Below are 131010 nucleotides of genomic sequence, written 5' to 3'. Positions count from 1 at the left end.
GCTGGTTGGGCTGAAAAACGTGACGATCACGGCATGACAAGCTTAGGCTGACGTGGCTGCGGCGGCGATTATAATATGTCCAAGGCGGCGTCAGTATAAATATATGGCAACGAATGCATGACGTATGCATGCCGAGGTTGGCGTAACGACGAGGGCAGGATGAAAGTCGGATAACGAAGCTATATTGACGATAATGGAACGGCAAGGACTGCATCAGGAACACGAGCGCATAGATATATAGTAGTAGAAGGCGTTAGACAAATTGGTGACTGGTTTAGCCTAAAACGCGATATGACGATGACATGATGAGTCGGACGACAAGACTAGAACGCCGACGATGCAACGATCACGATAGCGTATCGACCACAGCCAAGCGCCGTCTTAATCTTTTTGAGCGTGAACGAAGCAGCCCGTGGCATTCTATGCTACCGGCGCCGTCTAATGATCGTGCAAAACGTTTTGCGCATGTTCAGTGAGTGCAGCCAGTGGCGTAGCAACAGGGGGGGCCGGGGGGCCGTGGGCCCCGGGTGCAAGGGGCCAGTGAGGGAGGGGGGGTGTCATATACGTCTGAAGACACCCCTCTTTCCGCCGGCTACACCCAGCGGGGGGGGGGGGGGGGAGGAGGTGACAGAAGACCTAAGGGCCCCGGGTGCCACGTGACCTAGCTACGCCACTGCGTAAAGTAAATAAAACTGTGTGCGCAGAGCACCACTGCATCGCCCTTGCTGTCTGCTAGGCCGAGCATTCATGGCCTAGAAACAAAGTATTAGGCTTTCGAAAGAAAACGTCTATCGTAGCGTCTGAAAGAAGCGGTGGCGATACGCCAATTTGTATTCCCATTGCAGACCACTAAAGAGCACTTGTTTGTAAAGAGTTGACACATCTGAGGGCACCCGTAGCTTCGTACCTGTAGTACAGAAGTAACTCTTATATACAATAATATAATTGGTTACGGCCGACGAATGCTTCACAAGTATCCTGAAGGCTGCAGCTATTAAAGCTGTAATTGGGCCCAAATTATTTAGTCAAAAATGAACGAAATGAAAAAGAAAGGGGGTGTACTGCCTATTTCGTGCGCCCTCTTTCTCTCTCTCTCTCTTTATATTATTGCGGTATGAATAAATTTGAGGGTGGAAATGACAGCGAACTACTCCGTGGTAGTTAGCAATGATCATCTGGTTGACGAGCGAGCTTGGTCCCGCAGCTGCGAAGTGTAGCCTATGGGTTAGCTGCTACTCGCACTGAAGGAAAAAAAACGTATAGCAGATGACATGCGGCCGTTCCGATTACGTAATGTGCACGAAGCGTGCCTACTCTCGTCCCACATGCGCGCAGCAATCACGCAGTGCCACTAGGCTGCGTTTGTAATAATGAAAACCAAGCGCTACGGTGTTCACGCTCTAGAACTTCAAGATAGTACCTACTGGCCCGAGCTAGCGGAAACCATGGACCACTGGGAATGGCTTTGGATGGATCTATGGATGGATGGATGGATGGATGGATGGATGGATGGATGGATGGATTCAAAACCTATGAGTAGGCAAAGCATGCTAATCGCATGATAATCTGCGGCAATGCATCAAGCTTTTCCTTCGCAAGTTAACTCTGCCATTAGCTGACTTCCTTTGGTAATAATATGTCTAACACGATGACTGGCTGACATCTACTCATAAGAATAGATTGATTGTAACAACCTTTTCAAGAATACGGCTCCTGCTACTTACTGTTGGTTAGGTTGAAGCTTTTCTTTTCAAGGCGAACTACAACACAATTATAGACCGTGTAAGAAGCCTAGTTTAGGATAATGTGAACAAAGACGAGGCTCCGTTCGAACTTTTCGAAATATGAGCTACAGCGCCACGACATTCTCACAAAAATAACCGTTTTGACATTGAAACTGACGAAAGTCACACTTTCGCCGCGAAAGGGAAGCATCGATTGCGAAAGAAAATTAGTAAAGAGCCATACGAAGTAACGATAGTTGAGTTATTGGCCGTACAGAAATGTAAACTTTCGCTTAGTAAATAAATTAACAAGGTGTCCCGCACAAACAAGCAAACATGAACACATCTCAATTGATGGTCGCGGAAAGTGGCGGTCAAAACAGTGATGCGAGGAAGGGTGGCCGAGGCAGCGAGCGAATTGACTTTCATACAGCCTGTCGCTTCAACGCTAACTAGGCATTGAAAACGCAGCGCAAACAACGCTATTAGCACACCATGCAATTTGTGCCCATCACAGGTTGCTTTCAAGTTAGGCCCAATCGGCCTCCCAATACGCAGCCGCGGCTGGAGTAGGATGCCCCTCCTGCTCCACTCTCCTTCCCCCGGTGCTTAGCGCGCGGCGGAGGACGGCGCGCTTCCTCCCACCTTTCCTTCCTTGCGCGCGCTAGATTGAACTGCCATCGTCGGTTCACCTTCGCCAGCTTTCCCTTGCACATACAGCACACGGCTTGGCGCGACGATGTTACCGTCCTAGAACTTAATATGGGACATCAGGGCGACGTCAGAAATGCGCATGGAGTGTCCGTATTATTGCAATCGCAATAAAACAAAACGCCGTTACCAATCACGGGATGTAGCGTATGACCTAGGGCACACCTCTTCGGCACGACCTCTGCGATCTAGGAGGCCATGCTGCTGCGCACCGCGGATAACCCGGCCACCACGGGCTGCCACGAGGGGACCTCTCTCCGCCTGAGGCGCTAAGATTACCGCAAGCTGAGCGGTCTCGGCAGTGTTGCTACGCAAGCCAGCTTAAGCACGCGGGGCTCGCGGCTGCCCGCAGCGCTCTGAAAAATCAATCTCGGACGCGGGATGTTCCAACTTAAATCACAGCGACGCCACCCGATGCACTCATTGAGTTTTTTAATTGTGTTTAAAGGTTGTTAAGAAAAAAATTATGTAATTACCACTTCTGCGGCTTTGGAAGGAATGGCTCCGTGGTATATACTTCTCATTTATGCGTAGTTACCACACATGCCCCTTCATGTGGGGGTGGCATCATCGCGAAGACGCAGCCTTCAAATACGTCACTGTTTATTCTACAGATAGGCAACCTGCTGCTCCCCATGGGCCCGACAGCGGCGTCCTACGAGCTACAACCATCGTATCGAGCTACTACTATCACTGACATGAATCTGCTGATACAAGCAGCCTCAGTCAACGAAAGCTACCGGCTCTTCCATAATAGCACTGGTGTTATATCAACACATATGCTGGGACCACCGATGGCGACCGCATGGAGCGACCGTATAAAGCAGAGTGCATACGGCACAGTTGGCACAGCTCAGATTTCCGCGTTATCTAAAACACTGAAAAGCAAGATACGTGTTTCCGAAATGCACTGCTATAGTGCCATGCTAGCAAAGTTACGAAAAATGTCACCAGCAAACTTTTGCCGCTACGTAAGTGGTAAACACAGCTACCAGAAGCATCCGCTTCAATAGAAACAATACATAAGGCGGATCAATTCAATCTCTACTTCGAGTTGATTTTACAATCGATAATGGACGGGTGCAACAGCCTCCGATTAACCCATCTACAAAAATAAATTACCAGAAACTGCACAAATAAATGACAGCGGTAAATTGTGTCTGCTATAAACCTTGATGAAAAAGAAGGAGCTGTGGCCCAAACGAGATACCTAACGCTATTAATATATTAACAAAATCTATCCATGAGTCACAGATTCCTTCCGAATGGAAAGTCGGACAAATAATCCCAGTGCATAAATCCTATGACAAGACAATCCCTTCAAACTGCAGACCCATTTGTTTGATGTCTACCAGCTGTGAAATACTCGCGCATATTGTCTTCGAGTTGGTCGAAGACAATATTCTGCTGCAATCAAACCAGCACGGATTTCGGAGAGGCCCATTGACCTTAAACTACTTCATCGAGATAATAATGCATGATCTAGCCCAAGGTATTAACGCACATTCCCAAATTTACATAACTTTTAAGCATTTCTAAAATGGGTTTGATCTGGTTTTTCATGAAAGGCTAGTTTTCCAGCTGGTCCAGAAACTTGTGGATTGTCACTGACTGGATGGATGTGAAGCTATTTGTCCGGCCGTCAAAAATTTCTGCAACGCTGTGATCACGTTTCTTATACAATAAATGTCACATCCCGTGTGCCCCACGGATCTGTCTTTGCACCCATACTGTTTTTGTTGTTTATAAATAATCAGACAGTCAACATTAGCGCAAGTAATACGCTATTGACAGATGACTGCGTCTTGTATAAACACGCTAAAAGTTACGCTGACCAAATTGAGCTGAACGTTGCCCTGAATGAAACAGTAAGTTGGTGCTCTAACTGGCAAATAGAGATAAATTCAGGCAAAACAGCATGGATAACAAAAAATAAAACAAGCTTTTCATTGCCTTATGGTTTTACTAAAGTCACGCTCCGAAATGCAAGCCGGTCCATACAGAAAATAAAGCCGTGAAATCTGTGAAAAAAAAAATAATGTTCCTTAAGCGGACGCTGCAGCGCGCTGATCGTAACATTACGCTTTTAGCATCAACCATACTTGAGCGACCAATTCTAAAATATGCCAATATGATGGGGTTCCTTTCACAAGTAGCTCTATCGGCATGCTTGAAAATTTTCAGCGCAAAGCGATTAGATTTATTTTTAACCACGAATAACGTCTTGATCCTCCGACAGAATTGCTAGGCCGTGCAGGTTTGCCGTCACTTCAAAGTCGAGCTACAATTCACCGCCTCAAGTTTTTATATATGCTACCGCACACTTATTCGACTACACAAAATACGTTGAATCTAGGAAAACAAGTCACCTACGTCACACACGTGACCTGAGACTCCAATGTGTTCTATTATTCTTTTTTCTCTAGACGCAATCTGGAATGGAATGCTCTTGACAGACTTGTAGCCGAGCAGCGAAGTATTTATTATTTCCTTCAACTGTTGCAAGACTCGTTTACATTGTAGTAATCACCCTGATCCCGTTCGTATTCTCCATATGGTTGTGAAATAACGTGAGCTTGTCAACATTATTATGATATTATCCGCGAGATGCCCAAGAGACGAGCCGCCGCAAGAACGAAAACATTGCAAAGACGTCTACCCACTCCCAGGTATAGACGACGCCCTTGACTACCTGCCCGGTTCCAGCTATTTGTCTTCTATTGATCTTCGTTCTCGGTACTGGCAGATTGCTGTTGACGATATGGACAGAGAATAAACCGCGTTCATCACACCTGAAGGCCTATACCAACTTAAAGTAATGCCGTTTGGATTATGCAACGTCCCTGCCACCTTCGAGCGTATGATGGACTCCTTGCCCCAAGGTTTCAAGTCGTCCACGTGCCTCTGCAACCTCGACGACGTCATCGTCTTCTCGCCAACGTTCGACACTGACCTTGAGCGTCTAACAACTATACTTGATGTATTTTGAAAAGTGAAGCTGCAACTTAACTCGTCCAAATGTCGCTTTGGCCACCGCCAAATTACTCTTCCGGGCCATCTCGTTGGCGCTTCCGGAGTACAGCCTGACCCAAACTAAGTTCGCGCTGTCCGAGACTTTTCGGTTCCGAAGACAACCGCAGACTTTCGAAGTTTTGTGGGGCTATGCTCGTACTTTCGTCCTTTTGTTCGAGATTTTGCAGCAATCGCTACACCCCTTACCAATCTTTTGAAGAAAGGCGTCAAATTATCGTGGAGTACTTCGGAAGCCGCCGCCTTCTCTCGTCTCGAGACTCTTCTAACCTCACCACCCATTCTCACCCATATTGACCCTGATGCCCCTACAGAAATGCCAGCGATCATCGCGTAGGTCCCGTCTTAGCCCAGCGTCAGCGTGGCCAAGACCGCGTTATTGCTTATGCGAGCCGCTTCCTAGCACCTTCGGCGCACAACTAGTCAAGTACGGAACGAGAATGCCTTGATGTTGTATTGGCGGTTGCCACGTTCCATCCTTACCTTTACGGTCGCCGTTTTTCCGTAGTCACTGACCATCATGCTCTCTGCTGGCTCTCATCGCCAAAAGATCCTACAGGCATGGTTGGTTGATGGGCTTTGAGGCTACAAGAATTTTCATATTCCGTGGTGTCCATGTCTGGTCGCCTGCACCAAGACGCTGACAGCTTGTCGGTTACCATATTGACGACTGTTACTTCTCCAATATTACTAGTGCTGCTTGCGCATTCTCTGTATCACATCGGCTTCATTTAGCCGATGAGCAGCGTCGTGAGGCCTACATCAGGGCACTCATCGACCGTTTTGAACACTCTCCTGCCCAAGCACTCTACGCCTCTTCGTCCCCCGCGACGGTACTCTGTACCGTCGTAACCTTCCTCCGGACGGCTCTGAGTTCCTACTTGTAATACCTAAGCACCTCCGCTCCACCATTCTAGAAGAGCTTTACGACGCACCAACGGCACGCCACCTGGGCATATCTCGAACCGACGACCGCTTACGCCGCCGTTTTTTCTGGCCGGGCCTTGCCCGTCCCGTACGACGTTACGTCGCCGCTTGTGAACTTTTCCATCGACGTAACTTTTCCCATAAGGGTCTCAAAACAAACAGAAGCAACGCTACGACCTCCGTCACCGTGATTTCCATTTTGCGTCCGGCACCCTCGTGTTGCTTTGGTCACCAGCGCGTGAAGTTGGCCTTTGTTAAAAACTGCTTTTCCGTTACACAGGCCCGTATCGCGTGCTCCGCCAACTGACCGATGCCACCTATGAAATAGTTATAGCCACGCCCGCTACGTCATCCGCTGTGACAACCAGTGACATTGCCCACGTCGCCCGACTCAAGCCCTACACCTCTCTACGCGCCTTGGATATTGAACAGCACCGTGACAGCGCTTTTGCCGCCGGGGGGGGGGGGGGGGGGGGGGGGGGTTGTGTTACCATATTATCCGCCAGATACCCAAGAAACAAGCCGCCGTGAGAACGACGAAAGGAGTCTGTGCCCTTGGCGCGAGCGAGTGTCGGCCTGGCGCTCCGGTTCCTCTGTAAATAGCCTGTAAATAGCTACTTTCGTCTGTGTCTTTCTACACGTAACCATATTCATACTTACTGTTGTTGTACGTGCATCTCTTTCTTCTTAATGTGTACTTGTTTAGCAAGTTTTCCCGTGACAATTACTATTATTTTAACTGCTTATGTATAATTCTTTTCTTTCTGTTTTAGTACCCCACTCCTGTAATAACCCTGTCAAAGGGTTCGCAGTAAGTTGAATTAAACGAATAAAATAAATTTATAGGCGGCTCCTGTTACTAGGTAGCATCCGATAAAGCAGCAAAGAAAACAGTACGGCATAATCAGTGGGCATCACCCCGTATCGTTTGTTCTGTGCGCAGTGATGCCTGCATGCGCAGTATTTGGCTGTCAAACGATAAGAAATATATTTAAGAGGCCGAGCTGCAAAGAAAAGCTCGTTCCAAAGTTAGCTTAAAGCGATAAACTGAAGGTGCGAGAGAGCGAGCATTTTCTCTTAGAAGCGCCAGAGCATCTGGTTTGCCCGTGAAAATAGGAAAGACTCGAAGAACCTTGATAATATACGTGCATGTGAACATCACTATACCATGACAAGCAAAGAACACCTGGACGCAACATAAGAAAGCTGAAAAACATGACACGTTCTGGCTGTCGCGCAATTTCTAAAACGCTCTTCACCCAGTCATTTGTGAAGCTGTAATGAGCGTCCAATAATTTAAAGGTGTCCCTTTGCTTAATAGTTACGCAACACGTTGACAAAGATATTTGCATTCCCGCGTGTTGTGCGTAGGGCAACTGCGCATGTGCGGTGGAATACGCGCCACCGCGCAATTCGAACTCTGCCTCATAACTTAACCCCGTATTGATCACAAACGCACCGGAATACGAAGCACACAACTCTAAAACAATTGCCTTTTGGCACCACCACGACTACACTGTCGTATACGACAGCCGTGCATGTGTCGCAATCCACAGAGAATTAGCGAGGGATCATGCATGGCACCTTGAAATGACCACCTCTGAGGGAAAGCGATGACACCACGACCAGCTCCGGTGGCCCTGACGTCACGTTCAAAAAGTGTACAACAATTTTCGCCAAAGTGAAATGCCATTGCAGTTGGGTTTTAAATGCAATAACCCTTGTCCAATTTCGTACATTGAATTGCGAGCGAAACGCTTTTTCTATTTAAATGCAGTTGAAATACGAGCTTCTTATAGAGCATCGTAATAACCGACAACACCAGCTAAATCAAGGGGGAAGGCGGGGGACAACAGTGGACGTAGGAAACCCAAGTCTGTAGGCCACATTTCTACATGGTGGCCCCGGCTAGTCAAGTCTCTCAAGAATACAATAGTAACGTTGGCTCGAGATTGACGCATTTCTTTGTGGGCCGCCTATAGGGAAGGGCATTGTACTTTACGTCATTACTTCGCATATTCATTTTCCTGACTGCTCTTTGTGTTGTTTTTCTTTCAGAAAGAGTAGTCAAGTAAAAGAACATGCATCGTGCGTAGCAGCTATGATGATGCTCTAATTACATTAGCGCTATTCTTGTTTCTTTCTTTGGAGATCGAGTGCCCATAAACTGTTTATCATGCTAAGCGAATTACGTTTGTATCGGTATCATGTTTCATTGTGTAATCTTTTTACCCATGCCTGCGCTGTCTCACAAAAATGCAATATATTCAAATAAAGAAGACGGATGCTACCGAAGGAAACACGTATGTCCCGGCATTAGGAGTACCTAGCACTGTGACGCGGCTATGCTATCGCCGTAAGTGGCTAAATCCCAGAACATACGCGTGAGCCTATCTTTCATCTCCTTAGTTTCTTGCTGTCATGTAGGATGTGTAGAAGTCCATCACTATCACAGTTATCGTCATCATAAACTGTACAATCAATCTGAATACCCCTGACTTGCGACAGCTGATGTTAGCGCCGAGCCAGGACGAAGGCCCCTCAATATGTGTTGATCGGCGCCGAGACGTGTGCTTGGCATCTTCTAGACCCCCTGCGGTCTCTAATGCTCGCAGTCCGTATCGTATATAGGGTGCTATCGCTAGCATTGGGGAAGAATGCGTTTTTCTCAATAAACTGGGTTCGTACTAGCGCTCTTCCTGAATTCATTCCTGGCTCAACCGGACACATCTGATGTTGCGGCCCAGAAATTTAAAAAAAATATATTCAGACAAGAAGGTTTCAAAGCACTTTTTTTTTGTGAATGTCTTTTAGACAACCTAAATCGCATGTCATTTCATCGATGTCACATTGCTTTTATTGGTTTCACAAAAACTGCACAGTACCAGTAATTAATCAATACACGTTCCTCAACACAACAATAATGGACAGTATGACTTACGCTTCCCCACCTGAAAAGACCAAAAAAGAAAGTTAATTTCAAGTTCAGGAAAGCTTTTGTGACAAAAGCACATAGGCGAAGTCGGACCATGAACGTTGGCTTTAGGGACCTATTTCTAACAACGTGCAATTGTAGTGCCAACACAACACTCCATACTCCTACAAGTGCACAAGATATATATATACAAATATATATATATATATATATATATATATATATATATATATATATATATATATATATATATGCACTGCGGGGGAGCAGGTGGAACGATTTTCATCATGCAAGCTTGACTAAAATCGCAAATCGCTATATTTTTTGCCTAATAGCACACCTTGGCGTTGGGCAAGGTGTGGGGCTAGGCTTCGGGCTAGGCTGGTTCTTTTATATATGCAAGTCTAGAGACAACACTCCCTACGTCGTAAGCAGCCACCACCGCAGGAGCTTGCGCAACAGCAATCTTTAACAGGAAACGTGTGCGGAGAGCGCTACAGGCTTCGCGTGGTTATCACTCACGCCTTAACATCAATTATGTGATTCCGATGCTAGTTTGGTGCTCGTTCCTTACTGAAACGTATGCTGCTCTGTATGTGGTATGCGTGAATCCATGTAATAGACGTAATATTTGCTTCACTTTCTTAAGTGCTTAGAGCATCTGCCTTTCGGGGGTACGAGCCACTGCTCCTGGTGCTTGACTGCCACCGAGATGGACCCACATGCTTGACAACGGACTCGGACGAAAACAGTCGTACATGCATTTGAAGTGCCTGTAACTATGCCTGCTTTGGTGGATTGTCTGAAATTTTACTGCTACATTTAGGAGCGAAATTTAGCTAGCGGCCCAGATTCGGTATATCTACTCATATACGTGTAAAGCAAGGAAATATTCTCATTAAAATTCGCAGGCGAAAAATCTATAGAATTCGTTGCACTTAGAAAATTGCAGTTTCGCAATAAAGGGTGCGATGGCAAATTAGTAAGTAGCTATACGCAGAAAGGTTGGCGGATTTATGAGCCGTATAATCAGCTGTAAACATTCGTTCGCTAACTAAATTAACAAGCACGGTGCGACGCGCACACAGGCAAACATGGACACACCTCACTCGACGAGTGCGGACACTCGCGGCCCGAACAATCTCGTGAGTGAAAGCAGCAGATGCCGTCAGCGAATTCACTGTCGTGCTTCATCCCGCTTGAACGCGAACCAGATTCGCCAAAACGTCACGTGCAAGAAGCAGTCAGCCAGACTGGGTGAGTGCAGTCTCCGAACCTACCGCACATCATGTCCGCGAGAGGACGCGCGCACCCGTACTTAGCAGTGCAGGCACATACGGACGCACTCGTGGAGTTCAAGCATCGACACGCGCTGCTGTGCCTCCCTCCTAGTGCACGAACAGCTCCTCGTTCCGGCAACTTGCCCCCCCCCACCCCCCTTTCGCGTGCGAAAAGAATGCGCACCCTGCCCACCTGCACATTGTCCACAGTTGAAATTTGCAGCACTTCAATGTTACGAGGCAACTGGACGTATACGATGTTCGCTGTGTGGCTTTTCGCTCACTGGTTATTCATCTCAGCCAGCCACGTTTCTTTGTGCCATCATTGTTCCCTTAAAAGGAAGCTTTAGCTCGGGCCCGACTCCGACGCGGCCTATTCAAATACATGTACAACGCAAAAACGTTTTTTATGAGATACCCCTGGACCGATTTTAATGAAATTTGTTGCATTTGAAAGAGAACGTTAAATTATAGTGACGGTTGGAAGCGGAATTTCGATTTATGGCTTGAATTTTCTTAAAACATCAAGAACTTAAACATCAAGAACTGATATCGCGGTTCTGTAAGCGGCATCCATTAAATCATTCAAAGCGGACCAATTCAATATGTCAGTTTGCATCTTAAGTGAATTTGTTACGTTGGTTACAAGTGTTTTGCAAAAGTTTTATTTCCCTATTATTAAATTTTTTTATATTCATGTGTAACATATCCATTTTGTCCGCTTTAGATGTAATATTAGATGCAATTCACAGAATTGTATTATCATTGTTCGTTGTTGAGTTACAGAGTTGTTAACTTGATAGTTTCGTTTTCCGAAAATTTCCGATTTTGCCAATTTTTAATAAAAAATTGACGGCCTAACTCAAAGATTTGGAACCGACAGTCACTAGATCTTAAGTTTGTCTTTTGAATGCAACAAACCTAGTGAAATTTGATCCTGCGGTTGCGGAGAAAAACGACTTCTCCTTTTACATGTATTTAGATAGGGGCACCTGAGCTAAAGCTTCCTCTTAAGTGAGGCGCGGAAATGACTAAAGCTTGTCAAAGGTGTCTGTGTTTACGCAATTCTTTCGTATATTGTGAAGAAACACCTTGGATAAACTACATGTGTTAAGGAACGGAAAACAAAGTACGGTCGGTACTTACCGCTAGCAGTCGACACCTCTGAAAGAAAAAAAAAAAATACGAACGCCAATTGTGAAGACAGCAGGACGTAACAATCGGTGCCGGATTTTTTCACGTTAGATTAACAGTGGAGACGACTCTGCTGGGCGCGCTACACTGCGATGTATCCTAGCTCTAACACCAGCAGTTTCCAGAGTTTTCTTGAAGTTTACCGTCTAAGACACTCTGGCGACCAAGTTAGGTGTCGTCTATTCGCTGGGAGGGATCACGCAACTAGCGACAGAAAAGGTAAGAATGACAGGTAGGAGTTTAAATAAGAAACAAGAAGGTAGCTATATCGATTACAAAGCAAACACGGGTAGCGGATATTGCAGTCGAGATCACGAGTAGAGAAAAAATCGAGCTGGCCTGGTCATGGAATGCATTCGGTGTATAAGTGGTCTTCTATTAAAGTTACATCATGGGTGCTAAGGGGAAAGGAAGTGCAGCTGAGGACGATAAACACTTAGGCTGCGTGATGAAATGAGCAAATTAGCCCGCGTGGGAGGCTGTCACTTTTTCTACAAGAGTAACTGCATGCATATCGCAGGGAGAGGCATTTGTCCTGTAGTTAGTGCACAATAGGTGGATGAAGATACTGATAGTGATAATGAATTTCCAAGAATATTTCCTTCACAAGAGAGAGTGAAAAATGAGCAGTACAGCTCATCAAATATCCATCAATAAGGGCTATCCCGGATCATCCAGTTCTTGCAAAGGTCCAAAGGTCACGTGCAGGGCCGTTGAGCCAAGAGTTATCACCAATACAACAACAAAAAAAAGCCTGAATGGGCCGAGAGGTAAGCTTATGTTAGGGATGCGACGAAAAATGACCGATGCTATCGCCTCATTTTAGCCACAGTGAAGAGCGACGCATTGTCAAAACTGAGAGACACTTTAGCTCTTTATCGGGTCAAAATTCTGCCAGCACCCCCCCCCCCCCAAAAAAAATATATGAAGTAAACCTCAAGCATAACGATAGCGGCGAGCAAATTCAGTTTTCGTTGAAAATGTAGTCTTCGGGTCAAGCACATTGGCTTTCGTGCGTTACTCATCAAAGGTTCCAGCGTAATTGGCGGTGCCCGCCTGCCTTCCGAAAGCTGCTGCCCTATCACTAGGTTTCAAAACGTTTCCTATAAGAACACTGAAGCTTTTGAATTCAAGGCCGTTATTCTCGGATCATTAGTTTTGAGAATTCTGTTGCCAAATTTTGTAAGACAAGTGCCTGACCTGTCGGCGTGCAACTGTTTCCCGCTTTCTGAATGCAGTGTATATATATATATATATATATTGTGACACGCTGACGAAGAAGATGTCAGCTTGGTCGGAAGCAGACGGCGCTCTGGACTTCGCGCGCTGTCTACGATCTTGAGAGCCCCTACGTATATAGTACATATCCTGTAACTATATGTCTGACTGTTTTTAACCCCGTAACATTTTTTTGGAGGTTGCGGGATCATTATCAAGGCAGATTTAGGCTGCGGGCGCTCCTTGGCTGCATCTACAGTGCCAGCATAAGGCGAGGATGCTTCGGGCCCGTCGGCATCCACGCCCACCATCATTCTAGCACAGCACCGCGACCGAGGAAACTTTTCTGCACCGACGACACTGACGTTGAAGACTGGCTTCAACGATATGAGCGGGTGAGCTCCAGCAACCACTGGGATCAGGCCAGTATGCTCGCTAATTTGATATTTTACCTCGCGGGCGTGCCACGCGTCTGGTTTCAGACCCACGAGGAGGAACTTACCAGATGGGACATTTGTAAACACAAGCTGAAAGATTTGTTTGGCAAGCCTGTTGGACATCAGCGCGCCGCCCAAGAAGACCTCGCTTCGCGTGTCCAAACGTGCACTGAATCCTACCTCACGTACATACAGGACGTGCTCGCTCTGTGCCGCAAAGTGGACACGAAGATGTCCGAACCCTATCAAGTTGCACAAGTCATTAAGCGCATAGCAGATCATGCCTTCCGCCTCGTTGTGTTCAAGAATTATTCCACTGTGCAAGCAATTATTACCGAATGTCGGCGGTTTGAAGAAGTCAAGAGTCGCCGCATTGCCCAGCCATTTCCCCGCCTTCCCAACACGGCTGCTACGTCCACCTGCGAAGACGTCCTCAGTCCGCCCACGCCCGATCGCTCTGATGACGTCCTACATATCATCCGACGTGAAATAGAAGCCGCATCTCCTGTCACAACCCCAACCCAAGGCCCCGACAATTGCCAGCGACCGTCTCACTGATACAGTCCGTTGTGCGCCAGGAATCGGCCAACATTGGCTTGACCAACGTCTGCTCAGTTAGTCTACCTGCCTACATCCGTCCAGCACTGCCATACACACCTGCAGCCTGAATTTCCCAAAGCAGTATCGCAATGCGGCCGAATGACGCCCTCCAGACAAGCCTATATGCTTCAGTTGTGGCCATATCGGCAATATTTCACGCCACTGCGGGTCTTCGTGGATTTCGACCCCCTGGCCCTAGCTCCCATCCCACGGCCCTCATGCTGCTCCTGGGGTCGCCCCGCAAACGCAGCCAGCAAATTCTGGCGACACTTCTCGCGCTACTCGCTCTAGCCGCTCTCCTTCGCCACGTCGCCGCTTCTCCCGATCACACCCATCTCGCCGATCACCGTCCCCTAGCTCCTTCCGGCGCACCCTTCCGGAAAACTAACGGGTGCAGCACCTGGAGGTGGTGCTCCCAAACTGACTCGACGCAAAAATCCTCTTCTGACCTTGCAGACACATCGGAACCTCGTTAAAGTCAAAGTGGATGGGGTACCTGTTACAGTTCTGATTGACACTGGCACGCACATATCTGTCATGAATGCTCAGCTTCGGGATCGTCTCAAGAAAGTCCTCACTCCTGCCCCTTCGCCTGTGGTCCAAGTTGCCGACGGTGGAACACCAGCCGTTATTGGCATGTGTCCAGCTCGCGTGAGTGTCAACGGACATCATACTTCTGTTTTATTTTATGTTCTAGAGCAGTGCCCTCATGACCTCATTCTGGGCCTTGACTTTCTGTCTACACATTCCGCTTTGATAGACTGTTCTGCTGGTGTTGTGCAACTCGCTCTACCTGCTGCTATTGACCGTCCCGATAGTGCTCCGATATGGCTATGTTCCACAGAGCATATTGACCTCCCACACCATGCCGTTACCTACATAGGTGTCTCCCCCGTTCCACCGACACCAGACGTTGACTACATCGTAGCCCCTAATCCAGATGTCCTGCTCTCGCATAACGTCGCTTTTCCTCACACCGTCATTACGATTTCGGACAACGCGTCCTGCCTTCCACTTGTGAACTTTGGACTTTGTACACAAGTACTCCCACGCGGAATATCCCTGGCGCAAATAACGCCGGCCAGAGACTACAACATTTCGGCTTTAACTTACAACAGATCCTCGTGTTCAACTCTTGCTTCGCCCCCTGTCACTTCAGACTTGCATTCCCTAAAAAATGATTGCTCCCAAACTTCCGCTCCAGCATGCTAATGAACTACGTTGCCTCCTTGCCTCATACTGGGACATATTCGACCTTGGAGTGTGCCCTCTAGAACAAACATCTGTCGTAAAACATAGAATAAACACCGGTGATGCGAGCCTGATCCATCGGCGACCCTACCGCGTCTCACCTACTGAGCGACAAATCATCCAACATGAAGTTGACAAGATGCTTTCTCGAGACATCATCGAACCTTCTTGCAGCCTATGGGCATCTCCTGTTGTATTAGTTAAAAAGAAGGACAACAGTTGGCGATGTTGCGTTGATTATCGACAACTCAACAAGGTAACCAAGAGGGACGTCTATCCGCTACCACGCATTGACGATGCCCTGGATTGCCTGCATGGAGCACAATATTTTTCGTCCATCGACCTTCCCTCCGGCTATTGGCAAATTGCCGTCGATGACATAGAGCGCGAGAAGACAGCTTTTATTACTCCCGATGGCCTGTATCAGTTCAAAGTGATGCCTTTCGGTTTATGTAATGCCCCGGCCGCATTCGAACAAATGATGGACGCCATCCTACATGGTTGCAAGTGGTCCATCTGCCTCTGTTACCTGGAAGGTGTGATCGTTTTTTCTCCGAATTTCGCGACACACCTCGAACGCCTATCGATGGTCCTATCTGTTTTCTGTGAGGCGGGGCTACAATTAAATTCGTCCAAGTGCCACTTCAGTCGTCGCGAAATCTCTGCGCTCGGGCATCCCGTCCATTCTTCTGGCGTACGCCCTGATCCCGATAAAATACGGGCAGCGAAAGACTTTCCCGTGCCAACATGTGCCAAAGATGTTCGCAGCTTCTTGAGCCTTTGCTCCTACTTCCGTAGGTTAGTCCGAAATTTAGTGAACGTTGAGCGCCCTCTCACTCGGCTCCTCAACAAAGACGCCGCATTCATCTGGGGCCCTGAGCAAGCTGGTGCTTTCACCGAACTGATTGGGCTGCTTACGTCCTCGCCCATTCTCGCTCACTTTGATGCGCCAGCTCCAACAGAAGTCCGTACCGATGCCAATGGCCCCGGTATTGGCGCTATCTTGGCAGAGAAACGACAAGGGCGAGAACGTGTTATTGCCTATGCCAGCCGCCTTCTTTCCTCTGCTCAGCGCAATTATTCCATCACCGAACGCGAGTGTCTGGCTCTCGTTTGGGCAGTGGGTAAATTCCACCCCTAATTGAACGGCCGCCAATTCACAGTCATCATTGATCACCACGCTCTGTGTTGGCTTTCTTCCCTTAAAGATCTTCAGGGCGCTTTGGCCACTGGGCACAGCGCCTTCAAGAATACAACTATTCAGTTGTATACAAGACCGGGCGGTTACATCAAATTGAGGACTGCTTGTCGCGCCATCTTTCGACCCTCCTGACGTTTCTGCGGCCGGCATACCTGTCACAGATTTCTCTGTGGCTGCTTTTCGCGATATTGGAGCCGAACAACGTCGGGACGCCTCCTTACAAGACTTTATTCAACGGCTCACTTCAACGACGCCCGATCCTTCCATTCGCATATTTGAACTCCAAGATGGTATATTGTACCGCTCTAACATGCGCCCTGACGGCCCTGCCCGACTCTTCGTTGTGCCTGAGCATTTGCGTCAGACTGCTCTCGCTCAGCTTCATCATGTCCCGACTGCCGGTCACCTTGGCGTGTCACGGACCTATGACCGCGTTCGTCGGCGCTTCTATTGGCCTGGTCTATACCGTGACGTCTACCGTTATGTCGCTGCGTGTGACCTTTGTCAACGACGCAAAAAGCCGACCACACTCTCTGCTGGTCGCCTTCACCCACTTCACGTACCATCAGGACCATTCTTCCGTGTAGGTGTTGACCTTGAAGGCCCTTTTCCTACGCCTGTTTCGGGAAACAAGCGGATTGCTGTAGCAACAGACTACGCCATCCGATATGCAATCACACGGGCTCTTCCGAAAAGCTGTGCAACCGATGTCGCCGACTTCCTCCTAGAGAACGTCATCTTTCACCACGGCGCCCCTCGACAGCTCCTCACCGACCGCGGCCGCTGCTTTCTTTCTAAAGTTGTCAACGACATTCTGCACTCGTACGCGACTAAACACAAACTTGCTACTGCTTACCATCCACAAACGAACAGTCTAACCGAGCGCCTTAACCACACCGTTACTGACATGCTGTCCATGTATGTCTCCGCTGACCATCGCGACTGGGACGTTGCGCTGCCGTTCGTTACTTTCGCCTATAATTCGTGTTGCCACGATACCGCCGGCTTCTCTCCATTCTTTCCCTTGTTTGGCCACGACCCTACGCTACCTTTCGACACCTTTCGCCTGAATTCCACGTCCGAGTACGCCCGTGAAGCCATACTCAAAGCTCAACAAGCACGCCACATTGCTTGGCGTCGACTTGTGGAGTCGCAGGGCAATCAGCGGCGCTTATATGACGCCCGCCATCGTGACGTCCATTACACACCAGGCATTCTGGTTCTCCTTTGGTCGCCGTCGCGACGCCTTGGCCTCACGGAGAAGTTACTTTCACGCTACTCTGACCCTTACCGTGTCTTGCGGATAGTAACTGACGTCACGTACGAAATAGCCCCTCTTGAGCCAACCGTGGCTCAGCATCGCTCCGACGTGGTCCATGTCGCGCGTCGCGCGTCCATGTCCATGTCGAGGCGGGCGAGTAGTATCACTCGCCCGCCTCCTAACCAGCACCGAGCCGGTACTTCCGCCGCCGGGGGTCATGTGACACGCTGACGAAGAAGATTTTGTCAGCTTGGTCGGAAGAAGACCACGCTCTGGACTTCACGTGCTGTCTACCATCTTGTCAGCCGGTACGATTATTGCAGATATCCTGTAAATATACGTCTGACTGTTTTCAACCCCGTAACAATATATATATATATATATATATATATATATATATATATTTACTGCGAGTTCCAGCATAAGCGCTGCTGCACATGACTGCTATCTATTCTGATTTCGAGTCAGTGTGACTTGGCCTAATTGCGAATACTGCGTGAATTACATTTATTTATGACCTTTTCATGCGCGCGGCAATGTTTCAGTCCCCAATTTATGTCGCAAATAGTGAGAAGACCATTTTATTTTCTGTAGTCGTTAGCATTGCTACTGGAATAGAAGCAATAATGAGACACATTGAGTTCACTGGCATTTCACACGCCGTTGATTTCACTCACCACGTGCTTGGCATTGTGCGAAGAATGCTTTCGCTCGTAGGCGGCAGGCACACACCGTCGACAGGCAGAAATCGCGAGAAATACCGTGACTGGCGATACCGGAGCCCCTCAGTGTGACCGATATTAAGACCGGCGAGAGCAACATGTCCGTCCGAACACCTTAATGAAAACGCATCCCCCTTGGAACTGCTCACGTACGTCTTTCTGTCCGCACAGGTATTATAACCTAAAATTGCTCTAAACGTATTTCGATGTCAAGGTCCTGCGCCGCAGTTGGTTTAATAGATTTGAGATTCTAATCACTCACAAAAAAATCGGTCAGAGAAACGCGCGCTTTGTCGACGCAGCCGAATATGCGAACGGCCAAACATACGCCGCCGTAGTCATAGACGCAGAGTCAAAAATCAGAACCGCATGCAGTGTATACACCAAACACTCGGAAATAGCGGAGGAAGTAGCGATTGCGCTGGCCCTCACAGAACAGGAATGCGAAGTTGTACTCAGTGACTCGCAAACGGCAATAAGAACCTAAACGAGACGGCGCACCGGACGGCGCGAGACATGACCCGCCGCGCCGAACAGGGCAACGCCTCTCGCACGATAGCGAACGCTTCTCGAGCAGAACGGGACAGGCTCACCAGATACAACGACATCACCAGTGCATATTTGAACGCCAGAAGGATATACCCACCGCCTAGTCCCAAATTGAACAGGAGGCAGGCCGTCGCCTGGCGACAACTACAGACAAACACGTTCCCTAATCTATTCCGTCTCAAACGTATCTTCCCAGATAAGCATCAGGACGACACGTGCAAATTGTGCCAGGGAGGACCAGCAACACTCAAACACATGCTGTGGGGGTGCGATGTAGTTATAGAAGCGATGGCAGTTACTCCGGAGACCCTGTCGTCGAGGTGGGCCGCCGCTCTGCGCAGCTCAGACCTCGGAATTCAGATGTGGGCAGTCCAGCAAGCCCGTGAAGCGGCGTTGAGGCAGGGCCTTGACGTTCCTCCGTGGGAGATCTGAGCGCGGGTCCCGTTAAACCTTGCCGGACATACAAGAAAGTTGTATCCATCCATCCATCCATCCATCCATTGAATGACGTCATGAAATAATTCACTTTTTTTGAAGCGACCATTTAGGACTCTTGCTTTGCTACAAAATTCGTAACGCGGCATTTATGAGTTTGCGGTTGTCACTGAACACGTTGGCGTCCGCCGTTAGTCACGTTAAATCTCGTGGAAGTTAAAGCTTCACAAAAATGGTCGTATGGCAATGAGGCCCTAGGCTACGTGGCCTGTTTCAAGTTTTCCGACCAAATCAACACCAAACCAAACCATTCATCTATAAATCAGGTTTCTGGATGGATAGTTCACGTTACTAGATAGATCGTTACTAGATAGATAGATCACTCACGTTACTATAATTTACAATGTTATTGTTGAAAGCGCAACTTTTGTATTTTGGTGTCGATAAAAGCGCAACTTTCGTATTCTCGTGTCGCACTCAAAAGCGTGCCGGTGCAGGACAATGTTCAATCGAGAGTACAGTGATTCACTGTCGTGTAGAAGTTGCAATTGCTGCATCGGCATGTGTCTTTTACTTACCCGACTGTGACACCTCGGACATCATTGATTCCTCCCCTAGAAAAACAAGAGAACCAAGAAACCGGTCAACGGATATGCGCGGTTTAACAGATTGCAAAGTTCTTTAAAACAGTCAGTGTTTTCAATACTTTGCAAATACTTTGCAAATACTTTGCAATACTTTGCAAAATAGGTATCAAAGACGGGGTTGTCAAATTATTATTATTATTATTATTATTATTATTATTATTATTATTATTATTATTATTATTATTATTATTATTATTATTATATCATATTATTGGAATTTGTACGGACGCCCGTTCCGAATCGTGTGATACCACCACACTCTCTGCTGGCTGGATAATTTCACGTATCTTTCTACCTGTCTCGCAAGATGAGGTCTTCAGTTACAGGAACCTGATACAACAATTGTTCACAAGTCCGGCCAGAAAGACACCAACGCTAGCTGTCTTTCCCGTGCTCCCATCGAAACCACTTCAACAGATACTGAGGAGGAATGGGGCTTCCTTTCTGAGCTTACATCTTGTAACCTTGTCGCACAGCAATCCAACAATCGAGGGCTGAAAACACTGATTGAATATCTCAAATGACTCCACCCGAAACCATTGCACCAGTTCGCGCGTCACTTCTCACCTTTTTTCTTCGTAACGGCGTTCTCTATGCTCAAAACTTCCATCGTACACAGAACGTGTACCTGCTCTTTGTCCCGGGTACACTTCGTGAATACATTTTACGTGCATACCACAACGAACCATCTTTCGGGCACCTTGGTTTCAAGCATACTTTCGCGAGGATCAAGCGGAAGTACTGCTGGTGTAAACTTAAACCGTCAAGCACTGTGTCAGAACTTGCCGCGACTGCAAGCACCACAAGGCTCCACCCATGAAACCAGCTGATGTCCTCCAGCCCGTATGTCCCGCTCATGTACCCTTTGAACAAGTCGCGAGTGATTTACTAGGCCCGTTTCCCAAGTCAACTGTTGATAACCGCTGGATTGTTCTAGCCACCGACTACTTGACACGGCACTGCAAAACCAAAGTCGTTGAGAACGCTGCAACTTCCAAAGTGGCCAACTCCTTCATAAAAACATCGGGCTCCGCCATGGTGCCTCAGCTGTAGTCATCACAGATCGCTGTTCAGCGGTTACAGCATAGCTGCTGCGAGAAATCCTACAGCTCAATGAAACCGCATACCGTACAGCAACTGCGTATCAACCGCAGACCAATGGTTTAACTGAGTGACTCAACAAAATGATTGCAGATTTGATTTCCATGTACGCCGCCACTGCTCACAAAAAGTTGGACAAAGCGTTTCGACGTGTCACATTCGCCTGTAATACTGCGCTCAAGGAAACCACTGGCTTTAACCCTTTTCGTCTGGTTAGCGTCCACGAAGTCACAATGCTGGATGGTATACCTCTTCCCACTGCGTCTAATGCCACCACGCCAAATACAGGCTCCTTTCTTAAGAGTGCTGAAGGAACACGGCCGATTGCGCGGTTCCATATCTTGTTTCAGCAAAGCAATGATGATTCCCTATACTACAGCCGCCACAGAGCCGTAACATAAAATGCAGGTGATCTTGTCTGGGTATGGGCTCCTATTCGTCAAAGAGAACACTCCGAAAAATTATTGCGCCGTTACTTTCGACCTTACAGGTTTCGGCGCCGCCTTAGAATAGTTTGCCACGAAGATCCCTCAGCTTAAACTTGGCATCGTACCCGTAGATTGCTTAACTCTGACGTCGTTCACGTCGTCGCGTTGAAGCCTTGTCGCTCGCGTCTACTGAAGTCTTCAAACAATGTGTTGTTCTGCAAGCAATTAGGATCTTTTTCTTCTTTTTTTGTTTATTTGTTTACTGCTTGTTGCTTTACACACAACTGTACTTTACTGGCTTAGTTCATTCCCATCCTTTTACGCCGGGGCATCGAGGCCATGCCGTTTTTGTCTTGAGGGGATAATATCACGCTCTTTTCTACGACTGTAGGTGACGAGGACGAATAATTAGTGGTTGCTTCTACGGAATAGTAGACAGCCATTCGCTCCGATCTGATTGGTTTGTCGTTCCCTCTCGCGACAGTACAGATTACTACGACGGGTTTGCTCACGGTAGTAAGTGCCTAATCGAAAAGCAGCACATCAGTGGCCTGAAACAGCCTGAGAGTTTATATTCAATTATGGCGTTTGAGGTGCTAAAGCAATATATGATTATGAGGCATGCCGTATTGGAGGACTCCGGAAATTTGTACCACCTGGGCTTCTTTAACGTGCAGCTAAATCTAAGTACACGGGTGTTTTCACATTTCGCCCCCATCGAAATGTGGCCGCTGTCGCCGGGATTCGATACCGCGACCTCGTGTTACCAGCCCAACACCATAGTGACTAAGCAACCAAGGCGGGTAGCCTGAATGTTGGCGTAAAATGGCTTACCTTATGAGCGACAGATACGCAATGTCACATTCCCATCACCCAAGTTGGGCCGACGCTTGCTTTCAAAACCGTTACGCGTATCATAAAGCCGGCCGATCATCTAACCCTTAGACCATGGACCACCCATGACCCAAGTATGAGGGAAAACGCTTAGACACGCACACAGGCAAATATACAGCCCCCGGAAAGTGAATGAAGTACCGTAAGAATGCTAATCGCTTTAAAATGCTGATTGTTCGCCGCCTGGCCAAAACATTCGCAGTAGAATCGACACCCATGGCCGGAAGCCGCGGTGCGTAAGTGCAACCGATAGGCGTTGCTCTTTAATTAGAGCCCATGTATAGAATAGGCGTCGTTCGGCGGCTGTAATGCTTACGCCGGAATAGCGCAAGCGATATAAGAACGGTGAAGTCACGGATTGTAGACCTCACTTACCCATGGTTGCAGCGGGCCGAGATGAACCGTTCGACTGCTTGGCTTTCTTCTTTGTCAAGGCCTCGCACCTGCTGGGACCTAAATGATGATTGCTTGGGGAATGACTCAAACCCACTGCGGGGCATAGGTACAGGATGTGCTTGTAATACGAGAATTAAACAAAAGGCGCAAATGAAACTAGAAAATAAGCCGGGCATAAAGGTAATAAACTTATGCGTAGCACAGTGGTTAACCTTGTAAAAAAAGGAGCAGAAAGAAATTTTAAAAATTCATGCAGAAACTCCTCTGGTAGTTGTGTGAGTATGCATAAGCACTCTGCAACTTGCTCATCTCCATGCAGCCCGTTGTCATTACCAGTGTTACAGAAAGTCATGCGACCAGCATAAATCCTTATCAACACTCATCGGTATTTCGCTCGTCATATTAAATAGCAAACATGATAAGCCAGGTTTATTTAAGATAGAGTTTATTTCGGCACTCAGTCCCGCGACATTTAATCTTAAGGTCAACTTAATTAGCCACATGTGGCTAATTAAGTCCGTTAATAAGGTCTATCTAAACGAACTGCAGTTCGTTTAGATAGACCTTATTAACGGACTCCAAAGCTCAACCTTTAATGGGAGTCGAACCCACGACTATATGTGTTAATTAAGGTAAATTAAGGGTAATTATGCGAAGCTCTTGCAGAAACCTCACTACGTTCGCGGAATGGCGTGTGCAATGCTTTATTCTTGGTTCGGATGTTTTTTTTAGCTACTTCTTTAGGGAAACGTACGTTGCTCTGTGTGTCGTATGGTGATTTGAATGAAGGTATGCACCGTACGCTTCCCTTTGCTGAACGCTTGTAGCCTCAGCCCTACGTGGGTATGATCCATTGAAGCAGCAGAAGCTTGATGTGCGCGAGTTGGTTTTGCATACTTGATAAAAAGAGCGCTACGAAGTCCGCGTCTTCGTAGCGCTCTTTTCATCAAGTATATGATCCATCGGAACTTTTTTTCTTGCTTACGAGGAACGTGAACCAAGAGCACAACAAGGAGCGGAGGTTGGCGAGGGCCAGGGCTCTTGTGGACCTCCACGCCAGAGAAGAAGGCGCCGTCTACGTGGACGCGGCGGAGTATCGAGGGAGCAGCGACGCATACGCGGTGGTGGCTGTCGGGGCATCGACGGGTGCAACGAAGACCGCGGCGAGCGTCCGGACTCGAGAAGCGCACCGGGCGGAGGAGGTGGCCATCGCCTTGGCCGTCTCCGACCCCGGATGCACTACAGTGTTGTGTGACTCTAGAACGGCAGTGAAGAACTACGCCAAGGGTAGGGTATGCAGTGAGGCCGCGCGCATACTGCGCAAGGCCGAAGACATCGGACGCAAAAGCGCTGTGGTGATCAAGTGGTTTCCGGCCCACATGGGCAGTGACGTGTCGGAACGCGGGAACGTGAACCACAACAAGACGGCCAACTCGGCCGCGCGAGGACTAACCAACCGCGCAGCTGCAAGCCCGGCCGACTCGGAGTGTTGGACGCGGTGCAGTGCCAAGGACAAGATGACCACCTTCAACGAAATAGTAATGTGGTACAGTCTTAACAGACAGACTATGCCGTCACCTCACCCGGGGCTTACCCGGAAGGACGCAGTGTTATACAGGCAATTACAGACGGGGTCCGTGCTCACCCCAGTGCTAGCTAAGAACGTGTGTCCGAGCGTGTACGCGAGTGACGTGTATAGACTGTGCGCTAAGGAGAGAGCCACCGCGGCTCACATCCTTTGCGACGGTAGTATAAATCCGCGAGAAGCCAGCGAGAAGACGACGATCCCGCCGCAGCTAGAGCCTGCAACGAGGAGCTATGACCAAAAGACACAACTCAAGGCCGTCCAGCAGGTCTCGGCAGCTCTAGAGAGGCAGCGACCGCGCGAAACCGAGGAAAAGTGGAGCAGCAGTATCCAGTGTCCAGTGCCATGCCGGATTATGGACCCAGTGTCGTGCGGTGGATGCTGGAGCGCTGGACTGGTGGTGGATACCAGAGGGCGCTCGGTATTGATGCGTAAATCAGGTCCAGGGAGAGAAATGCCCTGTGCCTGGCTACCGCAGATATTTCTTGAAATGAGACAACGCAACAGAGATAATTCTGATGCAATAAACAACAGTAGAAAAAAAATTAACAGCAACGCGATTCGATTTCCCGACGTAGAATAATGAGCCGTACACTTTACGACAACGCCACGCCTGAATTCTTTTTCTTTAACACATGGGAGTACAAACTTCAGCGAAACAAGGAAAAAGAAACCCCTACAGAAAGTTAAGGTGGCTCAAAACGCATTAAAATTTAGGGCAAGCACGTGCAAGCGTCCCATAAAGGCAACCAGTGTGGCGCTGTTTCTCGTGCAGCGTACACACTACGAACGCAGGCAGCAAATTCCGGAAAAAACAACCGAGTGCTTCACGGTGGTTCACTGTGCCTGCCACACATTGTACTGCGCCAAAGGCTATGTAGGCAAAGCACCATGGACATCAAGTATGAGGAACCACACGAATCTTTAAAAGGCGGGACACAGATTATTGATGATGTCCTATCTAAATATTATAAAGTGTTTTTGGCGAATATCCCAGGCAAACACGGCTACCTACAATCTACAAAACAGTGATCAATCGTTTCAGCATGTGGCCACAAGCAACAGTTTGTTGACCACAGAACGAAACAGCCCCTCTTTCCTAACCAAGTTTTCACAGGAAGAGTTGCGGAATGTAACTTAAAGAAAAAAAAATGGTTTTGATCCCTGGAGGAATGATCATTCCACGGACACGGTTAAGTACATCTAGGTAATGCGGGGTCTACACATGTGCTCTTCGGACATAAGGAGCGACAGCACAGCAGCGCAAACAGTCAAAGGGGCATTTATTGCACCTTTCATAATACAACGCCTTCTAGCAGAATTGCTATCCACAGAACATGCCGATTGGTGCACGACAAATCTAAGAATTCCGACTCACCGCCACTGAATATCGAGCGAATATGCTTGCCCCATGCTGGACACCAACGCTTAGTCGTTCACGTGTAGGGTCAGGTGACCGACTGACGAAGGAAAACCTCGCCTCAAAAACTGCTCCGCAGGGTTGGAACAAAGTTTTCCGCGGATCTCCTCCAGTAGCGCGTTAGCCGTCGTCTGCTACGGCAGGGCCAGCATAGGCGGCGCCACCGTCGAGACCGCGCTGAGCGCGGGATTGGATCGGAGGAGGAGGGAAGTGGTTAGCGCTTCCTTTGGAGATGAGGGACTGGCAGAGGTAATTGGCGCCATCCATCAGGAGGGCGGGAAAGAAAATCCGGTTCCTTTCCACGGCCTCTTAGATCGGCGCCCGCGAGTACGCGCCGATCCAGGCGGTCGTGCCTGGACGGCACGACCGACTCTCAAGGCTCTTCTACCAAGTCATCTTCCATCGCCCTCCCTCACAACTTCCTCGTAACTCTCTCACCTTCGACTGTCTCCGCGCGCGCCCGCCGCCGTGCCGGTGCCGCCGGCCCAGCCGGTACGGCGCCAGCTTAGTCCGCTGCATGAAGATTCATGTTTCATTATCTGCTGTTATCTGGAAGCGTGCGCCAGCGTGCGTCGACCGGTGTGGGCACCGGGTTCTGGCGGGCATGAGCAACGTTTTCACACGTAGACAGTATTGATAGATTTAACAATGCGTCAGCACATGGAATCCTTTTTTATTTATTAATGACAGTGCAAGTGGGTGGAATTTGATTGCAAGAAATAACTTGATGGGACAACAGAACAAAGGTTCTGAAAGCCGGTGGCAGGTGTGGCGCGCCATTGGCTACGACGATAGTGACTTCGCTTCTCTCTCACAGCTGAGCGCGCGCCCAGCAGTCTTTTCGCAACAGGATGGCCACGCATCGCTTGTTCTCCCGAGGAGCAGCTGGCCTACGAGCAATAGCACCGAGAGCAGGCGCGGGAGAGATCTCGTCGGCGTCGCGCCAACGTCTTGGAAGAAGATTGGCCCGCGCGATGTCGAGCGCAAGCGGCAAATTCAGGCTGATCCGGCTGCTCGTGCGGCCGAGCTAGATTGCGAGGCGCAGCTAAAGCGGCTACGTTACGCCGCCGACGCCGCGTCGACCGAGGGCGCCAGCTGCGACGTCGACGTCAACATAAACACCAGCGCCGCACTTTTCAGCTTCGCTGATTTTCCAGCTGTACGGGGTGCATGGGTGGGGTCTTTTCTTTTGCTTGTTTGCCTGGATGGCCACAGAGCGTCATGTCCTCTTGACTGCTAGGCATCTGCATCAACCCTCTAGAAGCATACGCAACATTATTTAAGTTGCAGCTGACGGATAAAAATGACACGTATCAACTAAGATGATTGGCCAGCCTGTGCTTTGAAAACAACACCGAAAAAATGAACTCCCTAAATGCAGCATCAACAGCGCAGCTGTTCTAAGTCGAGCCTTTGCCGTATGTTGCCCGGTTTCACGCAGTAGGGCAGGTTCCGGAGCTCCTGACCCACTGCTGTATCGCTCTGCTTGCCATTAACTTCCTCTTCTATCACTTTTGGCAATCTTCACAGTGTGAAAATTGATAATAGCGGTTACTTTTTATTTATGATCATTTCTAAACTACAAAATTCAAGTTAAGTATTCTTCCCTTCATACCAATTTACCGACCGATATATATATATATATATATAGGGCTTATTTTACGACCACCAGCTTCGCTGTTCGGACACATTTTACTTCGGGACACTGGCTTACACTAACTTACACTAACACCCCGCTAATGTAAACTACATAATATTCATTGTATTGTTGCCTTTCAAATATGATGTACCCAAAAGCGGGGACTGGCCAACGTCCACAGTGTAAGCAACATTAAACGACCCGTGCCGCTAACTTACTCTCAAGCATTACCAACATTTAAAAAAGTACATAAATAATTCGAAAGAGACAGGGTCCATCATTTCATCATCATCATCAGCTTGTTTTATGTCCACTGCAGGACGAAGGCCTTTTCCTGCGTTCTTCAATTACCATTGTACTGCGCCAACCGATTCCAACTAGCGCCCGCGAATTTCCTAATTTCACCGCTACACCTAGTATTTTGCTTTCCTTGAGTGCGTTTTTCTACTCTTGGTACCCATTCTGTAAGCCTAATGGTCCAACGGTTATCTATCCGGCGCACTACATAACCTGCCCAGCTCCATTTATTCCTTTTGGTGTCAAATAGAATATCGTCTATAGCCGTTTGCTCTCTGATCCAAACCGCTCTCTTTCTGTCTCTTAACGTTATGCCTCCATCGTTCCATCGCTCCTTGCACGGTAGTTGTTGTTGTAGCCTGTGATGCGTGTGGCTCCTACCCACGATGGGGGATTGGCCAAGAAATGAGTGGATTATTGCGCGGTACTTAACTTGTTCTCAAGCTTATTTGTCTTCAAGTCTCTGCCCCATATGTCAGCACTGGTAGAATCCCTGATTTTACACCTTCTTTTTCAGTGATAACGGTAAGCTTCCAGTCAGCAGATGGCAATGTCTGCCGTATGCGATCCAACCCATTTTTATTCTTCGGGGAATTTCCTTCTCATAATCAGGGTTCCCTGTGATTAATTAACCTAGGTAAACGTACTCTTTCACAGACTCTAGAGGCCGACTGGGGTTCCTGAACTCTTTTCCATAATTTTTTCATCATTTATCCATCATTTATCGAACCGTAACAAAGAAGGCCGAAATGTGTTTATAGTGGGGGGAAGACGATTTTTCACAAGTAAGATGAGAGTTCCTTTCGGGCCCGACCTACACTTACTCACACTGCAATTCGTTTAAGTATATACCAGATGCTCTCTCTTCCTTTTTTTTTTTTTTCATCCCTATAAAATTTTTTTTCTTTTTTGGCGCATATGGCAGGTGGCATAATTCTACTGTTTGATACAGATTGTCCGAGGAAGCGTAAGGTTATTACATCAAAAATCATACTAAACCCTACCCTAATTAACAGAGTTTCAATATTTAACTTCAGGTAAATATTTCTGGCACTTGCTGTGACAGATGACATGAGACAGATGAGTTTGTGTTTGAACAAATTTTGAAGCGACACCCGCCACGTTTCAACTGAGAACTTGTGAAATTTGGTTTCCTATGACTTATAGCTACGAGAAACAGGAGTTTGACAATACTTCGGTGATCGCCAGATTCTCGTGCCCGGCTACCACTAAGGAAAGAAGAGGACGTGAGATTGAGCCAGCCTCGCCTGCTCGTGCTCTCCAACGATCACCGAACAGGAGCTTCTAGCAGTGCTCGGCGCTCTCCACAGTTCGCCATGGGTAAGAGTTCACCGTTTTTGCCATCGCACTTCCTTGACCACAATAGCTGCTGATATTGAGCGTACAGTCCACTGGAGGACAACGCCTAGAGATAAACTTCTGTCGAGACAAACCATGAACTAGGGACGTAGTGACTTCTGCCTCGATCCGGCTCTCTCTGAGAGCAAATTAAAGGCACAATGCCAAAAGCTAGTTAAGAGTTCAAGCGAACCGAACTGAGTACATTATTTCTGCAAGCTGAGTGACCCCTCGGAATCAAGTAGCACTACCGAGAAAACGGGTCAGTTCAAACTAGGGATACTAGAGACCAGCGGGCCGGTACCCTTCTTGCCCTGCTCGACTATAGTATAGTATTACGTAGCTGCTGGCTTGGCGTAGCAACCATCTGTCACGATATTTTTTCGCTGAAATGAGTGCCTTCACAGTGGAAAAATAAAAAGGGCGGATGCCGAGCTTATGCGGGCGCCGGTGCTAGACGAAGCTCTCTGTGACGCTTGTGTGGACCTTAGAACAAATGTAATGCAAACGTAAGGCTAAACCTGGAAGTTCGTCAAATAACGCTACTGGAACATAAATCTACGCAAACTGAATGCTATCGGTGCAAAAACAGAGCAGTATTGCTTCAAACGTAACTCCATCTAAAAGATGTAACAGATTGACGAAAATTCCTACCTTTCCCGTACCCGACTTCTTCAATTTTCTGTTGCAGGTCCCTTTATTTCTTCCCTCGTCTGCTTGTATATCCTGGCGCATGTGTAGTGCCGCATACCCATCCTGGGTCACTGACCAATAATGGGCACGCCCCCCATCTAACACATCATGTTCGACGTACTCGGTCGACCAAGATGTCTATTCGGTCACGTACTCAATGTTGCATACCCAGCGGCACAATCAGTTGTCAACTCTGAAAGCCAGAACTCGCAAAGTGCGAGCACGAGGCAAAAAGGGTTCTGCTTTAAATAATGAATATGACAGGATGATTTATTATACACCTTAGGCTAGCTCTAAACTGTAGGCTCAAGGAAAAATGAAAACAGGACAAGTAGTTCTCTCTCACCAAGTGGGCAACAAGAAAGTTGCCAGCGTGCCATTTCTTCCCAAACTATAATAATGCCGTCATTCGTTGTGGCCCACGGTGCATCATGGGTGGCACATTTTATTGGCAGAATCGTATCGCCTGTTTCACCTTTAAATCAGGTTCCTAAATAACAATACTGTCGAGTTACTTATTTTCGCGGATATATAACGCAAGTTGTCTAACCTGTCACCTGTTCTCTGTATGTTCTAGCGGAATCAATGATGTCCGAAGCTCCCCAGTCGGGTAAGTACGAGGCATTATTGCCAACATTGGCATAACCAAATCCTTCCGGATTCAGTTATAGTAGGGTATGGTACGTACGAACTCCTCATTTTTACGTACTATATACCAGTTGCCGGTCCAATTTGTAGAAATAGCGCGGCTGTAGAGCATGGTCGCTGATTTTCCCTACTGACAGGTAAAAACAACAATTCTGGGGATTTACATGCCCGAGCCGCGTTATGGTTATGATGCGCGCCGTAGTGTGCGACCCAAGATCAATTTCGACCACCTGGGCATTGTTAGCATGCCCCCAATACACGGTACACGGAGGTTATGAACACTATACGCCCCCACCGAAAGGAGGCCACCGCGACCGGGATTTGATCCGGCACTCCGTGTTGAGCAGTGCAGCGCCAAGGTCGGTAAGCAACCCCGATGGGTTCCGCACTACCTGTTCAACGGAGAGTGAGCCGGATCGACGGTCCGCCATCAGCATTCCAAATAGAAGCGCCTTTGGGCGACCGCGACTAATCAGAGCAATAGGCAGGACATCAACACTACAAACTTTTTTTTTGTTTTTGCACGCCCGGAGGCTCGCTTAGAGCCTGAATTAAACCAAAGTGCTTGCGTTTCACGTGCGTTAGACCCGATACGCCATTCCAACACTGTCTCCTAAACCCGCCTTGGGGTTCCTTACTGCAGCAAGCCATGGCGCAATCGAGGCATCTGATAGTCGAAGATTTCAGGCTGGAGCTTTAGCAAACGTTGGCATTGGCATAAATACGTTGGTTCGGTTGCGTATAGACGCATGCCTAACTGCTTTGCTGATGCTATACGCATTGAGACCTTTAACAGAGCGCTCCTCATTTGGGCACCCGATCTCCCGCCATGTGTGGGAAGCGAGGAGCCCATCGAAGAACCTTAATCCGCATGGCTAGAAGTGACCAACGACAATTGCTATGGGGCCCAATCTAGTATACAGTGTGTCCCAGCTAACATCGGGCCGAGCTAATTAAAAATAAAATAAAAGTGCAACGAGATACGAAGCTACGCGTAAAGGCTTTGTTTGTGGTATCATCGCGGGTACTAGTAATTTTTCGTTGCCATCGTTTATCAAATGTGTGAAAAGAATTGTTTAAATAACTAATTATTTGCATAATTGCAAGAATTCGGACTTCTAATTCTACATCGCATTCCAAAACATCACGCTTAAAAATTATCAGCCTGCTACATCATTCCTAATTACTTATGCTAATTTACAAATCTGTGATGCAAAAGGCGAAGAAAGACGCAAAGTGAGCACGACACAGCAGGGGGCTCGAAATGGGTTTTAAACAACGAGCACTACTCGTTGACTGCTTTGATCGGCGCGAAAAAGTGAGAAGGCTGTGCTGTCCTTGATGGCCGCTCGAACGAGCAAGCTTCCCTTGGACGGTGCCTCTCACAGTGGTGAGCCACGGTTAAGGCCGCAGTAAACAAGCGGGACCGAAAATAAAGCAGAAAAAACGGGGGGTTCTTTTTATTGATTGCTGCTCTCTTTGCTTAACAAGGAAATAAAGAGGGATGAAAAGAGCTTTCGGGAAAACACTGTTCGAGTGACGTAGCAAGGCGAAATTGCAATTAGAGCATCAGCCCGAATGATTTCCCACGTAAGTTGTCTCGAGAGAAGTACGAAGTGCTTTACGTGCGATTGCAACGCAGTTCAAAGCAACGCGCTACAATTTTGAATGCTTTGGCGTGCTTGTCTTGCGAAAGAGAACATGCCGTACTCTCACAAAGAAAGAGCCAGCCCAGAGAAAGACATCCAACACCAGCGAGCACTCTCATAAAGCCCAGCGGCCAAATTGTCTCTAACGCACAAAGCAGAGGGGAATAACACCTGAACCACACGTCCGATTTCGGTTTTGGGCGCGCGCATTTTGAACGCTAGCTCGCACTCGTTACGCAGGTTGCGCTGATTGGCGCATTTCTTTTATTTATTTTTATTTTTTTGCTTCTACTGCTCAACCTCACGCTCGGTCTTTGTGCGGAATGGTTTCGTTATTGTGTAGAAAGTATTGCGAACTCTTTCACAAGCCTCCATCGAATGTGTGCCACGTCCAATTTTCTAAAGTAGATGCAATACGTCTTGTAAATGAGGAAATGTTTATTTTGCTCTATGTGAATGTTCGTTCCGGGCTTTATGTGCATTCACCCATCACTGTGGCACCCAGTGAGCAGCAGTAGTTTCTTTACGGAGCTCCACAGGATGGCATCAGCTGCATAAAGTATATTGCAGGCATGCGTCATTTTGGTATTAAAACATCATAGGAAAACTGCGTGTAGAGGCGATAGGTGCGAAAGTGTGGAATGGGCGACATCACAAACAAATATAATTCCCCACTCATCCCAAACAATAGCATAATACATTGAAGAAAATGTATGATTTCTAAGCATTCCCCCATTCCTGGGCATTATTTCATCGCCTTAATGAGCACAAACACACGGCTGACTGCGAGTTTCCAAAACCCTTGCCTAGTATAAGGGATCACGCGGCGCGCTCCTCATAGGTTTCGCTTACGGCGCTCAAAAAAAAACACCACGTGGCAGCCCCCCTGGACATTTATGTAGGCTCTCTCAAAACGAGGGAAGTATTTCGCTGTCGATATAATAATCTTGGGCAAACTCACAGCACGCAATCGTTTACAGACGCTATCTCTTTACCGAATTCGTACACGAACGCCACGGCGCGCGGTCGCCGCGATGGAGTCTCCCAAAACCGGCTTCTGGCTTGAAAGGTAGACAAACGCTGAGAGTAGACTATGTGAAATGTGCTCATAAAGTGGGCTGTCTGTGTAACTAAATGGGGCATAACAGTGTAGAGCCTAAATCCAGCGATCGCATGGGTTCGCAGCAACCGACTGCGCGTCTGCGTGCATGTCCGCGCACAATGTTTTGCTTTCGCTGTGAGCGCGTTTTCGCACCATGCCGTGAGCTCTAGGCCGTAGCATATAAGCATTTGACAGTACACCAGCAGCCATTGTTGCGTGGAGGCTATCAGAACTGTTAAAAAATAATTGCGTTATAGAGACTTCGACGCCTAGCTACGGCGACTGTGATGTGCCGTCGCGAGGATACAATATTTTTTTTTTTTGTCTTCTAAATTCTTGGACATTTCAGTATTATTTCTTAAGTTGCGTCGCACTGTGTCTTTATCGGTTTTATCAGCGTGCAATTTCCCTCTGCTTGTTTTTCGTAATCCAGTGCATTAATTCATAACACAAACATGACCACATGCCGTGCCCTTCTTTAATGTGCGTCTTACCGCTCCCTTTCCGTTCCAGTGAACTTGCCAGAGTCTAGCATCAACAAGTTCATAGACCAAACCGTCATGACATTAGCAGGGTAGCCGGCGCGGGCGCGCGTCTCGGTGCGCGTTTTCTGCTACTCGCCGAACATCGCGCAGCCCCGGCGCCGTAGCAGAAATGCTCCTCGCGTCGGTGCTTGCTGCATACCCGAGTTGTAGCCGATGGCTGTCTGCCGGTTCTAAGTTTCGCCAGCCAAGCTTCACGCAGCTCCTTGCCCTGCGGCTACGTGGGAATAAGGCTGACACCAGGCTCCGTTACGTAGGTCCGGCACCGCGGCACCGAGCAATAGCCTAACATGCTGCACGCCTCTAAAGACTGCCACTTCCTATTATAGTACTTTCAAATGTTGTCAAGCAGACACCCAAGGCGGTAAAGTCTCACCACTTAATCAGAACCGCGGCTTTCGTTTTCAGCTCGCTTCGGCGCGTCCGAAGCAGCCGACGCGGCCGCTGTGTCCACGTGATCCCTCATGTAACGTCACGCCGACGGTGGCGCCAGCTTTTCCAGTGGTGGAGCTGGCTCCCAATTTGTACGCTACGTACGCACAAGTGACAACAGTGGTTCTCAGCCAGACCATGCGAGACGCTCGCAGAAGGCCTTCCGCGGGCACTCAAGAAAAATGCGTAGGTGCAAAACATGTTTGCAGTCGATCAGAAGGGAGAGTTTTCAAGCTCCTTGTTTTTGAGCTCCTCGGCGTTATCTTCTGTTCGTTCTCCCGGCGTAAGCAACCAATTCCCGTGTTATCATTCTTGGCAATCGCTAGTCGCGTTTTCGACAAGCGTGAATACCGAAAGATAGTATATGTTGTGGGACCATAGAAAGCGTCACAAACTTGTCCCACTAAGCTTCAATGTCACCACGACCAAGCTGGGTTTTGCTAACTGCGTCACAACCCTGGGGCGCGGCGAAAGTGCCTCAGAAGTAGCCCCCAAAAAATAGAATTAAATTATGGGGTTTTACGTGCCAAAACCACTTTCTGATTATGAGGCACGCCGTAGTGGAGGGCTCCGGGAATTTCGACCACCTGGGGTTCTTTAACGTGCACATAAATCTAAGTACACGGGTGTTTTCGCATTTCGCCCCCATCGAAATGCGGCCGCCGTGGCCGGGATTCGATCTCGCGACCTCGTGCTCAGCAGCCCAACACCATAGCCACTGAGCAACCACGGCGGGTGGGTAGCCCAAAAAGTAACGAAATTTACAATAATGTTGAGGGTCAGAGAGAGCGTCACGAACATGTCCTAGTAAGAGTCACTGCACGCGAAATTAACACCGTCACACGGTCGAGCTGCTTTCCGCTAAGTGCGTGACAAACCCAGGTGCATCGAGTGTGCGCGTGAACTGCCGAAACAAGTTACAATGGGGTTGGGGCCCATAGAAAGCCTCACAAACATCTCCCACTACGAGTGATTAACTGAATTGAACTATGCCAGGACGGCCAAGGTCTTTTTTTGCTAACTCCGTCGCATGTCTTGGTCTCACGCCGTGAAGGCCTAAATTGCGCGAAGTGCGTCGCAGACGGTCGAACAAAATTTCTCAACGTGCCGTAGTCCACTAGTGCAGTGGTGCTGTGTCGAAGTGCAGAAGCAAACGCAAGAATACGCCAAGAGCCCAACAAACAGGTTACAAAAAAAAAAAAATATCAAGAGACGCGGGTAGCCGAACAGGCGAAACTTCACATGCGCAGCCGGCATCGCTCGCTTCGGTGACGTGCCTGGCGCATGACGCATGCATCTGACGCGTCTGGCGTGCCGTCAGCTTGTGGCTAGGTAACGCAAGAAAAATAAGTTGCAGGGTATAAGTATATACACGCAAAACGTTTTAGTTTTACCGGCAAAAAAAATTTTCGAAAAATCCATGAGCCATTCTGTGATTCCACTTCATTCCATGATCGCACCAGCGAAGCTTATCCGATAGGCGTAAAGCTTCGGAAGGCGTGTGGGCACACAAGGGTACACGTAAGCGTTTGTCGCTGAGAAACGTGGAACCGCACTTTTTAGCAGAGTACACGCGTTATAGTCAAATGAGGAACGTTACACTTTACCAGCGCCTCCTTACACCTGGCGCAGACTCGCAAATCCCCAACGTTTGCGCCGGGAAAGCACCACGTCAGCACATCCACCGCCTTCTGCGGTCGCTCTTCCGACCGTATGCCGTTAATTTCCGAAAGGCCGTTATCGAACCATAGACGATCACATACTGGGCAGCTTCATCCCAAGTTACGATCGAGAAAGTCTCTTTGTAACCTTGCGCAGGCACCGTCGATACCCGGCAGCGTGCCCTCGTGGCGTCGACGTCTCTTTGTGGCATGCTCGGCGTCGCGGTATTTGTTCTCGGGTCTCGCTCGTCGCTTACCTACCACATCGCGGGACCACTGTTCCTCTCGGGTCGCCGCGTTTGCACGACGTCGATGGTCGCTCTTCTTGATTACACTGCTCTTCAGGCGTACGGAACACGCCCCTTGTTCGCGTTATCTGGCACACACTACGTCACGCACTACGTCATACATTCACAGAGAGAGAGCTGCGACGGAGCGCCGTTTTAGACATAGGTGGCCGTTAAACCCAACCCCGACGCAAGCGGCGATATGCGTTTGCTTTTGTTGTTGGCTTTTTCACACTCACGTTTTAGGGGAGAGTATTTGCGGAGAGTTATTCTGCGTGGACGCTATAAAATCCCGGGACCCTAGCCATAGACACCCGCGCTGTAAAAATAAACCATTGTCCGTAAGTTCATTTCACATTTTTTTTTTCGATGTTCGCTTCAGCTAACGGATGGGGCGAACATTAGGCGTGACTTGTATTTGGTTTCCAGTTTTCGCCGAGTGTCCTCTCTCGTTGAAATTCTTTCTCAATGGAGCCAGTACGATTCTTGCCTTAGGAGCGGCGGGGATAAAAGGAGCAACTTAGCGGCATTGTTTCGTACATGACATCCTGGAACGCGACTAAGGCCGAGGACACTCGTTCGACGCTACGACACACTACGTCAGCAACGCATCTTTTTCATTCAGTTCTGCAGCCACGGGCAAAGACGTAGGGAGATAATTGTGAGCGCCGATGTTACGGTCTCCAAATCAACAGTATGGAGGATCTTGAGATACAGCAACCATAGGATTGCAAACACGAAGTGTCGCTTGAAGAAAACATGTGAGTGCGTTTCAAATTACTAGCACATCTAAGCATGAAAACTTTGGGTGTAGTGTGAAAGAGCAAAGTGTAGCTTCGAAGCACCGTAGAAATGCCTCCAGCGCTCCCTTTCCATCCAAACATTATGCTGACTTCATTTTATTTGTTTATTCGTTTGTTTCTTTTTTATTTCAGAGATTTCATCCGTGAGTGGTGAGTTATTTTACATAAAACCGTTACATCCTGTCTATGTTTCATTTATTGGCACAATTTTTCGTTCTGTTTTTGCGGGAAGATAACTGGTCGTTGATCGTCCCTGCCCCTCCCTCTCTTCTTTAAAGTTTTGTAAACTTGATTGAATTGCGCAATACACTTTACACACTTTCCCGGAATCAACAAAATTCTCAAAAGCACTCGAACAATTCTAACGGTATGAAACATATATATATATATATATATATATATATATATATATATATATATATATATATATATATAACGGCAACTATGTGAAACAAGGATATTTTTTTTACAATTATTCGTAAAGTCAAAACTATGGACATACAAAACAAGGATGCTGAAGTAATGCGAGCCAAACCACTATCTGATTATGAGGCGCGTTGCAGCGGGAGGCGGCGCATCTATTTTGACCGTGTAGGGGTTTTGACCGTGCACGCACTCAATGCATGGCACACGGCCATTTTTGTGTTTTTTTGTTTTTCTGTCGCAAACATATGCGGTGCCAAGCGAGCTAAAATCATCTTCGCTCTTTTTCAAGGCGCGTCCGAGTAAGTGATACCTTGCTTTTACTTCGTTTACGTTTTCCTGTGGGTACCTTTTCTTTCGTTAATTCCATTGTCGCCCGCACCCAAGCGGTGGCGCAGCATTAAAAAAAAGACAAAAAGTTGCAGTAAGTACTACCGTGCTGCTTCACCACGATGTCACTTTAGCCGAGTTGTGTGTGCATATATCTTACGAACAGCATCTGCTCTTTATATGTGTTTACGTAATTTTACGTAATTTTAGTAATTTTATGCCCCCTGCGCATCGGACACACACACCTAACACAACTTTCTACTGACAAAACAAGACAAACCCTTATTTGAGAAATGTGGAGATGAACTCATTATAAATCACATTTTATTCTCGTGCACACAACTCGAACGGCTAAGGAAAAAATATTTTACTGTATTTTACAATGAGCGCATTCCCTTCCATCCCAGTCTACTTTTAGGAGATAACCCACTTGTAGGAACTTCATCTGTTTTTAGTTTTTTGAAAGACGCAGCGATCCTAAAAGAAATATAATATATCACAGAACTACTAATTCTAAAAATCATTACCCAGTTTTTTCACGCATCTTATGATGCACTTCACCCATTTTCTCAGTCCTGAGAAGAAGGCTGAGGTCTTCATTTGGTTTGTTGGGCTCCTCAGAGTCCTTGTCCGGACAAGGACCTTCGCTGAGGATACCCAATTTTTAAAATAAATTATACCATGTGTTTGGCGCATGATAGCCTTAGTTGCTTATGCGCCATAAAACCCAATACAATACAATACAATACAATACAATACAATACAATACAATACAATACGTGTTTACGTGTTGTTCCCGCGTACTTACCCTTCGTAAAAAAAAAACACAAAAGGACAGCCAGATGCTACTAAGGACAACTAGTAAGCGTAGAGTGAGTACATGTTGCTAATTACATACCTGGAATTAGGCACGAATTCGAAAATCGAATAGGCGCTACTTTATGTTGAATTATCATTATCACAAGTGCAGCGGTGTCTACCTTGTGTTAAAGCGCAGCTGCCAGCTCATCATTAGGTAGGGTCTACACTAAAAGCCTATCCGACTAAAGGAATTCTCAAGGACATATTGCATCAATTTACTTTAGTAGTGATTAGTGGTACATAATGACACACGCAGAACTTTACTCTCCATATGATATATATACGTGTAACGCTGTGAGAGCCAACACACACACACACACACACACACACACACACACACACACACACACACACACACACACACACACACACACACACACACACACACACACACACACACACACACACACACACACACACACACACACACGCGCGCGCACGCACACACGCACACACGCACACACGCACACACACACACACACACACACACATGTATATATATATAGCAGTGGAACGAATCAGTGTAGTTCAAAACATGACCACCATAAGTGTTTCCGGCTCCTGCAAATCGCTTCACTTGATTGCAGGGCACGAAAGAGGCGCCTTAGAGTTTCGAACTTTTCACTTAGAGCCATCGTTGGGGCCGGTACATGGAGACCACCTATCCTGCAGGTTCCTTTCTGAGCGTGCCGTAATGGTAGACGTCATCAACATTACGAATAAGCAATCCGGCACGTGCCATGAAAGAACGGGCCCTAGCAGAAACCAATAGTGCTGTGTCGTTACTGCAACTATTGCATTATAGCTGATAGCTAAAAATTAGTCCTATTTGCACAATTCTAACGCGCACTTTCTTCTAGGTAATATTTACTGCGGCAAACATGAGCATTAGAATCGTGAACGAAGCGAACAATTCAATAGCGACATGTTATTTCGCCATTGGCCTTCAAGATTACTGTAGTCCAAACCAATCCACAGTCGGCGCTATATGGCTTTACATAGATTACGAAAAAGCACCTGATTCAGTACAGATACCAGCAATCATCGAGGTATTGCGTATTGAAGAAGTAGCCAAATCATACGTTAATATCTTATAAATACATGTAAAGGCTTTACAGGTACACTAATTCTCCACAAGCGAGAAATTATTGATGAAGAAAATAGTCAGGCAAGGAGACTCAACCTTTCCAATTCCATTACCTGCGCGCATGGAAGAAGTATTCAAGACGTCAGATTGGGAACGATTAAGAGTGAGAATTAACGGCGAACATCCTGGCAACCTGCGCTTTGCAGATGGTATTCTCTTATTCAGCAATGCTACTGATGACTTGCAACAAATATTTCATAGCTGAGAAAGCCTAAGAGCAGGGTTAAATACTATTATGCAGAAAACAACTGTAGTATTCAATAGCCTTGAAAAAAGAGCATGAATTCGTGATTGGAAGTCAGCCTCCAAAGTCTGTGTAGGAATACGTTTAGAAGTTAATTACTCGCAGCAGATTATGAGAAGGAAGTTCACAGAGGAATCAAATTAGGTCGGACTACATACCGCAGACATACTAAATAATGATTGACCTAATAACGCTATTCTTGCAAGGAGAAAAACACACGCGTTGCATTAAACCAGTGCCAGCATATGGGGCAGAAACTTCGAGGTTAGGGTAGTTTGCGAACAAAAAATAAGCACCGTGCAAACAGCCATGGAGCAAGTGTTAGGCTTATTGTTAAAAAAAAAAGAAAAGACATGAAGAGAGCGATGTGGATCAGAGAGCGAACGGGGTTAGCCGGTGTTCTAGTTGATAGTAAGACCAAGAGAGAAGATATTTTCAAGAGCCGGTTGAGGAAACGCTAAAAATGTACCCGTTTTTATTCGTGCGTCGTTGCCGTAATGGAGATAGGCGTGCGCGCGTGCGCTCTCTCGAACCCGCGCTACGCAATTCAACACTCGTATTTTGGATTGTATTTATTCTTATGTATCTGTAAGTGCACCACCCACTTCTTGGCCCTTCCCGCATTGTCGATACGTGCCCATAGTATGGTAAGTCATCACAATTCAACGTGCGATGATGTCCGAGAGCTAGTTGGCGTTGGCTGCACAGAAGTATCGTGCGACTGTGGGCTAAAAGTTAGGGCATCGGTCTGCTGCACGTGATCTAAGATAAGCCGACCGTTTGTCTTAGCGTTCGGGCACTTGACCCACTGTTTTATTGTTCTGGCGCGAAACCGTCAAATGGCGTATTGATCGAAACCGTCGGCGGCATCTGTAGCAGCGGAGCTACCCATCGGCTCCGACGCCACGTCACGAACGCGCCTCGAGGGAACAGAGCGAGAGAAAGGAAACTGCATGAGGGGAAAGGGCATCGCCACGACGCCACGTCACCCTGGCACTTCGAAGCCAGTGTTGTCCGCACGTTCCTTGTCAAAGCAAGCTTTCGCTTGCGTTAAAATTCGCCTCGATAATCGCTATCCTGAGATGATGTACAAAAAAACTGAATAATTTCGGAAGAATAAACGTTCACAGCAGTGAATTTCGAACCTACATGCTCAGAAGCCGAGTGTTTTACTCACTGGGCTAAACTAACTAACTCTGCTTCATGACATCAAGCTACTTGCACCGAAATTTACATTGCCAAGCCCGGCGTGAGGAAGGCGGTGACGTCAAAATTACCGCGGTTCCCTCGTGAGCGTCATCAATAAATACCATGGGAGTCGGGCAAGGTAGCATGACGTGGCGGATCGAAGTACACCGCCTTTTTTCTATTTAGGAGGCATTGGCCAAGCATCTGAACGCGTTCATTTGCCCGCAAGGAACTAATTACTCGGAGGACCATTCAGTGGGACATTAATGCTTGCGCATTCACAACTCGTAAGAAGTGCTTAGGTGTCATCGTTTTTTTTTTTTTGGGGGGGGGGGGGGGATATGAACTATTCGGAAAAAAAACTCAGCAGCATAACCCAGCCAACCAGCAGCCACGGCCACCAAAATCCGCGAGAGCTCGTAAACGAAGCATCACTTTCAAAATGCGCTTGCGCAGGCGGTGTAATGCATAGAGCAGATAGCCGATGATCTATTAGATTCACACAATGGGTACCGAAGGACAAGAGTTGTAGTCGAGGATGGCAGAGAATCTAGTGGTGCGATAAAACTAAGTAATTTGTAGGCTTAAGGTGGAATCACATTGTGCAAGACAAGTTTAATGGGAGATTGCTCGCAGAGGCCGTCGTCTCCTGCAGTGGACATAAAAATTTGATGACGATGCTCATTAAAGCATAATGTTGTGGTGTGCGACGCTTTCGGATAACTAAAGTAAAAAAAAAATTCTTGAGTCAATCAAACATATAAATTTTTAAAACGAAGACATTATATACCGCATCAGACGCAAATCCGTAGCCGTCTGCGTAATCGAAATATAATACCAAAAATGACCGATGGCGCAACGGTAAAAAATGGCAGCAGATCCCACACCCTTCGGATAACTGGTATTCGACTATGAGATCACCAAGACTCAAGTGGGTTTTAATGGCATACATGGCACGCATGTCGAGATATTTGATGTGATTACCTGTCATTTATGTTGATCGTACACTCTTGCCATACCATGACAATTTTGCTACATACCAAGACGTGGCCGGCTCTTTTATGACCTGCATGACACACATGTCCTCATAATCATGGCAAGGCATAATCATGGCAGCGCAGTCGCTTCCGCGACTGCGCGGCGGCTTCATGGTTCTGGCTGACTGAAGGCGTGGCCCACTGTGTTTTTTGCTTTCGGTACCTATCAAGACGTGCGGCTGTTTCAGGACCTACATGACATGCATGTCATGACCTATCATTTACGTTCATCATACACTCTTGTCATGCTATACCAATTGCGGTGCATACCAAATTAACGAAACGACCATGAGAGCACCAAGTCGTCGGCGGCCCTTTCATGACCCACATTTCATAATCATGTCATGAGCTATGATTTATGTTCGTCATACACTCTTGTCATATTACCCCAGTTTTGGTAAATACCAAGTTTACGAAACGAAAATGAGCGCACCAAGGCGTAGGAGGCTGTTTCGTGACCTACATGACACACGGGTCATGAAATTCATGTGATGACCTATGATTTACGTGCGCCGTACACTGTCGTCATGCTGTACCAGTTTTCGTACCTACTAAGTTAACGAAACGAACATAACAACACTAAGACTAGGCGGCTGTTTCATGCCTTACATGACGCAAATATCATATGTCATGACCGGTTATTCATGTCATGACCGACCAATTATGTTCCTCATACACCCTTGTTATACTATGCCAATTTTGGTACTTACCAAGTTAAATTAACGAGCATGAGAGCATGAAGACGATAGATATGTACTGTCAAAGTGGCAAATGTTCGCCAAGAAACGGTTCGCATTTAAAGCATGTGAAAGAATGCTCGGATGGACGTCATATCTATTAGGAAGGTTGCTTTAAACAAAGTAATTAATTTGAAAATAAAATTTGGTACATTTCGGTCTCGGTGGGAACCGAACGTACCTGGGTCTCTGGGGTGCGACACGAGCTCGCTTCTGCGACTGCGCTGCGGTTCCATGGTTCTGGCTGACTCAAGGTGTGGCCCACTGCTTTCTTCAGTGGGCTCGGGGCGGAGCAGCAATGGGGAAAGAGGTGGCGCCACGTTACGAGCTCATAAATTGAACGCGTTCAGGAATTTCTGACTTTTACAGGTAAGGTGTCGTAAGTGTCTCTGTACATGCTTTTTTAATATAAAAGCTTTTCTTCGGCTGCACTTTAGATTTTACCTAAATGCGCAAGTCTCGAAGGCTCTGGATGGACATTTTTTGCTGTTGCGGAAACCACACAGCGGCTCTCTCTGCATACTATATACCCTGCGAAAGGAGAACACGGACAAGCTTGAAGCCATGACGCAAGAAGTAACGCTATCGTTTTCATTGCCTGGCGACGAACCATTCGATGGGCGCGCAGCAGCCGTACAGCATTCGTCGTCGAGGCCGCCGGCCCCGAGTGACGCCTTCTCGGAGCCCTTCGTCAATCTGCGGTGCCAGCCCCTCTACGCACAACCCAGCATTCCCTAGCGCGCGCGTATGTGGCTGCGTATGGGAAATAGAAAAGGCGTAGTAAGAAATGTCGACGTGAAAGGGAGAGCCGACGTGCATGGTATACTGTATCTAAATGCGCTGAAATTCTGGGACAGAGATTATCCATGGTTGCGCAGCTGTATGATAACTTTTTTTTTCATTATTGGCATTATTTACTTCGTACTTCTACTGTATCTAAATGCGCTGAAATTGTGCATGGTATACTGTATCTAAATCCGCTGAAATTGTGGGACATTGGAGATTATCCAAGGTTGCGCAGCTGCATGATAATTTTTCTTTTATTAACGGCATTGTTTACTTCGTTCCATTATCAGGCGCTAATTCTTTTCCGGACCCGTCGGTTTCCGTTATTCCTGTGTAGTCCTATCATTCCTTTTTCTTTACGCGCTTGTAAGCCAGCGTTGTCTTCTTTAGTATCGACTTTGGTTGACGCGACTTTCTTTCTATGTTCCTGTTTTTGTTTTTCTGGCCAAGAGAGCAGGCGCGCCGATTCCGGTGATCAAGAAGTCTGTGGTGCACAGTAGGTAATTTTCGCCTGCATTGGCGCGTAACGCAAGTACAGGCAATTTTACCCACGGCACGACCGATTCTCGCTCCATGGCTAGCTGAGACCCACATTTTAATAGCTCGACTCTCTGTCGTTCTCTGGAGGAGCGAAGGGACCACTTTTTACGAAGACTTCAGGTATAGGTACCCAAATTTCAGGCAGGATAAACCCGACTGAAGTCGCCTAAGAAGGCCTAGTCTTCAATACACGTCGATGTTTCATAGAAGTATCGATCTTCGCTCTTTTAAACAGTCACTTCGGCAAGCTAAAAGTGGCGAACGCGAAAGCCTGCGCGCTCAAGAGACATTCGTTAAATTGCTTGGCATTTTCATTCGGATGAGTTGTTCCTTATTGTTTTCTCCCACTAAAGGTCGGGGGTTCGATCGCCCGAATAGACGATAATTGAATTACCTGTAGCTCAATTAACGTCACCCTAATAACGTCAAAGTGCATGGGTTCGACTAGCGCCATAGCTAGAGGCTGCAACTCCCAACGAAGGTCGTGGGTTCGAGTGCCTTAAGTAGCTCTGCCTGAATAAATTCGCTTTAACACCAAACGTCATGGCTTCGACTTCCACATAAGCTCGAGGGTTCGACGCCCACGCAAGGTCGTGGGTTCGAGTGCCTGAATGAACTCTGTCATAATTTTGGCTTAGTTTTATATGAACAGCGGCATCGGAGCCATCTGTGGAAGGTAGACGAAGACGCGAGCAGTGGCACGAGCACGTGTCTGCGCGAGATGAGCTCACGCGACTTTCTGCACCGCACGCCGCATTTTCTACCTCGTCGGGGCTATCAGCCACTTAAGGCTTTCGCCTTACTAAGGCATGCGTAGCAGCTCAATGTAGTGCAAGAAAACTTGCATTCTTGTTTCCTTCGTATGTTGCGAAATTCGTTTAGATGTAGCAGGAAGAGGCTGCACCGGCACAATTAAGGATAGAGAAATCGGCCATGTCCTGTCCCTGAGGCCACGTATTTACACATATGAAGCGAAGCTGGTAGTGCTACGTTGATCGAAATTTTCCGCGTCATCGCCATCGTTATCAGAAGAAAAAACCGACCACTGTCACCATCTATATCCGAGTACGTGAAACTGAATGGAGAAAAGATCGAAAAAGTGGAGATGGTCGAAAGGCGAAGAACTAGCAGAGGGTCCACAACCTCATAACGCAAAACCTGTAGCAATGACTCTGTTCTCGACGGAATCGGGCAGTAAAACAATGAACGGTACCTCAGCACAGCCTCCTTTTCCGAGTGTGTGGGTCGATGTGCCTGCTAGTGCTGTCTCTAGCAAGCAGAGTGAACTATCTACAGGATCGGCCCACCCAAGTAGGCACACCAACCCTTCGGATGCAGCAAACTCTTATGGAATCTGGAGTTTCCTGTTACACGAATCGACGGTACAACCGCAGTGAATCGACATGCATTGAGCTAACGTTGTCTAAGAATATCGATAAAATGGTTAAGAATGAACAAGTAAGTGTGTCCTGTAGTTGTCACAAAGCAGAAATTAATGTTCTCGAATAAAAGTATTCTCAACAATTGCAATCCGGAGTGTGCGTGTTTCATTTTGCGATACCCGTTGCCATGGTGCTTAACAACTCGCTCACCAATGACCCTCACATGGATTAGTGTCCGACAATTTCTTTTCTTTTTCCCCGCAGAACTGGTGGCGCTGAGGGAAAGGATGATTCCAAGACGATGTACTATATAATTGGACTTGTGCTCCTGCTGCTTCTGATAGGATTGGTCTATTTTCTTGGATTTTCAGGAAGTTCAGCTGGTGAGTGTAACAGCTTTCTTTCATTTGATCGAAGGGTGGTCGTTAGCCCTTTCAGTTCCAGTTATTACATTCGTGACAGCATGGTTTAGACACCTACAAAAATGCACCAATTGAAATGAAACACAAAAATTATGCAGATCCAGCGCGGACGTTGGAATCTGTGAAGTCAAGCTTTATTGTGGTGAGCCTATTACTCCATGCAAAGATTTATTTCGTCATATTGCAACGTTTCTTCAAGATTACGCAGAATATTATAACCGTGTTAACGCCAGTTAAAACGAAGTTTGAGTGACTTGGTGAACAAGATATGAGTCATGACTAGGGGTGGGCCACCGCATGGGTTGCAATTTCTAACAAAAAAATGCATGCGACAAGCAAATATGAAAACAACACTGCAATGATAGGGAAGATTAGGCTTTTTATTGCGTATGCATATATCTTCTCTTACAAATGATTATGACGTAAAAAGTGCAAATCATGCAATTACTTTCACACACGATTTCGATACTCTCTATTTCGAATTTCGAGCGCTGCCGTTTATATGTATTAAGTTCGCGATGTAATATGGCAAATAATTTTATTCTGAATGCCCGAGAGTGGTCCTTCAGTAGCAGCAGCTGACAAAGCATTGACACCGCTTGCGTCGGCCATTGTTCAGAAAGAAAGGATGAGCACTGGAACGGCTTGCTCGCGTGCAGCGCATTCTCCAGCGGCGTCGGCGCTGCAGGCGAAGTAGCGCATGCGCAGTGTGTCCGAAACTCACGCCAGCGCTTTGTTTCCGTGCCGGCCGCATGCCTAATTCTGGACCGCGCCGGCTCTCCACTTTCCTCCTCACCCTTGACATAGTCTCTTCCGGTTTCCGCCTCATGATTGCGGCGCACCATCCTCTCCTCTTAACTCCTCGCGTTTTTCATCTCCCGCTGCGCTCCGCGTTCGCTTTCATCTTTGGCTGTGCCCGTTCGTGTCGCCGATGAGGCTCACCGCAAAAAGGGCGCTTAAAGTGCAGCCCCGGGTGATTTTTCGAACATGTCAAGGTAATGAAATATTTAGGTTCCCGATATCCCCCCATCACGCGTCTGATAGAATTGTTACGCAAACCGGAAAATAATTTAAATAAGCAAAAAAAAGCGCTATAACGTAACCGAAATCTGACCAAGCACCCCAGCGAATATCTTCGTCTGACATCAGGAGTGTCCCCACGGGGAAAGGTGCTCAAGGCTTGCCGGTCTCGTCCGCTGGCAGCGAAGAGCAGACGCTCGTTGAATCTTGACCGCGCCGGACCTTCGGGTGACAATGTCAGCTACATGAGCTCTTCCGATCTGTCAAATATTGACAGTTATGATTCTGATGAATTTAATAGCCACCAATCGCTGTTCGCATTCGACCCGCCACATCGAGAGTCGGCGCCCATGCGCTACATCTCGTGCTGCAACATGAAGACGAGGGCTAGCCCTAACCACTGATTTTATACGTGCTGCTTGCTATTTTAGGGGCTTTACCCCTTCTCAGGAAGCGCTTCGCATGCTCACTGTAAGATGTGGAGCATGACTCTGCATTTGTATACCGCAAGAACGCCGCTTACAATCCAAAGCACCGAATGGTGCATTTGTTTACATGAGCAGGTACAGCGATCACTCCTCGTTGGGTAGACATAAAAGGCTAGCCGCTCAGCGGTGACATCAATTAATGTCAGAACATATGAAAACAGGCAAATTTTGTGCATGTAAGCACCGTTGCATCACTCTGAATCACACTGATATGAGCGACCACACATCTCCATAAACGGCGAGCGTCAGGCCGTACTACGGGAGCGTTGTTATGCTGCCTACTTATCATTCTTTCTATTCCCTTTATGTACACAAAATGTTCCGTAAAGTGGACATAGATGAGGATTTGAGCGCGTATGATCGTTCATTTAGAGAACGCGTAGTTTTCTCGCCGAGACGCCGATGCCAGTACAGACACCGTTGATAGCTCAATGAGGCGCTTGTTTACGCTGCTGTATCGAGGTGCCCACGCTTGCTGCCCATTTGGCATACGAGAGAAGCAGTGCAACTCAGAAGCTAAATAATGAGTCTGCATGACAATAAGCAAAAATAATCTCACGTTCGTAGTCGCACTTAATTTAGGGATGTGCCCGTGAGGGCGGCGGGCAGCTTTCCGTCGAAAATGGCAACGTACCGCTGTCGATACTGCTCGGTGTCGTCACTTCTCGCTTTCTCTGTGTTCGTTTACGAAACGAGGGATGGTTTAACTTAAATCCGTAGAGTGAAAACTGAACTACAGAAGGAATTTTCTTCATCCTGATGGCTAAATTAGCTTCATGTAAGTCGCTCAGATCCGCCAGCAGTAGACGCATGAACTAAGCGACTGACGTAAAGGCTTAACCTCGGCTGAATGCGATGGGCATCGGCTCAAACTGTGTGCGCTCGGCGAGGGCTGAAGTTCGTGCAGCCTGCGTCTAACGGGAACGCAACTTCTCACGAGAGCAACTTCTCACGCCATGCACCAGGTCACGATCGTCGATTCCTCGACACTCTCCTGACTGTCGTCTGCATAATCCCGGCATGCTCTGCATGGAGCACTCCTGACGTCATACACAACGTGGCTTATAATTAAGGAGAGAGCAGGGTAGGGTGTTCGAGGCAAATATTTAAATTTATTTGTAAAATATCTGTGCAACTCTCAGAACTGCTTTTTTTTGAGGATGTGTCGGAAGAGTTCAGAGGAACGTACCGAGTGAATTTCATCGACACCCGTTAACATCGAAAAATCGCCGGAGTTGCCCTTTATGAACTGCGCTCTAAAGTTCGCCCATACATACAGCAGTGCCGTTTTTAGCAGTTTTCCTGTATCGGACCCAAAACGCCCTAGTATGGAAGGGGTCAACCTTCTTAAAGCTGTGCGCTGAAAATTTGGTACTAAATTTGGTGATTTCGCGTACCATGCCATATAGTTTATGTATTAATTGTGCGCTCCGAGCATAAAGAAGTATTTTAAATTCCAAGGATTTCTTTCCCCAAACCATGATTTGATTAGGCGGCACGCAGTATTGTGGTAATACAGAAAATTTTGTTACCACCCGGGGTTCCTCAAAGTGCACCTAACGACATTTTGACCCCATCGGAAAGCGGCTGCCGCGGCCGCGTTCGAACCCGCGACCTCGAGATCAGCCGCGCAACGCCATTGCCACGGAGCTACTGCAAAGCGTGTCATTACTTTCGCGCTGTTCCTATGAGGAACCAAACAAGTGTTCACACGGCGGTCCTTATGTGCAAAGATTGTGCTTAACCGGGTTCGTGTTAACCGAAGTTCACCGCATAGCCTCAATGGCATTGATTGCACCGGTCAGCAGCTGTACCGTATTGCAGATATTAGAGTGTTTTAGTTTGGCGTTTCTTACGCTCCGCTCAGCAGCTGAGCGGAGCGGAAGCACGAATGCGCATGTGCCCTCCACTTAGCCGCTTCGCTTACAAGCTGACTGAGCGGAGCGGGATGCGCAACGCGTTGGCTAGCGCTGGCGTCGGAAAGGATTGGATTGGATGCAAAAGCAACCTCGCTAGCTATCACATGGCGTTCCCCAAGACGAGGCTTTATTTTCCACTGGATGGAATGGACCAGTGTGATGTGTGGTGCGCGACATAGTGCGGTGATCGCGACGGTCAAGAGCAGACGACACTGAGTGCACGCGCGCCGAGGTGGAAGAAGGAAAACAACGACGACGAAGAGCGTCCGGCACGAGAACGCGCGGCGCAGGAAAGACAACAAAAAGAAAAAAGCAACCAATTAGAAAGTACCACGGGGCGTCGGGCAGCGAATCCGAGAATGCCAAATCGGCCAGACCACAAGAAAAAGCGTGGTGCGCTGGCAGAAGGGGGCGACACGCAAGAGGACACGCAGGGAGACGCCGGGGAGACGCCAGGAGAGTCCCAGGAAACGACGGCAGGAGGAGGTCAACCACCGGAGCGGGCGTTAAAGACGGGCCGTCGGGTTCCGGACCCGAGCCCACCAGGACTTCACCCGCCCGGGGCCTCCTGCCAACCTGTGCCTGTGCGTCGCCCGTCTACCCGAGCGTGCCGTCAGCTCCTCAACGCCGGTGAGCTTCTGCGCCAGTGGGCAGGACGAGAACAGTCGGGCTTCGGGCCCGAGTTCTACGCCAGCTGCCCGGCCAGAACGCCACCCCCGTCTGCCGTGCCGCCTGCTGCCCGAGGCCGGCGTTCGAGCTTCCGCGCCGTGGGCGAGAGGGGAGCAGTCGGGCTACGGGCCCGAGCTGTCTGCCCGGCCAGAACGCCGCCGCCGTCCACTCCTGCCACCCAGCCGCCAGCGTTACCTCGCCTCGCCAGAGCTGGCGCGCTCCCGGCGCCCGGTCGGTCAGCTTACGCCGCGACCTTTGGTGAGACCGGCGCCACTCCTTCTGCCACCTTCTCACCGCGTTGCCGCGTCGAGACTGCGACGCGTCCCCGCGCTCGTGCCCTCGCTAAAGCCCTATGTGTGTTCCTTACCGCAATGTCCGCTTGAGTGTTCATTTTATGCATGCTTTCTGTTTCCTGCTATTTGCTTTTTGCCTCTTTAGTTTGATTAAACGTCTTTGTGTGTGTGCCCAAACCAACGGCTTTGTCCTCAATTGGGTTCTCGGAGGCTCCGCCTAAGGGAACCGTCAAAACATTTGAGTACACGAACCTTTGGCCCCATAAGTGGGTCATCACAACCAGTAACGCATTACAAGCGCAGGTTTAGATAGTTAATGGACAATAAATTATATATACATAAATTTTTCTTTATAAAAGCGATCAATCGATGTTTTTATTTTTTTTTTTTCATTACCCTGAATTTGGCCAGAGGATGCTGCAACCGGGAAAGGTTCGCTGCGCTACGCTGTGGCTTAGCGGGGCAACTCTGAGCGGAGGGCATCGTAAGGAGGCTCAACTAAAACACACTATTAAGACCAATTGGCTCACTCAATTATATCTGTCTGCCTACATTTACGTAAGGGGTGAAGCTGTACATAAATGATAACTGAAGATTGTAGACAAACGAGCACAACTTATTTCAATTACTCTGTTCTCACTACCTGCTTCGTAGAAATTAACCATAGTGTGTCTATTTAACCGGGATGTATTTTGGCATGCTACCGACGTTTTACACTCAATGACAGCTAAAACTTAATAGAGCTTTATTTTTACTTTCATGCGAAACACTAAAAATTTATGATCAACTTAAACTTCTTTTCTGTCAATTCTCACGTCCTGCGGCACGCGCTTCGCTGGCAGCTGATGCACAGATTATGCTTCTGTGCGAGCGCGTGTGTAGTGTTATGTGCGAGCACTATGCAGCGCGTTCGATTCCGGCTGCATATCGACGATGTGATACGTGACAACGGTCATATAATGAATTTCGCACACACGTTATGGAACCCCTGGTGGTTCAAATTACCCGCGGTGGTCCGTGAAACACCGCGCCAATCGATCTACTCTCCTCTTTCGCTTGTTTCAATTTCAGTGGAGCCAACCGGCGGGGAGGCCGAAGGCGGCAGTGCCGGCAACACCGGTGGCAGCGTTGGCGGCGGTTCTGGCCCCCCCTCACGTCCCGCCCCACCTCCGACCACGAAAGCAGCGTCACCAGGTCAGAGCGCACGTTCTAACACTCTCCAACGTTGCAATGTATGGACACTTAATGTGAAAATGAGAGCTTCTATGCGTTAAGGCAATCGTCTGATAAGTCCCTCTTGGCAGATGCGACCCGCAAAGAAGACACGTGCTCAAACCCCGTTTTAGCATGCGACGACGACTAGCGACGAAATAGGCCGTCGGGCGACCGGATCGCTCGTTGCCGTCGCGTGATCGCTCGGTTTCTCGCCCACAAGGTGCTCGAGCGACTAGCCAGTGGGACGCCGGTGGACCTACTGCGGGCTTCCTTCACGTCATCACTCTTCCGTGTATTGGGGTGGAGCATGTATTCTTCTCGTTAGACACAGCTCGGTGTGTTTTGGGTGCCCGTCACTGTAACTACAGACGAAATACGAACACCGTTGCTGCTTTCATGTCTTGCGTGCAGGGTTGAAAATGTACTAGGCTTTTTTCACTGAAAGTGTGATTATAATGTTATTACCTAAACTGACCTACAACAAATTCTTGTGGGGCTCATCCTTTAAGTGCAACGAAAGGCTGGAGATTCTGCCGTGATAACGCGGACAACGTCGGGTGAAGTTCCTTATAAAAAAATTTTCGATGGCTGGTCCAAATCGTTTTTATGCACTCTCATACTGGGGTGCAATAATATATATTGGCAAATTACGCCATGTTGTCGTATTCATCACCTTGTCAGCTCTGGTTGGCCCAGAAGGTTGCTACTCTGCTCTGATTGGCTCGCCTGCCCCATTTATTCCTCCTCTTTACTTGTGACCTCACACACTACCCTTCTATTCTCCGAAGCCATGACGTAACCGACGGACGTCGCCGGGTTTCCTTTCGCATGATCGTTCTAATGCGAACGCAAGAAAATATGAGATTGTACTCAGAACATAGGTGCTCCAACGCAAGCATTTCTTCAGTCGACACCATTGGCTCACAACACTGGACCGTGCTAAGAAATTTTTTATCATAGAGGGTAATCTTCGCACAGCCGGTTCTGGTGCACTTCAGAAGATAGATACATTGGGCTAGATAATAGTTCCCTGTAAAGGAATGACGACGTGAAAGCAGGACGCAGGAAAAGGGAACAGCACCTGTCCTCATCCCTTGTTTCCTTGTCCCATGACGTGCTTTCGTACTGTTACCGTAGTTCGGAAATCAGTTGCTCACGATAGCGAATGGCATACGGAAAAGGTCGTGGCAGCCAGTGCCAATAGCCCATGGCGTTTGAAAAGGAGTTGTTTACTTGCGGGCCCTGTTTCCTTGTCGTGGTTTGCCCTCAAGGCAATCTTTTCTTCTGCTTAGTCTTCGCTTGGCATAATTGGAAAAAGCAACTAGCACAAGGAAATCACGTACACTACAACTGAAATGAGGTATATTCACACTAAACTTTTTTACGCCCTTATACGTGTAGAAAGAGCCCTTCGCTTGTCCCAAGCAATTCGCGGGCACACAAATTGGCAGATGACAGAGGGCAACTTATGCATGGCGCCCTTTGTTGCCTTCTGCGAGGCCCGAAGGTCTTCAGATAACGATCCAATGAAATGCGCATTAAGAAGTAATAATTGTCGAATTAAACGAATCTACAAGTTACGGGTTTGTTGTAAAGGGCCCCTTCTCGTCCTTCGCTTTTCTTCGAAGGCGTCTTGTTTGTCCGTTTCGAATTTATGATTGTTGTAGCGGGTGACAGAGTGACGGAGACGACCGAAGAGCAACGTACCACACTGCTTTATTTCAGGGACAGCAAACTTTAAATATAGGCTGCTTGCCGATGACGTAACATAACAGAACGAATCATGTTTGACACGTGTGGCACAGCACTTCATATCACTTCTCCCTTTCTTTTAAAACTGCAGTCTTCGCACGGGTCTTCGTTGTCGGGTAGACCTCCGTAAGACCGGCGGACTTGGGGGACAGAGAGCCTGTTCGGCTGGGATGGACGTTGGAGGTGTTGTCGAAGTTGCCAGGCTGCACCGGCCTTCTGGCGTTGACGTGGGCCGATTCTTGTTGACCGAGCTGGGTTGAAGTGAGTCAGGAGCCTCCGCTTTTGGGGTCACGGGTGACACAGGCACGCGACGAAAAGTTTGGTCGAAGTGACGCCTGGCTAGGCCATCTGGAGTGTCGACCGTTACCAGTCGTGAACCCCCTGTACTCTTGACGATGCCTGGACGCCAACGCTTCCCTTGGCCAAAGTTGCGCACCCGCACCTGGTCGCCGGACTGGAATCTGGGAGGCTGCGAGTGACTTCGAGGTGGAGAAGGGATGCAAGTATCCAAGCGCGAACGAATTTGGTAGTTCAGCAGCACCTCCGAAGGAGACTTGCCGCATGGTAGTGGGGTACGTCGATAGCCTAGCAGCACTCGCGCTAGTGTTGTTTCGATATCGTTCACCATCGAGTGCTTAAGAAGGCCGTGCTTTATTGTGCGGACCACGCGCTCTGCCAGACCATTAGATTGTGGGTGGTGCGGCGCACTACGTAGATCAGTTGTGTTATTGACAGTCATGAACTGGGAGAACTGCTGACTTGCAAAATGAGGCCCGTTATCTGATACAACTGTTTGCGGCAAGCCAAAACAAGCAAACAATTCTCGAAGCCACGCGATTGGGACTTCTGTGGTCGCCGACCAGACGAGAAGTGCCTCGATCCATTTAGTATGCGAGTCGACGACTATCAACAGCATGCGTCCCTCTATTGGTCCGGCATAATCAATGCGAAGCCTTGACCATTTGGTTCCCGTTCCTGGCCAACAGATAGGAACCTGTCGACGAGGCATTGGCTGAGCTTGTACACATGAGATGCACGAACGTGCAAGGCTTTCAATCTCACCATCCAACCCTAGCCACCAGAACAGCGTCCGAGCCAGTATTTTCATGGCAGATGCACCCTGGGGTGACCGATGTAGCTCAGAGAGCATGGAGACTCGCGCTTTGCGGGGTACGACGATGCGATGACCCCAGTAGAGCAGGCCTTGTACGCTTGACAGCTCCAGTCTTCTGCAAAAATAAGGTTGAAGGTAATTGTGACACGGTGACAAGCGTTTAGGCCATCCATTCAGTACAAAGTGCTGCACAACCCTAAGGTTTTCATCTCCGTTCGTCAGCGGCCGTATGGCATCCGCTAGCACGAACGAGCTATCAAGGGTCTCTGAAGACAGCACGTATTCTGGTAAGGTGCCCGATCGACATGCATCTGTTATCGGCACGGGCAAGCGGCTGAGTGCGTCCGCGTTGGCGTTTTCCTTGCCAGCCTTGTACTCTATGCGGTAGCTATATTGGCTTATAAACAGAGCCCATCGCTGAATACGTGCCGACGCCATTGGTGGAACAGGTCGATCTTCTCGTAGAAGTCCCACCAGTGGTTGGTGGTCCGTGACCAATACAACCTCGCGGCCCAGCAGGTAGTCTCGAAACTTTGTTACTCCGAATACCAGTGCGAGCGCTTCCCTCTCGAGCTGAGAATAATTCTTTTCGGCGTGTGTTAACGTGCGTGAACGGAAGGCAATGGCCTTATCCAATGTCCCAAATCAGTGCGAGATTACGGCACCTAAACCCGAAGGTGGCGCATTGCATTCCAAGCGCACTGGTTGGTTGGGATCAAAATACGTCAGAACAGGCGAACTCAGAAGTGTTTGTTTAGCCTCGAGATATGAATTTTCCTGCGCCGTTCCCCAGTGCCATTTATGCTCTTCTTCAAGCAGAAGATAAAACGGGGCCAGCATCGTTCACATGTGTGGCAAGAACCGGTGATAGTAAGTCAACAGACCCAAAAACTAGCGCAGTTCGCTCACATTCGTAGGCCATGGCGAGTTGCGTATTGCTGCTAGGTTCTTGTCAAGCGGATGCAAACCGTCTTTGTCAATGCTATGGCCCAGGTAGACGATTTAGTCTTTGCGAAAATGGCATTTTTCGGCCTTCAGCTTGATACCATTTTCTTGAAGCCTGCGCAAAACGTCCCGAAGCACTGAGCCATTACCGTCTTGACGTTCCGCTATCAATACATCGTCCAAATACACCTGCACGGCTGGAAGACCGACCAGGACCGTTTCCACGCGCCGCTGAAAAATCGCGGGAGCCGACGCAACTCCAAACGGAAGACGGTTATAGCAGAACAACCCCTTGTCAGTGTTTATCACTGCCAACTTCCACGCCTCCTCATCCAAAGGGAGTTAGTTGGTTATATGCATCCTTAAGGCCTAGTGTTGTGAAAAATGATCCCCCACGTAGTAACGCGAAAATGTCTTCAATGTTTGGTAAAGGGTACTGCTCAATTATGCATGTAGCATTGATTGTGGTTTTGAAATCGCCGCAGATGCGAAAGGATCCGTCTTTCTTCAGTACTGGTACGATTGGCGCCGCCCACTCAGAATGTGCTATGGGCGATAATATGCCTTGCTCTACTAAACGGTCCAGCTCAGTTTCCACATTTTCACGAAGAGCATAAGGGATTGACCGCGCCTTGTGGAACTTTGGTTGGGCGCCTTCTCGAATGTGGAATTTCACAAGCGGCAGCTGAATGTATCCAAGTCCTGGCTCAAAAAGGGCAGAAAACTCGGTCCTGAGGCCGTCGGGATCTGCTGACGTCGACTGAACCAAAGCGAGAAACCCGGACGGCAAAAGCGAGAACGCTTGGATTAAGTCTCTCCCGCAAAGGCTGGGACCCGAACAGCCTATAACTATCAGTGCGGCAGGTACAGTCTTCCCCGCAAAATGGGCTTCAAGGTGCAGTTCACCGACAATGAGTAGCTTGCCGAAGTAACAGCTGAGCGTGTGTTTGCATTTCGATAAGCGTGGTCAACTCAGACGGTGCTCTAGATACACCTCCTGCAGAATGATAGAAAACGGTGATCCCGGGTCAATAATCATGTTCAAGGGCACGCCACCCGAGCGGATAACTCTGCGGAATGCCTGGAGCAAACATTTCTTTTCCTGTGATTCCTGCAATGTGAAGACTGACAAAATATCGCCTTGCTCCGTTTCGGATACAGCGCTCTCATAATGAACTGCGTTATCGACGCCACCGCGCCTACGACCAGCCCGGAGCCCCGATTGGGAGCGGCATTTTCTTGCGAAATGACCAGTCTTCCGACAGTGAAAACACTGCTCCTTCTTGTGCGGACAGTCGCTTGCTTCGTGATCGTAGTTTCCGCAGCGTGCGCACTCAGTATGGCTTTGCTTATCTTTGGTGAAGGTCTGATATCCCATCCTCGTCGCCACTGTTGTAGGGGGCGGCAGAGTGACGGAGACGACCCAAGAGCAACGTACCACCCTGCTTTGTTTCAGTGTCAGCAAACTTTATATACAGGCAGCTTGCCTATGACGTAACATAAGAGAACGAATCATGTTTGACACGTGTGGCACAGCACTTCATATCAACGATAACCTAATTATTGCTGAGTTTCACTACGTTCTCAATCTTCCTACAACCGTGGCTTTCTAAGAAAAATGAAACATAGGAACGTTAGGCTTTAGGCTGGTCGAAAATGCGCACTGAAGTCTGGTTTTCTCCTTTGTTAGTTTTCAGGAATCTCGAACACGGGCTGCAGGTTAGGGTGAACGATGAACTTGGCAGTTCTCGTAGTTAGTTAAGTGCTCTCTGTTAGTTGTGCCTTGGGCTTCGTGTGGTTTATTACCACAAGGTACCACCTGGCAGACCTCGGAACGATCGGCGAAACAAAGCAGAGGCACGGGGTCAACCGGTCTATTCAGGGTTCTTGAATACTGCATCCCTATTGACACCTCCTGTGGCGGCGGATGGGCTGTTATGACCAACCTGTCAAGTGTGAGAGCCATTCGTGCATTCGTTTCCACGACAAGATGACTTGCCTCGTCCTAAAAAAGGCTGCTACGATATGCCTGGACATCGACGTGTCAAGTGCGAGAAGCGGTCAAACGGGCCTCTCCACGTCGACATAGTTGCCCTCTACTCCGAAACAGCGTCACCCCTTTGATTCCCCTAGCTGGCACGTAGAGAAGGACGAAGAAAAGACATACCGAAGGGCAGGAACACGTCGCCGACAGAACCTGATAAAAGCACTAATACTTCCACGAGCTCCCCAAGAAGACAGCGACGACCACTAGACCGCAAAGGATTATTTAAGGCTGTCCTGGCCCCCGCGTTAATCAGAACCGCTCTAGACTCGGATAAGAGTAACAACCATGTACGAATGAAGTGAATACAATTTTTCCACCTTTTTTTTTTCATCATAACGATGCCCGGCTTCGTCATCGTTTCCCGATTCTCGGGGATGAAGACCCACCTGGTATCCGCCGCTAAACAAGACCCTAGTCGACATGCTTGCAACGTACGTCACCGTCGAGTGGAAGACGTGGGATGCCATCCTGCCACCTGTGAACTTCATTTTTACTATGGCGTTGAAAGAAACAAAGCAGATCACTCTGTTCAAGTTGGTTGACGGCATGAACTCGACGGCGGCTGTCGACGCCATTCTGCTACATGTCACCGAGGAAGAGAATCCAGACGTCGTCGCCTATCTCCAGCGCACCGAAGGAGCCCAACCACTCGTCCGAATGTCCATCAAGAACCAGCGGAGGACCGACAGCCGACAATACAATTTTGGACGAGGCGACGGGGAATATACCAGTCCGCCGGCCGTGTTCGGGTTTGGACCCCGATACGCCGACGAGGACATAGCGAGAAACTGTTACGACGCTATTTCAGACCTTTCAATATAATCCTACCTATCGGCGCACTGGACTATGACGTCGTACCCGACGGCACTTCACCATCACAGCGGTGCTGCGCATGACCTGAAGTCGTCCACGTGGTGCGTCTTAACCCTTTCTATGCCCGTTCACGAACTTAAGGTCGTTGTTTCTTTGCTGCAGTTCTTTCTTTAACATACGATGCTTTGTTTTCACTTTCGTGCTTATTGCAGTGTCGGAACGGTGTTTCTTAAGAGGATGGTATTGAAACGTTTGCTTGTTTATCTTTCTCCGATCACTGGTGTTGAACAGCTAACAAATGTTACACGTTATCGCTCAGTGCATGAAGCGCCTGCATGAGTTAGAACTTAGGCGAATACTGTCGTTCGTTCTACATGCTGTGTATGTCTTCGCTGAACTTTGTATTATCAGATTCCATGCGCTACACCAATTGTGTGGTAGTTTCTGGAAACCACACGGGCACCAGCGATTACACTACCACATGCTAGAACCTTCGACGCGCGATGTATGAAAGCCGACGTGCTTGACCTGCTGATCAGATCTAGAGCATCGCCGACTGTGCTCGCCGCTATATCGTTGGGCTTCGAGTGCCACTAGCATTTGTGGACACAAGTTTGCCGAGTAAAAAGTTAGTTTCGTAATTCACAGTTTTGCTACGGTGTTTGTGACGGTCACTGCAACGCGACAATAGACAATTGGGCCTCCGCAGCAGCTCTGTGTGTGCAACAAACTCGCGGAGGTGTTAATGCGCATGTGCAGTACGCAGGAGCACGCACGGTGTGTTACGTGCGCCCGCAGCTTTGCAAAAGCTGCGTAGCGTCCGCTGCGGGCTCAGGGTCCTTTGTGGGACATTCTCGCGTGTCCACGAGAGCACATTTTTTTTATATTGCTCTTGCCGATGATACCACTCCGGCTTGTGGTTTGACTTCGTGGCAGCTGAGAGTGGCTACACAGTTTCAGAAGGGCATATGGCAGCGCTGAGTAGCACACTACTGGTTCTTGCGCGCGCAAATGAGCAATCCCCTTATCACCTTTTGCGTCTGGCCAACTATTGCCGTATCATGGGCTCACGCTTCGCTAAGCGCGCACTACCTCGCGTGCTGCGTACGTGCGCGGTTGCGGACGCCCAAATAAAACTGTCTAATATCTTTTACGCCCGCTGCGGTAGTTTAGTGGCGGTGGCGTTGCGCTGCCGAGCACAAGGTCGGGGGTTCGACCCCGGCCACGGAGGTCGTATTTCAATCGAGGCTCAAAGCAATGACTATCGTGCACTTAAGTTTAGGGTCAACTTACAGAGCCGACACTGGTCAAAATTGATCTGGAGCCCGCCCACTATGGCGTCCCTCATGATGACATTGTCGCTTTGGCACGTAAAACCCCAAAATTCAATATTCGTTAACATATCTTGTGATCTGCAACCACAGAAATTTTCCGTGAGCAGCTTGAATTTTCTAACGCGAACCTGATCTTCGCCAACAATGTAAAGGAGGCTTCACTTAGGGCTAATTGACTTAGCATGGTTCGGGTAAATGCACCCGAAGTTTTTTACGAAAGCCAAGAAATGGAGACAAGGATGGACGTTTCCGCAATTATGTAACAATTTCAAAGCAGTTAACAGAACGAACCCCCAGCACTTCTTGGACCAGGGCTGCTGAGTTTTGCTGTATTGCGGAGTAGCTCGCAAAAAGGAAACTGGAAGATTGCGTATGATGGTGAGAGTGAACCTTTCTCTCCCAGCACAGCAGTGCGATTCTAACCACATGGCCACAACCTCACAAATGTTTCACTTGTGCGAACCTCAACTAGCTATTTGAGATGATCGCCACGTGTTGTCATATTGCTTAGCAGGGGAACGCGAGACCACGTGTGCGCTCCCCTGAGCAGATGACAAGGGGCGTCGTTTGGACAGTTTGGAAAAAACTGCTGGTTCTCCCGTAATCGTGAGTAGATGTAAGCATCTAATGGCTACCGGGAAAGCAGACTGGTCGGAGATGGTACTAACCACAGTCTTAAACTAGCTGCAGTGCATGTTCGCAAAGACACACTCCTCCACACCACACCACACTATACCGCGCACGTGTCCATACGGGCTCTCCCCTGACAGCAGAAGAAGCCCGGCTGAAGGCGGCACGACAGGCAGCAAAAGGCGCCAGGGAGAGCGCACTGCTAAGGTAGAAGAAAATCGCCTGACGGAGGCGCCACGCGGCGTGTCGCCATCACTCGAGGACAGGCAAAACCTGCGCCGCGGTACTCGCAGACCACTGGCGTTCAAAAGAGCGCAGGCAACTCTAGCTCTGTTTTAAAGCGAAGCTTTATTTGCCTCTACCTTCGACTTTCTCCCTGCTGCTGCTGCTACTGTGGCTACTGCTGCCAGACACAACTCGACGGGGGGTGGGGGGTCACACTGTGCGCGTACACGACAGGAGCGAGTCAGAGAGGAAAGGCGACGCTAGAAACTCGTTTTCACCCCACCGCGTCGAATGTGCACAATGCCCTCTGGAGCTCCCTGGCCGTCGCCATATTAGGCTCTAGACAGGTGTAATTATCTGGGACCCTCAGAAGCATTCAAGAAACTACAGCTCTTCCCTTTCTACTAAGTTCGAGTCCAGAGGGGACGTCGATAGTACTGCAGGGCAGTAGAGGCAGATAGAACTTTAAAGGCAGTTCCCGTACAAGGGAGGGGGGTAGGTGACGTGAGAAGGCAAGCAAACCATACTACTGTACGACAGCGGTGGCGGGGAAATTGGATAAGCCTAAGTTCATGTTACGGCACAATCGGTGCCGTATCGGGAACTACGTGCGCAGAGCGTGCGGAAGCAGAGCCGCATTAATTAAAGCGCACCGCAGAGTCTAGGCGACGCCACGTGAGCGATTGACCGTCAAATAAACACTTCTGTTACCGCCGCATTAGCCTTGCGGCTATGGCATTGCTAGAGGCTGTGAATTTGCTCCCAACAATGGCAGCCGCATTTCGACGGCAGCGAAATAGAAAATGCACGTGCACTTAGATTTCGGGACACGTTAAAGAGCATCACGGTGTCAAAATTAATTCGGAGTCTGCCACTACGGCGTACCTCATAATCCGATTGTGGTGTTGCCAAGTACAGCCCAATTATCAAATTCAAGTTTAATACTTCTGCCACAATGCGATGTGCCGTGTGAGGCAATGGCTATGTTCACCCCTCTCAGAGGTTATGAAATATGGTGCCCGATAACGCCTCAAGCAAACACCTCTCGCTGTGTGTTCTGCGTACTACGCAGAAAAACAGCAGCGGTTCCCGCAAGGTAACGTTTAACATCAACTCACCACTCTCATGCCAGACTAAACGTTGAAGAAATTAAGCTTTAGCCGTCAACACCACACTTGTTATCATCAGTCAAAGCATCCAGCATGGAATGCTTCGTTTACACCGATTCTAACAGTGCGTGGAGTCTGCATATTTGTTTTTATTTTTGCTATAGGAAACTGCTGAACAGACTTCCCTGCCACTTTCTTCTTTTGTAGCCACAGTGCTGGTGTGTACGTTCGGCAAGAGAGGCGTGCTGGAAAGGCAGGTGCCGGAGGACGGTTTATGCGACAGCGTGTTTTACATGCACATCTACTACGACAGCCGTCGAGACAAAATAAAGCCTTTGTACGGCTTGACAGCGTATAAAGTTTTAGCCAACGCAGCGAAAGCCTACAACACCACGACGTTCGGGGCCTCCATGTTCACAGAGTAAGTTTCGCCGCCATCGTTTGTAGGGTTTCTTGCAGGGTCTATACCAGTTCTGTTGAGTGACTTGAAGCAAGTTTCAGACGTATAGGTGCACAGTCGTATTCAATATGATATTCAATATTCAATACGACACCGGTGAACCCAGCGGACTGGGCTCTACGACTTCATGGCGATACATACGTACGTGATGTTCTAAAAGACAGTTGTAATCACTGCAGCTTATTAAAGTAACCTTTATAATGTCGGCACTCGCGTGCCATATTGGAGCCCTTTCGACCACAGCAGGACTGGGCAAAGATACTTTAGAATTGTGCCGTGATATGATGCAAGATGCTAGGGCGACATTAATTGGAGAAACAGATATAAGATACTGCCTCAATTATTGTATCTGATACGATACTTTTGTATCTTCACGTGCTTTAGTACATTCGCGAATGTCTTAATATCTTTCTATATAACGTAGCAGCAAACGCGCATGAACAAAAGTATTGCCGGTCTCCTCACCGCCTGCACTTTCCCTCGTCACGCGCCTTGGCAGTTTGTTTTCTCGGCGAGGCGCGCATAGTGCTACTGAATTAGGCGCCTCGGTACCGCTATACCGCCGGTATACCGGTACCACCTCGGCAGGTATACCGCCTCGGTATACCTGCCGCTTGCACTTTTGTCGGGCACTCGGCATTGATGGCGTCTCGTCTATGCCTCTTGGCGCAGTATCCTAGACCTTGTTAGGCGGGTCAGAGGTGAAACTGATTCGTTCTTTTTTTTTCGCCGCGTGTGTTGTAGCGAGCGAATGAAAGGCTTGCAATGGTTTGAAGTGAAGCGAACAATAATTTACGCCACATGGGCGCGACTCTCTCGAAGAGCAACCGCTAGCTCTTCCATTTGTGTCAGTAGGTCCTATGTAAGCAGCGTTAACAGAATCGCTGGTACGCACTCACACCGACCCTACATGTAGCGTGGTCAGCACATAGTTTAGATACGAGTTCACGCTTTTAATAGTTAATTAGACATTGGTTGCCTAATTTTTCCTTCCCCTGTGCCGAGTAGCAGGCTTGAGCACGCTAGCTCAGAATGACCTCTCTGCGTTCTTTGAAATAAATTCGCTTTTTAAGTGTTCTTTTAAGTCTTCTTCTTAAAGCCTTCTTATGTTTGTAGGCCGCGAAGACGAGGCTTTCGTCTCAAAATTATCCACATATTCCCAATAGGGCTCCGCGAATCTGCCACTTTTTTGCGACTCACGCACTGACATATTCTTTCTCTCGCCCGCAAAAGATCCGCGCTAAAGACGTAAAAAAAAAAGCTCCGTAAATTACGCGCTGGAAACTACACGAAGGTTCGAGCTTATTTCTTAATTATTCCACGCATGCTCTAAGCGACACTCAAAGCGGTGTCGTCTTGTGAATTCACGTGTGGGACACTCACTAACGCTTTGCTTTTCTGTGTCCGAGCACGAAACGCCTTAAAGGAGCGGTACAAACATTTTCTAAAATTTTGCGCTTAAACAATGGCTTCGCCAAATAACGCGTCTTAATTTCAAAGAAAAAAATCATGCGACCGCGTCAGAAAAGTTGACTGAGAACTCAAGCGCGCCACTACAGCCTTCCAACCTATAACCTAGGCTTGGCGGCGCAAGCGTATCCCACAAAGGAAAAAGAAAAAAAAAAAAAGCTTATTTGCTCAAAAGGTTGAACGGCGTATCGAGAAAACAAAGTTTCAAGAATCTATGCGCGCGAACCCTTAGAATATTGGCGAGCTTCTAAAGCAAACTATCTAAACAAGGCTAGAAACTTGCTTATCGAAACCATCTCTGGAATCGAAGAGATCTCAAAACCTTAAACCAAACTCCGAAAATAAAGAAACAAACAATCTTATTTCCAGAAAACCTGTATATAGCCGTTATTCATTCCGAAGAGCCGACGGCTGCGTTATCTCTCTAAGCCGTACTCCAGGCCGGGCCTAGTCTGAATGCTCTTGTCAACCTTGATAACCAAGGATTACAAAGGGCGTGCGTACCGTTACCCTTGCTCCAGACCTCCGATTCTTTACGTAGTGGTAACATGCCTGCTAGGCGTTCACTACGAATGTACCGCATACTATGACCACTTCGCGTCGCCTTGTCACCGCGCTCTTCTGGGTCTACGAGTTGCACCTCGAATTTTGGCCCCCTGGCGTTTGTCGTCCTCTGCACTGAAAGACTGTGTCTTTTCTTCGTCGTTTGGCGGCTCGGAAACGCTCTGACTGCAAACAATCCAAACGACAAACGCGCCTTTCTAACTCTTGCATTACTGCTCTTCAGATGTCTTAGTGGCTTTCTCTTTATTCGGCCGCGTTGCTTTTCCCTGCGGCATTCCCGATTCCGCGAGGCGTCTTTCTCTTAGCATGCTTTTGGGTGCTTATCTTGGAGTGCCTCTTTCTTCGTCTTGGCGGCTTCTCAGGCGGGCCCTCTTCCCGAATATCGGTCGGGCAAATCGGAAGTATTTCCTCCTCCGTCTTAAATACGTCTCCGCAGCTATAGCTGTTTAATCCTCTTTTTGTGCCCTTGGCTCTTGGTAGTTACCTGCTTGAGCTAGCTCACATGCTGTGGACCTCGTCAGACCCATGACCTGGGCTTCCGAAAATTTCACACCCACTTTTAATCAACAGCGGCTCTAAGCTGTTCGTGGAAAGGTAAGGGCGGCCTTCCGCTAACCCATTGCAGACTGCTGCTACGGTCTCGATATTTCTGAAAGGTCTCTACGTGGAAAGCTTGTATTTTTCGAGCAAACTCGCCTTCACTGAACCCGACACGCCTGCCTCGGCTACGCTCGGTCGCGATACGACCTGCGAGGCTTCTCCCACCGGCGGCAACACAAGCAACCACTCCGTCCATGTGTCCAGGAGATATTATTGATTCTCTAATATCCGTTCGAAATTGACCATGTAGAGACCGATGTCATCGCCTGTTTTGTGGGGCTGAAGCAAACTCGCCATTTTCACGCTTTCCATTCGTGGCGGCGCCGCCTCCGCACCGCGCGCTAATCTCGCTTCGACTAGTTTTATTTTCGCGAGCTAAGTTTCTGCCCGCATTTGTTCCATCTATGCCTGCCACTACTTGTCTTCTGCTCCCCCTTTTTTCCTCTCGCGCTCCTTTTCTTCCTTCGCGACATTTTTTGCCCCAGGCATTCTTGAGGTCGAACACATTGAAACCCGGTTCGTCAATCGCAGTATGGATTTCCGGCCCCTTCGTCAACTTTTGATAATATTCATGCCTAGCTCTTCTACCAACAGCAGCAGCTTCTCTTCTTTTTACCACTGTAATATCCATGCTTTTCCGAGAGAACACTACAACTTTCCCTGGACTGACCGCCCACCTGGCAGCGATCATTAACAACTAATTTCGGAATAAAGCCATGTCCTTGTCGTCCTGGAAAATGTAGTCGCTCCAGCGTTCTCGCAACCTCGAGCTTGCGAATGTCCTGTCTTCCGTTGCCCCGTTCCCAGGTCCGCCAAATTCCATATCGCGAGGACTACCTTCTGCTGCTCTTCCTTCAAATTTCCTCGAGTGGTTACTATGACGTTTGTGCCTCCCTGAACCACAAAGAGGCTGTATGCTGATCCCGGATCCACACAAGTCGTTCTTTCCTCAGTAGTTTAACTCCAACTTACGTAGGCAGGTAACGTAGGTAAACCCAAATCGTGAGTACTGCCTTCTTTATCTCACCGTTGCCAAGCCGTTGCTGCTACTCGAGGTGACGTCTGGCCAAGAACTCAGCAAGCCCATTGACGAGTGCGTACGTTATGAAAATTGGTTTAATTAACATTAATACTGGCCTAAGGTACGGAAGTCCACTCAATGTACGAGCATAATAAATGCCTGAGTTCACGTCAGGACACGTCAGCGCACTCTCACTACACAAAATTCTCCACTTTTAATGCCGTCCTCTTCCACAGGAGACTAGGCAGGGAATCTGATAAATGTATCTCGGTCAATCACAATCGTTGCATTGGTCTCAATATCCCTCCCATGATATCGCACCGTTCCGCCGAACCATGCCTACTGTGGTGCACATTGCTATACCCCATTGCATGCCTATCATCAATCGAGGCCACGCCTCCTCTATATTATAATGATAGTGCAATCGCTCGCTCCCGAATGGGAGCCGTTGGTGCGCCTTAGTTAAGTGAGTTGCCGCAATGCAATGCTACCCAGATGGTATGACTAATTTAGCTACGCATGCTTGCGTGACGCCGACGTCGATTAGCGCACGCCACTGCTGTTCCCGATGACGAGTGGTAGACGCCACCCTCCCATCATCTGTCAGGCTGTTGCCCGCCTGTCAGTCTTCCTCAGACCCCCGCTGTGAGGCGTCACCCATATGGTACTCTGCCCCACGACCTTAAAGCAGGCGCGAACGCTAGCCGACGGGGGGAGTAGGAAAGGACAACAGGAGAGCGTGGTGAACCGTCAGATCAGCCGCATCTGGCTGGCATTGAAAAAAATAGAGGTGCTGATCGAGGCAACCGGCGCTGCCGCTCTCCCTTCTTTTTTCTGAAGTTGTTGTTCTGGTGCTGAGCTTCAAACCTCCACTGACAAGCTTGACATCGTCATGTCCGGCTTACTCGCCGAACTATGTGTTCCAAACTGTGACCTAACAATCAACTATGTGACCTCCAAAGTTCACCGAAACTGCCGACCCCTTTCCGTTGGTAGAACTCAGACTTCTACCGCAACGAGGTAGAAGTCTGTGCGACGCGGGTGACGTTGGCACCCGTCCCGCCTTGTTCTTGCCGACGATGGGTAGCTAAAGGGATTTCAGGCAGAACCGGCGCATTGTTGAGAAAGGATACACAAGCCGCCTCATAGGTCTGGTGCGCTCCCCCTTACTGCTGCTTCTATTCTATATCTGCACGTATTGTATAACGCTTTTCGTCTCCTCTTAGTCTACCCCATGTCACAACAGCATTCGTCTACGCATATGGCGCAAGCCCGTAGCAGTCTGAAATCTGAGGTCGAAGCAATTCCTACAATAGCATTCGATGATGGCCCTTTTTATCAATTAGTTCAAATTGTCATGTTCAGGTAGCCGGGTCTTTTGTTGACCCGTAAACAGTCGGCGTCCACGCTGCGTCAACTTACGCATAGGCGCTGAGGAATGGCGTTTGTGTGGGTGTGGCAGGGGGGAGGGGTGAGGGTAACCTCTCAGTAAACGCCTACGGAATGCTGAACGCCGTATTGAGAAGTAACAGCGCGTTGGCAATAAAACTCGAGGGCAGCAAACTTTCATAACGTGTAAACAAGCACTAGTCCGTCCGTAACGTGCAGCTGTCGTAGATTATTCATATTTCGCCGAATTCTTGAAATATACCCCAAAGAATTGCTTTGGGTGTTTGCGAGCAACAATCACGCACACTAAATGACCGCCTTACGCACAGGTCTCCTAATAGCAGCGCCAGCCACGCCCTGGTTCACAACATACATCCACGAGATCCATGAAATTGCTAATATGCGAACGCCACTACACACAAGGCAACCCCAATCTCACATTATTCATACTTCGCAACAAAGCATTCACGCAAGAGAAACTTCGATAACGACACTACAGCGCATCAGAATTCCCGCGGAAGACCTGACGCATTGGCATACGCAGCACACTGTGGTGACTACGAGCTGGTGCCATGAAACCGACGCAACTAAAGAAAGTCGCAGCTTCGCCCGAAAGCGAAGCAGCAACCCGCGTTAGCAAGTTAGTCGACAGCTATACGAAGTAAGGATAGTACCTTTATCGGACGTATAAACTCTGAAACATTCGCTTGCTAATTGAATTAATCAGCATGGTGTCAGCCCGCACACGCAAAGATGAACACATCGCACTCGATTAGCGCGGACATTTGCTGGTGCGAGCAAGCGTGGCAAGACCGAGCGAAGTGACCTTTGTCTGTCACGTCAATGCTACAGCTGCGAGAAAACAGCGCGTAGATCCTGTTAAAACATAGGGCGCGCACGACGACGCGTGACCGTTAAATGTTCGCACTTGTTGGCGCAGTCGACGTCAGCGCACCTAGGACGGCCACCTGCAGTACGTTACTTGTGTCGTCGATTCACCTCGAGCCGCCGTGCGCAACAATTCCTGTCGCCGCTGCGCTGTCTTTTCTTCTGGCCAGATAGAGTTTCATAACATTAAAATTGATACCGGGCTGCGTGGAGATAAGCAAGTGGAACAGTGCTAACGCACACTAACGCACACAGAGGAGTTTCTATGTGGTTTTTTATTCCTTATTATCTCATGAGTTACGTTAAAACATGCAAAAATTACGAGCTTTGGGACTTAGCTGTGCTCAAGAAGTTGTAGAACATGCACAGAAATGCGCAATCAAGTTTTTTTCATGATTCTATAACCTCGAATCGATAAGCGCCAGAAATTCATTTCGTGCTTAAGTAGCCCAAGTCCACTGCAGGCGCAACGTCGAATAACAACGGCATAATGTAATGGCTGCTTCAAATGTCGCTTAAGATATTGTGACTAAACGTTGGTTAATGCGGACTTTTTCCCGACTCTGCCTGTATTGGCCGTTTTCCTAGCCTCATCGCCGAGGTTATGATTAACATGGAGCCTAAACTCGAGAAGGCCATGGAGGAACTCTTCAATGAAGGCTTCAAAGACCTTGGCATGCTAGACGTTGACATCGGTACGCGAGGGTATGACGACGTGAAGGCCAACGAACTGCAGTACTTTAAGGTAAGTGATTCGAAGCGGCCATTTTAGACACAGCTGTGGTTGACTATAGTAAAATGACGCTTTGAATCTTTTTTTTTCTTATTTTTTTTAGCAAGATGCACTCACTCCTGACGTTACCAAAGTCCGTTGCAACTGCTCGTGATGTGATACTCTCTACCTGCATTTTAGCGATTAGACAATGGCTGTTTTATGCTTAATAGCAGAGTAGTGATGAAATCGAATACGAATCCAATAGTGCCGGAAGCTAATCGTGTTGAATGCTTAACCTTTTTACAAGTATTATCAAACAGTTGCAACATCCTGGTATTTACAACAGAAGCTTTCAGTCATTATACTGCACAATATAAAACACGCTTTGTAAAAACACAACGCAGCGTTAAGAACAGCTAAGCAGTGTTCGCAAACTCAGCACTCTTAAGAGATAGGGGGTAATGCATAATTATACGGGATAGTTCCACAAGGACGAAGCAATATTTAAAAATTTTGAAATAAAGGGTCGGTTCCTACAGAGACATGCTGTCAGTCGCGGCGACCACAGTGCCACGGGTGATACGTGGTTTTAGTCGCTTATTACCAAAAAATGATTAATTAACCTTTAACCGTTCAGTATCAGCGCGGCCATTGCAATCAGCAAATCGAAGGTAGCTCTTCGTGCATGTCATATCAACTTTTCTATCTGGAAAAACGCGAATACCCGCGGAAGGCTGGCACGACGTATTTCGGCTATCGGAGCGGGCGAAACCGAAACTGCGAGGCTGCAGCGAGCGATAAGCCGCGCCCCTCGAGGCGACATTCTGTTTGCAACTATCCAGAAAGAAAAAAATGTTAAAATGTTTTAAGATAAAGGGTAGCGCCACCTGTCGCGTCTACGGCAAACACCGTGTTTTCGTTGTAGCGGTGTCAGGTGGACCCACTGTTTCGTTGCAGCGGAATCGCCATGTTTTGAGTGACGTCACCACAATCGCCACTTACCATTACTTTATTGTTGACGTAACAGGCATAGTTCGAAAATATCGTAATAAGCCACACTCGCTAAAAACGCTACCTACATGCAAAATATGCGCGGAAGTCCACCAGCGCTTTTATTTGCACAGCACATACAACACAGCCTAAAAAAGCCATAAGAATAACGTTTGAAAGCCACAACTAGTCTACTAAAGCCTGCACGATTATTGACTATTCCATTTATTGCATAAAAGTTACAGTATTTGCACCGCCCCTTCCCCCTCACCCCACAAAAGAAGGAAAAGAGAAAGACATTTGTGTATCTAATGGTTAAGCACAGCATGTTTCATGCAGGAGCAGCTGCTTAGCCATTACGAGAAATCCGAAAAACACTGCGCTTCGCCTCGACTAAAGTTTGAAGGACGCTTAAGCGTCGCCTTTAGGAGTGGACCGGGATAGCATTCGAAGACCCCTGACTGCTTTTCATGCTTCCCGGCAACTGCAGCTTATGTAACCATAGTTTTACCGGGAAATGCTGGCGGCGAACGCTATGCGCGATAACAAGGTTTCTGGTAGAAACGCGACCTCTTATGTGGATCAATTTCCTGTGATTGCTTCGTATATTCTATCTTTCAGTATGACAAGATCTAACATTAAAGATATGCGCTGTCGATGTTTTCTTAATATTACATTTGTTTGTGGGCTGCCGTTTGCAAAATTCGGAGGATTGGTGATTGAAGAGTGGTTGGGTTTGCGTGGTTTGGCATGAAGACGCTGGGCGGTCGACGCTGGGGCCCTTAACGCTATCGCGTTAAAAAGATGCAACATAAGATATTGTTCGTGGGGAAACAAACATGTGTGGCAGCTTAACAATTTTGCGGAGCTTGATCGGTGGCGGTGTCGTAACGGCGCCGATTGTGCCACAGAGGCAGCAATTTGAGTCGAAAGCCTGGCGCATTTTAATAACGAAACCCATGTCGGTGTCGAGACGCAAAACGCTGTACTTCTGTGCAGTCGCTTTCATTCGAAGGGCGCTCTTGCATACTTCTTCTCGTTTACTGGCGCACGGCGTCCGACTGCGCATTATGAATGAAGCCCCGGGATCGCCACAGGGCTCCGACTCGGCTTGCGTTGATTCTCTTTGACGTTGAATACAGACCACGACCCTGGGCCCCACCGAGGTCATTCGCAGCCGCCGCAAGAGATCCGCGGTGAAAATTATCTAAGCGACTTCGCTGTAGAACAAGTCCCGTGCACAAATGTGCAGAGCGTGACGGAACGACTACAGGAAATTAGCTCCGCTAAATGATGTCGAGAAAACATGGTAGCCATGACGTCTCTACAGCTTCGCAGTCACTGCCGGCGCATGCAGACCGCAAAAGCGTTAGCCTTCGAGATTGGTTTCTCTTACTGCGAGGAAACCATGCCTGCGTTCGTGCATTTGGGCAGCGCCGATAATCTTGCGGCGCGCATCTTGCAGCAGGTCGAAAAGCAGGTGAAAAACAGGCCTGGAAGCAAAGTCGCCCTCTCGCTTCGAGCTAGAGCAGATTCTCCAAAAGTGCTTGAAGCCGCCGAGCAGGTGACCAGGTGAGTTGGCGGCGCTCTCTGCCACCTGCAGCTATCTTTCGCGACAACTGCAACTCCAGTTTGGAACGTTTTGCGCATACTGAACGACGACAGCAAGAAAAAGACACAACGGCCAGCGCCGACTGACAACTAAACTTTTATTCCTAAATACAGCTCATGTATACCTTCTAGCTCCATCACACGATCACCACGCATGGTTATCATGTTTTGGGCCAAATGCAACTCGCTGTTGTCGAGGGATTGCAACACAAGAAAAAGTCGCTGGGAATGCATTTCACTCGTATGCCATTGCTCCTTGAGCGTTGTGTCCGAAGCGGCTAACTTGTACTACGCAGTGAAGAAATATTCGTTATCTCTAGGGCGTTCAATTCAATAATCGAGAATGAACACCTCTAGAATAGGGTTAAGTAATAAACATTCTTTAGGCAATAGGCAAACGGTATTTGTTGCATGCTTTATTGCAAATGTGCAATATAGAGGCGTTACACAGTGCCCGCAAGGTCTCGTGTTCCATATGATACCAGCAGCTTGAACGAAGGAACAAAAAAACATGTATCAATAAGGGCGTAGCGTAGCCGCTTTCAACCAGTGTGAGAACGGGACCAGTACAGTCGGGGACGGATTAACGTATGGGAGTCGGGATAGAGGGGGGAGGGAGGGAGGCTCCCTTGAAAAATGATTCCTTGACGGGACCCTTTACAGTTTGAAAGGACTCCTCACCTAGGGCCCCTCATTGTCAACTTTGATTATACCCTAGAATTTGTAACACGCCTTCAATGGACAATTACACTCAATGAACTTGTGCCACTACGCTCATTATTTTTGAACTTTTTTCTTTCTTTCTTTTGTTTTACTTTTCTACTTTCCTTTAATATCACTAATGATTGATAGAACGCAACTATTACGTCTAGAGGCTACAAAACGAAAAGCACCATACCATTATCATCACTTTCGTTATGTTATTAACCCTATAATAACCGAAACGGACGCAAAGAATGACTCAAATTAGAAAAATTTTAGACGCTCGCAATAAAATTTCTTAACCGACCACTTATTAAAGTCGTATATGCCCCCGTAGCTCTGCCGTCAACGTTTGCTTACCGAACGTTACCACAGCCGCCTAACCGTGAACTCCAGTGAAGATGACTGTGGCGCTGTTCATGATGATGATGTAATCACATGTCCCCTGAAACAGGGCGACGACAGATATTCACCTAGGTTGCTGGGTGGTTTTACTCTAAAGCAGTCTTAACAGTTTTGCTATCCCTACTTTGAATAAAACTCGCCTCTTCTAACGACCGTAGGCTCCCCTGTTTCCCTGCATTTCTTTTTGTTACCAGTACCTTAAATATAACCGTGCCGCTAGGCGTATCTACCATGTTACCTTCGGTGCCGAGAAGCAAAGCTGCCGGCTGAACAGCGTGACAGCTTCTTTCTCCTTCCTTAAAAGATTAATCTCCACGACTGCGCACCAGAATACCTCCAGCAAGGGAGGCTCGACGGTGCCAGAGCTATGACCACCATTTTCACCCACAAGCACTATATGATCTTTGTGCACAATTGCGTGCGCTAAGATAGTGCATCAAAAATCATGTGTGATGAAAATAAGAATACCTCCAACGTGTGACATACATATTGTACCACCATCGTGCTATTTAACTCGCTCGGTGAGCTTCGTCGGCCTCCGGAGAAATTGTCACGCTGCACGACACAGCCGAAAGAAGATGAAGTAGTGGTGTGCGCGAGGAGCTGGCCGCTGCCTGTACGCCTTGCATGATCGTCCTGTCTCTTGCTCTACGTTAACAATCTATCACGCAAATAAACGCAGCCCATCCATAACAATTTTGGTGGAGGCTCTGGGTAGATCACAATGGACGATCGAGCTATACTACCACTTCGACGCAGCAAACGTCTGGCTACCACCGGGCGAAGACGCTGACAAGAGTGATTCGGACGGAAGCGAAGTTTGTAGGGAAACAGCGGACGAAAACATTCGCCCTAAGTAAGCTGGCTCGAGAAGCACGCACATCCTCAGCCAATTCGAATGAAGACGTCGAGGACTGGTTGAGATACTACCAGAGGGTGAGCCTCCATAGTGAATGGAGCGCCTCCGTGCAAGTCTCTAACGTTACATCTTTTATTGCCTGAACTGCCCTTATGTGCTTCGGCAATAACAAGGGCTCGCTAACAATTTGGGGCAGCTTCGGCAAAGAGATAAAGAAATGCTTTCGCGATTCGCTTTCGGGAAAGAAAAGGGCTGAGCGACACCTTCAATACGAGCGCAGGTACCGGGAGATAAGTGCACTACCTATATTGAGGAAATCGTGCAGCTTTGCGGAATTGTGAACGCAAGTATGTCGGACGAGGACACGATTGGACACCTACTCAAGGGAATAGCCGAAGATGTATGCAAATTTTTATCTCTAAGGAAGACCTCACAACCCCTTCCGACTTAAGGCTTCACTGCAGTACGTTCGAGGCTCTTAAAACACGCCGCATTATTCCTAAGTTTGGCCGGCTGGACAATGTGATCAACGTAGCAGGTGTGGACGTACCTGCCTCTAAGGACCTTGTGGGTTTAGTACGACGCGTTATCCCAGATGAGCTGGCTCATTTTCAAGGCCCAGATGCCAACCACATGTGCCACCAATGCTCCGGTGAAGAGCGCTACTTTGAAGCACTGACAGTCTGGCCACGACCTGTCTACAGCGACCATCCCCTTTACGACATCAGCTATGCCCAGAGCCCCATGGTTCAGCCACAGCCTACGAGTTTTGAACGTCCACATGACAGACAGCCGCGACGTGCCTCTCCCGTCCACAACACGCCTTGGAGATCTGTGCCTAACTTCAAAAAAAGATCGCAGGCCACCTGTTTCCTACAGCTGCGGGGCTCAGTGACACATCACGAGGTATTGCCGCCATCGGCCACAGTGTGGTTCTCGATGTCGTGCGTATTCACCGCGCATGCTCGAAACTGCATCCTGGCAACAACTTATTCCTCTTCGTCAGCTATCTCGGTAGTAAACGCCAAGGAATGACTCCCCAATATCTAACCGCAGCCTGACTTCATCGCCAACCGGGACACGTCGATCGCCATACCCGCATCGTATTAGACATTAAGCTGCAGGGCTGGTGAAGATTCACTCAGCAGCGATTTCAGACCAGCAGCGCTGGATGACGTTCCATCCGATTGCCAAGAAGTTTTTTCCATGTCCACTGATGTACATGTGCTTGCGCAGACGGCAATGTTAACCCCATTGTCCTCGTCGCGCGTGCGTGTTGATTTTGGCTGTCGATTAATGAAACCCGAATACGTCAACACTCTAAAGAAGAATGTACTTATCCCTCGCTCACTTATCGAAGTTGTAGAAGGTTGTGCTCACGTGTAAACGGTGAATCTGTCCTCCGAGTAAGTTGTATTGTCTGCCTGACTGAAGGTAGCACGCTTTGAGGAAGGTGGTGCTGTGAGCATTCGAGCAGTTGCTACTCCCACGGACGCAAGCTCGTCGCTCAGTGACCACGGTTCAAAATTTCAGAGCATGATTTATAAATCGCTCCCTTCTTCCCACCAACAAGCGCTGCTAGGGCTCCTTGCCTGCTATGCTTCAGTGTTTGACTTTGCAAGAGCGCGTCTACATTCACCACTGCACTCCCTTGTACACCGCCGCAACAGTCGCGCAACAGCGTCGCCAATATTGCAGAAGCCGTACCGCGTTTCTTCAGCGGCGCGCAAAGTGGTCGCCGAACAAGTTAAAGACATGCTGCACAATGGCGTCGTCCAATAGTTCATAGGCGGCTCCAGTTATGTTGGTAAAGAAGAAAGATGATTCATGACGATTCTGCACCGACTGCAGCTGCCTAAACCTAGTAACAAAGAAGGATGTGTGTCCTCTCCCACGTGTAGATAACGTCATCGACTGTTTACATTCTGCTTCGTACTTCTCTTTTGTCGATCTGCGTTCAGGCTACTGGCAGAAACCTAGGCACCCCCCGGACTTGAAGAAGACTGCCTTCGTAATGTCCGCGTAATGCCTTTCAGTTTGTGTAATGCTCCGGCAACATTCGAACGATTTATGGGTACGATTGTGCGTGAACTTCGATGGGAATTATACGTGTGTTACCTGGACCACGTTGTCATTTATGGCAAGACATATCACGAGCACAACCAATGATTAGAAGTTGTCCACGTACGGCAAACTAGACTGATTTCAAATTAAAAAAAAGTGTCATTTCGCCGAGCGTCAAGCACTTGTTTTGGGTTCCCTCATCGACCAAGAAGGCATCAACCCTGACGCTCTAAGTCTGCTAATTTTAAGCGAAAGTCGCGAGCGTTGCACTGGCATGGTGTACACCGCTGGCCAGACACTTTTTGGCGAAGCCATCGTTGCTTCTATGAAAAATCATGGGATTGCGCTGTGAAATAGGTCGACAACACCGGTTTAAAGCCAGAATGGCCTCTTCCTTGGGGATGCTTTTAAGCGACGTACTGACACGTAAAAGAGCATTGATTGCTGCGAACATCATGGGAATCAGCACACTTGGTATGTCATTCACAGTGCTACCATCTAAAAGCTTTTCTTATTTCTTCCTGTTCTTCTGCTGCTACCTTGGGGGTAATTCTTGTTGTTGGCTTGCGGCTGTATAACTTGAGGGCTTTGACTGGCGCTTGGCAGATGATGGTCTTCGCTGATTTTCTCTAAAGACTGAGGAGAAGGACTTTGTCGAAGCCGTGTCCCTGCGCTGTTCAGTGCCGTGTTGTTTTTTGGTCTGTAAATGAAAACATTACATCCGGATTCGGTAGTGGTTCCCGTCATTACCGCACTTCTCCATGGATTTATTTCATTGTCCGTGCAAGAGTAGCGGCTTTCTTTTTGGGACACCCGCCGTATGATGCGGCATGCTCGGCTCCACAGTTTGCCCATCGAGGCGGCGAACGTGGCGTTCACTCTTTCTGCGTACGTGCACCAGCGCATATATTGCAGCGGATGGACCCTTTACAATATTTCGCTATATTTCTACGTCTTTGACTTATGAAACACTGAGTAGCGGACCCCATGTAGCCCGTCACCAGATAACTGCAGAATCCAAAAGGCATTCGGGTTGGTGCAGCAGCGTATTTGGAGAATTCGAGGATGACCGAGTGTCTTCGGGTCTCCATTGCCGTGGCATTACCGCGCCATTACCGCGCCATATGTCTCCTTGTTCGCTTAAATACACCTTCAAGTCGTCATTCGAGTACTCAACAGGAACGTGCTGCATCCTTCCGTAGGTGGCAGAGTAGTGGCATGGAACTCAAGCTTTCACAGCGTTACCCAACAGATCTGCCACCGCGAGGAGGTGATTAGTTGCAGGAACTGTAGACACTGTCACCATGAGGTTGCCAACCTTGATGCGACGATGGCTGAGTACCTTTTCTGGGGCTGTTGTCACGACTGCAATAGCCAGGAGATTTGGGTTTACTTTGCATGAGCTACTGTCAGGAGGAGTTCGCTTGAGTATGACAGAAACACCTGCGACTCTTTTCTTTTTGTGAAACAGTGAAGGCTGTTTGGTGTAACTCTTCATTGTCTCCTGTAGATTCCCTTGTCCGGAACTCGTGTTCACGTAGCCTTTGCCTTGCTTGCTCATTTTCTCTGTGCCCTACAGAAAGAACATGCTGACCTGATGGCTGATTGCTTGCGGTGGATGTGATTAGAGCATCACTGAGGGCGGACGATAGCGGAGGCGCGCCCCTTTGGTGCGTCGGCCTGGTGCGCTTCGGGAGCTGCTTGCTGTGCTCCTCTCGCAGGACGGTGATCCCCAGACCGGCGTTCGTTGAAAGCGAAACAGAATACGCACATGTTGGCGGAGTCGAAGCCACCCCCTCTCCCTCCCGCGCCTGCCTTGCCGCTTTCCTACAATGCTGGCGCGCAAAATTCAGCCGCGATCGTCAGTTCCCCTTGCACCCAGTCGCGAAATGCTCATTTGCTGCCGGAGAGCAACGACGCCCCCCTCCCCCTCCCCCTCTTTCTCCCTCCCTTCCTCCCTCCTTCCCCTCCCACGGCCTTTCGCGCGACGGAAAACGGCGCCTTTGTGCTTCGCTTTCTCCTTCGCCCGCGCCAAATTTATGCGCTATCGTAGGCTTCTATCGCGCGCTTTCAGTCGCACATATAGCATAAGACGCGCGACGACGATGCTATCGCCCTTGTACTTTATACGGAGCATCACGGCAACGCCGACACGGACGGGATAAATGCGCCTGGAGTGTCCATATAATTGATATCGTAATCAAACACAGCTCTTACCGCTCCAGTCCGTGCCAGAAGAACACGCGCTCGTGCGGGCGGTGTCCAAGTTATGGAACAGGACACCGTCCGAAATTTTGGTCCTCCTTAACTTGGCCGTCTATGGAAAGAGTGGCGATGGCATGAAGCTGCGCTGCTCTGTACATGCTAATTATATTTAAAAAATGTATCAGCTGTTTTGCATGCATAAGATTTTTTTTTTTTTTTTGCCACGGCGTTCTTGCATGGCTGCCTGGATAGAATGATTGGTGTCACAAAGAAATGTGTTTCAGATCCTGCTACTTATTTGAGATCTAACTTCCTTCGGATGGTTCCACTTAGAGTGGCGAAAATGACGATTCTTATTACCGAAAGTTTTTCTCTTTACTTTTGGATTACTGAAATACAAAAACCAGACATTTTAAGCGCTGTTTTCCGTTTAAGCGGCGTTTCTCTTTAAACTAGTTCCGCTTACCAAGATTCTGCTCCATGGTGAAAATAAATATTGCATTAACATGACATTATGCCACTATGGCAGTCAACATAATTGCATAATAAAGCGAAAATAAAAAGCAGCCATGATAAGGCATCTAACCAAATGTTTTCATGCCATACCTTGGAGACTCCCACGTAAACAGTCCAAAAATAGAGCAATCAATATGCGTTGCACATGTTACAAGGCTGTTGTTGCTACGTTAGAGCACGCCAATGAGTGGCGCTAGTTCGCATACTATATTTTCAACGTTGTTATCTGACGAGTTATCTAAATAAACCCTGTAACAGTTGGCAACTTGAACATTGAACCGTTCTTTGTTCTCTGTACACATTTAACCAATGTACAACTTCCTTTGACAGCGTGGAATGCGATAGCATTGGATTTACTGTCAACAATACTTGGCTCATCATGCATTTATGCAGTTACTTCAGAAATTCATCGTGTAACTTTCAAATATAGAAATGGGGCCGGGAAAACAAATGTTGATGTCATTGCAGAATATTAGTTACTTTATGCCTTGTTTCAGTAAGCTTAATGTATTACTGATACGAAAGCTAACCAAAATGCTTCCTTTCGATTTCGTTCAGGGAAGGCGCGTTATGCTTCAATTAACGTTACCGTGCGATTTAGGTCCATACATTTTTAGTTTGAATAAAGTTTTCTTTTTGCAAAAGTGTTTCAACAACCTTATCTTTGCCTTGAAAAAAAAAAAAGATCGGACCACCCAGAAAAATAACGGCTTTTTGAAAGAAGAAAGTGGAAGTGGTGCCTCACATTCGTCATGCTTCCCGTAACGTGTAAAATTGGCGCGATGTCATGGCACTCGCGCTGAATTATTTGTTCCGTGCCAATTACCGCACGCGCGTGGCGCATATCTCGGTCGAATGCAGAAAGATGCGATGAAAAAAAAAAAGAAAGACGCATACCAGGCTTAATGTTGCTTGCATCATTGACGTCGTTTGAGAGATTCTTCTTCTAACGTGCGGCGAGAGATACACTGTGCAGGCGAGACATTACCTAAACTATTCTTCGGGTTCAGTAACACGACCTATCAATTGGCGATAATGCGTTTGCTCATTTGTCGATGTACTAGGTGCCCGCTCAGTACTATTCTATTTCACGGTATAACGAAATTACAGTACCCTGGAAAAGTACGGATACGATGACGGTTGCCTTCTTAATTAGGGATGAAGGACTGTCCCATTCAACGATGTGATTCAGAATCCATCGGTTACACTTCTGTTAACCTAAAACAACTCTAAATAGTTTCATCTGTAGAAACTTTGAATTTCGCGCGTTGTTGGTGATCTGCCATTGCTTCCGGGCATGTCTAAATAGCCGGCTTGTATATATTTGCATGCTTTCCAGAACGTCCTGTCGTTCTTTCTTTTGCATGTTGTGACGCTACTTTCTGCTTGCCCCTTTGTATTCGTGGACTGTGCACCTCACTGCTTCGGCTTTCTCGTAACAGAGATTTCCCGTGCATTGGGATTGTGATCGTACAGACGCACACCAGCGTGGCAACCGGAACCACCGACATCTACCGAATCGCACCAAACCCCGATCATACAGCATTCGATCAGGGCTACACTGCTGTAACGCTGGTAAGTGTCCTGAGAACAGGGCAGCGAACCATATGCGGGAAGGCCACACACAAGGACACCAGCGGCTTCGTCAACGACGGGGTTTTATTTACCGACAGCGACTCCGTTTTGCACATTCCCGAGCGAACCGGCGTCTCCGGCCGTCCTCGTGTCTCTATGGGGACCCTGCAACGGCCAGACGCCGTTGTGACTCTTGCACTGCGTGGTATATCCGTGTCATGCCCACACGCAGCTATGCTGCTCCGAAGGAAATGTAAAAGAGCGGCTAGGTTGGGTTTGGTTATAGGCCCGTGCATATCAAGGACGCAAGAGAAGATCCTCCCCCCTCCCCCCCCCCCCTCCAAACACAATAAAAACAGCGTTGTGCGTCTGCCCATTATCACTCCGCTCTAAAGGAGAAACACAAAATTTGCTGTTGCCAATTCAAGCGTCACGAAGAGAAGTCCTCCAGCACGTTCAGCAACAGTGAGCACGCCGCTGTCACACGCCGCAGCCGCGAATCGCCAAAAACTCCAACTGTAGGGGAAAATACGACAGCTCACCATGCGAATGGGTCGTTGAAGAAAGGGGCCATAATGTGAATGATTTCGCTGAACACCTGCACAAGGTACCCTCTAGCCAACGAATTTTCCCTTTATGTGTGCGTTATGATAGCAGGAAAAAAATTACCGGACCGACTGTCTCCCGACGCACAAAAAAACATCCACAGTAGGGCGAAGGGAACAAAGGTGCGGGAGATTGAGTGCAAGGGATAACAAAAAGAATGAATTCCGTGGTTAATTCTTTTTATTACGAAATTTTATGACTACATCATTGGCTAGAGCACGCATACGTGGTCCCTTTGAGTGGCACATGACCTGTCACTCACCAGTCACTGATAGTTGATGAACGTAGCCGCAAGTATCCCACGAGAGTAAAAAGAGTAGGTGAGTGACCGAATGGGAATACCCTATAGTCCTCGTAAGCCTTCTTGTCCTTTGCACCTGTGTCCCCAGATATGATTCGAAGCCAGGCCAGTGGACAGGGGTCTCCTTCAAAAGTGAACTTCGTTCCCCACGGATAGCAAGATGACTGCTGCGACGCGCGAGCTAAACCTGAGCATGTTTTCTTTCTCAATATTTTCATGCGCGAAATGCGCTTTGTAGCTGGTTTTCGCAGTTTCCTAGGTAAACTATGCAAGTTACCTTATTTATGATTCGTTGAAGTGTGAAGTATGTTGTGAGAGACGTACGATAAATGTTGAATTTGTGTACTTTAATAAAAAGCTTTGTAAAAAAAAGTGTTTATTCGAGCGTTCAAGAGTGTTGTACGGTCGTTATCCGCAGTGTTTTGCGGAATCTTAAAACAGCTGTACGTGAAACAAAGCTCATGTTCGGTGTAAATGGGAACAGCGCCGTGTCAAGTGAAAGGTGTGTTTAAACGTTAACGTTTATGGCATGATTACTTTATTTACTCAGCCCTCATTTTCTTCTTACTTCCGTCCGTTATAAGAGTTTCATGATAAGTTTCCCCGGTGCCCGGGGAGAACTAGAAAAAGACTTCATGTTCATAGTTGGTAAAAGTTAGTGCCACAATATGGGAGTGTGGTGGCAAAGCTCAAAGCGGCTGGCTATAAATTACATGCGCAAAATCTCTGGAATGTTATAGCTGTGTTCCACTAACAGCGTATAATTTAACCCGCTGCTATGGGGGAAATGTGAATGTCATCTAGATCAAGTTTCACGACAATCGAGGGACTTTCTTTGTAAGTTATCAAGCGAAGGTAAATGAGCATGGTTCCCCCACAGCCCTTGTAAAATAGAAATCCTTACGCAAGTGCTTTAAAGTGCCCTACGACCATTTTCATAAAGTGTACCAGCGTTTCTATAGTTTTGCGAGAGAACTGTACGTTACCCGAAGTTCATGTTTTGCATACATTTGGAGATTGTTGTCAATGAAGTGTGGAGAAACTGCACAATTTCGGTCTTAATTAGGAGTATTGCAAGTATTTATTGAGCCCTCGCTTTTTTTTCTGTCTTCGAGTAATATACGAAATTGATTATAAGTTTTCTTGGTGAACTAATTGCGGCACCTTGCATTACTTGGAGAAAATAATTGACACGTTCAGGCCGATGTGCAGCAAACATCTGTGGACGAATTCCACTGTTTGCAACAAACTTACATACGCGAGCAGTTCTGTGCATTATAAGTGTCTTTTACGTATGGCGCAGCATTTAACCTGTGGTGTTCATTGAACCATAAATGACAGGGAGGCTCGTTTTTCTTTCTCCGAGTGACTTGTGTTGGATGAATTACTGGCTTTGTAACAAAATTACCTTAACAAGTTCTCCAAAGTGTTAAATTTGGGCAATATTTCGAACTGGTTATTCATACCCGGGCAATCTTCTTGTGTGGATTATTTACATCGAACTGTCAGTATTATTGCAACCGCTCCAACGAACAAAAGCTTTGCTTTCAATTGAAATTGAGTAGTAATTGAACATGCTCGCACAAGTCTCCTGTCTCTCTTTTTTTCTGCTCGCCCTGCAGAGGACGCTAAGTGGCGACCTCCTCAAAGAGGTGGCCAAAAATATAACTGATGGCCGTCGCCACCTGTTGTTATCAATAGCCATGTATGCGAACGCCTATCGCGTCAAGAACGAATCCAACCTCAACGACACCAGAAACAATAAGCAAAGCCTCATTATGGACTATCGAGCGGTGAGTGGCTCAGCTCCTTTCTAATTTATCACGTTCAGACTATTGAACATTTATTTTATATTTTGATGTTTTACGAACCAAATCTGTGATCTGATTATGAGTTATGTCGTAGCAGGGGAATGCGAATTAATTTAGACCACCTGGAGTTCTTTAACGTGCACTAAAATCTAAATAGCTTTAGTTTTGCATTTCGCCCCCATGAAAATGCGGCCGCCGTGGCAGGCATTTGATCCCGTGAGCTCGTGCTTAACAGCGCAACACCGAAGCGAATAAGCAACCATGGCCGGAGTTCTGAAGATCATCCACTGTCCAAAATCACAAAACATGTTTTCGGTATTCCGATGCGTTGTACGCAATTTCCTAATCACTCAGCGTCATTCGTCATTCTTGTACGCTATTCTATCTCAGCGTGTGTAATGTGCCTGCTAAAAGAAATCTAAATACTACAGGAAACTTTATCACGCAACTAGTTCACGGCACTGTGAAAGCCGCAGGATTCCATAGCCAACAGGAAGGCCGAATGGCCACTCGAACTTGTCTTCATCCGTGCCGCGTCGTCCGCTGACAGCCACCGTAATTCGCAGTATACTACGTGCATGCACAAAGATCCTAATATATGTCACGTTTCTCTATAACGTACTATGTACCGAGGAAAAAAGCTGAGAACGAAGAATGAGATTCACGCGATAGTAATGCCTTAGCATTAGCTTCCCCATGTTCTGCCCCTTTTGCACGTTCCTGTATTGTGCGGAATAATAAGACGTGTCAGAATGCTCTTCGTCGCATAGCCTCAGCATTCTTCGCCGACATTCTAGTACACAATTACTTGCAACACTCATAGAAAGCACGGCGTCAGTCGTTACATTTGAATATACAACACGCTGAACACAGACGCAGACACTAACGCGACTGTCTGAACGCGCGCCACGTGTCCGTGCTTGCCCGGGAGCGAAGTACATTCACCGTCGCGGTCGAGCGCCAGCCGTGCGGGTGACTGGTGGTAATGATGATGATGATGATGATGATGATTACTTACATGCGCTCCCCTTTGAAACGGGCGGCTGACAAATCGTTACCTAGCCTGCTTGATTTAATAATGTACGCTATTCATGTTTTTCACGCTAGCATTTTGGAAAACATCTCCATGATCTTTCTTTTCTTTTTCCTATCTTGTGCCTGCACGTATCCGGTCGTGTCAATATCTTCTCTGCTTTATTTCCCAATAATACTGTAAAGCTGTCTTTCTTATCTCGACTATTGACCGGTTCATTTTTCCGTCCGCTTTAAGTTCGGGCGGTTTTCGAAGCTGCACGTTACCTACAGATCTCACCTTCACATTTCATTAGGGTGTGCTTCGTGGTCTGTGGTTATTTGCTGCAGCGTTTATTATTACCCTCTACTTGGTTGTCAATTGACTTCTTCCATTCTGTCTCCACACTTTTCAGGTACAAATATTTGCGCACTTTAGCCACATATTCATTTTGATCCTTGTTCCTGAGTCTTTCTTATCTGATTTTAAATGGGGCCCAAACCACGTCACCCTACACGGCCTCATTGCTGGTTTTACCGTGGGCTCCCAAAGACATCCAGCCTGCCGATCGTTGGCTAACTCCTAACGCCGGCAAGATATCCGATTTGAAGCACAGACCGGCATTTCCGGATCTTAGCGCTGGCACGATTACTCCTTTCCAGATTCTGCGCACCACCTCATATTTATTGTTGCCCCAAAGCGCCTTATGTTTCGTAACTGATGCATTCTGATTCCCCTTCATTTTCAGATTATATTGCTGGGTGCTTGAGCAAGTCTTCCGTTTATGCATGCATACGCCGAGGTATATATATATATATATATATATATATATATATATATATATATATATATATATATATATATATATATTGCTTGACTACTGGTCTGACTTGATCTTGAACTGACAACACGTAATTACTCGTCTCTTCATCAAATATTTTAATTCCGGATTTATCTTTGCTAAACTTATGGCCTAGATTTGCCATTGCGTTATCAGAGATATTCCCAAGTCTCTGTAGATCTCTTGAATTCACCTGTAGTGCCGCTATGTCACCCGTGTGCATCCATCGGGGGACCTTCTGTTGCTTCATTTGACCATTGCACATGTAGGATAAATCAACCCATAAGTGACTGTTTTACTGTCGCTTTTCTGTGCCCGTAACACAAAGCGAGAACTATACAGACAGAGGACATACTAGCTTCAGTCCTTAGTTAATTTCCACTACTTCATTACATTTTCTGCCTTCCCATACCGCATGTACTCGGTTTTCTCTAGACATCTCACTCAGCAGCTCCACGAAATCGTCATCTATTTTTTCGAGCTTGAGAATAGCCCATAACTCTTCACTCTCTGTGTTGCCACAAGCTCGCTTATCTAAAAATGCTATCCATAAAGGTATATTATGAGCTATTGAAGTTTCTATGAACTGAATTTGTGCAAACATAACCATCCTCCAACATCTGCCTTGTCTGACCCCATTCTGCAGTCCATCCAGTATATTATGTTTCACCACCCACTTCAACCGCTCCAATTTCATGCCTTGCATTGTCATTGTATGCATCCCCGACGTTACTGTAAGTGGCCTGAAGGAGATCTTCTTCTCCTTATGACATTTACCGTTCTTGATAAGCTTCATCTCGCTTTCAGGCCATCACCATTCCAGCGCAATCTAGAGCCCGGATCAGATGGCGTAGGTGCGCGCTTCCTCCTCTCCCCAACAACCGCACTGCACTTGAGCTCGCCTCCCCTCGGCGCGCTTCCTCTCTCGCGACGTCCCGTCACCCCTTCCCTTCCTCTTGCGTCGGCCTGTTCTCGATTGCTCTCCCCTCTTTTGCCGCACACAAGCCGACAGACAACTTTCCGTTAGCATGAACGCTCTAATGCTATAGCTCGTTGAAATAAAACTATTTTACCCCTCCAATAATTCCAGAGTTGCGTCCGGAGCTGCATTCTGATGCGCCAGAAGATTGCCTGTGTACACCTCGTAACCTCGGCAGCGCGGCGAACTGTGTGTGAGATTGTATAAATAATCTAGAGTAGCTGAAAGGCACGACCATAAAACTAAGATGGAATTGATAAGTTGTAGTTGAGTTTGCCTTAACTTCGTCCTTGTCGCTCCACACGGCATCGCGACATAACAAATCGCAGTCTTCAGCAAGGCATCGCAAATAAGTGCGACAAGTCGCTTTGCTGTCTGTGTTTGCAATGTCTTATCATTTTCTATGTTTTCAGCTAAACAAAACTTCTCCCTAAATTCTGGCCAATAGTAAAGGCACACAAAGCTTAGGAAATTAAGCCACGATAATTGCGGCAGCCGTAGGCCCGCGTAGATCTGACATCATTCCCATAGCGGGTGAACGATGGCAACGCAAGAGTTCCCTCTAGTCTTTCTTGCGGGAAACTCTATGACTGTGTGCCACCATTGAGAACAATCTAAGGTGACGATCTTTACACTCAGTGTTCATGTACATTCTGTGGGCGAAACGTACATCACCTCCTCTTTCCCCTTGTCTGTTTGCAGGTGTGCAATTGTTCGGTAGCTCTATGTGAGCGCTTTATGGATCCCATGGACCCTTCTACTGAGTATTCGGTGAACCACATACGCAATGTGACCCTGGTGTACTTAGACGACAAAAGACAAATTGAGGACAAGGTAACTGGACTGCCAGTGTTTGTCACGTCCTGTTTTGGAACGCGCAAACACCTCGGACATAAAACGTTGCGGAACCAACTGAAGATAACTTAGGTTCTACAAACCTTGGGAAGTATTGGACTAGGCGTAGGCGTTGGGGGTCGCCAGGGGAGTAACTCCTGCCTCAACTAGAGAAATTGTTGCAGTAGTCTAACGCCTTAGTTAGAATCCACAGCAATACTAGAACTAAGGGCCCTGCGTTCTTCTTCTTCGACGTAGGCATAATAAGTAAAGAATTAAAGAGCCAGTTGGCCGAACCTGCATCTGATATAATCTGCAATAATGGTCGGCTTGCCGGTGGCTAACCATATAAAATTAATTTAAACGAGTGGTTTATCTATGAGTTCCTTAGAACTTCTAACATCACATTTTGTTTATTTATGGCCTACCAAGATGTGCCTGGGCTTTCTAGAAATGGCCTGCTTGATGGGTTACGGCGCAATACTAAACAAAGACTTTACAACGTTTGTTGATAGTTGTGCTGACAAGTGCACTCTTAAAGCACGCAGACGCGTCTGCGTGGCCAAATTTTAAACACAAAAAGACACGCACAAAAATGCGAGTGCCGTGAAATGCGCAGAGGTGCGTGCCTCTGCGCATTTCTGAATTCATATAGAAGCCATAAAGTAAAGCATTGGCTATATAAGCCCAGTAAATATTCGAGATGATGGCGTCGTAGATCTATTTCAACGTTATGTGTGCGTTTTCTTTTCTCTCTTCCTGTAATGCGATACCGATCGCCGCTTGCATATCCGTAATGGTGTTAATTTTCTTCTCAGCGACGCTGACAGAATTTCCTTCGGCTCACGTGCAGTTGTCTAAGCCATTGCGGCTTCGCAGATATTTCAAATTGCGGAACATCAGGAGTCTAGTGAAATTCATCTGTGTGCCGCATGATTCTCACGTGCAGACAGTGCTTTATCTGCAAAATTCAAGGAAAGAATTGTGCTTGCTGTTCACGCTTAAACGTCATGCGGTAATATCGTTTACGTTATTGTTTTGCTCCACGTCATTCGTAGTAAATTTGGCATCTTTGGTTGCTTGTATCATTAAAAAAATCTTTCTCGCATAGTACATTAAAGATGCCTGTCAAAGTTAGTTACGGCATTCGTGTGTAAACTGCAGCATATATCCATGTCATCTCCATGAGCACATCGGTGGACACACGAAGTGGCAATATCGCTTGGAACCGTGATTCACATCGATACCACCACATATTATATATAGTGTTGTAATCACCGCACTCCAGGTAAAACCCTACAGGAACACGCCCCCTCCTCTCCCCCAGCCCCTATTCTTAGTGTCCTGGCTGCAACGTCGTTGCCATGGCTATTTATAAGAAGCCAAGCCCGTCGACAAAGGCGTCTGTTGCAGATAGGGCGCTACGGTTGAGTATAAACGCGTTAGCACTATTTGCGTACCTCATACACTTTCACGGGGATATCTATCTATCTATCTATCTATCTATCTATCTATCTATCTATCTATCTATCTATCTATCTATCTATCTATCTGTCTGTCTGTCTGTCTGTCTGTCTGTCTGTCTGTCTGTCTGTCTGTCTGTCTGTCTGTCTGTCTGTCTGTCTGTCTGTCTGTCTGTCTGTCTGTCTGTCTGTCTGTCTGTCTGTCTGTCTGTCTGTCTGTCTGTCTGTCTATCTATCTATCTATCTATCTATCTATCTATCTATCTATCTATCTATCTATCTATCTATCTATCTATCTATCTATCTATCTATCTATCTATCTATCTATCTATCTATCTATCTATCTATCTATCTATCTATCTATCTATCTATCTATCTATCTATCTATCTATCTATCTATCTATCTATCTATCTATCTATCTATCTATCTATCTATCTATCTATCTATCTATCTATCTATCTATCTATCTATCTATCTATCTATCTATCTATCTATCTATCTATCTATCTATCTATCTATCTATCTATCTATCTATCTATCTATCTATCTATCTATCTATCTATCTATCTATCTATCTATCTATCTATCTATCTATCTATCTATCTATCTATCTATCTATCTATCTATCTATCTATCTATCTATCTATCTATCTATCTATCTATCTATCTATCTATCTAACCGTTTTTCCATCTACCTGGGTCACTGGGTAGCCCGGGGTTGAACAGTTAGCGCATCGGGCTGCCGAACAGAGATAACAGAACTCGAAACTAGCCATCGGACCCACTTGGGTCACTGAGTATGTGCCCATGTACAGGTATGTGCCGCTCTACAACGAAACTCTTTCACGCTGACATGGATTACTGCAGATGCGGGAGTGGGTAGGCACCACTGTTCCAAGAAACTATTTCACGCTGACATGGATTACTGCAGATGCAGGAATGGGTAGGCACCGCTGTTCCAAGAAACTCTTGGGCGCCGATTTGGAACACTGGGTATGTTCCACTCGGTCCGTACTGATTTTCAATCACCCTCTTTGATGCCAACTTACGTCACTGGGTACGTGATAGTAGGTGTGTGCCGCTTTTTATTGAACGTCTCTGACGCCAGCGTAGGCAACGAGGTACATTGGAACTGGGAATGGGCCGCTCTATATTGACCTGAAATTTCTCCGATGCTGAGCGCAATCTAACACACATCACATGGGTTCCTCAAGGACGGCAACCGGATGCATTAGCAAGCTGGGCCGCAGATGTACAGGTTATGTGCCGCTTTCAATAAATGCCTTTTCCGCCAACGCTTTCTTGAACTGTGCCACGAAAGCACTGGCCATGTGTCGCTCTTTAATGACTGAGTGTACAGGAGGCGAGGGAACAATACTCAGCGTTCACAGGCTCCGGCGCGCTACACTTCTCGTCTCAGAGGCAACGCGCAGAGTTCTCGGCAGTTCCACAAGACAGCGCAGCGTATCTGCAAAAGCGTGAGCGAGAAGCTCGGTTGCCGAATGAAGCGTTTCTCAGCGTTACCACGCACCCGCTCACCATGCATTTCTTAGGCTACGCGCAGGTGGTGGTGCTAGATGCCGCCGAGTCTTCTTGGGGAAGCGCGAAATAGGGAACCTGCTGCAGAAGACGCCTCACACATTGTCCGTTTTGATCGTCGCAATGCGTTGAGCCGCTGTTTTGATTCAATGCTATACGCATTAGAGTCGGCAACTGTTGTCAGAAGGGCTCCACCGCTTTCTTTAAGGCTACGTATCCCCTGCTGTCACGTCGGTACATAAATGCTAGGAGGGCTACTGAGAATGCACGCAAAGGAGTATCACATGCGCTGGGCCGAAGTTGTCTGCTTTGACGCGTACTCAGAGACAAATGCCCAGCGACCTTAGTTGTCTACTATGCCAGACATCCGCACGTAGCAAGCTGTTTATTAGGGCACATTCCCAGTGGCACATGTGTCATCAGCAAGACAGCTGGCAGCACATATGTAATCCTCCAAGCTAGTGGACAACTTGAGTTCCTTCGAGAATATGACGCTATTGTGCGAGACCGCTCAACCACCCGAAGTGGCCGAAGTAGCTAAAGAAGGACGTCGCTATGAAAAAAGCAATTAAACAGACGTGATCTTGAGGTGATCATCAAAGTCCAGCGACAGCGTAGTGGTAGACTGTTAGCTCCCTTTGCTATGGCTTTGGGGTTTGTAAGTGCGAGTCTGTCTATGATGAAATAAAAATAGAAACGTTCACTGGAAATGATAATCAAAGATACGCGCAGCAAATGACAGTTCCTCTCCTGTGTGGTGAGTCTGCGTTTTGTGTTTATGCAATATGGCGTTTACTTTTTCGCTGGGATCACTATCGGCCCACCGAGCAATTGTCTTTGATTAAGTCTACTCAGGTTAGGTCCCTCTTACTCGGCCCGGCAATGTAGGATGCGGGAATTGGGAAGATTTAAGCAACAGCTTTGCTTTAATAAGTAAGTCCCGGTTTGGTAACTTTTCGCGTACGTCTTGACAAGCAATTTCTGTGGCTCAAATGTTGTGAATCTTCAGCAGATGGAAAGGCATTGCTATCGCAACGATTACTATGAGCGCATGTTTTACGCACAGCGGTAGAGGCTGGCTTCTGCACTGAGAGCCATTCACAGGCCAACATTGCGTCAAAGTACTATTTGGTGCACAACGTGTGATGATTGCACATGAGCAACAAAAGCTATTAGAAATGCTAGGGACTGTTTAAGAAGCCCCGGGGTAGACTCGACACGTTTCGAAACCTAGTGTGTTACTCTATGGAGTTCTATATACACATTCGTTCATCCTGTTCCCATCGTCATCTTTCAGCTCTCGATTTCGTCCCGCATCTTTTTTTCTCGCCTACATAGAGGAGCAGCTCACAGCATATATGACGTCAGGCTAACCTCTCTGCCTTTCCACTACTAATCTCCCCTACCCTCTTACACACAGGCCAAAGATCGGATGGAAGCCCTGTCTCAGAAAGGCACCGGCATCGCGGCATACAACATTGAAATGGACGACTTCGACGGCACTTGCGGGCAAGCATTCGACCGCCTGCGTGCCATCAAGGCACAAGTCGTGAAGTATGGATGACCAGGACATGTCCTCAAGTACTGCCTACTTCCGACCCCCCCATTGTACCTGTTTAGTGTGACAAAGTGCTTGGGCAGTAGGAGGTAGGCGCCTTTGGCTTTGCAAGAATGACTAAACCGAAGGGTGCGGGAGTACATCATTAATATGTTTTGGATTTGTCAGTGAGGTCGTTGAGTTTTGTTTGATGCCTCAGGAGTAATAAAGTGGGAAGAAAAAAATGTGTCCTTACGGTTGTCGTTGAATGACTGTTCGCTGCTTTCTTGCAAAACTCAATAGTAGATTGCGCTTGCGCACGACACTGACACAGTTGGTTCGTGGTAATGCCTTGTCCATCTCGATTATGCCAAACCACGGCGGTGTAGGGGAAGTAGAAAGCTCGGTAAATGATCGAAACGAGGTGGTACTTCGAAGATTTGTAGAAGAAACATGCAACACATTCATTCTTTGGGGATTATTGGCGAGGTCAGTGCCATTAGCCGTTTTTCTTATGATGGGTGTGTAATCGATGGTATGTTTGATATGCTGTGATTCTGATTAATATGGTATCCCCGTGCGATCCTTGAATCACGAAATCTTGTAACCACATCCGCACATACATCAAGTGCCCCTCTCCGCCAGCCACAATGACGAATGATAACACGACACAGTCTATTTTGTTGTAATCACTGCGCCCCAGTTGAAATTGCGTAGCAACTCCCGTTTTCCCTGGTATCCTGGCTACAAGTTCGTTGGAAATACTATCCATCGAGTAGCCGCACTCAACGCGGACGTGTTTAATGTGGAACGGCCTTTATGAGAGACGCGATTGAGCCTATTTTTGTTGCCTAATTATGGCAGTGGTGCTAGATTTCCCAAGAATCTGATTACGCCAGCATTATCAGGCTCCACATTCGCTAACTCCGTACACTGGCGACGTCTCCTATACCCTTGTTACAAAGAATTTAGCCAAGCACAAGAAAACTCGAGGGTTCAACAAGAGGCAGCGCTGGTGCTTAACAGCGCTGAATTTCTATCTACACAGGTTTGGGCTGTTTGTGTCACCAATGTGTTCATTCTGGGACGAATCGGCGACTACAGATCCTTCCTTTTTTGCCCTGTATAAGCATTTTTATTCGCAATAGGAAAATAAGAACTACACACTCTGCGCAGAACTTTTTGCCTAGATTTATCTCCGCTGGCAATCTGATGTTTCTGAACAACTATTATTGGGTTGCCTCAAGAAATGTTTGCTTGGCAGTACCGAATCGCCTCGTTGAATCCAATGGATTTGCCCAATTTAATGTTCCGCCTCGTTCGTTTTTCAGCCGATCGTTTTCTTTTCATTCAGTGTTGTCATAATTGTTTCCCGAAACCTGGAATTTTCATTTCTATACTTTAACTGCCAAACTCTTCATAGCTTTCGTACTTATCTATTTCTTTTACCCGCCCGATTCACGGTCAAGTCACCACTACCGCATAAGCCATGACCACTCAGATAAAAAAAAGGAAGTCGGCTACACAGATAACAACATAAAAATACTGTGTGTTGCCACATCGCAAATCACAACACTGAAAATCGTCAAACACATGTTCTGCCAAAAATGTTTGGAAGCAGCTATCAGCCGACGTTAACGAGTACTATTGTTGACCTTTTCTGCTCTCATGGCGAGTAACGATAGCCATAGCGTTAGAATGACTTGTGGATTGCGCAAAATAACATGTAGGTGCCACCTAAATCGAAATTTCAGGATTTTACATGCAAGAATCACAATCTCACTCTAAGCCACGCCATAGTGGGAGAATCCGAAATAGGTTTGTCTACCTGAAGCTTTTGTAACGTGCACGTAAATCTAAGTGCACGAGTCCCTTTCCTTTTTTTTCTTTTCTTTTACTCGGAAACGCCCTTTTCCCTTCTCGGAAAACGCCCACCAACCCCGGGGAATCGAATCGCCGCGGTGACGACGCGGTACGTCTTGAGGCCTTGAAGGAGTAGGCGGGGCGCAAGTGCCATAGGTATTTGTAGCAGAGGTCGATTTATAATTAAAAAAAAACAGTAAAGGTTTAGTGCCGGTTCGGGTTCAGCGCGTTCCCGCTTCGTAGTGGTCGAGTTCCGGCTCGAAGAAACAAATTTACAACGGTTGGCCAACCGACTCGACACGATGGGCCGTCTCGCGAATCGGTTCGGCCCAGTAAACTTCAATCCTGCTCAATGGCGACATGCTGCGCAACGCTATCGACTTGTCCGCATGGCGCACGAGCAGACTACATCTGGAAAGAAATGGGCTCTACATTATGGGGTTTTACGTACCAAAACCACTTTCTGATCATGAGGCACGCCAGAATGGAGGACTCCGAAAATTTGGACCACCTGGAGTTCTTTAACGTGCACCTAAATCTAAGTACACGTGTGTTTTCGCATTTCTCTGCCATCGAAATGCGGCCTCCGTAGCCGGGATTCGATCCCGCGGCCTCGTGCTCAAGAGCCTAACACCATAGCCACTGAGCAACCACAGCGGGTGAAATGTGCTCTCTGGTACATGGCAGACAGTATTCAAGCTTCTTTTTTCGTGAATATTCGGGAATACCAGGGAACGTTAGTGTTGCGCAGCTACAGTTGCCGTGCGCATAAGGACGTTCACCGTAGGCAGAGTCGCCACGAGAGTGTGTTGCACGCTGCAGTGCCTCGGCACAGCCTGCCTCTTTCCGTGGTTTTTTTTATGTTCATCTATACTGAGTTATTAGTAGAGTTTGCAGAGCAGAATAATATGCACATAATGAATACCTTCTTCCGCAAGCGGGACAGCCAAAAGTGGACCTAGAGGAGCCCGCACGGCGAGACTAGAAATGAAATAGACTTTATACTCTGCGCTAACCTTCGCATCACACAAGATGTGGACGTGCTCGGCAAGGTGCGCTGCAGTGACCATAGGGTGGTAAGAACTTGAATTAGCCTAGACATGAGCAGGGAACGGAAGAAACTGGTACATAACAAAGCGATCAATGAGTTAGCGGTAAGAGGGTAAAGAGAGGAATTCCGGATCAAGCGACAGACCAGGTATTACGCTTTAACTCACGAAGAGGCCCTTAGTGTTGAAGCAATGAACGACAATACTATGGACATCATTAAGTAGGATGCAATAGAAGTCGGTGGTAACTCCGTTAGACAGCATATCAGTAAGCTATTGCAGGAGACGAAAAATCTGATCAAAAAAACGCCAATGTATGAAAGCCTCTAACCATACAGCTAGAATAGAAGTTATTCAACAAGCGTAAAACAGCTGACATAAGGAAGCATAATATGGATAGAATTGAATATGCTCTCAGGAATGGAGGAAGACTAAAAGCAGTGAAGAAGAAACTACGAATAGGCAAGAATCAGATGTATGCGTTAAGAGCCAAAGCTGGCAATATCCTTACTAATATGGATGAGATAGTTCAAGTGGTTGAGGAGTTCTATAGAGATTTATACAGTACCAGTGGAACCCACGACGATAACGGAAAAGAGAATAGTGTAGAGGAATTTGAAATCCCAGAAGTAACGCTGGAAGAAGTAAAGAAACCCTTGGGAGCTATGCAAAGGGAAAAGGCAGCTGGGGAGGATCCGGTCACAGCAGATTTGTTGAAGGATTGTGGGAAGATTGTTCTAGGAAAACTGTACACCCTGTATACGCAATGCCTCAGGACCTCGAGCGTACCGGAATCTTGGAAGAACGCTAACATTATACTAAGTCATAAGAAAGAAAGGGGACGCCAAAAACTTGGAAAAATTATAGACCGGTCAGCTTACTGTCAGTTGCCTACAAAGTATTTACTAAGGTAATCGCAAATAGAACCAGGAACACCTTAGACTTCTGTCAACCAAAGGACCAGGCGGGATTCCGTAAAGGCTACTCAACAATACACCATATTCACACTATCAATCAGGTGATAGAGAATTGTGCGGAATATAACCAACCCTTATATATAAATTTTATTGATTACGAGAAAGCGTTTGATTCAGTCGAAACCTCAGCAGTCACGGAGGAATTACGGAATCTGCGTGTAGATGTGCCGTATGTAAAAATACTGAAATATATCTACAGCGGCTCCACACCCCCTGTCGTCCTCCACAAAGACAGCAACAAAATCCCAATAAAGGCGTCAGGCAGGAGGATATGATCTCTCCAATGCTCTTCACAGCGCGTTTACAGGATGTATTCAGAGACCTGGATTGGGAAGAATTCGGGATAAGAGGTAATGGAAAATACCTTAGTAACTTGCGATTCGCTGATGATATTGCCTCGCGTAGTAACTCAGGGGAACAATTGCATGGCATGCTCACACCTGGAAAGGAAAAGCAGAAGGGCGGGTCTAAAAAATATTCTGCAGAAAACTAAATTAATGTTTAACAGTCTCGGAAGGGAACAGCAGTTTACAATAGGTAGTGAGGCATTGGAAGTGGTAAGGGAATACATCTACTTAGGGCCGGTAGTGACCACGAATCCGGATCATGAGACTGAAATAAACAGAAGAATAAGAATGGGCTGGGTTGCGTTCGGCAGGCATTCTCAGATCATGAACAGCAGGTTGCTATTATCCCTCAAGAGAAAAGCGTATAACAGCTGTGTCTTACCAGTACTCAATTACGGGGCAGAAACCTAGAGGCTTACGAAAAGGGTTCTACTTAAATTGAGGACGACGCAACGAGCTATGGAAAGAAGAATGATAGGTGTAACGTTAAGGGATAAGAAAAGAGCAGATTGGGTGACGGAACCAACGCCAGTTAATGACATCTTAGTTGAAATCAAGAAAAAGAAATGAGCATGGGCAGGACATGTAATGAGGAGAAAAGATAACCGATGGTCAATAAGGGTTACGGAAAAGATTCAAAGGGAAGAAAAGTGTAGCAGGGGGCGGCAGAAAGTTAGATGGGCGGATGCGATTAAGAAGTTTGCAGGCACAACATGGCCACAATTAGTACATGACCGGGGTAGTTGGAGAAGTATGGGAGAGGCCTTTGCCCTGCAGTGGGCGTAACCAGAATAATGATGATGATGATGATACTGAGTACGGGGAAAGCAGTAACAGTTTTTTGAAGTGTTCGAATGGCTAAATTTTTGAACTGAGTGGAAGACGAAAACACGAGAAAAACGACCGCCCAATACTGAAAGAATAACAAAGATTTCCAAGTTCGAAAAAAAAGAGTGAAATTAAAAATTTTGCGGAGCCGGTTTAGCGAAAGCCTGCTTACAATATTTCATACCTGTGGACGGTAAAACAATATGATGCCATCGGGTGTACGAAGACATCTAAATAATGGAAAAAAAAATTTGGTACTTCCTTAATGCACGTAATGCACGTACGTCCTAATGCACTGTTGCATAGTGTTTTGTAACCGCAAAATGCCATATTGAAGCACAGTGCATGGCTTTGAAGAAATGTTGACATAATTAGACTGGTCCAATAAATACTTCATTTAGCTTAATTCAGGCAGCGAATTTATAAGCAGTCTCTCACAAGACATGCTTTCTCAGTGACCACCAAATATTTTGCAGGTGTGATTTCCTCCACGGTTATCTGCAGGAATACCGCACAACTGCGGTTTGGCTAAAGGAGCATCATTACCACGAGTCTTCATTTGAATCATTATTTCTCGCCCGTAGGCTGGAAGAAGTGTTGTGCGGCCTTTACAATATGCGAACTAGACAATTGTTTGACAACTTCGAGTAGCAAATTTCCGAATCGAGTTCGAGTCATATCGGAAATATTATTTTATTCGTATTCCAGATTTCAAGTATTCCCACGCACCTTGTGGAATATACTGTTCTTCCGAGAGGTATAAGCGAATGAATTAGTAAAAGCACATTCTCGCGGTCAGAACCGAATTATTGTAAGCTTCTTTTTTCTAAATAAATTGCACATTGCCGTTCAGCTACATAGCACCTAATAATTTAAAAATATGTGTCTTAATGCACTAAAAAGTCAAAGGCAATATTATGTGTGATATACTAGTATAGCACCTGCACGGGTATTACAAGCGAAAGAAGTGAAGTAAAAGTCACGTAAGCTGTCTGAAAGAACAAGGCACCTTATTTTGTTTGCATCACGGTGTTCACAAAGCAACTATATATGTGAGGACATACTGATTATGTCGCGCCATCATCAAACTCACAGCAGAAATCGCCTCGCAGCAGACGGAACACTTTTGGGAAAGGCTAAAATAAAGAAATGTAAAAAAAGTAAAAAAAAAACGCTCGCTGGAACTGGGTGGCGCGCTCGCCCACTTTGCCATGTCAAGCGAAATAGAATGTGGCTTAGTGCTGCGTGACGAAAAAAAAATTGCCTACAGCAGCATGATGCGTAACTTCACTGCGATGCGAGAAAGCACTGAAGAATGTCTGAGAGAGATATAACTTTATTATGTCCTCGATGGGGTTTAGGGGTGGCGGGGGTCGGGAGACTAAGCCCGAATCCACCTCTTCCTCAGACGGCGGCCAGTCCTTGCTTTCTGGCGGCGTCTTTGGTGATGCGGACGGCCCAGAGCTGCTCCTCTGGGTCCAAGCTGAGCAGGAAAGTCTCCCACTTCTCGGCCGTAGTTATGATTCGTGTGGTAGTGCGGTAGGTCTTGGTGGGTGAGGCTTTGGGGCATTGTCTGAGGCACCTAGTAATTGTCGGAGGTAGCGCTGGACACTTGTCATTCCGAAGGAGAGGATGTTTCCCAGATGCAAACAGGAATATCACTCATGTTACAAATGATGGATAGCCTGTACGCCGCACCACTGTTGCAACAGCTGAGCTGAAGCTGACAGCAGTCCACGAAACGGGTGCGTAAAAGAGAAACAATAGAAGGGAAGGAAGAGTTTACCGATTGCTGTAGTGATGACTGAACCAACCGAAACCCAGCGCTCCGAGACGGCGCCGATCTTCCTCGCCTCTGACGACTCCTCCAGAAGCCGTAGGTTCTCGCCATATCTGACCTTCCTAACAAGAGTAAAAGACAAAGTTTCCACGGCATATACACAACTCGCATAAAACTGATGTTTTGCGTTCGCTAGCGAGGCTTCCACTCCATCCCCAATATCCCCCCACGCCCCCCAGCTTCACCCGTCCGGTGCCGGTGTTCTTTTCTTCCAAAGCACCTCCAGCGTGTCGCAGAGTCGCGAAATGTAGAGGCAGCTTGGAAAAAGACCACCGCTGGAGAAAGAGGGAGGGAGGTGGGAGCGTTACGTGGCACGTCAATCGGCGCTGAGCGTCTATACAAAGTGTTCCAACTGTCATGAGCAGCAGGATTTTTAAAATATGCGAATGCCACATAGCTGGACCTAACCAAGTTAATGTTGTTTGCCGCATCTGGAGATGCCCAGATTATAACAGCGAAGCTGTCTATGGCTAGGATGTGGAAAAGAAATATCTCTCCGACATGCTGAAAAACAAATATGTGGGCCGATTCCGGTCATTATGTAGAAAGGGTCTAGGATCAACGGCACATAACCTTGTTGGCTCAGGAACCTCAAAGGCACCCCTGGACTACCTTTTTCAAACGTAGGACCCAAAAGAAATCCCAGGCACAAGGGTAACAACCGCCGTTTTTGAAAGAAAATGTTTTCTACAAGTTTTCCAAAAGAGCTCTTTAAAAATTATCGGTGCCAACTCAGCAAACGCGCTAATGCCTCTACTCTTACGTTCGTCGTTGTCTTCCGCAGATAGCTCCGTTACGCAAAAACTATCATCATCAGCAATGGCTCGAGCGTCGTCTTCGTAGCTGGCTCCGTTATGCAAAAACTATCGTCATCAGCAATGGCTCAAGCGTTGTCGTCTTCCACCAGCTGGCTCCCTTCTGCAAAAAAAACTGTCATCATCAGCAATAGCTTGAGCGTTGCCATCTTCCACAGTTGGCTCTGTTGCCACTCATCATCTTAGCGTTGAATTTTACTTCTCTTCTGTCATCCTATGAGGAGGCCGCGTTTGCGGGGGTACGAGTCATTGCTTAAAGAGGCATGAGCCATTCGTTGTCTTACGTGACGGACACATTTAATAACACAAGTGCTACGCGAATGTGAGCACAGATTAGGACAATAAATGTGTTCGTACCTTTGTTTAATATTCTGGGTCACCTATGTGTCGTGCGCTAAACAGCTTCACTGGTCATCCTCGTTCACAGTGTGAAATGGCACAGAATTTATTTCTGCATTCCGCCTAATTGCATAATTAGTCTCAATTAATTTCTCAGCTTCTGAAATACTTTAATAGATGAAAAGTGTCAGTGAGAGAATAACACAAAAAAGTTCCGATACAGCTTTATGTTGCACAATACGTGCGCTACAAAAAGTGCTTTTGCGACCGTGAAAGAAGCCTGCGAATACGCGCAAAGTGCTTCGAGCGGCCAGCCGCGCGGCAAATAAATTGTCGAGTAGAATTCAAAAGAGGGGGGTCGACGTACTTGCTGAGAAGAAATGCAGAGAGGTTGCCCTGAGGTTTATTCCCTTAGCCAGCAACAATATGCAGTGTGGAGGCGAAGGGGAGCAATCTAGGACACAATGACGAGAAAGGGAAGACGCTAAACGCTATTAATAGATTTGTCATTCTTCACAATATGTATCTATGCGCACCGGACAGCTACTATAGTGTTCCTTCAGTGGCCGGCATGCACTGCTGTGATCGGTGTTCACTTAATTTGCTGCTTAGAAGTGCGCTATCGTCAGTAGGCATAACCTACACAATGACATGGACGTACAGAATAAAAAGAAAAAAAAAGAGAGACATAATCAAACGACATATGGAAGCTTGAAAAGAAGTGTCTCGCACGCGTCGCATGAGAACCTCCCAGTTTTTGACAGTTTCTTCTATTCGAACAATTTAAGCACACCGCTCATTTGTTCTATATAACATCATCGATATTAATTTTTGACTTGGCGCTGACAGTCAGCAGTGATGATGCGTTTTGCCTGCTCCTCGCGATTCCTTGGCATTCGCCCTCAGTGGGTATGTGGCTATGGTTGAGGTCATCAGCATCGGTAGCGGCAACCAAGCCCGCGTTCCACGCGCCATACATTTGAGGCCCAACGACAAAAAAGCCACCATGGGTAAGCGATCTAGCTTCAACTTGGAAGCTTCATCGTTCCTTTCCAGGCAATAGCATCGAGAACCTGTTGGCATTGATCTGTGGACCCAACGCCCGTGCAGAAAAAAACGAAATTAGTTTCGAGCGAGCTGGAATTCTCCGCCGCAAATGTAACTGCCCTGGCGACTCAGTTTTCACACGGCGTTCTACGGCCCCAGGAAAATTTAGAGCATGTCATTTCCGGTCAAGAGGGCCGCGTTCCGATGGGGGCGGAAATTTTTAAAAAATGCTCTTTACCGAGATTTCATCAAGCGATAAAGCAACCCGGATGGTGAAAATTAAGCGCGAAGCTCAACACTTTCAGTGGTCTTCTAGGCCTGCCTAATGGCTAACGCTTGGCCTTCGGTCGTGAAGCTCTATGAAATACCATATTGATGTCTTTACCAAAACACCAAAGCGTTGGGTGCCTTGTGGCACCTCACAGTTTGGCACACGTTGTTCCCCCGAGTAAATCCCATCGTCGCACCAACCAGAAGGTTGCGTTTTCCAAAAAGAAGTGGATGTCTTTAGTACGTGTACGCATAACACTGTAGCTCAATTGTCGCTTGAAAGAACATTGTAGCTCAATAATGCGGCCGCTTATGGACGCGTAAGTAGAACTGGAACTTCATATACCATCGTAGATCAATGTGTCTTCTCGGCATCATTTATTTCTTTTTTCGAAAAAATATAATTTTACGACATTTCTTGCGTCTTCACTCTCAGTCAAAGGGCACTGCAGTAACAGAAATAAAGAATTTTTCATTCTTAATAAACTTTTGGTAAAGTAAAACATAACCACACCGTCCGTTAACTCTTAGTAACGTTAAGTATGCGAAGAACAATCACATTTCCAGCATACTTTTGGAAGGCACCTTACGGCCACTTATACGCCTGACGTGAAACAACGGCAGAAACAGCGAAAGAAGAGAACCCGCTATTACGACATACTCGCACCGAGAGCAAACACTAGATGTCGGCGTTCCAACTTATTTCGCTAAGTCACTTACCACCTGTTGTCCGAATTTGCCACCTACTGGAGTCCAATCAGAAGTGTGTCAAGATATATGTGACAAGTTTAAATATCACCATTCTCACCAGTTCTCTTGCTTATGATGCGCTATCCTGCTACGTGCAACTGCACGCATATCATCTGAACAGCCTAGTGGAAAGACAGCGAAACGCAGTTCAAGGCCGCAGTGGACGGTGCAAGCACGACCGTTCGTCTTTTTACTCCCTTCAACTTTGCTTACGTTTGCGCTGTTCGTCCAACATGAACGTCTCACTGAGTGGACATATTTCCCTACTGTCTCGCATTTGCCGCTTTATTTTTAGGGCGATAACCTTATTACGCCCCGCGAAGCGAAAAATCCGGCGTCCGGTATCCGGCGCTACCATCGGATCGTACCAAAACCCACGTGACGAATTGATGACGGCACGCTCCCGGCGCAGCACCTGCTGCAGCTCGCGCTGGAAATACCATGATGAAGTAAAGTGAATGAAGGTGAATTAAAGCGCATTAAGGTGGAATAAAGTGTATTAACGTGGAGTAAAGTATATAGAAGTGATTAAGGTTGGTACAAACTAGAGAAAGATAGAATAAAGTGGAGTAAGATGGATTAAGATGGAGTTTTAATTGATGACGATAACTTAGCTGTCAACTTTTCTTTTCTAGGGGACGAGTCAGTGATGTCCGAGATGTCGGGGATCGGTAAGTCACCGATCGCTCTAATAGCAGCAAAGCTGGCGAACCATCCCCCACTTTGCTGGTCGTAGCTGATCTTGCTGCTGCTGTCTTGCCCAGTAGAACGCAGAAAGGGCAGGACGCATGTATTTAATCGACTCATGTGTAGCCCCCTTTCTACTACCACTAGAAATAGGCCGGTGACCGGTTCTGTTTTCGATAGAATTACGTAGTAAAACAACAAATGATGCCTAGCCTTTATAAAACTTGCTGTTGGACTAGGTTGTACATGTTCCATACACCGAAAAAGACGCAAAACACCAAGGAAAAGACAAGTGACAGGAAAGGGGGTCTCCTTTATTGCAAACATGAAGCTTGCGATACCTAGACAACCTCAGTGCAAAATAAAAGACATCTATCTCAAGTGCATCGTTTCATTAGTAAAGTGAAACTTCCTGTGCATTCTTTCCCGGTCTTCCGCGTGTCTGCTCACACGGCTTGTTGGCTAGTAAATCCAGCCGGTCTTTGAGATAGTGCGATAGTATACTGGGCTGGTCCTCGGTATCACGTAACAAGAAAAGAAAAGTGGGTCGATCCCGCATGCAGGTGTATTCCTCGGCAGTAAGGATCACGTGGGTCACATGATGGGGCTTTGGCGTCTTGCTCATGTGCCGGATAGGCACGTGATCATTCAAAACACGTTGCGGAAACCGAATAGATTGTATATTTAGAGCGCAGCGCTTAGGCGCCGGTTCCTGCAGCGAGCGTCGGCGTCGTCTTACGGCGTAACCGAACGAACGAGCACAGCGGAAGGTGAGAGCGGGTGGGGAAAGAATCGCGACGTGACGAAATTATTGTGATCCAACGGTATGCATTTGCTGCGATAACGTTATTGCCATTTTCTTCATATCAATTTCCTGCTTTTTCTTTCTTCCTTTTTTTTTCAGATGCGACGAGCACGGGTGGTAAGTCGACGATCTTTATAAGTGCACATCTATAGGTATCCTTTAATCAAAGCTAAATATACGCAAGATGCCTAGCGTACACTTCCAACCTCACACGTTGACCGTGTGTTCAGTAGCCCTTGCAAAGTGAGGTTACTGAATCTCGACACTTAGGCCCCTTTCATGCGCGTCTTTTATTTTCCAGATAGTTGAATCCTTTCGTAAAAATGCTGCCGCTATTAGAAATCGAAATTAGTTTACAGCGGATTTTATTTGATGTATGACCATATATGATGTCAAATTTACTGTGTTTTTGCCGTTGGGAAGCTGTTATTGTGCGCCCTCTTCGTTATAATTACCGTGCTCTAAGCAAAAGAAACGCATTATAAATAACAGGAAAGAGTAACCAACCCCAATAATTGACTTTTCTATTTCCTGCTCAAACTTTCTCTTTACTAATTAATTGCAGATTGTGTAGCGTTGACCAAAATAGGGGAGTGAGTTACGCTGAAATGGATAGAGAAACCGCGAGAGCCAAATAATTCTCTATAATCTTTTATTGCCAGGCTCGACCCAGTAAGTATGGTAATTTTTCTACATGCATGACATCGCTTTTACATGAAATGCGGGAAAATAATTATTTGAGCACAGGACGTAGCTAAAATGGAATGTCCATGACATACCAACTGGCATAAGCGTGGGTACTCCTCATCATCACACCATATAAACTACCCCACCCTACCCTCCTGCCCCTCACCGCTCACTTATTTTACCTATTCTTGACAGGCACTCTTTTACTGGTCACCTGTTCTGCATATTACTCACTAGCAAATTACTTGCCTCATGTCAAGGGTTTATTTTTATCCCAAAGGATAATAATATCAGCTGCTTGTAAGCTAAGGTACGAAGAAATTGCACTTGTCTGTATGTTTTTTCTTTTCCACGTTCACTAAATTAAAGTGCTGCATAATAGTATAATAATGGTCTAATTATAGTATAACAGTACAGAGAGGAAGAGGCATTTGGAACACAATATTTCGTACTTGAATACGGGGCTTATGCAAATGAATTCTCCCAGCACTGCCTAAATATATTAAGTGATGGGCATGCCTACTATGAAGAATACCAAATAATCAATGATGTATTCCACAACTTCCTGATTATGCCTTTTCAACGACAGTGCTTTATTGCATACAATGAAATCGCAAATGGGAAGCCGATCAGTTCTGATCCCACTCTACTCGCAATGAGGAAGCGCTTACGACGTAAGCATCAAAATGACTACTGATGCTTTCCCACTAAAGATACTGTATAAAAACATGCTTCAACCACGGAACTCCCTGGGTAACAGAAGCTAATCTCGAAGGTCATGTTTCTGCCAGCTGCATGCGCCGGAAGCAGTCGCGGAGCCAGAAATACGTCATGCACAGCACGCTTTGGACATCATGTGCGCCTGTTCCGTATGTTGACGCATGGTGCTCAAGACTCGAGCTCAGGGCCATCTATTATTTCATGTACTGAAATTCATGGGAAACGCAGGAATATTGCTTTTATGAGACAACGCCTTGCCTGATTTCTATGAAATTGAGAGAGATTCGTGTTTTATTGACTCTAGGTAGAACATAATTTAGAGCACGGAATTTCTGTATTACAAGTCTTTAAGATTGGTAGTTGTAAAAAATTAAAACTCAATGTTTAAATATCGGTAACTTGCCTGTAACATTCTTTTTTCATTTTTTTCTGTGATCAGAAATTTTTCAAAACCAAGTAACGGTCTGAATAACATTCTACTTCTTGCAGTCACTCTATTTCAACTCCTTTTTGTTTTTAAATGCACCAAACCTCATCAAAATTGGCGCAGTTATTGCAGAGAAAAACGATTTCTCCGTTCCCGTGTTCTTAGATAGGCGCTCCCAAGCTATACTTGTTGCTCAGTCCGAAATCCAGGTTCATCATTCAAGCGCACGCGAAACGTGAAAATGCTCCCGTTATGTACAGTAAACCGCCAAGCCAATTTTAACGTTCGTTTGCTTGAAGAAAGAAAAAAAAAGCTCCTTCCTAACTACTATGGAAGAGCTAACTTGTATCTAGTACCTTTTATTTTTCAAAAATTACCAGAAATCGGTAAGCATGAAAAATTTGAGCACCAAATTTAGGAATTCATAACGCCGTAACCGAATGCCACATCGCAGCTGCGTAAATTGCATCAGTTAGAACATCTGTGGTGGACAAATGTGTTACGAGTTTTCAGTTTACGCAAAATTGCCACAGCCTTCAGGACAGTTCTGGAATAGTCCCACTTAGGTACCAGTGGTATAAATTAGACTGGCGTATAGTATATTACAATTTCGTCTACTTTAAGTGTCTCAATATTGGCGATTTGCGCCATTGTGATTCCAACTTTCTAGCGTAATTAGAGTTAAGCTACACGCTACGCTTCTGTTGAATTTCGCCCTTCCCAACATTTTTGGTTGAGAAAGTGATGGTCTAAACTAAAGGTCTTGCACCTACAGCACGTGTCGCGTTTTTACTTCTTTTTTACGCAAGAAACCTAATAAATTTCTTTGCAGTTCAAGCTAAGAACAACGATTCATTCGTTACCATGTATTTAGATGGCCGCTCCCAAGCTAGCGTAAATATAACTTTTTTTTTTTTTTACCGGGGGAACCCTGTGTATATATATATATGTGTATATTGCATTCTACAAACAGCGAGGGAGTCAATTTATAGGTTTGAGAACTTTATCCGGGAAAGCCCAAATATGAGAAAATACTCCTGAGCTACGAAGTTACACAGACACAGCTGGGCTGAGGTTATCATGGGAAACTAAAAAAAAGTTAATAAGATTTCTTGCGTGGCGAGTTGGTTGCACACTAGTGAATACATACTAGCACGACGGGGAAACAAAGACTTAAGAAGGAAGGCATAGAGTGGGAGTTCAACTATTCATTCAAAGGGCAACGTTGAGAAAACAAAAATAAAACATTCCCATGAGTGTGACGGGCTCCTCATAAAGTCGCAACAATGTGTTAAACACTCGGAAGTCAGTTCCAAAATTATTACCACAAGTGCCACTGATGCGAAATTTCATCACTTCCGAGTTTTCCGAAAAAATTCATCTGTCTAAACAAACTCACTGTTTCTTTCGGTGCCCATTCAAGCAATCAAGGCACATCATTTCAACCCGTGAAATATACAAGTGGTCCTGAAATTCACAATTGGTACATTGTAAATTGAAATGTCGAGAAGAATGCACAGGTTCATTAAGAACGTGCACTGTAAAAAACAGGAAGAAAATACGTCCTCGCACTCAAATTAAAGCACAGACTGCTAAAAACGTTGACGCCATTTTAGGCCAAGTGCATGCTTTCGAGATGAGCTTCGGCTTATCACGAAGCGATGTTCTCGGCTGACATCCAAGTGCGATGTCTTGTGGCACTTACTGATGTTACGCATCCTTTTGTTATTTCGTGGACTGGTGAGGAAAAGTTTATCAAGCCGCCTTTTCGACTCTGCGTCCAAGCAGAGCCACCTGAATCGAAGACTTAGCGTTCAACCAGAAGCTTGTCGTTCGGAAGCGATCTTTGCCATTCGCTGACCGCCTTCACTACCGATATGTCCGGCAGCAGGATTGGCTGGAGAGTACTGATTATAAGCAATAGAAGCGTAAAACTCATTCACATGACCGACTTGAAGAGGTCGCGCGAGCATTTGCGACTGGCGGCCAAAAAGCGACGTTATAGGCGACGTTAATGCCCTTACCGGCAAATGCTATAGCTCAGCCGCCATCTGCTCACAGTTGCATCGCCTCGTAGAATAAGTATCGGCGCATACAAACGTCATGTTCTTGCGCATGAGATTGGCTCGGTAGTTTTGTGACTGCGGTCGCGTGACGGAAGAATCGAGCAGCGAGCGACTGGCCCAGAATATCTACTGGTCGCTTTGCGACCAACGTGGTTGCCCGACCGCTTTTAGTCGCCAGTCGCCGGTGTGAATGAGCCTTAACGGTATTTTCTGAATGCAGATCAACCTTTTGGCAATGTTGAGTAGCGTTGGGGACATCGTTTCTAACCGTTTCCACCCGAAAATCCAATGAAACGAAGTAATCTCATAAGTGACGGTGTTCTTTGGTTTCTCTTTCTTTACGCTCACCATCTTTTTCTCTATCTTCCTCTCTTTCTTAGGGGCGGTGATCAAGATAGCGATTCCAAAAAGGGGATGATTATAATGGCAGTTTGTTTACTCTTGCTGCTTAGCGCACTTGTGTACTTCGTCCTGTTCTCTGGCTCTTCTGGTGAGTTTGCCGGACTCTTTCTTTTTTGCTTTATATTTTGTTCAACTTTTATAAAACAAGAAAACAACTGCCGTATTCACCACTTCTTTCCCTGGCCTCGTCATATTGTGTCTGAAATTTGTCAATAAGACAGCACAGGGAGTTAATAAGCGTCGTGACCTCCGCAATTTGCACCGAATTTATAGTAACTATTCTTTAAGCATACCGCAGGCATATTTTGGTAGCAGCTACTGTCTATTCCAGCGTATACCAGCTTCGTGAGCGCTACCTTAGCTGCGGCTGCTGCCACGTGGGCCGCGAGGTTTATCGAACCCGCGCAACTCTTGCAAGCGGTCCCGAAGCACTAAAAATGCCAGCTACGTGGTGAAATTTCCCTACAGTCTGGAGTGCTCTCTATACTTATCTCTTTCTCGTGCCAAGGACTCGCTACTGTGCATGTCGTCCTTCTCCTCCTGTGTACATTTCTTTTGCAAGTCATTGGGTAACTTGATAAATTTCGTTGTAAACGAAGATGCTCGTGAACGCCTTGTTTTAAATAAAAGAACGTGAAAGCAGCATGATCGCGCGCGTGCAACCTGGCTCGAGAGTACAAAGCCAGAGTGGTTTGCAACCACAGCCGGCTCCAAGCTTTAGCTCACCTACAGAGCGGCTGGATTTAGAAAAAGGCTTTACAAGGTGAGTGGTCCCCATAGCTTCCAAAGCGCTGAATGTTGTGGCCGTAGATCCGTTTGACCGCACGCGTCATATTCCGCATCCGCTGCCACTCCAGTGAGGCGGTGCTAATGCCCAAGAAAATATGGCCGCCGGCGTAAGTGGCAAAGCACCCCACACGTAGTACGAAAAGTGTGGCTTCGGCTCCCACCTGTGGCAAGTTTATCCGTCGTCTCTCATTTACATTTCCCTTGTTGCACTTACATTTACATTAGACCTAAAATTTATTACCCTTGTGATTTACCGGAATATACTAGGTTTGTCTTTGCCTTTGACATAGTTACAAGCGTATCTAACGAAAAATAGAACACCTCAGATCGCTTTCTTATTTCTGGCCATGTAATGGCAGTTGGGTTAGTCTAGGCTTCGCCACCCGAACGTCAATTGTGCAATTAGCTCACTGGCGTGCCTTTAGGGACTGCTTCCTCAATACTGCCCTTTTCATGCTTCTCGTGCTTGACAAGCTTTTCGCTTCACTGCTTGCCGACACGACGTGCCCGCATGCGCTCAATCTTCTGTTCCTGGCATTCAGGGAGACGCCAACTCGGCGTGGAAAGAAAAATGGAAATGGCGCTTAACAGTAAAACGTTTCGTCGCTTTTAAGGCGGAGGAACGCGCTCACTTATTCCGCTTCCTCTCCGGAGTCGTGGCCTCACGAGACAGGAGCAGTCTATCCCGCTGCGCCCTCAGATTGGCTGCTCCTGGAGGCCAATGACTTTATCCCCGGACTCTTAAGCTTGCGGCAAGACATAGCTGGTTGAACACTTACTCTGCTCTCTGATCCCCCATACCCCAAGCGTCATTTCAGCGCCTGGGCCTTATTGCGGTCTCGGCGTTGCAATTTCTGTTTGCCGGCCGGCCACAACGCTCCACCTCCGTGGGGATGGTGTCTATGCTGTAAATGCGTCGCCTGCCTGCCGCTCTCGGCCATGAGTCTTGCAATCGCGGAGGCCGAGCATCTCTTCTTTCCTTTTGATGTAGCCTTCCCCAAGGTGCTGAACGGTGCTCCCTAATGGATTTTAGAAAATAGCACCTAGTCCTCACCACAGTCACACTCTCCCCTTACCAGGCGCCGGAGTGCTGGTGTTTCGTATTGCGATTCAGCTTGTACGTGATGATTTTTCACGTCAAGTAAACGAAATTCGGATCAATTGTCCATGCTGCAACACATTGACCCAGCATTTAAAAAGAACTGCTTGATTAACTTGCTTTATTTTTCCTGGTTGAAGGGGTTCAATTAAAACTTGTTACGCCTATTCTCGAACGCAAACGCGTTTCATTTGTTCCTCATACGATAAAAAGCCGCCTTTAGCGAGGAGGAGTGAAGCCAGCTTTCAGTTTACTGTCGTCTGTGACATCGATATTTCGCGGTAAGCAATCAAAAGATTAGGTAGTCAAGTAGGGAAGTTGTCTAAAAGAAGAAAAGTTTCAAAATATGGGCATCAGGTTTGCTTCCTTAATGTACCTTTTAGCAGCCACGTAGCCAAGGCCTTTTGTTTGAGGGGGCTTAAGCTTTCAGTGGGCCAAACTGTTTTTCTCGATATTTATACAATTTTATGCAAAAACGTAGTCAACACTTAACACACAGAACACGAAGCATCCGATTGCCATTCAAACTAGTTCGCATGTATCTAAGGCCCAAGTTTTTCGAACTATGTTTTTGGCCTGGCCATAATGTTGCGTGCGCATCATAATGCAACGCTATATTCGCTATAGCAATTAACAAGCTCTTCACGCTTCCCAATTAGTTGGTTTGATATGATTCCATTTATTAGGGCATAAACGGCGTCAAGCCTATTATTCAGTATTGACAAGCAAGCCTAGGAAACAGCATGAAACATTAATTACAGAACTATGGGCGGATGTGGTCCGTCTTCCGGCTAAGGCGTACCTTCGTCTTTCACACACCAGGCGAACGCGAAGTACACAACAGGTTAGCGAAATATGCCGCCACAGTAGGCAACGACAGCCTTAGATGAGGGTATGCGTTGTCGCGTCACTGACGAAGGATTATCCAGTGAGAAGACGGGGTGATGATTCTACTACGGCAGGCCGTCTCGCACCCATATGCGTTTGACATTGTTACTGCAACGGCACTGCATTTAGCAGAGTGATTTTTTTAAAGGTGTTAAAAATGCGTTGTTTTGTCTTGCGTTGGAATATTTGCTTCACACTGCGAATCATCATGCGCCGCGGCATATGTCGATAAACACGGAGATAACTTCATCGGCTCTGGCTGACAAATGGTGGACGGTCGTGAGATCCAGCCGATTAGGGAGGGTATGAAAGGCACAGATGAAAGGGAGGGGATGAAAGGTCTTTTTCCCCCTATATCTGTAGGTATTTAGTAAACGTATTTTTATTATGCACACGAAGTTTCGTTTGAAAATATTGGGAACTGGTGCAAACATAAGGCTTTATATCTGAAGCTAAATTCCGCTAAAATCAGTTAAACCTAAAATAAGTTTCAAAGCTACAAATCTCAATTTTAATAGAAAAAAAAGAAGAAAAACGAAACTGTACATGTTTCTACCTCTTCTGAAGAGGGAGTTGTGTAAAATGTCTATGAATCCAATCTTACTGGCATAGAACGGTGGGGGGGGGGGGGGGGGGAGGTGGTATTTGGAACCAGTTATTATAAGCACTCTAAAGGCTTGTTTTGGCACGGAGCTTGGAGCATGTCTTCCTCATTAAATATATTTAAAAAAAAACATTCCTATTGCCTACCAAAGTCGCTCATCAGCTGTTATGCAAGGAAAATATCTCTGCTTTTATGAGAGTGTCGACAGCTGTCAATGATATGAGGAGCACGTGAACTTGCAGGAGGAGGTGTCTGTCACACTCAACTAGAACATGCGTCGCGTAGAGTGGGCGCTCTTCGCATGGCCTGCCATTCCAACTTAGCACTTCCCGAACTTCCACTCCCCTTTCAGTATTAGGGACACGTGCCGGTCTCATATCCTCGACGTAAAATCTCAAAGCCGGCTGCGCAGATTTAAAGTTGCACTTGGGCGACGTGCATTGGTAGGACAAATTTTGTGTTGTGTACATTGTCGCTGTCCGGTGGTGTCCGGTGGTTTGCGAAGCAGCGCTCGAGAGAGGTTCGCAGATCGTCGATATAGGAAACGGCTCACCTGCAGTGCTCCTCCTCAGACATGGAATAATATTCGGCCCGATATTCGGGTGTGCCCACCGTGCACCCGTGGCACTTTGGAGCTCACTCCGGACGGAGTCGCTCTGCGTGAGCCCAAAATCAAATTCCCCCTTCTTCTATCGAGGCGAAAAAGAAAGCGCGAAACCGACTCTCTTGTCCAAGTCGGAGCTATGACTGTAGCCGATTATGTTTATCCCTGTCCAGAACAATATGTTGGGGAAGTTAGCTTCTTTGATCGCGAGCAGGTGCGTATATCTATTTTGGGAGAGGATGGGCACATCACATTTGTTTCTCTCGTGAAAATGAGCGAGTGATTGAATTTCCGTTGAGACCCGGGCGCACCCTTGCACCCCCCCCCCCTCCCTGTAGTAACGTGCCTGCCTTTGAGGCTTACTCTTCCGTGGTATTCTGCGCTTTTTTTTCTAATGAACGCTACGTAACAGTGAGTGATTCAAAAGTATTGACAGATTCAACTTTAGCGACAGCATTCTCATATACACTCCAACGGTATCTCTGCCAGGGGAGCCCGATGGAGCCGGTGCTGGAGGCGGTGGTGGGGACGAAGATCAAAAATCCTCTTACTCCACTTCGGGTGGTGGTCCACGTCCTTCATCGAGTTCTAAAACGACTTCTGCAGGCGGAGGGACTGCAACACCACAAGGTTTGATTTTTTATTGAATGAATGACCTAATCTTTTATTCACATGAAATACAACAACACTGAGCGATTCTTCTGTGCCCCTAGGGCAAGTTTTAAAAGATCGAAAAAAAAGCAAGTTCAGCTCAAACTGACAAGCTATTTCAGCGGTGCTTGAATAAACTTACGTTAAGACATTAAATTTTGGGGTTGTATAGGGTTTGTAGCTCATCACATGAAAAGTACACCTGTAAAGCTATCTAATGATACATCACATATATTCTTAAACCGACAACCAAACCTACATTTTTTATCTTTCTGAGTTTTTGCGTTTCTTGCAAAAGATTATAACTAAGTTATTTTTAGGCGATCGACTAAACCTTGAAATTATAACGCTAATGAAGCTACCGCTAACATTGGGAGAACTTGCTGCTATTATCCTGTGTTTACACCACGTTATTAAAGTCCCATATTGACTGAGATGCACAAATTTATACTTTAGTGCACATGCTGCAAATGTAGGTTTAAAGACGTCATCAGACAGTGGCTTCGTTAAGTGTTGACCTATGCGAAAAGATATAAAGTGCAGGTGGGTGACTTTACACGTACTTTGAGGACCAATAACTGGACGAGGACCTATAACGAGGACTAACGCTGCCAGTAATGGCACCAGTCTCAGAATCCTCCATCTAGTGAATCGCCCCTTAGGCAGAGCACAACTATGTGCACAGCCTCCAAGGTATCCAGCACTTTCGCCTGTTGCAATGGTAGCGCAACGGTTAGCGTGCTTAGCTATGGGGTGGTAGCCTCGCATGTATAGACATGATGCAATTGAAGCGACGAGAAATGGTTACAGTGATCTGTCACTTCGTGAACCCTGGTGACGCGCAAGCGTATGACTGTAGAGCGCACACGACGCCATCGGCCCTATAGGGGTGCCTAGAAGCCTACACGGTCCGCATGGCAGATCGCATTCAACACAGGGCTCCCGCAGCCGCGCCATAAGCAACAGGCGCAGGAGTAGATGGCCCTGTTGGAAACATTGGCTTACTATCTAAATTATCTAGTATGGTGTCAGCGCGCAGAGGCATACATGAACACTTTACCACCGATGACAGCGGACACTCGCTATCGAAATGGTGGCGTGAGGAATTGCGGCAGCAGCAGCGAGCGAAGTGACCTAGTGCGGTCTATCGCTTCAACGCAAACCGAGTGGTAAGAACACAGCTCAGGCAATGCTACAAGCCATCGACCCACCTAGATTGGAGTCCCAAAGCAGATCGCTTTAAAGAGAAAGCCCGCGCGACCGCTCGCCACCGCACAGTGGGAGAGTTTGGGGGTACCGCTGGCAGAGCAGTAACATTCAGTACCGCATGCTGACACTGTGGTAAGGGGAGTGTTCTAATATACTTCCCTCGGGACAACTAGCGCTTTGAAACGCTGTCGTTGAGGCGCTGCGCCTCTTGTCACAGCGTCTGTGATCGGAAGCGGTGGCAGGCGCTGCACGCGGTTCCGAACGCGTTGCTTGAGGAAGTGATGCTCGAAGTACCGCTTGGTTCCCGCGAACGGGTAAGGCACCGTGGTAAGGGGAAGCATCCCATAACAGAGTGAAATATAGTGCCGCAAATAACCACCTTCCAATGCATGCTCAATGTATTCAATACAGTAAGCGGGGTTAGTCCTTCATAAATTTTTTTGTTAGCCGTTAATAATAAACATTTCAGCAGCGCAGTTTCAGGCTTATGCGTGTCAGACTTTGTGTTCAAAGCTTTGGTTTAAAGAGTATGAAAGACGCTTAACGATTTTATCCCAAAATTTCTGCGTTGTCGTTACCAACATGGCTAATAAAATGTGCAGCCGAAATTTTCAGCCAAACCGGTGCCAGCATGGGGGCTCAGGCACCTTCCGCCGATTTCACAAGCTGGGCAGTCAGGCTTGCGTGTAAACGTCTTCGAAGAGCGAGGACAAGAAGCAAGAAACTTCATTTGTAGAAATGACTTGACGGTGGAATCTACCAAGGTGGGCGGCATCTCTTGTCCAGGACGTCGTGAGCCTGAGCCGATAGCTTGGCCCTGTTCACCAGACGATGTTGGTCTTCAGGGTTCGGGCTGTCAGCTGGCCCACCCGCTCCTCGACAGTTGGTCCGGTTATGTTTGGTGTCGACGGGTTGTGCCCAGATTTCCACACCAGGTGGCAGAGGGTATTGAAGGCAGAGCAGAAGGCGCACTTCTAAGTGTAGCCCGTAGGATACCTGGTGTGCTGCACGGTGCCGTGCGAGAATGCACTGGTCTGCAATTTCCTGACCATCACCACCTCTTCTCTAGTGGTGTCTGCGTGCCTCTGCATATATATGTCTGCGTGCCCCTGCATTGGCTCCTTTCCCTCACGTACAGAGGTGGCAGTCTCGCTTTCAGCCTATTCTTGCACCACTTGGTTGCTGTCTCGGGAAGTTGTTCGCATAGTTTGCACAGTAACTAGCATTCGTGGTTTGCTTGCGTGTTTTGCACACCGCACCAGTTGCACATATATCCGTGTCTGGGTTGGGGGCATAAGTCCTGCTGGTGGCCGATTTCTCAGACCTTGCAATACTGTACAGATCTGGGTTACCCACGGCATCGTGTGTATGAGCTGGCCACCTTCACATAGAGAGGGGTAGCGGGGGACTTCGAAGGCGATCACTGTTGAGGCGATCACTCCTCGCGTGCAGGATGCCACAGTTGTTGGTTGCCACAAGGTCCGCAAGTCGTTCCTGCCTCGTACACGCAGCGATAGCTTGCACAACTCCACATACTGTTGCTGGGGACGGCATCTCGTATGTGGCCGGCCCTCGTTGGACGCGGTTCATGAAACCGAGCTTGAGAGCGTAGCTCTCGTCTTCGGTGCTGGTAATTGCCTTTGGAAACTGCGGTTGGTAGTTGCGATTAGGTGATTGCGATCGTGTAGAATTCTTTCAAAGGGGAAGCCCTGGCCCGTGTCTCGGTGATCTTTTTATCCGGGCAGCTGGGGAGCTTCATGCCGTTTCTTGGTCGGTCATGCGTGGTGCTACGATGGTGTCGTCTGCGCACGCGATAGACATGCGTGGTTGAGCAATGGTATTCTTTCCTTTACAGAAATGTCAAACTAAAACGCGCCGCTTCTATTGTGGTATAAAGAAAGTTTAACCTGCTTGCATTTCGATGTAACTATGGGGCGTTGTATACAATTTATTCTTGCAATCATGCTTGCTCCCCATTCTTAGTGGGCCGCCGTGGTGAAACGTGCTAGACGCGAGTTGGCATTCCTTGCCTGTTGCTGCCAGAGTCTCTTTCAAGCCACTTCCGGTCCCTGTTTGTCGAACGCTGGGCACTGGCTGTTACCGCGCAAACGTGAAATTTCTAAAAAAAAGATTATACACTTGCATAGCTTTTAGCTCCAGATGAGCCCAGGTTTGAGTTGGGAGGATTACACCCGCTCTGGCTTGAGTGGGCGCTCTCAAACGCGACCGCCTAGCTCGGATCGGCAAAAGTTCTGCCGAGCTATGTCTCCACCAACTCCGAGCGAAAAACAAAATTTAGCTGGGGTTGCATCATGTCATGGCGTAACAACAGCACCATCTGTGCACACGACACGCATATGGCTGAGTGTTGGCTTCTTTCCTCTACACAATGATACCAAAGTAAGATGCGTGGGCAGTGTGCGGCTGCAAAGATATCAGCGATAACGCTACAACATGTTTTCGTTACATCTGTTTAGCAAGCAACCCCATCTGACTGTTTCTAAAGGCGTCTCATGCTAAAATTGCTGCGGCATTCGAAACATACTCGTTCGGTACGCTCATTCTGAGAAGCCACATGCTGGTCCGACACTGCAACAGAGAAGGCGAAGAGAATGAACTCACGGATTTGGCATGGCAAGGTTGGTTGTATGACGTCATGCTCCCTTCTAGTTTATTTCCTTCCTCCATCTTTATATAAGCGCCTCACAAAAGCTTCGCATCAACGTCAAATTTCAGCACGTACGTTGGACATTACATCACTTTACCTGCATAAAAAAAATACGCGCCGCATTACTCGTGCAAGGTCCGTAGTTTATTTTTCTGAATCTGTACCGGGTGCGGGCCTAACACGAGGCCGGTTTATGGCTACTCAATAAAAAGCCGGAAGATCCTGAGCCCTGTGGAAATCAATGTTATGCTAAACAGTATGCGGGGAGCCTACCAAGTTAGCTAAACGAACAGGAGGGCACAGAGCCATAGGCTTCTGTTTTATGACCTACATGACACGCATGTTATGATGGTCCCGTCATGACCGATCATTTATGTTCGTCACACACTCTTGTGATACTATTCCAATTTTGGTACATACCAAGACGTAGGCGGCTGCTTCATGACCTACGTGACGCGCATATTATGACATTCATGTCATTGTCGCGAACTTTGTCGCGTGTCACTGATCTCGGGGGCGTGCGGATATTAGGAGAGATGGAGTCGGAAGGCGCAGGGCAACACAGCAAACAGGTTCTAATTACCCAAACTCAAACGAAAAAACTCAAAACTCAATTGACTAAATATAAAACTCCACTAAGGAATATTAAGCCTTGCATAGCCTAAATACGTCCTTATCCTCGTCTACGTTCGCCCTTGGCGGTTCGTAAGCGAAAGTCAGGCAACCCTAGCCTATGGTTGCGGCGCTATCAGAAAGGAGTGTTCTTACAAACTTCAGTCGTCTCACGTGTCTACGAGACCCATGCCTGTCATCTCTTCCTCATTGCCGACGCCGTAGAAGTTGCTGCCTTGATTGCTGCCGGCGTCCCGAACTCCGTCGGTGACGCTGTACTCCGGCCTCGCTCGCTAGGCCTAACGCTGTGTTCCGCCGCTACTTCTTCGAGTGCCGACGACGCGGCCCGAGGACTATCGTACGTGCTGGTCTCAATGTGAAGGGGGATCCTTCCTGCAGTGCCCGGCACTGCCGTGAGAGGCGGCAGCAGGTCAAAGGAGCCTCGCTCGAACGTCGCTGAGGTCGACGGCCACACCCTGGATCGCCAGCGTCACGGGTTTAACCGAACCTCCATGGTTCCCATCGCCAGTGCGATGCTGACCCTCCAACCTTCTTGGCCCAGAGCCTCGTCGATAATGCCAGCTCAGCGCCACTTCCTTTCTTTTTCCGCCGCATGTCTCTTACATATGACAGTCATGACCAATCATTTATGTTTGTCATGCATTCTTATCCCACTATGCCAATTTTGGCACATACCAAGTTAGCGAAACGACCATGGAAGCACCAAGACGTAGGCGGCTGGTTAGATGATGGCAAAGTGGCAAATGTTCTCCAAGAAATGCTTCGCGTTTAAAATACCAAACTGTAGTCGGGCGGTAATGCAAATGAATGAAACCACTGGCGGACGACTAGGAACGTGTTTATAGTCGCCTACGAATTTTTCGGACACATACTAGTGCCATCTTGTAGGGGTTAGAGGAATTAATCAGCCCGCAAGTATGCGTGTCCCACTTAATGAAATCTTTTTCTCAGGTTTTCGCACTCGAAAGTTGGAGTGCGGACGTTACTCATGAGGCCGGCCGGGCCTCACAGGAGGAAATATGGTACCTCTAAAACTGATAAGAATGCTACCGCACCCTTTGACTATTAGCGACAAGTAAATTCTGTCTTTTTTTTTACCCATGCACATCTCGTAGGCATTTCATTGTATTCTTATTTTTTTTTTCAGATTCACAAGGCGGGAAAACTAAGACAGGGTCGGACTCAGACGGGATGGGCGAACAAACTACGGCACGTCCTGAAGAGCCAAAGCCAAAGCCAGGGCCAAAGACGCCGCCGCCCAAGCCGAAGTCAACTACGCCTACAACCACCACTACTTCGACATGTAAGCAGCTTTGTGGTTTTATTACGCCAACAGAGCGATCTTCAGATCTACACCTTGTGCTACTACGCCTTGTGGTTAATAGCAGCTCTGCGCGAATACTCGATGTTTGGAAGATTTAGTATACTTTCCTATTTGGCCGGTATTCGACACACGAATTCCGTTTCGAAGGTAAAAAATATTATATTCCGTTCCATTATTATAGAAGCAGTCGTTCGAGGTCGAAGGCAAAAGTTTCGATGCAACAGCAGGCTCTTCTATGGGCGTGCGCAAGAAATAATGTGAGAAGGCGACCAAACATACTTCCCCGCCCAGAACATCTTCATTTTCTGTTTCGATCACTGCCATGGACGACGCTGCTCCTACTCCTGCTGACAGAGGAGACGCCACGATTACGTCTCCTGTCTTCTCTGCAAAGCTTCAGCTTCCAGCTCTTCGCACAAGAATCCTGGAGCTTGGTTCATACAAGTAGCGACCCATTTCGAACTCCGGCGCATTACCTCCCAGACAGCAAGGTACCTGAGCGTCGTCGCCATGCTATCCTCCGACTTTCTAACGGGTGCGCCTTCGGCCACAGTATACGACGACCTAAAACGCACGGTCCTGCAGCGCCTCGAGCCATCGCAACAGGGCAGGCTTCAACAGCTCCTCTCCGAAAGGAACCCGCTGACCAACAACTGTCCCAATTCCTGTACCGGCTGCGTCAGCTGCTGGGTGGCCACTCCGCAAACGAGAGCCTGCTTCCAATTTTGCGCTAGCTGTTCTTGCAGCGTGTCCCACTGTCCGCACACATGGTGCTTGTGGGTTCCGCCGAGACAAGTCTCGCATGGCTCGCTGCATCCACTGACCGCATATGCGACTGCTCGTCTGCGTCACGGCTGCCTATCACCGTTGCGAGAGTCTCAAGGGTACGAGACCTGGAGGAAACACTCGACCGCCTTACCAGCGCACCGGAGAAGCTGACGACGGGTGGCAACATAGGGGACATACTTCGGCGCAACCATTCGCCTTCACAGTCTCGCAGCGCACATAGGACTCGCTGTGCCGAATCGCCAACAAGCAAGTTGCGGCACCCAGCCCTATTCGGGGACGGGAAACGCACCGGCCAGTCGCTAACAGCGGCATGCGACATCGGCCCTCGCGCAAGGCGTCTATTCTGCGTGGTCAACCACATCATCCGCACCCGCCACCTCGTCGACACCGGAACCGAGCTGTCTGTCGTTCCCGCCACTGCCGGAGATCACCAACGCGGCAAGTCCACAAGCACGCTCCACGCAGTGATCAACACTGACATCGCGTCGTATGGGCTACGGTCAATAACAGCAGAATTCGGACACGGGCGCTTGCACAGATAAGTGCTTGTGATCGCCGACGTCAGCTTTGCCATACTGGGTACGGACTTCCTCAGCCATTTCAACCTAGATGTAAGTGTTCGCGATCGGCACCTAAGGGATAACGCCCCATCCCTCACTGCAGTTGGCCTGCAGTCCAACCTCATCTGGCATCCGTACGTTTCGGCGGGTCTCAACGTGCGACAAGGTACTTGCTGAGTATCCGCAACTCACGAAACCCCGAAATGATGCGCTGCCCGTGAAACACAAGTTGACGCGCTATATCCCCACCATCGGCCCACCTGTCGTTACGCGGCCACGGAGGCTCGCTGGATGGAGATTGGAAGTCGCCCTCTGTGTGTTCGAACGCATGCTTCAGCTCGGCGTTATCCGTCCTTCCTCGAGCAACTGGTCTTCTCCACTCCACCTGGTTTCAAAGCAGCGCAGTGGCGACAGGCGGCCTTGCGGTGATTACCGAGCTTTGGATGCCGTCACTACTCCGAATCAGTATCCCTTCTCCGGATACATGACTTTGACGCTGGTCTCGCACGACCCAAAATATGCAGCAAGATCGATTTGATGACCACATGCCATCAAATTTCTGTCGACCCCAGCGACATTCCGAAGACAGCAATCACTACTCCATTTGGCCTGTTTGAGTTTCTGCGTGTGCCATAGAGTTTGAAGAAAGCGGCCCAAACTTTTCAAATGTTCATGGGCGAGGTTACGCGCGGAATCCCGTTCATTTTTGTCTACCTTGTCGACATTTTTGTTGAAGTCGCACAGATGAAGACCACAAAGAGCACGTTCTCATTTTTATTTCAACGACCGCATGAACGCGGCCTGGTCCTAAAGCACCAGAAATGCATTTTCGGAGTTGAAGCCCTGAACTTTTTCTGCCATCGCATTTCACTCCGAACCACTGGAATCACCGGTGTGTGCAATCGAGGACTTACCCTCTCCAACCTCCTTCAGAAAGTTGCGCCAGTTTCTGGGGCTCATAAATTTGCACAGAAGCTTTATAGCATCCCGTGCATAAGTTCTTCAGCCGCTTACCGACATGCTGCTTCGTGGCTACAAAAAACCGCCCACCTTCCGCTGGTCCTCGGAGCATGAGCACTCCTTCCAGGAAGCCTAAACGCGGTTTGCCCCTGCAGTGTTGCTGATTCATCCGTTGCCCGACACCCCAACTCGCCTTTTGGTAGAAGTGTCGACCATGGTAGTGGGTGCAGTACTAAAGGAGCACGATGGCACAGCCTGGAGGCCGCTTCGTAACTTCTCAAAGCGCATTTCACCACAGAGAGGGATATATATCTATATATTATAATACCGAGACCGATCAAGTTGTCCAGCCCTGTTTATTCCAAAAAAGGCGACACCCCAGCTCACGCGCGATGAAGTAGAAGAACAGGGAAGATGATGATGGCTATGTACAAATGAAAACGACGATGTACATTAATAGTGCTTACACTAACTTCCCCCCGTCATGGAAGCGGCCAGTCTGGGTGCAGATTAGAGATTATCGAAACGGGGAGTGAAGGGCTTCATCCGCGAGACGTGAACAATTTCGGCATTCCGGCGGCGCCGGTCAGTGACGGAGTGTACTGGGCGGACGAGATAGTTCACTGCAGATGTTTGCTGCACGACGGTGTATGGGCCAATGTAGCGTGGAAGGAACTTCTCACAGAGGCCCGGGGTGCGGACTGGAGTCCAAAGCAGGACTCCAGTCCAGGTTGAAAACGTAGGTCACGGCGTTTGTTGTCGCAGTAACGCTTGCGCTCAGCTTGGGTAGCTTCTGTGCTTTGCCGGGCGATTTGACGGCAATGTGCAACTCGGGCAGCAAAATTTTCTGGAAGCGACGCGTTAGGCGAAGAAGGTGCGAAAAAGAGTTCTCTGGCGAATATGGTGGAAGGAATACGTCCATACACAAGGAAGAAAGGGCTGTAGCCGGTAGTCCGCTGAATAGCAGTATTATATGCGAATGTCACAAAAGGAAGTATTTTATCCCAGTCAGTGTTGTCAGGACGGATGTACATGGAAATCATGTCAGACAGCGTACGGTGGAAGCGCTCAGTAAGGCCATTCGTTTACGGATGATAAGTAGAAGTAGATTTGTGGACGGTATTAGTGGCCCGAAGAACTTCCTCGAGAACTTGTGAAATGAACGCCTTGCCACGGTCACTGAGAAGAACACGAGGAGCCCCGTGGCGCAAGACGATGGTGCGCAAGAAAAAGTCGGCGACCTCAGAGGCGGTGCCGGATCGCAGATGGGCACTCTCGGCATATCTTGTTAAATGGTCGACCGAAGTGACAATCCAGCGGTAACCGGAGGTATCAACGGCAAGGGACCATATAAATCAATGCCAACAAATTCAAAAGGTGTGTCCGGGCAAGGGAGAGGTTGTAGTAAACCGACAGGAGGGGATGTCGAGCGTTTGCGGTGCTAACATGACGCACAAGAGGCAATGTATTTGGCCGCCTTTGTGGATAGGCCAGGCCAGAAGCAGCGGGTCCTTATGCGGTAGGAAGTCTTGTGGAAGCCTAAGTGGCCAGCCGATACGTCGTCGTGAAGTGTCTCTAATATTGGCAAGCGAAGACAGCGAGGTAGAACTGGGACCTACCGGTGACCTGTTGGGTGGTAAACGTAGCGGTGTAGCACGCAACCTTGAAGGCGGAATTGTTGAAGTTGGCGTCGCAAGCGGCTGTTGTGTGGTTCGGCGAACCCACTAAGGCGATCCATGAGAGCTCGACAGTAGGAGTCGACCCGCTGAAGTGAGACGAAATCAGAGCGTCATGAGAGCGTAACTTGGTCCAGGGGCGTTATCGAGAGCTGGTGTGAGGCAGGCGTAGCATCGGAGTGACTTGGTGGTGAAGACGATGGCGCGTTACCGGGAGAGAGCGAGAGTGGGCAGCGAGACAATGCGTCTGCATCATGATGACTTTCTCCAGACTTGTACGTTATAGTGAAGTCATATTCCTGCAAGCGGAGTATCCAGCGTCCTAAGCGTCCTGACATGTTTTTCATCAATGACAGCCAACACAGAGCATGATGTTCGGTGACGATGGTGAAGTGGCGGCCGTAAAGGTATGGGCGAAATTTCTGAATCGACCAAACGATAGCCAGGCACTCTTGCTCTGTAATGGTGTAGTTCCGTTCAGCTGGAGAAAGTGTTCGGCTGGCATATGCTATGACTTGCTCTTTAGATGCTGTATTACGTTGCAGAAGTGCTGCGCCAATACCTTGTGCGCTTGCGTCGTATGGAGTATGGTGGGGGCTCGATTATCGAAGTGGCGAAGCACTGTTCCGGAAGTAAGATGCCGCTTAAGAGCTTGAAAAGCCGACTCGCAGTCGCTAGTCGACGTGAAAGAGGCACCGGAAACCAGTAGCTTGTGTAGAGGAGCTGCCATTGCTGCGAAGTTGCGTATAAATCTACGAAAATATGACGCCAAGCCGAGGAAACTACGTAGATCTTTCTGTTGCTGGGGGCGAGGAAACTGGAGAACGGCACTATTCTTTTCGGGGTCAGGCTGGATGCCATCTTTTGAGACGACGTGACCCAATACTTTCATCGTCTTGCTGGCAAATTTGATTTTTTTTTGTATTGATCTGGACACCAGCATTCGCAAGGCACTTGAGAACTTCGTCTAATCGATGAAGATGTTGGCTGAAGTCAGACGAAAAGATGACAATATCGTTCAGATAACAGAGGCATGTCTTCCATTTGTGACCACGAAGTACGTTGTCTATCACGCGCTCAAATGTGGCAGGAGCATTACAAAGGCCAAAAGGCAGCACGCTAAATTCATAAAGGCCATCCGGTGTAGCGAATGCGGTCTTTTCTTTGTCAGTATCGTTCATCGGAATTTGCTAATATCCTGGTCGAAGATCAAGGCTGGAGAAATACTCCGCCCCTTGTAGTGTGTCCAAAGCGTCGTCAATTCGAGGTATTGGGTATACGTCCTTGCGTGTGATCTTATTGAGCGCTCGATAATCGACGCAAAAGCGAATGAAGCCATCTTTTTTTTCTTTACCAGGTCCACGGGAGAAGCCCATGGGCTAGACGAAGGTCGTATTATCTTCCGCCCAAGCATGTCAGCAACCTGTTGTTCAATGACCTTTAGTTCGGACGGCGGTACACGATAGGGGCGTCGTCGCATTATAGCGGAACCATCGGTTTCGATGCGGTGTGTAGCCGCAGGAGTTTGGCTCAACACAGGGGAACAGCTATCGAAGCAGGCTTTGTGTTTTGCCAAGGCCACCATTAAGGCTTCGGACTGCGCGGCTGGAGAACAGCTGGAGGAGGGAAAGAATGATCCAAACCTGAGGTTGGTGCTGGCGATGAAGAAGGGCAAAGCGTGACTATAGAGATAGGTTGAGTGTCGGCGAGGGTTGCCACAGTCATCCCTTTGGGCCGCATCACAGGATCTGGGGTCGTGTTGCAAGCACACAAAAGGGCGCGGCCGCGTGAAAAACCGGACGAGACAGGTGGCAATGAACTGCGCGAGAAGTACAGCGGGAAGAAGGGGCGAGTAGGGCGTCTCCGTCGGCGATCTGACTGGATGTTACGGCTACAACGTCTTCGTGACGAGGACGCAGGACGTAGTCTGCAGCGATGGTCAAGTTCACGCATGAAAGTGAAGAATCCGTAACAGGTTCAAGCTCTGTATCCGTGATGTGGACAACTTCCTCTCTACATGAAATGACCGCTGAAGCAGAATGTGGGAAGTCCCAACCCAGTATAAGTTCATGGATACACGTTGGAAGGATGATAAACTCGATGTGGTGGCGTATGCCGTCGATGAGAACACGAGCAGTACACTGTCCGTCGGGGTGAATGAATGCATTATTAGCACCACGCAAGATAGGTCCAAGATAAGGCGTTTTTACTTTACGGAGCCGGGAACACAGATCACTCCGAAGAACAGAAACGGCGGCACCGGTATCGATGAGAGCTGACGCGGGAACACCTTCGACAGTCACAGAAAGCATGTTGGCCGGGCGAACAGGAGGAATTCTTGAAGACCGATAAGAAGCAGGTTCCCCTCCAAAAACTGCAACAGTTAGTTTTCCGAGTGCTGGTCGACAAGATGGGAAGTGGCGCGAAGCGGTGATGTAGAGCGCCGGTAAGGCGATGGAGAACGACGTCTGGCCGAATGGGAACTATGAGGCAGATTGGGAGCAGCTGGAGGAGACGGAGAACGATGCTGAGGGAACGAGTACGATCCGCTGTGGTTCCCATCGAAGCCAAATGGTCATAGGAAACGCCAGTAGGCACGGAGGTTACGGTAGGGGTGAGCAGCGAAGCAACATCCGTGTAGGTAGGTGTGGAGCGCGCTACCGGAGCAAGATGCGTCCTGGGTGTAGTCATCGCTGTCAACTCCTGCTTTACGACCTCGCGCAAGTCGAAGGTGGGGGTCGGGGCGCAGGCAGCAGGTGGGCGCCTTAGGTCTTGTAGTTGAAGCTTTTCGCGGATGATGGTGCGGATAAGAGCACGTAGATCTGGAAAATGGGGAATCTGAGGATCGCTGCTGTCATGTGGAAGACGAATAGACTGCAGCTCGTCGAGGCGTTGACACGTTGAAGTGATGTCTTGTACAGAAGCCGGATTTTGCACGATTAAGGCATTGAACGCGACAGGCCCAATGCCTTTTAAGATGTGGCGAACGCGTTCGGCTTCCGTCATGCTAGGATTCGCACGGCGGCACAGAGCCAAGACATCCTCTATGTATGAGGTGTAAGACTCTTGGGGAAGTTGGCGGCGCGTTCCCAGCTGCTGTTTGGCGACTTCTGCAAGGCCAGACAAGGAAGCGAAGATTTGCCGCAGATTGGAGGTAAACGTGGACCAATCCGCGATGTCGGATTCGTGGTTGAAATACCACGTCTTTGCAACACCGGTCGAGTAGAAGGCGACGTGCCTAAATTTCTGGGTGTCGTTCCACTTGTTGCAAGAACTCACGCGGTCGTAGTGGTCGATGCAATGTAGTCGTAGTGGTCGACGTCATCACCGTGCAGTCTCGCAAAGACAGGGGGAACGCGCTGAGGGATCGTCACAGTCCAAGAGGGCGCCGCAGGCGGGGTCGTCTGTGTGGTAGGGTTAGAGACGCCGGAAGGGCCGGGGTTGGAAGTGTCCATTGCTGTAGGGGTAGCTGGGTGCAGGCGGCGACTGGAACGGAGCTCCAGCGAGGACGGGAACGCGAGCGGAGATCGGGGTCTTGACCTACCTCCACCACTTTATAATACCGAGACCGATCAAGTTGCCCAGCGCTGTTTATTCCAAAAAAGGCGGCGCCCCAGCTCACGCGCGAAGAAGTAGAAGAACAGGGAAGATGATGATGGCTATGTACAAATGAAAACGGCGAAGTACGTTAATAGTGCTTACAATATATTACAATAATAGGGCTTACAATAATAGTGCTCACAATAATAGTGCTTACAATATATTATGATAGGAAAGCTGAGAAGTCGGCATGAATCGAAGCCACAGAAGCTCGCAACAATACCTTTGGGAGGGAGGTGTTGGCCATCTCTTGCGTTGTCAAGCATTTCCGTTTTTTTTTTTCTTGAATGCTACAGCTTTTACATTCTGACCGACCACAAGCCGCTAGCCTTCATTTTCAAGAACAACAATTCCTCGTACTCAGAACGTGAGCTTGGCAACTTTCCTTTATTTCCAAATTTTCTGCGGACATCCGCCATATCTCTCGGACCGAAAATGAGGCAGCTGACGCACTTTGGCGGATCGGTGCTGTGCCTGCTGGCTCTTTGGATTTCCAAGGCATAGCCTGCGCTCAGCAAAATGACCCCGAACTCCGCCAATTGCGGGAAAAATGCTCGTCGCTCCAGCTTGCGGAGGTGCCGCTTCTCTACACAACGCTGGTCACGTGCGACAAATCGCAGGCAGCTCCTCGCCCGTTCGTGCCCCATCAGTTTCGGTGACCGATATTCGATCCACTGCAGAGGCAAAGCCATCCCGGCGGCATCAGAGCGACACAGAGGCTTACCACATACCGCTTCGTCTAGCCAGTGATCAAAAAAGATGTTCGAAGCTGGGCAAGGAGCTGCCAAGCCTGTCAAGCCGTAAAAGTACGCGTTCAGCGGTGCAGCCGTTTCAGCCACAAGAGAGCCGTTTCAATCACGTGCATTAGGACTTGGTGGGGCCTCTTCCGCCCTGTCAAGGTCTGACATATGACGAAATATGGCAGCCCCGAAAAGAGCGAGTATGAGGCTTCTGTTGAAAAGACCGCGCATAACGAAATGATTTCCCGCTCCGCTTGCGAACACCGCACACGACTGCGAAATGTGGGTGCGATGTACACAGCAGCGTGGTGCTATCCACGCAGTTTTTTTTTTTCACCAAGCCCGAGGAGTGGTTCAGGACCCCATTAAAAGAATAAATGCAGAAGATGACGCTTTCAGTGATATTTTTTTTTTAGGCTATCGGCAGAAAAATCATGAAAGAATATTTAAAATGTCCTCAGAAATAAATTGAATGCGGTGTAAGAACGTTACGCATTTACGATTATACGAACTGATTTACCGATAGTTATAGTGACCGTAAACAAACGTGGAATTCCTTAAACGACATATTATGACACACTAAAAATACATCACCGGAACGCAGAATGTGCGACAAAGTTCTCAATGGCATAACTCTCGCTCAGTATAATAATAATAATGTCTGAAGTTTCGCGTCCTTCACTTCCCGGGGTGATAACGGCTTTACGAAGCACATCGGCACGAGCTCGCGGAACGCACTTTATTTGCATACTGTTACACACGCAGAAAGGGCACGAAAAAATTGTAACCTTAAATGACGATTTCCACTTTTTTACGGTGATATTGAAGTTGCGCCGAATAAAGCACTGGTAGAACTGACTTTTTTTTTTTTTAGGAATACTGTCTATCTCATCATATATTATGGCCAGGAAGGCACACAAAATTTATGTTCACAGATGCTGATTTCACGCATTGAAACATATTCACGTATATAGTCGTATTAGAATAATTAAAAATAACGAAAAGTTATATTTACAACCATGAAAATATCAATGCATATGCATCTAAATGAGAAAGAGACAAAAAAAAGAAAACTCCGCAATTTTAACAACAGAAAGAGCGCTCAACTCAGTAAGACACAAGCTATCAATAAAAATGAAAAGAATAATACAAGAAGGGGCTCTTCTATTGTCTGCCAGTGATTGGTCTGGAAGCTTCGCGGAAGGATCAGTGGCGTCCAATGGGCGAGATCTCCTCCTTTTAAATAAGAACGAGCCACCGGTTCTCGCTTTCTGATTGGCTGGCAGGAGCTCTATCTTTCGCGGCACTGTGCGGACTCGATGAGACTCCGCATACACACATACGTGGCAGTAAGATAAAAAAAGGACTTCTTCACGGATGTATACAGGTCTGACAACTGACGCATTCAACACTGCGAAGCTGTAGAAGCAAGTTTTCACACCCTTCATAAGTACAGTGTAGGAGTCTGCTCTTTGGCTCACGGCCAGGCGCGAACGCGGCATCAGGGCCAACGCCTCCTAGATAACACAAGGCCGGTGCACTTCGATCCGTGACGTCATGCTACCTTGCTCGACTGCCATAGTATCTAGTGGGGACGCTCCCGATCGAGCCGCGGTGGTTTTGGCGTCATCGTCTTCGTCACGCTGGGCTTGGCAATGGAAATTTCGGTCCAAGTAGCATGATGTCACAAATCGGAGTGCACCGGCCTTGTGTTATCTAGGAGGCGTTGTCAGGACTCGGTTGCTGCTGCGTGGGAGCGTGGGCGTGGCTTGTTGTTTCTAGTGGCGATTTCCATGCATGCTGCCTCGTAGCATTACATCCGTGCGAAGGTCTAGCTGATCTTCAGCGGGGAGGCGGCAAACCGCGACCTCAGAAACAATAATCACTGATTATTGACTGAAAGACAAAACGTGCAAATAAGTCATCTATGTCAATCAGATATACGTAAGGTAACTGTTTCGAGGAAAAAGAAAATTGCAACTCTAGCTGTTCTTTGATTAACGTGTCGCATCAAGCACGCCATTACGTCTACGTCGTCACCATCGCACGAACACAGCTGGGAAACTCCCCTTCACAGCTGCGCTGTAAAAGTTGTTTCTGCAATCGTACACATTGTATCTAGCGAAGCAGCAACACCGGCCAGTCGAGAAAAGTGGTCTGCTTGACATCGCAAGCTCCCGCGTTTTTCAGTGCCACCGAAGATATTCACCTGCACGTACGCCGAGCTGGGTGTGCTGAACATCATGGTGCCTCCGGACGGCGTTTGCGACATCATATTCTTCACGGACGTCTACTACGACGAGTACACCAAGAGCATAATGCCCCAGTACTCACTCATGGCTTACGAAGTGATCTTGAACAAGACCAAGAAGTACACATCTACCCAGTTCGGTACTTCCATGGCAACGGGGTGAGTTTTGTCATTTGTCCTATACGTCAGCCCTTTCCGTAAGAGACGGCGTCACTAAGCACGACCCCTCAAACTCCCTTAGCGTGACCACAGCTTGAGGGGGTAATTACGTTGGCGCCAGATATTATAGCCTGGAATGATGTGAACTCCTGCTGTCTTTTCGTTTAACTTTTTTTTTGTCGTTCGCTTGTTGACACCGACAGCGCTTGCTGCGAGTGTGACGATGCCACTTGGCTTCATCGATGGGGCAGTTGTGCAACCAGACAAACAGACCCCCGTATTCTAGTACGTCTGTCCACTGAACACTCCGCCTCCCCTCAGTGATGATGATCACGATTTATTGGGAACCTTTTCGTAACATGGGATAGACAAATAGTCACCTAGCTTGTTTGAGCTAATCAATTAATCTACAGATATTTATCAGTCAAGAATATTTTTCTTGGTGTCCTTAATCTTCTCTCTCGTCCTCAAAACGCCTATATCTGCCTTGTAACACATGCCTGTAACGAATCCAGTCCTATCGAGTCCCACTGTTACTCTAACCATCTCTTGCATATTTCGGTTGTCGACCGGTTGGTGCTTCCCAATGCTGTAATCCCAGCTCTTCTTGAAGGTGGGTGCTTCCTTCGGGTCTGGCTCGGTGAATACCTTCGCATTCCTAGAATGTGCGGCGTTGTCTCCAGATCTTCGCATCCGCGCCCGCATGTCGCATCCTGTTGTGAATATTTGGCTCCGCTACGTCTTTTTCCTTTTTCTACCAGCTCGGGTCACAAAGGGCAAAGTATTGCTCTCTTTGTTATCGTACAGATTTTCATTTCTGATTTCTTTCTTGCCATTCTTGTAAACCACTATGGTCTTTTTTTCTGTCCTTGGCATCCAGTTTACCTTCTCTATTTATCTCACTGGATTTTAATGAATCCTGGTTTTCTATTTTCACTTTCAATTACCCTGCACCTGGTAACGGACTTTCTTGACCATTTGCTCACGTATGTGCTCACACTTTTGAGACAGTGATGTTTGTGCACTTGAGCCGCTCATTTTCATTCTTGTTCAAGGGTGTTCCTTCAAAACAAATTTTTCCCTGCGCTTCTCTTGAACCTCGCCTATGTATCCCTGCACTGCTTGATTTCTTGTTTTAGCATGCCCCCTTTTCCCCTCCCTTTAAGGCCAACCGGCTTACCAACCTTTCCTTAGCTTCTAACCCCAACAAGACGTCGCATTTTAAGCACGGAACGATATTTCTGAACGTCAGCACTGACACTAGTTCTCCTTTCAGATTCCACGCACCTCAGATTTATTGCAGCTCAAAAAAAATTATGGGGCTTTACGTGCCAAAATCACTTTCTGATTGGGAGGCAGGCCGTAGTGGGGGACTTAGAAAATGTGGGCACCTGGGGTTCTTTAAAGTGCACCTAAATCTAAGTACACGGGTGTTTTCGCACTTGGCCCCCATCGAAGTGTGGCCGCAGTGGCCGGAATTTGATCCCGTGACCTCGTGCTCAGCAGTCCAACACCATAGCCACTAAGCAACCGCGGCGGGTTTTATTGCAACGCCAGGTTCATCAGTGGTGCATTCCGCTTCCCCTTCAATCCAATATTATCTTCGTGGTTGCTTGAGGAGGTATTTCATTGGTTGAGGTGTGCACCAAAGTTTGTATATTGCTGGACTATAAATATGGGGACTGTTGCAATGTTGCAATCATACCAGGTCATTTATGACGTCTTTATTAAAGGTCATAATTTCTCTGCGCTAAACTTGAGGCCTGGTCTTGTAGCGGCATTGCAATAGACATTCGCAAGTCTCTGTAAATTCCTTACGTTGTTGGCTAAGTGCGCTATGTTGTCCGCATGCATAATCCAGGGGATCCTATGCTACATAATTTGTCCATTACGGAAGTACGATAATTCCAAACCTAGTTCACGATATTCTAGTCGTCTTCGCATGCCCTTTGCACAAAGCGTGAAGAACAGCGGAGACAGAGGAAATCCTTTCTTCAGCCTTCGGCGATTTTTCACAATTTCATTGCATTCCCGGCTTTTCCAGAGAATCTGTGGTCGGTTCTGTCTATGTACTTCCCTCAGCAGCCTCAGAAAATAGTCATCTACGGTTTCTTGCTTGACAATATCCCATAACAATTCCGTGTCAACGTTGTCGTAGGCTCTTTAATATCGAAAACTGCTATCCATAAATGTCTATTCTGAGCTACTGAAAGCTCTACGCACTGTGTTAATACAACTATATTATCCTCTAAGCGTTTGCCTGGTCTGTACCTGTTCTGTAGTTTCCCCAATACATATTTTTTTTTTCCACCCACTTCCACAGTTCTAATTTTATGGCTTGCATTGCGTTTTCTATATCACAGACGTTACTGTAACTGACCTGTAGTTCGATGTACTCCATCCAGCCCGAATTTGTTTCGTTTATTCACTCGCTCTATGGCATTAGTCAGCAGTGCTTTACTCCTTGGGCTGAGGTGTTTCATTAGCTGTATTAGGATTACATCGGGTACTGAGACCGTGGTATTATCGACATTTTCTTAGGCGTTTTCGTAAAACATTTCTATGCTAAATTCTGATCTATCTAGCTTGTCTGTTGCTGGATTTGGTCGAGTCTGGATTACGCCATCTTTGTTGCGGAAGTTATGAATAATAACTTCTGTCACCTACGGCAGCACATCGTCTCCATCGAATATTTTAACGTATTATTCATTCATATCTATTAGCGAATTTTTGGTTGATGCTTTTGTTGCTCTTACATCATCACAGAATCATTTTCGTGCGTCTTCGCCTCTTTTGCGAATGTAATGCATCCACCGTTCGCTTGTGCGTTATTTTTTTTGCATACAAGCTCACTCGTAATCTCTTCTCTCGCTACTTGTTCCATCGACAGAGCTCCTTTTCGTCGTGTAATCCCTACCCAATGCCTTCTGTATAACCCCTAGACGCCTGCTTAGGTTCCATAGCCTGCATTACACTCTTGTTCCACCACTTATATGACTTTTTCAATACAACATATTTTAGCCGCCTTGGTTTTATCTCCTGCGGCACGACGTCTGCGAGTTCCTCCTATTCCCAGGATGATGTACGAAAGCCCATTTATTTTCTTCTGTGTGGTTCTTGCGAAGTTGGCTTTTGCCTTTGATTAGTTTTTCAATATTCTGCTGCTATTGGTTTTTGTCTTGCATCGCCGTTTCTCTCAGA

At 47.6% G+C, this 131010-nt stretch overlaps 2 protein-coding genes across 3 annotated transcripts; both read left to right on the top strand.

Annotated features, from left to right (window-relative positions):
- The first annotated feature begins 37189 nt into the window (after positions 1-37189).
- LOC129385626 (uncharacterized) lies at positions 37190-90926 on the top strand. Of its 2 annotated transcripts, XM_055072451.1 has the most exons (10): positions 37190-37208; positions 45998-46116; positions 51616-51738; positions 61936-62149; positions 68709-68865; positions 71291-71397; positions 79630-79762; positions 82292-82462; positions 86015-86146; positions 90570-90926. In XM_055072451.1, exons 2-10 carry the CDS (start codon positions 46035-46037, stop codon positions 90711-90713), a joined length of 1263 nt encoding a protein of 420 aa, XP_054928426.1. In that variant the 5' UTR covers positions 37190-37208; positions 45998-46034; the 3' UTR covers positions 90714-90926. The 2 variants fall into 2 exon arrangements, with proteins under 2 accessions (XP_054928426.1, XP_054928425.2); XM_055072450.2 differs by lacking the exons at positions 37190-37208; positions 45998-46116 and having other exon boundaries at positions 51439-51738.
- A 25567-nt stretch (positions 90927-116493) lies between these two features.
- Positions 116494-127813, top strand: LOC129385543 (uncharacterized). The gene is made up of 2 exons (XM_055072188.2): positions 116494-117053; positions 127590-127813. Exons 1-2 carry the CDS (start codon positions 116942-116944, stop codon positions 127811-127813), a joined length of 336 nt encoding a protein of 111 aa, XP_054928163.1. The 5' UTR covers positions 116494-116941.
- Positions 127814-131010: the final 3197 nt, after the last annotated feature.

The sequence above is a fragment of the Dermacentor andersoni genome, chromosome 7 (genome assembly GCF_023375885.2).
Source record: "Dermacentor andersoni chromosome 7, qqDerAnde1_hic_scaffold, whole genome shotgun sequence".
In the NCBI taxonomy this organism is placed as follows: Eukaryota; Metazoa; Arthropoda; class Arachnida; order Ixodida; family Ixodidae; genus Dermacentor; species Dermacentor andersoni.
Note: the sequence above shows the minus strand (reverse complement) of the source record. Positions and strands in the feature narration are given on the sequence as shown.

Bases quoted from the DNA above. Each gene is read 5' to 3' on its own strand.
- LOC129385543 (XM_055072188.2), top strand. From the start codon at position 116,942: ATGGGCGAACAAACTACGGCACGTCCTGAAGAGCCAAAGCCAAAGCCA. The intron at 117,054-127,589 runs GTAAGCAGCTTT...CGCGTTTTTCAG, and splicing joins AACCACCACTACTTCGACAT to TGCCACCGAAGATATTCACC.
- LOC129385626 (XM_055072450.2), top strand. From the start codon at position 51,444: ATGCAGCGCGTTCGATTCCGGCTGCATATCGACGATGTGATACGTGAC. The intron at 51,739-61,935 runs GTCAGAGCGCAC...CTTCTTTTGTAG, and splicing joins CACGAAAGCAGCGTCACCAG to CCACAGTGCTGGTGTGTACG. The intron at 86,147-90,569 runs GTAACTGGACTG...TCTTACACACAG, and splicing joins AAAGACAAATTGAGGACAAG to GCCAAAGATCGGATGGAAGC.